The 144,179-nt window shown below is 37.4% G+C and overlaps 4 protein-coding genes and 2 long non-coding RNA genes across 37 annotated transcripts; 3 read left to right on the top strand and 3 right to left on the bottom strand.

Annotated features, from left to right (window-relative positions):
• Positions 1 to 43,220: 43,220 nt before the first annotated feature.
• LOC145423372 (uncharacterized) lies at positions 43,221 to 53,878 on the bottom strand. Of its 4 annotated transcripts, XR_013904424.1 has the most exons (5): positions 52,865 to 53,004; positions 52,638 to 52,745; positions 44,742 to 46,788; positions 44,416 to 44,552; positions 43,221 to 44,329 (listed from the first exon to the last, which is right to left on the bottom strand). It is a non-coding gene; the product is annotated as an uncharacterized LOC145423372 (long non-coding RNA). The 4 variants fall into 4 exon arrangements; XR_013904423.1 differs by lacking the exons at positions 52,638 to 52,745; positions 52,865 to 53,004 and adding an exon at positions 53,742 to 53,878; XR_013904422.1 differs by having other exon boundaries at positions 52,638 to 52,997.
• Positions 53,879 to 54,558: 680 nt separating this feature from the next.
• On the bottom strand, positions 54,559 to 60,791 carry LOC145423373 (uncharacterized). Its single transcript, XR_013904425.1, has 4 exons — positions 60,026 to 60,791; positions 59,057 to 59,088; positions 57,905 to 57,931; positions 54,559 to 54,913 (listed from the first exon to the last, which is right to left on the bottom strand). It is a non-coding gene; the product is annotated as an uncharacterized LOC145423373 (long non-coding RNA).
• A 16,568-nt stretch (positions 60,792 to 77,359) lies between these two features.
• Positions 77,360 to 91,986, bottom strand: LOC113024182 (uncharacterized). Of its 26 annotated transcripts, none has more exons than XR_013904419.1 (10): positions 91,253 to 91,986; positions 90,726 to 90,794; positions 90,271 to 90,351; positions 87,904 to 88,007; positions 79,756 to 79,887; positions 79,488 to 79,559; positions 79,050 to 79,118; positions 78,612 to 78,831; positions 78,403 to 78,493; positions 77,360 to 78,028 (listed from the first exon to the last, which is right to left on the bottom strand). XR_013904419.1 is itself a non-coding variant. In XM_080295743.1 (9 exons), the coding sequence occupies exons 1-8, from the start codon at positions 80,747 to 80,749 to the stop codon at positions 78,426 to 78,428; spliced, it is 834 nt and encodes a 277-aa protein (XP_080151869.1). In that variant the 5' UTR covers positions 80,750 to 80,752; the 3' UTR covers positions 77,360 to 78,028; positions 78,403 to 78,425. The 26 variants fall into 26 exon arrangements, 12 of the variants coding, with proteins under 12 accessions (XP_080151869.1, XP_080151871.1, XP_080151870.1 ...); XR_013904420.1 differs by having other exon boundaries at positions 78,403 to 78,478; XM_080295743.1 differs by lacking the exons at positions 87,904 to 88,007; positions 90,271 to 90,351; positions 90,726 to 90,794; positions 91,253 to 91,986 and adding exons at positions 80,240 to 80,413; positions 80,527 to 80,581; positions 80,706 to 80,752.
• A 31,257-nt stretch (positions 91,987 to 123,243) lies between these two features.
• LOC113015373 (protein S100-G-like) lies at positions 123,244 to 124,558 on the top strand. 4 transcript variants are annotated; one of them, XR_003271087.2, is made up of 4 exons: positions 123,412 to 123,502; positions 123,647 to 123,733; positions 123,817 to 123,976; positions 124,317 to 124,558. XR_003271087.2 is itself a non-coding variant. In XM_080295741.1 (3 exons), exons 1-3 carry the CDS (start codon positions 123,630 to 123,632, stop codon positions 124,476 to 124,478), a joined length of 339 nt encoding a protein of 112 aa, XP_080151867.1. In that variant the 5' UTR covers positions 123,466 to 123,629; the 3' UTR covers positions 124,479 to 124,558. The 4 variants fall into 4 exon arrangements, 1 of the variants encoding a protein (XP_080151867.1); XR_003271088.2 differs by having other exon boundaries at positions 123,431 to 123,502; positions 123,647 to 123,720; XR_003271086.2 differs by lacking the exon at positions 123,647 to 123,733 and having other exon boundaries at positions 123,244 to 123,502.
• A 1,307-nt stretch (positions 124,559 to 125,865) lies between these two features.
• Positions 125,866 to 127,909, top strand: LOC113015367 (protein S100-A10-like). The gene is made up of 4 exons (XM_026157389.2): positions 125,866 to 125,991; positions 126,302 to 126,455; positions 127,372 to 127,521; positions 127,656 to 127,909. Exons 3-4 carry the CDS (start codon positions 127,393 to 127,395, stop codon positions 127,812 to 127,814), a joined length of 288 nt encoding a protein of 95 aa, XP_026013174.1. The 5' UTR covers positions 125,866 to 125,991; positions 126,302 to 126,455; positions 127,372 to 127,392; the 3' UTR covers positions 127,815 to 127,909.
• Positions 127,910 to 133,283: 5,374 nt separating this feature from the next.
• LOC113015370 (ictacalcin-like) lies at positions 133,284 to 135,378 on the top strand. Its single transcript, XM_026157391.2, has 3 exons — positions 133,284 to 133,410; positions 134,714 to 134,859; positions 135,070 to 135,378. Exons 2-3 carry the CDS (start codon positions 134,722 to 134,724, stop codon positions 135,211 to 135,213), a joined length of 282 nt encoding a protein of 93 aa, XP_026013176.1. The 5' UTR covers positions 133,284 to 133,410; positions 134,714 to 134,721; the 3' UTR covers positions 135,214 to 135,378.
• The last annotated feature ends 8,801 nt before the right edge of the window (positions 135,379 to 144,179 follow it).

Here is a 144,179-nt window from a genome sequence, read left to right as displayed (position 1 = left end):
CACCGCCTCGGGAAAGGTATAATAACAGGCTGTACCATCTCAGTTACGCTCTTTGCCCTTGCAATGAACATGGTGGTAAAGGCTGCTGAGGTGGAGTGTAGAGGGCCGCTAACAAGGTCAGGTGTTCGTCAGCCCCCTATCAGAGCCTATATGGATGACCTCACCATTACAACATCATCAGTCCCAGGATGTAGGCGGAGCTTGCAAGGACTTGAGAAACTCATCTCATGGGCAAGGATGAGTTTTAAACCTTCCAAGTCAAGATCTATGGTACTGAAGAAGGGCAAGCTCTCAGGAACCATTATTCCATCCATAACGGAACAACCAGTCAAGAGCTTGGGGAAACTCTTCGACTCCAGCCTGAAAGACTCTAATGCCATTCAGAAGGCAAATGAGGAGCTGGGAGTGTGGCTCATTAAGGTGGATAAGTCCGGCCTGCCTGGAAGATTTAAAGCCTGGATCTACCAGCATTCCATCCTGCCCCGAATCCTGTGGCCCCTGCTTGTCTATACAGTTCCAATAACTATTGTGGAACTAGAAAGTGCATTTTCTGAAGAAACTGCAGTGTGAATGCTTGAATCTGAATGTATGCATTGAAATGAAATAATTACTGAATTTAAGTTAAAAATTTTGAATGAGATAAAAAAAAAACCCCGAATTTAACCTGAAAACAAAAGTGCTGAACTGCTAAAAGCTGAAGGTTACACAGAAGAAGAAGTTGGAAAAAAGCTGAAAATGTTTTAATTGTAAATTAGAAAAACCTAAGAAATGAGAAAAGAACATTTAGAGTCAGAAAACATCTGAAAGAATATTAAAAGGTCATATTCTTTGAATCACTGAATGACTAAAATGTGATCCCTCCACTTGGACCCACACAGTTTAAAAAGTTTACATCTCTGAGCTTTGAAAGACAAGATGTTGGAAAAAGAACAACGATGGCGACGTTTTGAGGGTAAAATGATGGCTTTAACACTGTGGACACAGCAGCAGTTGAAAGAGAAGTGCTTAAGATGAATCTTGGCACAGTGGCAGGCAGAGCTCGTTAAGCAGGCAGGTGTGAGCCTGGTTGCTATAGTGACCGCACCCAATGGCTCCATACACACGGACACAGACATGCACCTCACTTTTGCTGCTTAAAATGAACAGAAAAGTCAGGCCGAAACAAATCGTTCCCAAATGAAAAGTAAAAGTCGTATTGACAAAATTCTTTCACTGTGAGCGACAGCAATGTCTAGTCTACCAAATTCTCAGTTTTCATGTCTGTGGAGTTTATTATATGGACGTGGTGACAGTGGAAAGACACCATGCTCTTCTGATTTTCAAACGAACCTTCTGAGGCATTTTAACATTAGAGTCTATGGAAGAGTTGGAGGGAGGAGGCTGTGCATTGGTGACATTTATGAAAGAACCATAACACCTAGTACAATAGTAAACACATTGGATGAAAGAGGACAGCCATGGCTACGTTTTGAGGGTAAAATCATACCTGTAGAGCAAACGCTGCGGACACAGCAGCAGTTTTAAAAAAGATTTTAAGATTATTTTTTTTGCTCCTCTCACTCTAGCAGTTGAGCTGCCTCACTCTAGCCCCAACATTCCGTCCCATACACACCCATTATAAACTCTGAAACGGGTGAAAAAACATCATGAAACTTAAACTGGAACTGAAGAAAAAGTATAATAGATATTGAAAAGATAAATGCAAGTTGAATAGTTGAATGTCTTGTCTTCGTTTTAAAGTTTGAATGGTGGCTCTATGTCAATGTATGTGGAAGTAGTAAGAGTTTAAAAATGAGTAAGTTGAATGAGGATTTGAAGGGTCTCCCCATTGAAATACATTATAAATTTTTGTTGAATAAAGTTGAATAAAATTAAAAATATAAATGTTAAAAATATGAAAAATGGAAGCAGTGTTGTCCAAAAGAATAGGAATCTAACGGTGTTGGAATGGTTTTTCTAAGTTGAACGGTTTTGAAGGAGTAGGATTACAAAAAACGTACGGAATACAGAATAAAATATAATAATAATAATAACTAGAAAAATTTGCATTTCCTGCGAAAATGCAGTGTGGATGCTTTAAAGCTGAAGCTGTATGCAAAAAGTAGCTGAAAAAGCTGAAAAGTTGCAGAAATTGTAAAAACTTTGCAGAAGCAAAACAACTTTGCTAAAATGGAATAACTTAGCAGAACTGCAATATCTTAGAGGAAACATAATACTTGGCAGAAATACAATAGCATAGCAGAATTTAGCAGAAATATTGTAACTTACCAGAAACATGATAACTTCTCAAAAATACAAGAATTTAGGAGAAATAGTATAAGATAACAGAAAGAATATATTTAGCCAAAAATACTTAAACATTACAGAAACACTATGATTTAGAAAAATAGTACAACAGAGCAGAAATATTGTGATTTACCAGAGACACTGTGATGAACTATGAATATTGTAATTTTAAATTAAGACTATGTTTTAGCACAAATATTATAATTTGGCAGAAATACTATATTAAGCACAAATCCTATAAAAAGCAGAAATGGTATGATTAAGCATAAATACTACATTTAGTAGAAATACTTTGTTTTAGCACAAATCCTATAAAAAGCAGAAATACTGTACTATGATTTAGTAGAAAAACTATAATTAATCAGAAATACTAAATTTAGCAGAAATACTATATTAAGCACAAATCCTATGAAAAGCAGAAATAATATGATTAAGCATAAATACTACATTTAGCAGAAATACTATATTAAGCACAAATCTTATAAAAAGCAGAAATACTATATTAAGCACAAATCCTATAAAAGCAGAAATAGTATATTAAGCACAAATCTTATAAAATAGCAGAAATAGTATGATTTAGCACAATAGTAATCAGTTAAACAGAAAAATTGGAAAAGCAAAATGGACAGCTGAAAAAATGCTGAACATGCTAAGGGTCCCTCAAATATAGTTGTTAAATGACAAAAATCTGCAAAAAAAATCTATAACAGCCACACAATTACAAATATGTACACATGAGGAAACACACATGCACAGAGAGACACACACACAAGATCCAATTCAGTCAACCAGTCTAAATATATTGAATTTGAATCTTACAATGAGATCATCCCATTAAAAGGCTTTCTCTCTCTCTCTCTCTCTCTCTCTCCCTGTCACACACAGACACACACACACAGGGAGAGAGAAGTAAGTTTCTAGGTCAGCCTGGGAGCTGGTGAATTTGAATCCACCAATCAGAGAGGCTGTGCACTTTTCCCCACCAAAACAGGTGCATCTGTTTACACACGCAGCAGCACAGAGAGACACAGGATTTTTGCAGTCTATTTCTCATAGTGACTCCCCTCAAACAAATGACCGTAATTTCCTAACCGTAGGGGCTAGAGCGGTCATTCTTACACCGTTTTGTTCAGAAGAGATGGGGGAATCTTCAAGTGTTGACAATTTAATATTAAAATATGAATTTTTAGAGATATATGACATGGATGACTTGTTGACTTAGAAGCCACGAATTCCCCAATATGCAAATTTGAATGCCTGAGACCACATATGTGATTGGCTGGCTGGGAAGCCGTGCAGGCCCTGATTTGTGGATTTGAATTCCTCAGCCCTCAGATATGATTGGCTGGCTTAGAAGCCACGAAGGCCCCAATATGCAAATTTGAATGCCTCAGGACACTTATTTGATTGGCTGGGAAACTGTGCAGGCCCTGATTTGAAAATTTGAATGTCTCAGTCCTCACAGAGGATTGGCTGCCTGGGGACCTGGCAGAAATATATAGAAATACTATTATTAAGCATAAATACTACATTTAGTAGAAATAGTATGTTTTAGCACAAATACTATAAAAAGAAGAAAAACTATAATTTAGCAGAAATACTATATTAAGCACAAATCCTATAAAAAGCAGAAATACTATAATTTAGAACAAATAGTATAAAAAGCAGAAATACTATAATTTAGCAGAAATACTATATTAGGCATAAATCCTATGAAAAGCAGAAATATTATGATTTAGCAGAAATACTGTATTTAGCACAAGTACCGAAAAGTACCAGAAATACTATGATTTAGCAGAATAGTAATAACTTATTGAAACACAAATGCACAGAGGGACACACAAACACAGGCTCTAATCCAGTCAACCAGTCTAACTATGTTCAATTTAAATCCTACAATGACATGCTGCCAAATAAGGGCAGGGTCCTCTCTCTCCCACTAAACACACACACACACACACACACACACACACACACACACACACACACACACACACACACACACACACACACACACACACACACAGGGAGAGAGGACTAAGTTTCTAGGTCAGCCTGGGAGCTGCTGAATTTGAATCCACCAATCAGAGAGGCTGTTTACGTTTTCCCGCCAAAACAGGTGCATCTTTTTACACACGCAGCACAGAGACATAGACCTGCTTCTTTCAGTTTATTTCACATAGTGAGGATTCCCCTCAAACAAATGACCATAATTTCCTAACCATAGGGGCTAGAGCGGTCATTCTTACACTGTTTTGTTCAGAAGAGATGGGGGAATCTTCAAGTGTTGACAATTTATCATTAAAATATGAATTTTTAGAGATATATGACATGGATGACTTGTTGACTTAGAAGCCACGAATTCCCCAATATGCAAATTTGAATACCTGGAGCCCACATACATGATTGGCTGGCTGGGAAGCTGTGCAGGCCCTGATTTGTGGATTTGAATTCCTCAGCCCTCAGATATGATTGGCTGGCTTAGAAGCCATGAAGGCCCCAATATGCAAATTTGAATGCCTCAGGACACATATATGATTGGCTGGGAAACCGTGCAGGCCCTGATTTGAAAATTTGAATGTCTAAGTCCTCACAGAGGATTGGCTGCCTGGGGACCTGGCAGAAATATATAGAAATATATAGAAATACTATGATTAAGCATAAATACTACATTTATTAGAAATACTATGTTTTAGCACAAATACTATAAAAAGCAGAAATACCATAATTTAGCAGAAATACTATATTAAGCACAAATCCTATAAAAAGCAGAAATAGGATGATTAAGCATAAACACTACATTTAGTAGAAATATTATGTTTGAGCAAAAATCCTATAAAAAGCAGAAATACTATATTAGGCACAAATCCCATAAAAAGCAGAAATAGTATGATTAAGCATAAATACTACATTTAGTAGAAATACTATGTTTCAGCACAAATAGTATAAAAAGCAGAAATACTGTAATTTAGCAGAAATACTATATTAGGCACAAATCTTATAAAATAGCAGAAATAGTATGATTTAGCACAATAGTAATCAGTTAAACAGAAAAATTGGAAAAGCAAAATGGACAGCTGAAAAAATGCTGAACATGCTGAGGGTCCCTCAAATATACTTGTTAAATGAAAAAATCAGCAAAAAAATGCACAGGGAGAGAGAAGTAAGTTTCTAGGTCAGCCTGGGAGCTGCTGAATTTGAATCCACCAATCAGAGAGCCTGTGTACTTTTTCCCGCCAAAACATGTGCCTCTTTTTACAGACGCAGCACAGAGAGGCACAGGATTATTGCAGCCTATTTCTCATAGTGAGGACTCCCCTCAAACAAATGACCATAATTCCCAAACCGTAGGGGCTAGAGCGGTCATTCTTACACCGTTTTGTTCAGAAGAGATGGGGGAATCTTCCAGTGTTTACAATTTATCATTAAAATATGAATTATTAAAGATATTTGACTTCTAATGCACCATAACTGAGTAGAGCGAAGCAAAAACTGCCTTGACTTGCCCTCAAACAACGCTTTGTAACTCGAAATCTATTTGGAGTATCGATATCATTCTTTCACCGTAAGAGACAGCAGGCTTTGGTGAACAGTCATGGAAATTTTCAGGTCTCTGTGGAAATCCAAAAAAAAATTATGACGAGAGAAAAAAGTGGTTCATTTCCAGAGTTTTAAATCTGAAGAAATCTGAGCGAAGGACGAATTTCCTACCCTCAAACAAGTCCAACTCATTTCAGAACGGTAATAGGTGAGAAAGAAATTCTTGAATTGTGAGCGTCAGGGGTGTCTGAAGATATTCGGGGACAAGCCTCATGTCTTAAAGTCGCTTCGTTAAGGAGATATGACGATTCGAATATGCCCCTCATTACAAAAATCCAGCGATGATTTTGAACAAGCTCTCCATTGACTTTATATGGAGAGTTTTGAGACCTTGTGTTGGTCTGAGGAGATTTGCAAAAATTCTATGAATCCCACAACAATGATAGTGACATTTTCTGAAAGCCAGCAAAAATACCTACGTTTTGATGTATAATTTGTGGAAGTTGAGTGAAAATTGAGCAAGTAGCAAGAAGTTGTTCGGACATGAAGTGAAAATTGCAAAACCTTCAGTGGCACACTGGAAGCCAAGAGCATAGCAACCATAACAACGCATGTATTTTGTGAAAAATCACAATTTTGCAACTCAAAACTTTAAGAGGCATAAAAGTAAAACAGTAAAACATTTGAAAAAGCTGAATCATACCTGAATAGCCCAATAATTTGTGAACATTTTAAAGTTTGAATGGTTGTTCTAGGTGAAAATATGAGGAAGTAGTTAAGTTTCAAAAACAAGCAAATTTTAGCAGAATTGCAGAAGTTTCCCATTCATTTCAATGGGACAAATTAAAGGAAAAAAGCTTAATATTTTAAAAAGTATAATAGTTAAAAATAGCAAAAATCGTAGCGTAAATTAGCAGAAATAGCAGAATAGTTTAAAATTTGAACGGTGAAAATCGGCTGAAAATTGTGGAAGTAGTTAAGTGCCAAAAAGTGTACGGAAGCAACTAGAATAATAATAAAGAACTAGAAAAATTTGCATTTCCTGCGAAAATGCAGTGTGGATGCTTAAAGCTGAAGCTGTATGCAAAAAGTAGCTGAAAAAGCTGAAAAGTTGCAGAAATTGTAAAAACTTTGCAGAAGCAAAAGAAGTTTGCTAAAATGGAATAACTTAGCAGAACTGCAATATCTTAGAGGAAACATAATACTTGGCAGAAATACAATAGCATAGCAGAATTTAGCAGAAATATTGTAACTTACCAGAAACATGATAACTTCTCAAAAATACAAGAATTTAGGAGAAATAGTATAAGATAACAGAAAGAATATATTTAGCCAAAAATACTTAAACATTACAGAAACACTATGATTTAGAAAAATAGTACAACAGAGCAGAAATATTGTGATTTACCAGAGACACTGTGATGAACTATGGATATTGTAATTTTAAATTAAGACTATGTTTTAGCACAAATATTATAATTTGGCAGAAATACTATAATTTAGCAGAAATACTATATTAAGCACAAATCCTATAAAAAGCAGAAATGGTATGATTAAGCATAAATACTACATTTAGTAGAAATACTTTGTTTTAGCACAAATCCCATAAAAAGCAGAAATACTGTACTATGATTTAGTAGAAAGACTATAATTAATCAGAAATACTAAATTTAGCAGAAATACTATATTAAGCACAAATCCTATGAAAAGCAGAAATAGTATGATTAAGCATAAATACTACATTTAGCAGAAATACTATATTAAGCACAAATCTTATAAAAAGCAGAAATACTATATTAAGCACAAATCCTATAAAAGCAGAAATAGTATATTAAGCACAAATCTTATAAAATAGCAGAAATAGTGTGATTTAGCACAATAGTAATAAGTTAAACAGAAAAATTGGAAAAGCAAAATGGACAGCTGAAAAAAATGCTGAACATGCTGAGGGTCCCTCAAATATACTTGTTAAATGACAAAAATCAGCAAAAAAATTTATGACTGCCACACAATTACAAATATGTACACATGAGGAAACACACATGCACAGAGAGACACACACACAAGATCCAATTCAGTCAACCAGTCTAAATATATTGAATTTGAATCTTACAATGGGATCATCCCATTAAAAGGCTTTCTCTCTCTCTCTCTCTCTCTGTCACACACACACACACACACACACACACACACACACACACACACACACACACACACACACACACACACACACACACACACACACACACACACACACAGGGAGAGAGAAGTAAGTTTCTAGGTCAGCCTGGGAGCTGGTGAATTTGAATCCACCAATCAGAGAGGCTGTGCACTTTTCCCCACCAAAACAGGTGCATCTGTTTACACACGCAGCAGCACAGAGAGACACAGGATTTTTGCAGTCTATTTCTCATAGTGACGACTCCCCTCAAACAAATGACCGTAATTTCCTAACCGTAGGGGCTAGAAGGGTCATTCTTACACCGTTTTGTTCAGAAGAGATGGGGGAATCTTCAAGTGTTGACAATTTAATATTAAAATATGAATTTTTAGAGATATATGACATGGATGACTTGTTGACTTAGAAGCCACGAATTCCCCAATATGCAAATTTGAATGCCTGAGACCACATATGTGATTGGCTGGGAAGCCGTGCAGGCCCTGATTTGTGGATTTGAATTCCTCAGCCCTCAGATATGATTGGCTGGCTTAGAAGCCACGAAGGCCCGAATATGCAAATTTGAATGCCTCAGGACACTTATTTGATTGGCTGGGAAACTGTGCAGGCCCTGATTTGAAAATTTGAATGTCTCAGTCCTCACAGAGGATTGGCTGCCTGGGGACCTGGCAGAAATATATAGAAATACTATTATTAAGCATAAATACTACATTTAGTAGAAATACTATGTTTTAGCACAAATATTATAAAAAGAAGAAAAACTATAATTTAGCAGAAATACTATATTAAGCACAAATCCTATAAAAAGCAGAAATACTATAATTTAGAACAAATAGTATAAAAAGCAGAAATACTATAATTTAGCAGAAATACTATGTTAGGCACAAATCCTATAAAAAGCAGAAATACTATAATTTAGCAGAAATACTATGTTAGGCACAAATCCTATAAAAAGCAGAAATACTATAATTTAGCAGAAATACTATAGTAGGCATAAATCCTATGAAAAGCAGAAATAGTATGATTTAGCAGAAATACTGTATTTAGCACAAGTACCGAAAAGTACCAGAAATACTATGATTTAGCAGAATAGTAATAACTTATTGAAACACAAATGCACAGAGGGACACACAAACACAGGCTCTAATCCAGTCAACCAGTCTAACTATGTTCAATTTAAATCCTACAATGACATGCTGTCAAATAAGGGCAGGGTCCTCTCTCTCCCACTAAACACACACACACACACACACACACACACACACACACACACACACACACACACAGGGAGAGAGGACTAAGTTTCTAGGTCAGCCTGGGAGCTGCTGAATTTGAATCCACCAATCAGAGAGGCTGTTTACGTTTTCCCGCCAAAACAGGTGCATCTTTTTACACACGCAGCACAGAGACATAGACCTGCTTCTTTCAGTTTATTTCACATAGTGAGGATTCCCCTCAAACAAATGACCATAATTTCCTAACCATAGCGGCTAGAGCGGTCATTCTTACAACGTTTTGTTCAGAAGAGATGGGGGAATCTTCAATTGTTGACAATTTATCATTAAAATATGAATTTTTAGAGATATATGACATGGATGACTTGTTGACTTAGAAGCCACGAATTCCCCAATATGCAAATTTGAATACCTGGAGCCCACATACATGATTGGCTGGCTGGGAAGCTGTGCAGGCCCTGATTTGTGGATTTGAATTCCTCAGCCCTCAGATATGATTGGCTGGCTTAGAAGCCATGAAGGCCCCAATATGCAAATTTGAATGCCTCAGGACACATATATGATTGGCTGGGAAGCCGTGCAGGCCCTGATTTGAAAATTTGAATTTCTCAGTCCTCACAGAGGATTGGCTGCCTGGGGACCTGGCAGAAATATATAGAAATACTATGATTAAGCATAAATACTACATTTAGTCGAAATACTATGTTTTAGCACAAATACTATAAAAAGCAGAAATACTATAATTTAGCATAAATACTATATTAAGCACAAATCCTATAAAAAGCAGAAATGGTATGATTAAGCATAAATACTACATTTAGTAGAAATACTTTGTTTTAGCACAAATCCCATAAAAAGCAGAAATACTGTACTATGATTTAGTAGAAAGACTATAATTAATCAGAAATACTAAATTTAGCAGAAATACTATATTAAGCACAAATCCTATGAAAAGCAGAAATAGTATGATTAAGCATAAATACTACATTTAGCAGAAATACTATATTAAGCACAAATCTTATAAAAAGCAGAAATACTATATTAAGCACAAATCCTATAAAAGCAGAAATAGTATATTAAGCACAAATCTTATAAAATAGCAGAAATAGTGTGATTTAGCACAATAGTAATAACTTAAACAGAAAAATTGGAAAAGCAAAATGGACAGCTGAAAAAATGCTGAACATGCTGAGGTTCCCTCAAATATACTTGTTAAATGACAAAAATCAGCAAAAAAATTTATGACTGCCACACAATTACAAATATGTACACATGAGGAAACACACATGCACAGAGAGACCCACACACAAGATCCAATTCAGTCAACCAGTCTAAATATATTGAATTTGAATCTTACAATGGGATCATCCCATTAAAAGGCTTTCTCTCTCTCTCTCTCCCTCTCTGTCACACACACACACACACACACACACACACATACACACACACACAGGGAGAGAGAAGTAAGTTTCTAGGTCAGCCTGGGAGCTGGTGAATTTGAATCCACCAATCAGAGAGGCTGTGCACTTTTCCCCACCAAAACAGGTGCATCTGTTTACACACGCAGCAGCACAGAGAGACACAGGATTATTGCAGCCTATTTCTCATAGTGAGGACTCCCCTCAAACAAATGACCATAATTTCCAAACCGTAGGGGCTAGAGCGGTCATTCTTACACCGTTTTGTTCAGAAGAGATGGGGGAATCTTCCAGTGTTTACAATTTATCATTAAAATATGAATTATTAAAGATATTTGACTTGTAATGCACCATAACTGAGTAGAGCGAAGCAAAAACTGCCTTGACTTGCCCTCAAACAACGCTTTCTAACTCAAAATCTATTTGGAGTATCGATATCATTTTTTCACCGTAAGAGACAGCAGGCTTTGGTGAACAATCATGGAAATTTTCAGGTCTCTGTGGAAATCCAACAAAAAGTTATGACGAGAGAAAAAAGTGGTTCATTTCCACAGTTTGAAATCTGAAGAAATCTGAGCGAAGGACGAATTTCCTACCCTCAAACAAGTCCAACTCATTTCAGAACGGTAATAGGTGAGAAAGAAATTCTTGAATTGTGAGCGTCAGGGGTGTCTGAAGATATTCGGGGACAAGCCTCATGTCTTAACTTTGCTTCGTTAAGGAGATATGACGATTCGAATATGCCTCTCATTACAGAAATCCAGCGGTGATTTTGAACAAGCTCTCCATTCACTTTATATGGAGAGTTTTCTGACCTTGTGTTAGTCTGAGGAGATTTGCAAAAATTCTATAAATCCCACAACAATGATGGTGACATTTTCTGAAAGCCAGCAAAAATACCTACGTTTTGATGTATAATTTGTGGAAGTTGAGTGAAAATTGAGCAAGTAGCAGGAAGTTGTTCGGACATGAAGTGAAAATTGCAAAACCTTCAGTGGCACACTGGAAGTCAAGAGCATAGCAACCATAACAACGCATGTATTTTGTGAAAAATCACAATTTTGCAACTCAAAACTTTAAGAGGCATAAAAGTAAAACAGTAGAAGATTTGAAAAAGCTGAATCATACCTGAATAGCCCAATAATTTGTGAACATTTTAAAATTTGAATGGTTGTTCTAGGTGAAAATATGAGGAAGTAGTTAAGTTTCAAAAACAAGCAAATTTTAGCAGAATTGCTGAAGTTTCCCATTCATTTCAATGGGACAAATTAAAGGAAAAAAGCTTAATATTTTAAAAAGTATAATAGTTAAAAATACCAAAAGTCATAGCGCACATTAGCAGAAGAAGCAGAATAGTTTAAAATTTGAACGGTGAAAATCGGCTGAAAATTGTGGAAGTAGTTAAGTGCCAAAAAGTGTACGGAAGCAACTAGAATAATAATAATAAAGAACTAGAAAAATTTGCATTTCCTGCGAAAATGCAGTGTGGATGCTTAAAGCTGAAGCTGTATGCAAAAACTAGCTGAAAAAGCTGAAAAGTTGCAGAAATTGTAAAAACTTTGCAGAAGCAAAAGAAGTTTGCTAAAATGGAATAACTTAGCAGAACTGCAATATCTTAGAGGAAACATAATACTTGGCAGAAATACAATAGCATAGCAGAATTTAGCAGAAATATTGTAACTTACCAGAAACATGATAACTTCTCAAAAATACAAGAATTTAGGAGAAATAGTATAAGATAACAGAAAGAATATATTTAGCCAAAAATACTTAAACATTACAGAAACACTATGATTTAGAAAAATAGTACAACAGAGCAGAAATATTGTGATTTACCAGAGACACTGTGATGAACTATGAATATTGTAATTTTAAATTAAGACTATGTTTTAGCACAAATATTATAATTTGGCAGAAATACTATAATTTAGCACAAATACTATAAAAAGCAGAAATACTATAATTTAGCAGAAATACTTTATTAAGCACAAACCCTATAAAAAGCAGAAATACTGTACTATGATTTGGTAGAAAAAACTATAATTAATCAGAAATACTATATTTGGCAGAAATACGGTATTTGGCACAAATCTTATAAAATAGCAGAAATAGTATGATTTAGCACAATAGTAATAACTTAAACAGAAAAATTGGAAAAGCAAAAATGGACAGCTGAAAAAATGATGAACATGCTGAACGTCCCTCAACTATACTTGTTAAATGAAAAAAATCAGCAAAAAAATCTATAACAGCCACACAATCACAAATATGTACACATAAGAAAACACACATGCACAGAGAGACACACACACAAGATCCAATTCAGTCAACCAGTCTAAATATATTGAATTTGAATCTTAGAATGAGATCATCCCATTAAAAGCCTTTCTCTCTCTCTCTTTCTCTCTCTCTCTCTCTCTCTCTCTGTCACACACACACACACACACACACACACACACACACACACACACACACACACAGGGAGAGAGAAGTAAGTTTCTAGGTCAGCCTGGGAGCTGGTGAATTTGAATCCACCAATCAGAGAGGCTGTGTACTTTTCCCCACCAAAACAGGTGCATCTGTTTACACACGCAGCAGCACAGAGAGACACAGGATTTTTGCAGTCTATTTCTCATAGTGACGACTCCCCTCAAACAAATGACCGTAATTTCCTAACCGTAGGGGCTAGAACGGTCATTCTTACACCGTTTTGTTCAGAAGAGATGGGGGAATCTTCAAGTGTTGACAATTTAATATTAACATATGAATTTTTAGAGATATATGACATGGATGACTTGTTGACTTAGAAGCCACGAATTCCCCAATATGCAAATTTGAATGCCTGAGACCACATATGTGATTGGCTGGCTGGGAAGCCGTGCAGGCCCTGATTTGTGGATTTGAATTCCTCAGCCCTCAGATATGATTGGCTGGCTTAGAAGCCACGAAGGCCCCAATATGCAAATTTGAATGCCTCAGGACACTTATTTGATTGGCTGGGAAACTGTGCAGGCCCTGATTTGAAAATTTGAATGTCTCAGTCCTCACAGAGGATTGGCTGCCTGGGGACCTGGCAGAAATATATAGAAACACTATGATTAAGCATAAATACTACATTTAGTAGAAATACTATGTTTTAGCACAAATACTATAAAAAGCAGAAATACTATAATTTAGCAGAAATACTATATTAAGCACAAATCCTACAAAAAGCAGAAATGGTATGATTAAGCATAAATACTACATTTAGTAGAAATACTTTGTTTTAGCACAAATCCCATAAAAAGCAGAAATACTGTACTATGATTTAGTAGAAAGACTATAATTAATCAGAAATACTAAATTTAGCAGAAATACTATATTAAGCACAAATCCTATGAAAAGCAGAAATAGTATGATTAAGCATAAATACTACATTTAGCAGAAATACTATATTAAGCACAAATCCTATAAAAGCAGAAATAGTATATTAAGCACAAATCTTATAAAATAGCAGAAATAGTGTGATTTAGCACAATAGTAATAACTTAAACAGAAAAATTGGAAAAGCAAAATGGACAGCTGAAAAAATGCTGAACATGCTGAGGTTCCCTCAAATATACTTGTTAAATGAGAAAAATCAGCAAAAAAATTTATGACTGCCACACAATTACAAATATGTACACATGAGGAAACACACATGCACAGAGAGACCCACACACAAGATCCAATTCAGTCAACCAGTCTAAATATATTGAATTTGAATCTTACAATGGGATCATCCCATTAAAAGGCTCTCTCTCTCTCTCTCTCTCTCTCTCTGTCACACACAAACACACACACACACACACACACACACACACACACACACACACACACACACACACACACAGGGAGAGAGAAGTAAGTTTCTAGGTCAGCCTGGGAGCTGGTGAATTTGAATCCACCAATCAGAGAGGCTGTGCACTTTTCCCCACCAAAACAGGTGCATCTGTTTACACACGCAGCAGCACAGAGAGACACAGGATTTTTGCAGTCTATTTCTCATAGTGACGACTCCCCTCAAACAAATGACCGTAATTTCCTAACCGTAGGGGCTAGAACGGTCATTCTTACACCGTTTTGTTCAGAAGAGGTGGGGGAATCTTCAAGTGTTGACAATTTAATATTAAAATATGAATTTTTAGAGATATATGACATGGATGACTTGTTGACTTAGAAGCCACGAATTCCCCAATATGCAAATTTGAATGCCTGAGACCACATATGTGATTGGCTGGCTGGGAAGCCGTGCAGGCCCTGATTTGTGGATTTGAATTCCTCAGCCCTCAGATATGATTGGCTGGCTTAGAAGCCACGAAGGCCCCAATATGCAAATTTGAATGTCTCAGGACACTTATTTGATTGGCTGGGAAACTGTGCAGGCCCTGATTTGAAAATTTGAATGTCTCAGTCCTCACAGAGGATTGGCTGCCTGGGGACCTGGCAGAAATATATAGAAATACTATTATTAAGCATAAATACTACATTTAGTAGAAATACTATGTTTTAGCACAAATACTATAAAAAGCAGAAATACTATAATTTAGCAGAAATACTATATTAAGCACAAATCCTATAAAAAGCAGAAATAGGATGATTAAGCATAAACACTACATTTAGTAGAAATATTATGTTTGAGCAAAAATCCTATAAAAAGCAGAAATACTATATTAGGCACAAATCCCATAAAAAGCAGAAATAGTATGATTAAGCATAAATACTACATTTAGTAGAAATACTATGTTTTAGCACAAATAGTATAAAAAGCAGAAATATTGTAATTTAGCAGAAATACTATATTAGGCACAAATCTTATAAAATAGCAGAAATAGTATTATTTAGCACAATAGTAATAAGTTAAACAGAAAAATTGGAAAAGCAAAATGGACAGCTGAAAAAATGCTGAACATGCTGAGGGTCCCTCAAATATACTTGTTAAATGAAAAAATCAGCAAAAAAATGCACAGGGAGAGAGAAGTAAGTTTCTAGGTCAGCCTGGGAGCTGCTGAATTTGAATCCACCAATCAGAGAGCCTGTGTACTTTTTCCCGCCAAAACATGTGCCTCTTTTTACACACGCAGCACAGAGAGGCACAGGATTATTGCAGCCTATTTCTCATAGTGAGGACTCCCCTCAAACAAATGACCATAATTTCCAAACCGTAGGGGCTAGAGCGGTCATTCTTACACCGTTTTGTTCAGAAGAGATGGGGGAATCTTCCAGTGTTTACAATTTATCATTAAAATATGAATTATTAAAGATATTTGACTTGTAATGCACCATAACTGAGTAGAGCGAAGCAAAAACTGCCTTGACTTGCCCTCAAACAACGCTTTGTGACTTGAAATCTATTTGGAGTATCGATATCATTCTTTCACCGTAAGAGACAGCAGACTTTGGTGAACAATCATGGAAATTTTCAGGTCTCTGTGGAAATCCAACAAAAAGTTATGACGAGAGAAAAAAGTGGTTCATTTCCACAGTTTGAAATCTGAAGAAATCTGAGCGAAGGACGAATTTCCTACCCTCAAACAAGTCCAACTCATTTCAGAACGGTAATAGGTGAGAAAGAAATTCTTGAATTGTGAGCGTCAGGGGTGTCTGAAGATATTCGGGGACAAGCCTCATGTCTTAACTTTGCTTCGTTAAGGAGATATGACGATTCGAATATGCCTCTCATTACAGAAATCCAGCGGTGATTTTGAACAAGCTCTCCATTCACTTTATATGGAGAGTTTTCTGACCTTGTGTTAGTCTGAGGAGATTTGCAAAAATTCTATAAATCCCACAACAATGATGGTGACATTTTCTGAAAGCCAGCAAAAATACCTACGTTTTGATGTATAATTTGTGGAAGTTGAGTGAAAATTGAGCAAGTAGCAGGAAGTTGTTCGGACATGAAGTGAAAATTGCAAAACCTTCAGTGGCACACTGGAAGCCAAGAGCATAGCAACCATAACAACACATGTATTTTGTGAAAAATCACAATTTTGCAACTCAAAACTTTAAGAGGCATAAAAGTAAAACAGTAGAAGATTTGAAAAAGCTGAATCATACCTGAATAGCCCAATAATTTGTGAACATTTTAAAATTTGAATGGTTGTTCTAGGTGAAAATATGAGGAAGTAGTTAAGTTTCAAAAACAAGCAAATTTTAGCAGAATTGCAGAAGTTTCCCATTCATTTCAATGGGACAAATTAAAGGAAAAAAGTGGAATATTTTAAAAAGTATAATAGTTAAAAATAGCAAAAGTCATAGCGCACATTAGCAGAAGAAGCAGAATAGTTTAAAATTTGAACGGTGAAAATAGCACAAAAATTGTGGAAGTAGTTAAAGGACAAAAAACGAGCAACTTGAAGAATAATAATAACTAGAAAAATTTGCATTTCCTGCGAAAATGCAGTGTGGATGCTTAAAGCTGAAGCTGTATGCAAAAAGTAGCTGAAAAAGCTGAAAAGTTGCAGAAATTGTAAAAACTTTGCAGAAGCAAAAGAAGTTTGCTAAAATGGAATAACTTAGCAGAACTGCAATATCTTAGAGGAAACATAATACTTGGCAGAAATACAATAGCATAGCAGAATTTATCAGAAATATTGTAACTTACCAGAAACATGATAACTTCTCAAAAATACAAGAATTTAGGAGAAATAGTATAAGATAACAGAAAGAATATATTTAGCCAAAAATACTTAAACATTACAGAAACACTATGATTTAGAAAAATAGTACAACAGAGCAGAAATATTGTGATTTACCAGAGACACTGTGATGAACTATGAATATTGTAATTTTAAATTGAGACTATGTTTTAGCACAAATATTATAATTTGGCAGAAATACTATAATTTAGCAGAAATACTATATTAAGCACAAATCCTATAAAAAGCAGAAATGGCATGATTAAGCACAAATACTACATTTAGTAGAAATACTTTGTTTTAGCACAAATCCCATAAAAAGCAGAAATACTGTACTATGATTTAGTAGAAAAACTATAATTAATCAGAAATACTAAATTTAGCAGAAATACTATATTAAGCACAAATACTATGAAAAGCAGAAATAGTATATTAAGCACAAATCTTATAAAATAGCAGAAATGCTATGATTTAGCACAATAGTAATAAGTTAAACAGAAAAATTGGAAAAGCAAAATGGACAGCTGAAAAAATGCTGAACATGCTGAGGGTCCCTCAAATATACTTGTTAAATGACAAAAATCTGCAAAAAAATTTATTACAGCCACACAATCACAAATATGTACACATGAGGAAACACACATGCACATAGAGACCCACACACAAGATCCAATTCAGTCAACCAGTCTAAATATATTGAATTTAAATCTTAGAATGAGATCATCCCATTAAAAGCGCCTCTCTCTCTCTCTCTCTCTCTCTCTCTCTCTCTGTCACAGACACACACACACACACACACACACACAGGGAGAGAGGACTAAGTTTCTAGGTCAGCCTGGGAACTGATGAATTTGAATCCACCAATCAGAGAGCCTGTGCACTTTTCCCCACCAAAACAGGTGCATCTGTTTACACACGCAGCAGCACAGAGAGACACAGGATTTTTGCAGTCTATTTCTCATAGTGACGACTCCCTCAAACAAATGACCGTAATTTCCTAACCGTAGGGGCTAGAACGGTCATTCTTACACCGTTTTGTTCAGAAGAGGTGGGGGAATCTTCAAGTGTTGACAATTTAATATTAAAATATGAATTTTTAGAGATATATGACATGGATGACTTGTTGACTTAGAAGCCACGAATTCCCCAATATGCAAATTTGAATGCCTGAGACCACATATGTGATTGGCTGGCTGGGAAGCCGTGCAGGCCCTGATTTGTGGATTTGAATTCCTCAGCCCTCAGATATGATTGGCTGGCTTAGAAGCCATGAAGTCCCCAATATGCAAATTTGAATGCCTCAGGACACATATATGATTGGCTGGGAAACCGTGCAGGACCTGATTTGAAAATTTGAATGTCTAAGTCCTCACAGAGGATTGGCTGCCTGGGGACCAGGCAGAAATATATAGAAATACTATGATTAAGCATAAATACTACATTTAGTAGAAATACTATGTTTTAGCACAAATCCTATAAAAAGCAGAAATACTATAATTTAGCAGAAATACTATATTAAGCACAAATCATATAAAAAGCAGAAATACTATATTAAGCACAAATCCTATAAAAAGCAGAAATACTATATTAAGCACAAATTCTATAAAAAGCAGAAATACTATATTAAGCACAAATTCTATAAAAAGCAGAAATACTATATTAAGCACAAATCCTATTAAAAGCAGAAATACTATATTAAGCACAAATCTTATAAAATAGCAGAAATGCTATGATTTAGCACAATAGTAATAAGTTAAACAGAAAAATTGGAAAAGCAAAATGGACAGCTGAAAAAATGCTGAACATGCTGAGGGTCCCTCAAATATACTTGTTAAATGAAAAAATCAGCAAAAAAATGCACAGGGAGAGAGAAGTGAGTTTCTAGGTCAGCCTGGGAGCTGCTGAATTTGAATCCACCAATCAGAGAGCCTGTGTACTTTTTCCCGCCAAAACATGTGCCTCTTTTTACACACGCAGGACAGAGAGGCACAGGATTATTGCAGCCTATTTCTCATAGTGAGGACTCCCCTCAAACAAATGACCATAATTTCCTAACCATAGGGGCTAGAGCGGTCATTCTTACACCGTTTTGTTCAGAAGAGATGGGGGAATCTTCAAGTGTTGACAATTTATCATTAAAATATGAATTTTTAGAGATATATGACATGGATGACTTGTTGACTTAGAAGCCACGAATTCCCCAATATGCAAATTTGAATACCTGGAGCCCACATACATGATTGGCTGGCTGGGAAGCTGTGCAGGCCCTGATTTGTGGATTTGAATTCCTCAGCCCTCAGATATGATTGGCTGGCTTAGAAGCCATGAAGGCCCCAATATGCAAATTTGAATGCCTCAGGACACATATATGATTGGCTGGGAAACCGTGCAGGCCCTGATTTGAAAATTTGAATGTCTAAGTCCTCACAGAGGATTGGCTGCCTGGGGACCTGGCAGAAATATATAGAAATACTATGATTAAGCATAAATACTACATTTAGTAGAAATACTATGTTTTAGCACAAATACTATAAAAAGCAGAAATACTATAATTTAGCAGAAATACTATATTAAGCACAAATCCTATAAAAAGCAGAAATACTATATTAGGTACAAATCCTATAAAAAGCAGAAATACTATATTAGGCACAAATAGTATAAAAAGCAGAAATACTATAATTTAACAGAAATACTATGTTTGGCACAAATCCTATAAAAATAATAAATACTATAATTTAGCAGAAATACTATATTAGGCACAAATCTTATGAAAAGCAGAAATAGTATCATTTAGCAGAATAGTAATAACTTACAAAATTACAAATATGAAGGCATATTGAAACACAAATGCACAGAGGGACACACAAACACAGGCTCTAATCCAGTCAACCAGTCTAACTATATTCAATTTAAATCCTACAATGACATGCTGCCAAATAAGGGCAGGGTCCTCTCTCTCCCACTAAACACACACACACACACACACACACACACACACACACACACACACACACACACACAGAGGGAGAGAGCTGCCGAATTTAAATCCACCAATCAGAGTGGCTGTTTACGTTTTCCCGCCAAAACAGGTGCATCTTTTTACACACGCAGCACAGAGACATAGACCTGCTTCTTTCAGTTTATTTCACATAGTGAGGATTCCCCTCAAACAAATGACCATAATTTCCTAACCATAGGGGCTAGAGCGGTCATTCTTACACCGTTTTGTTCAGAAGAGATGGGGGAATCTTCAAGTGTTGACAATTTATCATTAAAATATGAATTTTTAGAGATATATGACATGGATGACTTGTTGACTTAGAAGCCACGAATTCCCCAATATGCAAATTTGAATACCTGGAGCCCACATACATGATTGGCTGGCTGGGAAGCTGTGCAGGCCCTGATTTGTGGATTTGAATTCCTCAGCCCTCAGATATGATTGGCTGGCTTAGAAGCCATGAAGGCCCCAATATGCAAATTTGAATGCCTCAGGACACATATATGATTGGCTGGGAAGCCGTGCAGGCCCTGATTTGAAAATTTGAATTTCTCAGTCCTCACAGAGGATTGGCTGCCTGGGGACCTGGCAGAAATATATAGAAATACTATGATTAAGCATAAATACTACATTTAGTAGAAATACTATGTTTTAGCACAAATACTATAAAAAGCAGAAATACTATAATTTAGCAGAAATACTATATTAAGCACAAATCCTATAAAAAGCAGAAATAGGATGATTAAGCATAAACACTACATTTAGTAGAAATACTATGTTTGAGCAAAAATCCTATAAAAAGCAGAAATACTATATTAGGCACAAATCCCATAAAAAGCAGAAATAGTATGATTAAGCATAAATACTACATTTAGTAGAAATACTATGTTTTAGAACAAATAGTATAAAAAGCAGAAATATTGTAATTTAGCAGAAATACTATATTAGGCACAAATCTTATAAAATAGCAGAAATAGTATTATTTAGCACAATAGTAATAAGTTAAACAGAAAAATTGGAAAAGCAAAATGGACAGCTGAAAAAATGCTGAACATGCTGAGGGTCCCTCAAATATACTTGTTAAATGAAAAAATCAGCAAAAAAATGCACAGGGAGAGAGAAGTAAGTTTCTAGGTCAGCCTGGGAGCTGCTGAATTTGAATCCACCAATCAGAGAGCCTGTGTACTTTTTCCCGCCAAAACAGGTGCCTCTTTTTACACACGCAGCACAGAGAGGCACAGGATTATTGCAGCCTATTTCTCATAGTGAGGACTCCCCTCAAACAAATGACCATAATTTCCAAACCGTAGGGGCTAGAGCGGTCATTCTTACACCGTTTTGTTCAGAAGAGATGGGGGAATCTTCCAGTGTTTACAATTTATCATTAAAATATGAATTATTAAAGATATTTGACTTGTAATGCACCATAACTGAGTAGAGCGAAGCAAAAACTGCCTTGACTTGCCCTCAAACAACGCTTTCTAACTCGAAATCTATTTGGAGTATCGATATCATTCTTCCACCGTAAGAGACAGCAGGCTTTGGTGAACAATCATGGAAATTTTCAGGTCTCTGTGGAAATCCAACAAAAAGTTATGACGAGAGAAAAAAGTGGTTCATTTCCACAGTTTGAAATCTGAAGAAATCTGAGCGAAGGACAAATTTCCTACCCTCAAACAAGTCCAACTCATTTCAGAACGGTAATAGGTGAGAAAGAAATTCTTGAATTGTGAGCGTCAGGGGGGTCTGAAGATATTCGGGGACAAGCCTCATGTCTTAACTTTGCTTCGTTAAGGAGATATGACGATTCGAATATGCCTCTCATTACAGAAATCCAGCGGTGATTTTGAACAAACTCTCCATTGACTTTATATGGAGAGTTTTCCGACATTGTGTTGGTCTGAGGAGATTTGCGAAAATTCTATAAATCCCACAACAATGATAGTGACATTTTCTGAAAGCCAGCAAAAATACCTACGTTTTGATGTATAATTTGTGGAAGTTGAGTGAAAATTGAGCAAGTAGCAAGAAGTTGTTCGGACATGAAGTGAAAATTGCAAAACCTTCAGTGGCACACTGGAAGCCAAGAGCATAGCAACCATAACAACGCATGTATTTTGTGAAAAATCACAATTTTGCAACTGAAAACTTTAAGAGGCATAAAAGTAAAACAGTAAAAGATTTCAAAAAGCTGAATCATACCTGAATAGCCCAATAATTTATGAACATTTTAAAGTTTGAATGGTTGTTCTAGGTGAAAATATGAGGAAGTAGTTAAGTTTCAAAAACAAGCAAATTTTAGCAGAATTGCAGAAGTTTCCCATTCATTTCAATGGGACAAATTAAAGGAAAAAAGTGGAATATTTTAAAAAGTATAATAGTTAAAAATAGCAAAAATCATAGCAAGAAAGAGCAAAAATAGCAGAATAGTTTAAAATTTGAACGGTGAAAATCGGCTGAAAATTGTGGAAGTAGTTAAGTGCCAAAAAGTGTACGGAAGCAACTGGAATAATAAAAATAATAATAAAGTATAAAGAATAAAGAGAAACAGGAACTCAATAGTGTGGATGCTTAAAGCATCCACACAACTAGAAAAATTTGCATTTCCTGCGAAAATGCAGTGTGGATGCTTAACGCTGAAGCTGTATGCAAAAAGTAGCTGAAAAAGCTGAAAAGTTGCAGAAATTGTAAAAACTTTGCAGAAGCAAAAGAAGTTTGCTAAAATGGAATAACTTAGCAGAACTGCAATATCTTAGAGGAAACATAATACTTGGCAGAAATACAATAGCATAGCAGAATTTAGCAGAAATATTGTAACTTACCAGAAACATGATAACTTCTCAAAAATACAAGAATTTAGGAGAAATAGTATAAGATAACAGAAAGAATATATTTAGCCAAAAATACTTAAACATTACAGAAACACTATGATTTAGAAAAATAGTACAACAGAGCAGAAATATTGTGATTTACCAGAGACACTGTGATGAACTATGAATATTGTAATTTTAAATTAAGACTATGTTTTAGCACAAATATTATAATTTGGCAGAAATACTATAATTGAGCAGAAATACTATATTAAGCACAAATCCTATAAAAAGCAGAAATGGTATGATTAAGCATAAATACTACATTTAGTAGAAATACTTTGTTTTAGCACAAATCCCATAAAAAGCAGAAATACTGTACTATGATTTAGTAGAAAGACTATAATTAATCAGAAATACTAAATTTAGCAGAAATACTATATTAAGCACAAATACTATGGAAAGCAGAAATAGTATATTAAGCACAAATCCTATAAAAGCAGAAATAGTATATTAAGCACAAATCCTATAAAAGCAGAAATAGTATATTAAGCACAAATCTTATAAAATAGCAGAAATAGTGTGATTAAGCATAAATACTACATTTAGCAGAAATACTATATTAAGCACAAATCTTATAAAAAGCAGAAATACTATATTAAGCACAAATCCTATAAAAGCAGAAATAGTATATTAAGCACAAATCTTATAAAATAGCAGAAATAGTGTGATTTAGCACAATAGTAATAAGTTAAACAGAAAAATTGGAAAAGCAAAATGGACAGCTGAAGAAATGCTGAACATGCTGAGGTTCCCTCAAATATACTTGTTAAATGAGAAAAATCAGCAAAAAAATTTATGACTGCCACACAATTACAAATATGTACACATGAGGAAACACACATGCACAGAGAGACAAACACACAAGATCCAATTCAGTCAACCAGTCTAAATATATTGAATTTGAATCTTACAATGGGATCATCCCATTAAAAGGCTTTCTCTCTCTCTCTCTCTCTCTGTCACACACACACACAAACACACACACACACACACACACACACACACTTCTCTCTCCCTGTGTGTGTGTAAGTTTCTAGGTCAGCCTGGGAGCTGGTGAATTTGAATCCACCAATCAGAGAGGCTGTGCACTTTTCCCCACCAAAACAGGTGCATCTGTTTACACACGCAGCAGCACAGAGAGACACAGGATTTTTGCAGTCTATTTCTCATAGTGACGACTCCCCTCAAACAAATGACCATAATTTCCTAACCGTAGGGGCTAGAACGGTCATTCTTACACCGTTTTGTTCAGAAGAGATGGGGGAATCTTCAAGTGTTGACAATTTAATATTAAAATATGAATTTTTAGAGATATATGACATGGATGACTTGTTGACTTAGAAGCCACGAATTCCCCAATATGCAAATTTGAATGCCTGAGACCACATATGTGATTGGCTGGCTGGGAAGCCGTGCAGGCCCTGATTTGTGGATTTGAATTCCTCAGCCCTCAGATATGATTGGCTGGCTTAGAAGCCACGAAGGCCCCAATATGCAAATTTGAATGCCTCAGGACACTTATTTGATTGGCTGGGAAACTGTGCAGGCCCTGATTTGAAAATTTGAATGTCTCAGTCCTCACAGAGGATTGGCTGCCTGGGGACCTGGCAGAAATATATAGAAATACTATTATTAAGCATAAATACTACATTTAGTAGAAATACTATGTTTTAGCACAAATACTATAAAAAGAAGAAAAACTATAATTTAGCAGAAATACTATATTAAGCACAAATCCTATAAAAAGCAGAAATACTATAATTTAGAACAAATAGTATAAAAAGCAGAAATACTATAATTTAGCAGAAATACTATGTTAGGCACAAATCCTATAAAAAGCAGAAATACTATAATTTAGCAGAAATACTATATTAGGCATAAATCCTATGAAAAGCAGAAATAGGATGATTAAGCATAAACACTATATTTAGCAGAAATACTATGTTTGAGCAAAAATCCTATAAAAAGCAGAAATACTATATTAGGCACAAATCCCATAAAAAGCATAAATACTACATTTAGTAGAAATACTATGTTTTAGCACAAATAGTATAAAAAGCAGAAATATTGTAATTTAGCAGAAATACTATATTAGGCACAAATCTTATAAAATAGCAGAAATAGTATTATTTAGCACAATAGTAATAAGTTAAACAGAAAAATTGGAAAAGCAAAATGGACAGCTGAAAAAATGCTGAACATGCTGAGGGTCCCTCAAATATACTTGTTAAATGAAAAAATCAGCCAAAAAATGCACAGGGAGAGAGAAGTAAGTTTCTAGGTCAGCCTGGGAGCTGCTGAATTTGAATCCACCAATCAGAGAGCCTGTGTACTTTTTCCCGCCAAAACAGGTGCCTCTTTTTACACACGCAGCACAGAGAGGCACAGGATTATTGCAGCCTATTTCTCATTGTGAGGACTCCCCTCAAACAAATGACCATAATTTCCAAACCGTAGGGGCTAGAGCGGTCATTCTTACACCGTTTTGTTCAGAAGAGATGGGGGAATCTTCCAGTGTTTACAATTTATCATTAAAATATGAATTATTAAAGATATTTGACTTCTAATGCACCATAACTGAGTAGAGCGAAGCAAAAACTGCCTTGACTTGCCCTCAAACAACGCTTTGTGACTTGAAATCTATTTGGAGTATCGATATCATTCTTTCACCGTAAGAGACAGCAGGCTTTGGTGAACAATCATGGAAATTTTCAGGTCTCTGTGGAAATCCAACAAAAAGTTATGACGAGAGAAAAAAGTGGTTCATTTCCACAGTTTGAAATCTGAAGAAATCTGAGCGAAGGACGAATTTCCTACCCTCAAACAAGTCCAACTCATTTCAGAACGGTAATAGGTGAGAAAGAAATTCTTGAATTGTGAGCGTCAGGGGTGTCTGAAGATATTCGGGGACAAGCCTCATGTCTTAACTTTGCTTCGTTAAGGAGATATGACGATTCGAATATGCCTCTCATTACAGAAATCCAGCGGTGATTTTGAACAAGCTCTCCATTCACTTTATATGGAGAGTTTTCTGACCTTGTGTTAGTCTGAGGAGATTTGCAAAAATTCTATAAATCCCACAACAATGATGGTGACATTTTCTGAAAGCCAGCAAAAATACCTACGTTTTGATGTATAATTTGTGGAAGTTGAGTGAAAATTGAGCAAGTAGCAGGAAGTTGTTCGGACATGAAGTGAAAATTGCAAAACCTTCAGTGGCACACTGGAAGCCAAGAGCATAGCAACCATAACAACACATGTATTTTGTGAAAAATCACAATTTTGCAACTCAAAACTTTAAGAGGCATAAAAGTAAAACAGTAAAAGATTTGAAAAAGCTGAATCATACCTGAATAGCCCAATAATTTGTGAACATTTTAAAGTTTGAATGGTTGTTCTAGGTGAAAATATGAGGAAGTAGTTAAGTTTCAAAAACAAGCAAATTTTAGCAGAATTGCTGAAGTTTCCCATTCATTTCAATGGGACAAATTAAAGGAAAAAAGTGGAATATTTTAAAAAGTATAATAGTTAAAAATAGCAAAAATCATAGCGTAAATTAGCAGAAATAGCAGAATAGTTTAAAATTTGAACGGTGAAAATCGGCTGAAAATTGTGGAAGTAGTTAAGTGCCAAAAAGTGTACGGAAGCAACTAGAATAATAATAATAACTAGAAAAATTTGCATTTCCTGCGAAAATGCAGTGTGGATGCTTAAAGCTGAAGCTGTATGCAAAAAGTAGCTGAAAAAGCTGAAAAGTTGCAGAAATTGTAAAAACTTTGCAGAAGCAAAAGAAGTTTGCTAAAATGGAATAACTTAGCAGAACTGCAATATCTTAGAGGAAACATAATACTTGGCAGAAATACAATAGCATAGCAGAATTTAGCAGAAATATTGTAACTTACCAGAAACATGATAACTTCTCAAAAATACAAGAATTTAGGAGAAATAGTATAAGATAACAGAAAGAATATATTTAGCCAAAAATACTTAAACATTACAGAAACACTATGATTTAGAAAAATAGTACAACAGAGCAGAAATATTGTGATTTACCAGAGACACTGTGATGAACTATGAATATTGTAATTTTAAATTGAGACTATGTTTTAGCACAAATATTATAATTTGGCAGAAATACTATAATTTAGCAGAAATACTATATTAAGCACAAATCCTATAAAAAGCAGAAATGGTATGATTAAGCACAAATACTACATTTAGTAGAAATACTTTGTTTTAGCACAAATCCCATAAAAAGCAGAAATACTGTACTATGATTTAGTAGAAAAACTATAATTAATCAGAAATACTATATTAAGCACAAATACTATGAAAAGCAGAAATAGTATGATTAAGCATAAATACTACATTTAGCAGAAATACTATATTAAGCACAAATTCTATAAAAAGCAGAAATACTATATTAAGCACAAATCCTATAAAAAGCAGAAATACTATATTAAGCACAAATCTTATAAAATAGCAGAAACAGTATGATTTAGCACAATAGTAATAAGTTAAACAGAAAAATTGGAAAAGCAAAATGGACAGCTGAAAAAATGCTGAACATGCTGAGGGTCCCTCAAATATACTTGTTAAATGACAAAAATCTGCAAAAAAATTTATTACAGCCACACAATCACAAATATGTACACATGAGGAAACACACATGCACAGAGAGACCCACACACAAGATCCAATTCAGTCAACCAGTCTAAATATATTGAATTTAAATCTTAGAATGAGATCATCCCATTAAAAGCCTTTCTCTCTCTCTCTCTCTCTCTCTCTCTCTCTGTCACACACACACACACACACACACACACACACACACACACACACACACACACACACACACACACACACACACACACACAGGGAGAGAGAAGTAAGTTTCTAGGTCAGCCTGGGAGCTGGTGAATTTGAATCCACCAATCAGAGAGGCTGTGCACTTTTCCCCACCAAAACAGGTGCATCTGTTTACACACGCAGCAGCACAGAGAGACACAGGATTTTTGCAGTCTATTTCTCATAGTGACGACTCCCCTCAAATGACCGTAATTTCCTAACCGTAGGGGCTAGAACGGTCATTCTTACACCGTTTTGTTCAGAAGAGATGGGGGAATCTTCAAGTGTTGACAATTTAATATTAAAATATGAATTTTTAGAGATATATGACATGGATGACTTGTTGACTTAGAAGCCACGAATTCCCCAATATGCAAATTTGAATGCCTGAGACCACATATGTGATTGGCTGGCTGGGAAGCCGTGCAGGCCCTGATTTGTGGATTTGAATTCCTCAGCCCTCAGATATGATTGGCTGGCTTAGAAGCCACGAAGGCCCCAATATGCAAATTTGAATGCCTCAGGACACTTATTTGATTGGCTGGGAAACTGTGCAGGCCCTGATTTGAAAATTTGAATGTCTCAGTCCTCACAGAGGATTGGCTGCCTGGGGACCTGGCAGAAATATATAGAAATACTATTATTAAGCATAAATACTACATTTAGTAGAAATACTATGTTTTAGCACAAATACTATAAAAAGAAGAAAAACTATAATTTAGCAGAAATACTATATTAAGCACAAATCCTATAAAAAGCAGAAATACTATAATTTAGAACAAATAGTATAAAAAGCAGAAATACTATAATTTAGCAGAAATACTATGTTAGGCACAAATCCTATAAAAAGCAGAAATACTATAATTTAGCAGAAATACTATATTAGGCATAAATCCTATGAAAAGCAGAAATACTGTATTTAGCACAAGTACCGAAAAGTACCAGAAATACTATGATTTAGCAGAAATACTGTATTTAGCACAAGTACCGAAAAGTACCAGAAACACTATGATTTAGCAGAATAGTAATAACTTATTGAAACACAAATGCACAGAGGGACACACAAACACAGGCTCTAATCCAGTCAACCAGTCTAACTATGTTCAATTTAAATCCTACAATGACATGCTGTCAAATAAGGGCAGGGTCCTCTCTCTCCCACTAAACACACACACACACACACACACACACACACACACACACACACACACACACACACACACACACACACACACACACACACACACACACACACACACACACACAGGGAGAGAGGACTAAGTTTCTAGGTCAGCCTGGGAGCTGCTGAATTTGAATCCACCAATCAGAGAGGCTGTTTACGTTTTCCCGCCAAAACAGGTGCATCTGTTTTACACACGCAGCACAGAGACATAGACCTGCTTCTTTCAGTTTATTTCACATAGTGAGGATTCCCCTCAAACAAATGACCATAATTTCCTAACCATAGGGGCTAGAGCGGTCATTCTTACACCGTTTTGTTCAGAAGAGATGGGGGAATCTTCAAGTGTTGACAATTTATCATTAAAATATGAATTTTTAGAGATATATGACATGGATGACTTGTTGACTTAGAAGCCACGAATTCCCCAATATGCAAATTTGAATACCTGGAGCCCACATACATGATTGGCTGGCTGGGAAGCTGTGCAGGCCCTGATTTGTGGATTTGAATTCCTCAGCCCTCAGATATGATTGGCTGGCTTAGAAGCCATGAAGGCCCCAATATGCAAATTTGAATGCCTCAGGACACATATATGATTGGCTGGGAAACCGTGCAGGCCCTGATTTGAAAATTTGAATTTCTCAGTCCTCACAGAGGATTGGCTGCCTGGGGACCTGGCAGAAATATATAGAAATACTATGATTAAGCATAAATACTACATTTAGTAGAAATACTATGTTTTAGCACAAATACTATAAAAAGCAGAAATACTATAATTTAGCAGAAATACTATATTAAGCACAAATCATATAAAAAGCAGAAATACTATATTAAGCACAAATCCTATAAAAAGCAGAAATACCATATTAAGCACAAATTCTATAAAAAGCAGAAATACTATATTAAGCACAAATTCTATAAAAAGCAGAAATACTATATTAAGCACAAATCCTATAAAAAGCAGAAATACTATATTAAGCACAAATCTTATAAAATAGCAGAAACAGTATGATTTAGCACAATAGTAATAAGTTAAACAGAAAAATTGGAAAAGCAAAATGGACAGCTGAAAAAATGCTGAACATGCTGAGGGTCCCTCAAATATACTTGTTAAATGAAAAAATCAGCAAAAAAATGCACAGGGAGAGAGAAGTAAGTTTCTAGGTCAGCCTGGGAGCTGCTGAATTTGAATCCACCAATCAGAGAGCCTGTGTACTTTTTCCCGCCAAAACATGTGCCTCTTTTTACACACGCAGCACAGAGAGGCACAGGATTATTGCAGCCTATTTCTCATAGTGACGACTCCCCTCAAACAAATGACCATAATTTCCAAACCGTAGGGGCTAGAGCGGTCATTCTTACACCGTTTTGTTCAGAAGAGATGGGGGAATCTTCCAGTGTTTACAATTTATCATTAAAATATGAATTATTAAAGATATTTGACTTGTAATGCACCATAACTGAGTAGAGCGAAGCAAAAACTGCCTTGACTTGCCCTCAAACAACGCTTTGTGACTTGAAATCTATTTGGAGTATCGATATCATTCTTTCACCGTAAGAGACAGCAGGCTTTGGTGAACAATCATGGAAATTTTCAGGTCTCTGTGGAAATCCAACAAAAAGTTATGACGAGAGAAAAAAGTGGTTCATTTCCACAGTTTGAAATCTGAAGAAATATGAGCGAAGGACGAATTTCCTACCCTCAAACAAGTCCAACTCATTTCAGAACGGTAATAGGTGAGAAAGAAATTCTTGAATTGTGAGCGTCAGGGGTGTCTGAAGATATTCGGGGACAAGCCTCATGTCTTAACTTTGCTTCGTTAAGGAGATATGACGATTTGAATATGCCTCTCATTACAGAAAGCCAGCGATGATTTTGAACAAGCTCTCCATTGACTTTGTATGGAGAGTTTTCTGACCTTGTGTTGGTCTGAGGAGATTTGCCAAAATTCTATAAATCCCACAACAATGATAGTGACATTTTCTGAAAGCCAGCAAAAATACCTACGTTTTGATGTATAATTTGTGGAAGTTGAGTGAAAATTGAGCAAGTAGCAAGAAGTTGTTCGGACATGAAGTGAAAATTGCAAAACCTTCAGTGACACACTGGAAGCCAAGAGCATAGCAACCATAACAACGCATGTATTTTGTAAAAAATCACAATTGTGCAACTCAAAACTTTAAGAGGCATAAAAGTAAAATGGTAAAAGATTTGAAAAAGCTGAATCATACATGAATAGCCCAATAATTTGTGAACATTTTAAAGTTTGAATGGTTGTTCTAGGTGAAAGTATGAGGAAGTAGTTAAGTTTCAAAAACAAGCAAAATTTAGCAGAATTTTGGAAGTTTCCCATTCATTTCAATGGGACAAATTAAAGGAAAAAAGTGGAATATTTTAAAAAGTATAATAGCAAAAAATAGCAAAAGTCATAGCGATCATTAGCAGAAATAGCAGAATAGTTTAAAATTTGAACGGTGAAAATCGGCTGAAAATTGTGGAAGTAGTTAAGTGCCAAAAAGTGTACGGAAGCAACTGGAATAATAAAGTATAAAGAACTAGAAAAATTTGCATTTCCTGCGAAAATGCAGTGTGGATGCTTAAAGCTGAAGCTGTATGCAAAAAGTAGCTGAAAAAGCTGAAAAGTTGCAGAAATTGTAAAAACTTTGCAGAAGCAAAAGAAGTTTGCTAAAATGGAATAACTTAGCAGAACTGCAATATCTTAGAGGAAACATAATACTTGGCAGAAATACAATAGCATAGCAGAATTTAGCAGAAATATTGTAACTTACCAGAAACATGATAACTTCTCAAAAATACAAGAATTTAGGAGAAATAGTATAAGATAACAGAAAGAATATATTTAGCCAAAAATACTTAAACATTACAGAAACACTATGATTTAGAAAAATAGTACAACAGAGCAGAAATATTGTGATTTACCAGAGACACTGTGATGAACTATGAATATTGTAATTTTAAATTAAGACTATGTTTTAGCAAAAATATTATAATTTGGCAGAAATACTATAATTTAGCAGAATTACTATATTAAGCACAAATCCTATAAAAAGCAGAAATGGTATGATTAAGCATAAATACTACATGTAGTAGAAATACTTTGTTTTAGCACAAATCCCATAAAAAGCAGAAATACTGTACTATGATTTAGTAGAAAAACTATAATTAATCAGAAATACTAAATTTAGCAGAAATACTATATTAAGCACAAATCCTATGAAAAGCAGAAATAGTATGATTAAGCATAAATACTACATTTAGCAGAAATACTATATTAAGCACAATTCTTATAAAAAGCAGAAATACTATATTAAGCACAAATCCTATAAAAAGCAGAAATACTATGATTAAGCATAAATACTACATTTAGTAGAAATACTATATTAAGCACAAATCTTATAAAAAGCAGAAATACTATATTAAGCACAAATCCTATAAAAGCAGAAATACTATATTAAGCACAAATCCTATAAAAAGCAGAAATAGTATATTAAGCACAAATCCTATAAAAAGCAGAAATACTATATTTGGCACAAATCCTATTAAAAGCAGAAATAGTATGATTTAGCACAATAGTAATGAGTTAAACAGAAAAATAGCTCATCTGATAGAGTGGGCACAATAATGGTGTCAAATATTTTGTTCTCTTTGTTCTCCAGTATTCTGACATATGTCTCAAAATAGAGCATTCTCTGTACAATTTCACCCCTCACATAACAAGATGAAGATGTGATCCTTGCATTGTTGAGCTGATGCCATTCCTGGTCAGCTGTGTGTTCTCCTTTTGCTGTCTCAATCTTATGTACCATGTCCTCTGTGACCAGTAAGCTTTCAAGGTTGAAGAGTTCCTCCTCACTGTAGACATGCACACTCTGTGTGGGATCCAGCCTGTACTGAGTGGCAGTGGCAGGTAAAGAGGAGGATCTTGGTAAATGTTTACAGATTTTGTGGGTAATCTGGGCTCCTGGTTAGAGAACACGCTCACCAATGCTGTCTTAAGACTGGTCTTCTTGTCACTGAAGGCCATGGTTGCGGTAAGAGGTCAATTTGTTACATCAATGTCTTTGCATGATTTTCCAGTGTTTAGCAAGGAGATGTAAAGTGGGTCACCAGCCAAGTTCTTGTACAGCGTACTCCTTTAAAGGACCATAATAATGTGAGGATAAAACAAGGCACTGTGAAAGTCATCTATGCAATAACAATAACAATAATAATAATAACAACAACAACAACTTGACATTGTACCTGCATCATTATTCAAAAATGTCTTTGAGTTCATTGATCCATGGAACTGGCCCTGGTTCCAAACCCTGAAAAAAAAAAATAGCAATAACAAATATAAAAGAAAAAAATACTTATACATATTACTTATAACAGGTTATAAAAGAACATTAAAGGGTCAGTCCTGAATATGAATCTCAGCACTTACTGCTGTTTGGATTTGTCCCACTGTTGGTCTGTCTCGGTGCTGGTGTGAAGATACAACCTGCAGCTTCAGTTCTGAAAAATGTACTGTTTGAAAGGGCAAAACAGTGTGCTTACACACTGCATTGCCAGCTACACACCAGCACCGATCAGAAAAAAAGGACAACAGGGTCCCGAAGCTCAGTCTGCACTAAACCATATAGAAAGCCAGTCTTACACATACTGACAAAGGCTAGAGACTTTTTCAGGGTTAGATGATGGCGCTCAAGATGGAGCAGGAGTTACAGTCAAAGTCATTTATAATTCTGTGAACAACCATTATTTACCAGGGCTCACAGAATATGATCACTCTCCTTTCTTAGTGTCCTACAGAGTACAGTACCTAAAAGGATACCTTTATCACAGTAACATTCTAATACAAGTATAAATAATTTTAATAAATAGCATTTGAGTACAAATAACTGATATTAAATTTACCTGAGTATTAAAAGTTATTTCTGGGAATAAATTTAAGTGTCAAAATTAAACCTTTTTCTTATGTGCCATTTTGTTAAGAAAAAAAGCACATTGCTGCAGGTTTAATTAAAACAATATGGTAAGCTTTAGGCTTCAGGAAAAAAATGGTATTGGTTGTGAGACAAACAGTGGTAATAAGGGGACTTGTCATAATCGCTGAGTTCTCTACTGTTCTTTCTTACCCTAAGAGGCTTGATGTCTCTCCCTAAACAGGAACAGGTGAGAACTGAACACCCAGCCGATGCCTAACTTACAGTGTGATGCAAAAGTTTGGGCAAAATTGTTAATAGTCATTATTTTCCTGTATAAATGATTGATTGTTATGATAAAAAATGTCAGTTAAATATATCATATAGGAGACACACACAGTGATATTTGAAAAGTGAAATGACCAGAAAGTGTGTGATAATTGTTTAAACAAAATCAGGCAGGTGCATAAAATTGGGCACTGTTGTCATTTTATTGATTCCAAAACCTTTAGAACTAATTGTTGGAACTCAAATTGGCTCGGTAATCTCAGTGACCCCTGACCTACATACACAGGTGAATCCAATAATGAGAAAGAGTATTTAAGGGGGTCTACTGTAAGTTTCCCTCCTATTTTCATTTTCTCTGGAGAGTAGCAACATAGCGGCTGAAAACAACTCTCAAATGACCTGAAGACAAAGATTGTTCACCATCATGAATTAGGGGGAGGACACACAAAGCTATCTCAGAGATTTAAGCTGTCGGTTTCCACAGTTAGGAACATATTGAGACAATGGAAGACACAGGCTCAGTTCAAGTTAAGGCTGGAAGTGGCAGACCAAGAAAAATCTCGGATAGACAGAAGCGACGAATGGTCAGAACATTCAGAGTCGATCCACAGACCAGCACCAAAGACCTACAACATCATCTTGCAGCAGATGGAGTCACTGTGCATCGTTCAACCATTCGGCGCACTTTACACGAGCAGATGCTGTATGCGAGAGTGATGCAGAGGAAGCCTTTCTCCACCCACAGCACAAACAGAGCCGCTTGAGGTTTGCTAAAGCACATTTGGACAAACCAGCTTCATTCTGGAATAAGGTGCTGTGGACTGATGAAACTAAAACTGAGTTATTTGGGCATAACAAGGGGCGTAGTGCATCGAGGAAAAAGAATACAGTATTCCAAGAAAAACACCTGCTACCTGCAGTAAAATATGGTGGTGGCTCCATCATGCTGTGGGGCTGTGTGGCCAGTGCAGGGACACATGGATTCCACTCAGTATCACCAGATTCTGGAGACCAATGTCCAGGAATCAGTGACAAAGCTGAAGCTGCGCTGAGGCTGGATCTTTCAACAAGACAACGACCCGAAACACTGCTCAAAATCCACTAAGGCTTTCATGCAGAGGAACAAGTACAACGTTCTGGAATGGCCATCTCAGTCCCCAGACCTGAATATTATTGAAAATCTGTGGTGTGACTGTCCATGCTTGGAAGCCATCAAACCTGAATGAACTAGAGATGTTTTGTAAAGAGGAGTGGTCCAAAATACCTTCAACCACAATCCAGACTCTCATTGGAACCTACAGGAAGTGTTTAGAGGCTGTAATTTCTGCAAAGGGTGAATCTACTAAATATTGATTTCATGTCTTTTTTTGTGGTGCCCAAATTTATGCACCGGCCTGATTTTGTCTAAAAAAAAAATATTGCACACTTTCTGTAAATCCAATACACTGCATTTCACTTCTCAAATATCACTGTGTGTGTCTCCTATATGATATATTTAACTGACATTTTTCATTGTAACAACCAACAATTTATACAGGAAAATAATGACTATTAACAAGGTTGCCCAAACTTTTGCATCACACTGTAACTCTCAGCCTGGCCATTTCACTTTTCCTGCTGTGCTGGCCTGCCCTGATGATGACAACACTGGTCACCCAGTCATTGTTTGACACTGGTTAAAAAGGGAAGTTATCAATGCACAACTTACAAACATTCCAAAAAGCAAAGCAAAAAACCTTTAGTATTTTGTCAAATGCCATACTTATTTTTGTCGTTTTTAACCAAATCTAGCTCTACTCAGAGTAGAGGAAAAATTCTCCATGTTTCACCATTGGATTCAGCAAAGATGATTCTACTAAGCATTACTTACGGTATTAATATAGATAAATGAAACATTTGCTTCATTTATGAAAGCTGATTCATCAGTGTTAAAACTACAATAAAAGGTGTTACAATCAAGAATTGCTGACATTTCAAATACTCATCAGTCTAAGCTAAGAAACCCTGTGTGACTTGGCCTCAAAAGCACACAGTCCAGTACTTAACCACATAATAATGATTAAAAGTAAGTAATAGTTTTTGTCCTCTAAATATGAAAGCTTGCCTGTTTAATATGCATCTTTGAAACTATTTTTCCCCAAATGTTGGATACTTGTCACAAATATTCCTCTCTGTAGCTCTGACATATCACAGGTCACCTGATGCCTTCGGTTTCTCTCTTGCCTTTCAGTAATCACCTACTTAGAATTCACAAAAGACCAACAATTACACCATTGACAGAAATGTCACAAAAGTCACAAAAAGGTTCTGGTGCAGAGTTCTACTTCTACTTCAGCTTCTTGGAGGCAGGAAGTGTGACAAAAGTGAAGCTTTACAGACAGAGTAGAACAAAGTAACTGGGACAAATTTAATCTCTAAATGACTATTTACCTGTTCTTGAGAGGGCTCGAACATCATAGTTACTCGATGTTTACACTCTTACAGTCAGTCTTGATCAATTCAGCAAAAACATCTGAAAAACAAAATGTTGCACAATTTTTAAAAATAAAACAAGTAGAATTTTAAGCAAATTCTAACATGTCTGATTCTATACTGTTCAATATTATTTCATTTTCATTGTGACATCACTAGTTACATCTGATATTTCCGAGAAAACACTAAAACAATCAGCTGTTTGTGAGCTGCACACTATGATTGTGATAAAACATTTAAACTTTGTAGCTCATACAGTTATACCTCTGCTTTACGGTCTTCTGGCTTTAAGTTTATTAGGCTCTTCTTGCATAACCATCAGAGAAATAATTGGATAGTAGTCATCTGAATGTTACAGTTACTGAGGCAAAGTGTGTGGCATTAGGAGAAAGAGACAAAAAAGAAAAAACAAAACCTAAGCTGGGAAAGCTATACCTGAAACATCATTAGAAAACCTGAGACATGGAAACTCAGAGGGGATGTCCAGCAGAGAAAACACAGGGGCTGATAGATAGCAGAGAACGTAGAAGTAACGCAGACAATCTAACGAAAACAGAGGTGAACACACACACTATGGCTGTGTCCCAATTAAGAGACCGCACACTTTGAGTGTGATTACGTCACCGCCACGGGACAACGGCTGTCCCAATTCCAAGTGTACTTCAAATGCATACTCCAAATGCTGTGTTGACCAAGTTTAGCTTACCTTTTTGAAGTAAAACCTTGAAGCTTGACCCTTTGAATTTTGAAATGTTAGGATGCTCAGTCACCGTGTGCAGCCTTGAAACCTGCGCCTTCGGACGAAATCTGGAGGGAATTAGCACTCCTGCGTCTATGAACGTATTCGAACCGCATTGATTTCCCGCACTCTGTCCCGGGGACTAGCAGTAACGTGGATCTGTTAGGCGTGCTTCCATGACACCAGGAAAAGAGATCGCCACTTTCAAAATAAAAGCTCATCTAAAAAAATACATGCAGGGCTTTAGCAGTCGAACTTTAAAAAAACTACATAATACATTAACTACATAAAAAATAAAAAAGACCAGTAATTTTATACGTTTTAAATTGTAAGTTTGAGACTTATAAAATAGTACTGATAATTTCATAATTCAAATTAGACAAGAATCGGGTCTGATCACCAACAAAAACCGCCCTAAAGTAAAGGGACAAAATCAACACAAGGCAGTACAATTGGGAAAAACAACAATCATAGTTAGCCAATCAGGCCGATGGCAACAGATTGCATCACAATTTGTAACATCAAAGACCAGCGGTCCCTTTCCCGGTCTTTCTGAAGAAACTTACAGACACAGTCACAGCTCTTCTACTTTGTGCTCTTGTGATATTAAGAACTTCATAAAACGTAAGTATTGATATTGAAGCCGTTTTTTAGTGCCTTTATACTATGTATAACACATTATAATGTAGTGAAAGATAAAAAATCTAGCCATTTAAGTTCCTGTGAATATAAAGACCGTCAAGTCTGACTTCCTTAAATTAGCTTCAGTGGCTAAGCTAACAATACACATCCTCTTAGAGCCCTAGTGGACGTTTTCGTCCCATTGACTTCCATTATAAACGCTATTTTTCACTGCAGAATTATTACCGTTAATGTCCTGGTGATTACTCATGTCTCCGTCTGTATGTATTTTATGAAGGCTCATAAGCGTTTAATTAATTTTCAGACCAACATTTTGTAAAGATAATTTGTGTTTTTACAAAAATATTGAAATGTTTTCAGGTATGTAAATATCAAGCAGGAACCTCAGAAACACACGTAGGGTTGAGGAAGTTCATGATGTGTTTGTTTTATATCAAAATGTGAAGAGATGACATGAAAGCAACAGGTGTTACTGTATTCTGTCAGAACTGTATCCAGCAGAAATGTATGAACCTGTTAATGTGTTTATTTTGCTTTTTTTATTTTCAGAATGGCCTTAAGGAAACTGACTGACAACCGGCCTGAGACGCCGTATTTCCGGCCCCCACCCATTCATATCCGGGTGTTGAAATGTTGTGACCAGCTAAAGGTGATTCAATTCAATTTTATTTATATAGCATCAAATCACAACAGTCGCTTTAAGGCGCTTTATATTGTACAGTAGATCGTACAATAATAAATACAGAGAAAAACCCAACAATCATATGATGTAGACTTTCACATGTATGAACGTGACTATGGAGTAAGATCATAGAAATACATTTCTTTATTTATGTATTTATCAGGTGATCAGCTGGGTTACTGAGGATGGAGAGGTCAAAGCACTGTCAACAAAAAAAAATAAAGTGGCAGCAATCACAGACGGTGAAACAGTGCTGAAGATCACCTTGTTTGAAGAGTTCTCCTCCAAAGTAAAACAGGACATGTCCTACATGATGAGGGGACATGAGCTGAGGGGCCAAGCTCCCCCTTATCTCATCAATATCACTGCGAGGACACAGTTCTTTAAAGCTCCTGCCCTGGCAGTCTCGGAGGCCCTCATCATTAAGGCGGAGGAGCTGCTTAATCCACCTTCCCCAGTAACACCACTAAAGATGAGCCCAACATCTGGAGGGCTCATGACAGTGGAAGGGGAGGTTGTGGAGGTAAATATTTGTGGTTCCATCAGAATTGATATTGCTTCAGGTTTTCAAAGAAACCATTACTTTTTTGTCTTTAAAAGTAAAAATAATAATTTTATTGTTCTTGTCAAACAAACACAAAATTGTGAGAACAAGATCAACCACTATTATTTTGTAAATGGTTGTAGATTTATCATTAACAACAATAATAAAATAATAGATGTAGTAAGTCAAGAAAGTAGCACCTAGATGTACACACACAGATTTATGCAATCACTATAACTGACATTATATTTTAATTGAATTTTCAGTGTTCGGCAGTGAGGACAGTTTGCTCAGGCAAACAACTGGTGCCAATACGCACTCTCCAGCTAAAACAGGTAATGGTGCAACTAAAGTGTAATATTGAAAATGGTGAAAATAGGCATATTTGAGATTTCCATTAGTTAATGAATAAATGTTTCATTCTGTCATTTTTGTGATTTCAGGATGGATATACAATGACTGTCTCCTTGTGGAGGGAGGCGTCAATTGTTGACGTTCGTGTGGGAGATCAGGTAAAGATCTCCCATGTGAAAGTGCACCGCTCCGCCTATGGAGTACAGCTCCAGTCAACTTCCCATACAAAGACTGAGGTATGAAGAAGCCATATGTTTGTACCAACATGTAATAGCAATGTCATTTGCCAAAATGTTTAGAATTATAGGTGGTCCAAAAGATTGACTCTGTTCATCTGGACGTAGCATTTTCAAGTGGGAGAAATGTTTCATCACTCATCCAAGTGACTTCTTCAGTCTCAGCGGACTGCAGGTTTCTGTGGTCTTTGATCAGTGCCCGTGACAATTTGTATATTACTGACCAATTAACTGACCTCCCAGCCTATTGCTTCTTCAGTGGGCTAGTTTCAGTCATTATGCAATGTACTGTTTAAAAGATTGGGTAAAACAGACTGAAGAAGTCACCTGGATGAGTGACAAAACATTTCTCCCACTTGAAAATGCTACGTCCAGATGAACAGAATCATCCTTTTGGGATTTACTTACATGGATCATTGAGCATGCATCAAGACGTGATTACCATATTAAATATATGCTTTTTGTGTATTGACAGACAAAGGAAGATGAAAGTACTCAAGTAACTGTAGTTGGTGTGGCCACTGCAGAGCAGTGCAGTGCACTGCAGTCCACCCAGCTGCAAGTTCTCCTTCTAACTGGAGAAACCCTCTTCATTGAAGAGGAGATGTGGAAGCCCTACGAGGAGGAGTTTGAGAAGCACAGGATCACTTTTACTGTAAAAATCAAAGGAAAACAAATAGTACACATAAAAAAACCAGAATAAATATATATAGATATAGATATATATAGATATATATATAGATATAGATATAGATATAGATATGTATATATATATATAGATCTATATATATAAATATAGTTCATTTGTTTTGTTTGTATTTTTTAAAATGTTCAAGTTGCTATGTTCATTCATTTAAACAATATTTAAAAGTTATAGTTTCAACTGCATTCTTATGCTAAGTGTTTTTTAATCTGATAAAATCTAATAAATAGCTGAAAATGCATAAAGCAGTCTCATGTTTATTAAATGAAACAGAAGACATGGTTTATAAAACACTCTCTAATGTACAGTTACATTGCATGCTCTGTACAGAGCTTAACAGACTTTTTAAGCACTTAAAACCTTCGATAAAGAACACTCCTGTAGGCCAACAACTGCCTATCTGTATGTTCAACATCATATAATACTGTTTTTATGTGTGTTTTTTAGAAGGCTGAAAGATTATATATGTTTTTCTTAAACAGTTTGAAAACATTAATAACAGTCAGTTTCAGTTTCCCTAAGTGCTGTGGTGTATTAGCTTCTGTGCTGGCTGAAGCCTATCAGGGCAAGTCCATTTAGCTCAGAATTCATATGATTACTACCAGTGTTTATTAGAGTAAAAGAAATAAATGTGAGAAGAACATGTGTAGTTTCTTTTAAAAAGCCTCATGGCAATGGGGATAAAGACCGTCCTGAACCTCTGAGTCCTGCAGTGCAGTAAGATGACCCTCTCACTGCAGTTCATCTTGTCCTGTGAGGATGCTTAGGTGGCTGTATTTATTGTTCTCCATTTTAGATTACAACTTCTTCCTCATCTGCTCTGCACGATGTCTGACTGACTCAACATCTTTGCAGACTGTCCTGCATTGTTTTGTTTTGTTTTTAGGTCTGGTGAACTCTTTACCACCTCCTTGGTGTTGGTGTTCAGGAGAAGACTGTTGTCATTGCTTCAGTCAGTTAAACAAATCTATACTAGAAAAATTTGCATTTCCTGCGAAAATGCAGTGTGCATGCTGTAAAGCTGAAGCTGTCTGCTGAAAATAGTTGAAAATAGCTGAAGAAGCTGAAGAAATCAAAGTCAGTGTTTAAAAAGTTGTTGAAATTTTAATAACTTTGCAGAACAACATCAAGTTAGCAAAAATGTAATAACTTATCAGAAATGCAATAACTTAGAAGAAACATAACAATTCAGCAGAAATGTTGTAGTTTACCAGAAGCTACAACTTAGCAGAAATGTAATAATTTAGTCAAAAATTAATAACTTGGCAGAAATATTACAACTTACCAGAACTGCTATAATTTTGCAGAAATGTAATTATTAGGAAAAAAATTTATACAGATAACAGCTGAAAACGATGAAGTAACCTCAAAGTTACTTGTTTAACTGTGAAAAATGACCAGAAACATTAGAAAAGAAAGAAAACCAATTCAATTCAATTTATATAGCGCCAAATCACAACAAAAGTCACCTTAAGGCGCTTCATAGATACAGAGAAAAACCCAACAATCATATGACATATGACCCCTATGAGCAAGCACTTTGGCGACAGTGGGAAGGAAAAACTCCCTTTTAACAGGAAGAAACCTCCAGCAGAACCAGGCTCAGGGAGGGGCGGCCATCTGCTGCGACCGGTTGGGGTGAGAGAAGGAAGACAGGAATACCAGCCAGCAGATAAACTGATGTGAAACAAAACCAAGGTAAAATTGCAGAATTTACACAGTTGGTGAAATGTAAAAATGGCAACATAAAAACCCCAAACAAACAAACAAAAAAAAAACCAAACAACATTTAGTTAATAAATGCACAAGATGATTCGATGATAAATATGGTACCAATCTACAAAATACTGTCGAAATGAAGTCCACATTGTGATATATTTCAGGTGTGGAGAGTCACACAGCTAAACAATCGATGTGCATATTTAAAGAATCAAATAAAGAACATTGTTGTGGAATAAATTACAGTGAATAATAATCACTGCCCTGCGTTAGAGAGTGACTTATGATGAGGTATTAATTGGCTTAACTTTACCTCTAACAGCTTTTCAGATAGTGCTGTGACCAGGGTGAAATCCATCATAAAGTAACTGTAAACAGTAGAACCATTAGCATGAATGTTATGGTTCTACCCTGATCAAAACTCAAGTCTGCTGTTTGACCTGATATAAAATGATAAAGAGGAACACATATAAATGACCTTTATGAACTTTTCAAAATGACTTTATATGTCTGACCCATTATCTATATATATTAGAGCAGATGTGGAAAACCACTGTTAGACCTACTCTATACTAACACAAACACAGTCAAAAATTCATTGCTAGTGTGACATGTGGTCCTTTTTGCCTTTGGCCAATGATATGCTGGTTACTTGGACCAGTTTAGTATTTGCTGTCACAGAGGAATGTTAACCATAAATCCAAAAGACAAAACTGAAAAAATATGTTAATTGCAAACATGTTTTTGCTTAGTAAGAGGATTGAAATTACATGGAAACTGTCACCTTAAAGCCTCATTGTAAATATCATCACAAACAGATGTTTTCCACACGGTTAACAAAGCTCCACCACATCCAATCACTGCATATAAATCTAAAAGAAAACAACAACAAATAAAATGTAATTAACACAAGTGAAGTCTAAGGAGCTTGGAAAGAAAAGCGTCTGGACTTCTTTGAGTTCCTTGAAGACGTTTCACCTCTCATCCGAGAAGCTTCTTCAGTTCTAAGGGTCAATGGTGGAGAGTCCCAGATTTAAACCCAGTGGGAGTTTCCCCCCAAAGAGGGACAAAGAACCCCCTGATGATCCTCTACCTAATCACATGAGCCAAGGTGTGAAAGTGGGTGTGGGTCCCAATCAGCCAGGGTTTCGGGTGAGCTCATTGTGAAACCTGGCCCCACCCTATCATGTGATTTCCCGAGGTCAGGAAATCACCCACGCCCACTCCCAGGATGTGAGTGGACGTTACGGTGTCTGGGGAGGGAACTCAAAACTGGATTATAGATGGCAGACAGTTGGTGTCATAAACCACCGCCTCTGTTTAAAGATGGTCGCTCACAGTGGACGTAAATGGCTTCTTTCACTCCTCCATCTGTCCAAAATGTGAACATTGGCATCCTCAAAGACTGACCTTTGTCCTTTAGATGCAGATGAACTGCTGAGTCTTGTCCCGTGGAGGTGGCTCTTCTATGTTGTGCCATGTGCTTGTGAAGTGGCTGTTTGGTCTCTCCGATGTAGAAGTCCAGGCATTCCTCGCTGCACTGTACAGCGTACACCACATTGTTAAGTTTGTGTTTAGGAGTTTTGTCTTTCGGGTGAACCAGTTTCTGTCTGAGTGTGTTACTGGGTCTGAAGTACACTGGGATGTTGTATTTGGAGAAAACTCTCCTGAGTTTTTCTGATACACCGGCTACATAGGGGATGACAATGTTGTTGTGTCTGTCTTTCTTATCCTCCCTCGCTGGTGTCTGATGTTCTTTTCTGTGAAGCTGGAATGCAGGCACACTGGACGAGCTTATTCTAAAAAATACAGAAAAAGGAACATTTTATTTGTGTTAAGGCCTAAAAACTACAAATAAGTTATACAATGAACAATATTGAAATACCTTATAGGTGCTGCAGGCCATATAACCAGAATCCAGAGCAATCTCACACTCACATGATGGTGAGGAAAGACATGAGCTCTGCAGTGAGGTTTGAATGTCTCAGTTGGAACACTGAAGAACTCAGAAGACAGCAATACCTGCACAGAGAGACAGAGTAGAAAAAGCATAGATTTGTAATCCATAATGTGAATTAAAACTCAAAAAGTGTCAACAAGTATAATCATTTGAGTGTGGAATTATTTATGCAATAAACAGGATTTTAATTAATTAATTGAATTAAAAAACACTGACATTTGTTTTTTTAAATCAAAAATAAAGAATCATACCGCTCTCTGCTCTGAGGATCACTGAGCATCTCTGACAGGAAATACAGTTTCCTCAGTATGAGTCATCATTGATGGTCTCAGAGGTGTGTAGTGTGGTAGCATGATGATGGTCTCCAGATCAGGCAGGAGGTCAGGTGATGGGTGTGTCATCTTCTCCATTGAAGACACACTGGTATGGCAATTCATAACACAGCAGTCTCCTTGTGGCATGTAGTTATCTGTGCAGTCCAGCACTGATGGATCAAGTTTGGCTCAGCAGTTCATGAAGATGGTGTCTGAAAAAATATATCTAACAAAACACGTGCTTATAACACCACCCACCCAGCTCAGCCCCCAAGTGTCTATGTAATGCTGGTATGGGGTGTCGGTTACTAAGTCTAATTAGTGCATCAGAAAGCGGGGGCTACACCTAAAGCCCACACTTTTTGATGTCTTTGTTTATTAGCAGCTTTTTCCAGCTGCTCAGAGAATTCTGACTTGGCCTTTATCCACCCAAACCCAAACCCACCCGGATAAAGGCCAAGTCAAACTCACACACCATACCAGCATTACATAGACACTTGGGGGCTGATCTGGGTGGGTGGTGTTAAACTGTAGTCGGGAACTTTCAGAAAACTATCCATTTACTTCTAAATCAGTTTTTATACATATTCTGTAAGCTGTACTAATGTTTTTCTCTACATAATGTATCATTATAGACATCTCTGGTAGCCTAAAGATAGTTTATAACTTTTGACATTTTTTACCTGTAAAACATGATAAGCAAAAACTCATTCATCACAAAAACTTTTGATTCTACAAAAGCTACTATAATCAAGAAAATATAATTGTCTGTATTTATTCATGTGACCCATAATAAATACCTGCATTTATGTGGGATTTATTTATTTACTATTTCATATTTTCAAGCCCTTGGAGGGGAAGATCTCGTTTGTTGAGCTACATACGTCACAGTAAAAAGATTTAGTCATTTAAAACATGAGAATAAAAGAAATGATGTTGGTTTAATAAATGTTGCAGCACATTTCAGATCAGAGGTGCATGATAGCAGATGTTCTCTGCTCTGCATGAAGTTCAGCAATGATTTGGTGAAATGATTAATAACATTGCAATAAGAAAGGGTCTTCTGACAGACAGAGTAGGGAAGACCCTTTTTTCAATGAAAAATCTTTTTCATGCTCTACAATCAGTAAACTCTGTAACAAACATGATCTGTAATTGTTTCAAAACTCACCAGACGACTTCATGATTGGCTCGAGGACAGGACACAAAAGACAGGGTTGTGGTAACTGTAATATGATCTCAGAACACCTGAATACAGACATTTCTGTGGCTGAGAAATAAAAATGAGGTCAAGCAGGGTGTTCTTGTCTGTAGTGCCAGAAGTGATCAGCTGTGAATACCCTCTCGACTGAAACTGCTCCAGAATCTGTTTTCTTCCACTCTGCAACTGGTTCTCATTAAAATCTCCACACACAATTATTGGGTGACAGTCCATTATTTCAAGTGAATCTAAAAGACTTACCAGGTTTTGCATGAATGGTGTCAAACTGTAGTCAGGGGGTCTGTACACAACAGCAATGAGTGCAGGGAATGGAGCCTGAACCTTCAACACTAAAAACTCAAGATCAGTGACATTATGCAGATACTGTTTTACCTGAACCTGAAAATGATTCCTCAAATACACAACAACTCCCCCACCACTTCTGCTGGCCATGTGAGGAAAGTTTGTGTAGGAAACATGTCTGTTGCGTTTGAACATGGTGTAGCCATCCAAATGAAGACTGTCTGCAACAAAGGAGCCTTGAAGGTGAGACTCAGTGAGACACAAAACATCTGCTAAACACATTTCATGATGACTCTTGATGTCACTGATGTGAGATGGCAAACCCTCCGTATTGTGATGGATCAGTGTAAGAGTGTCAAGTCTGCTGGCTGTTTCTCTGACCTGAAGAAGAGGCATCATTTCCTCAACACTGGCTTGTCTCATGGTTTGGAGCGCTGCAGTTACCTCGGGATTGGCGTAAATCTTTTTCTCATCCAAGTCCTGCAAATAGAGTCCACTGAGAGACGTCACCCTGCTGAGAGCAACGTAAGCCATACCTGGTTCAAAAATGTTCTTCATTGAAACTACAGCTGTCTGTGTTGTAAGACCCTGAGTTTTGTGAATTGTGCAGGCGAATGCTAGCTTTACAGGAAACTGTCTGCGTACTGCTCCTTTAAACTTCAGACTCTCCTCTGCTCTCTCAATGTAAACCAGATCATCAGATGCTGCATTAGCACTGCGGTTGTGTCTCATAGGCTGCCGGTTGTCCATTCTGAGCCCCAGTTTAATTATGTGTCCATCATTTTCAGATCTCACCACCTTTACCAGTATACCAAAAGCACCGTTGACCAAACCGTTTAGTGTGTCCAAGTTTCTGGTCAGCATGACTCGAGCTCCTTCAGCAACATTCAGAGTGTCAGGTAAATCATTTCTCCCACCTGTAAATGGTTTGTCTCTTCGTTCCATTCTGCCTGTACATTTATCCTTCTGGAAATCGTCTGCATTGATGATTATGATGTTTGAATGAAGCTTCTTCAGGGTATCTGTGTTGTGGGATTCCACATTCTTGTTGGTGGCATAAATGTGTAAGACCTCAGTTGGACATTCTTCTGGTGCAGTCACAGCCTGTGACAACAAATCTCTGTCGCACTGAGAAAGCTCATCTGTCTTTTCTTTCACTCTAATCCTGTTCAGCATCTCTGCAAAGGCCACATCATCTTTCTGACGCATGATCTCGGTTAGAGTGATCATCTGAAAATGTTCCTGCCATAGGTCAATCTGTTCTGGATCGTAAACACAGAGAGGTTTAGACTGTCGCACTGGTGGCAGCTGGTAAAAATCTCCAACAGCTAAAACTGACATTCCACCAAAAGGTCTCTGAGTGCCTTTGATTTGTTTCAGTCTTGCATCCACATAAGCAAAAAGGGGTTTTGAAACCATTGAAATCTCATCAATAACAATAATTTCAGCATTCATCAGCTCAGATCTGACTTCATCCAGTTGGTTACCAAGTCCTTGAATGGGTGGTTTCAGACTCCTGGGTAGTTTCAGTAGAGAATGTAATGTAGAGCCATTGATAGAAAAAGCTGCTGTACCGGTAAATGAAGTCAGTAAAACAGTTGGATTTGATATGTCAGCTTCTTCTGCATTAGCAGGCAGTCTGCTCAGGATCTTTGATGCTTCAGAGTGAATACACTTAATCAGGTGTGACTTTCCAGTTCCTGCACCACCATTGATATAGAAGAAAAATGGATCTGGGTTCAAACCACAAACTCGCTGAATACACCAGTCTCTTATGGCATAGAACACGCAGGCCTGCTTCTGGTTCAGATTCTGATACATTACACGTACCACGGCTGGATCTACTGCAGGTTGTTCTCTGATGGCTCTGATCTCTGTTACAGCATCAGACTGACGACTGTAGTCGGGGACATTCTCCTGTTCGTTCTCATCATCAGAATGTCTCTCAGGAAGATTCTCATCACATTGCAGCGTCACAACTTCAGATTCAGGAGCCAGATTACACCATTCATCAATCACAACATCCCTATTTTGTTCAAACTCTTCCAGTGCACTCTCAATATCCTCAGAGTTCTTCTCATACTTGTCTTTATTTCTTTTCACAACCCTTTTCACAGACTCACTGTGGTCTGAACATGGAAGTCGTACAAAACCTGAGTTGTAGAAGGACTGATAGGTTTGGAACCCTTGTGGTTTCAGTTCCTGCTCTGATCTGTGTGGAAGGTAAAGTCTCAACAGTCGACCATAATATTGCTCAGGATCTTTTTCCTGTGAACAGTGGTAATATCTGATTATAGCTGGTTTATCATTCTTTCGCCTTTGTACAAATCCAAGCTGGTTTAGAAGAGGAAGCACATCTTTTCCTTCATTTGGACCACTTACCAACCTGCACAAGGCAGCAAAATCAGCCAGTGACATTTCCTCATATTCTGGGGTCTCAGGTCTGCATTTGTATTTATCACTCAAACTTGTCATCCAAATATTACAACTGTCGTGTGTTGTGCTTTCCAGGAAGCTCATGGGCCGACTCATTTTTACTGGGTTATCATCTGTTGGTACAAATACAACACTGCGGGAACATTTTTTCATTTTTAGGCCACAGACTCGAGTCACACACTCCTGTGCGCTGATTTCTCTCTTTTTTGAGTAAGCCTGCATCACAGCTCTCATTTCATCACACTCATTGACGGTGTTCTTATCAGAGTTGTCAATAACTGTCTTCAGGTATTCAGAGAGGCCAGATTCTTTCTTTGTTATATATTTACAGAGGTATTCTATACATGAATAGGCATTCAAAATGAATGAGACATCTAAATTAGAGTTCCAGGCTTCAAGCAGGTCTGGGTTGTAATTGTTGATCCAACACTCATTTGGGTCACGTTTCAGAATCAGAGCTGTTTTCTTGTTTATGTCTTGGAGGCACTGTTCATACTCATTCATTGTCAAGTTGCATCGTGACAGAATCTGCTCTATGGTGAGGGAAGCAGCTTCAGGTTCCTTCAGCAGGTTCAACAAAGGTCTGAGTTTGGCTTTTGCAGCTTCAGTGTCTGAATCCTCATCCTGTCTCACAATCATTGTTCTTGTGGCTGGTGGTTTGGGAAACCCAAATCTACAACCAGAGTTCACACTCTTAAAGCATGTCTTTGTGTGGTTTTTGCTGTGCTTTTGTAGCTCAGTGACTTTTTTGTGCAGTTCAGGTTGTTTTTCTGGATCAGGGAGTTGAGCTGAGATGTATCTGTCAACAAAGTCACAGACAGTTTGGTCGTCATCCACATCTGCTTCTACCTTTTCTCGAATCCACAGCAACATGTGTATATGTGGACTACCTCTGTGCTGGAACTCAACTCTGTAAAAGTAATCAATGATCTCACCAAGGGGCTGTGCAGGAGAAAAAAGCAAATCTCTGAACAAAGCCTCAACACGTTTATCAAACATTCGCATGGTGGTTACTGGATTTGATCTTAGAATTTCACACTTTTCTGACCAGTCCAGGGCTTCAAAATCAACCTCTTCACCTTGCTGTCTCTTTATTGCTTGAATCACTTCAGGCCATCTCATCTCAGCAGCAGAGAAAGTGACAAAGAACTGAGGTGTTCCTATTTGGCGAACCATGCTGAATAGATCTCTGGTAGTTTTCTGCCAGTAAGCTGGAGTTCCTCTGAGTGGCTGCATAAATCTGATTGCATCTTTATTTCTTACCAGCTTCTCTACTTCTGTCTTACTTTGTAACATTCCTGATGTGATTTTGCGTCCATCTTTGGTCATAGTTTTACCTTTCCTTAGCTGTATTGTCATGCTGGAATTAGCCAAGTGTATTTCAGTGACAAACTGTGAGAAAAACAGGTAATTTGTGTCTTTAGCAAATCTTGCATCAATGTTGAAAAGCCTTGACTTGAAGTAAGCACTTGGTGTGAGTTTAAGACGTCTCTTTTCATCCAGTGTATTCTGACCAGTAGGAAACTGCACAGGAAATGCCATGGCTTCCAAATGAGGAGTTCTGAAGAAGCTAACAGGATTGTTTCTTTCTGCAGGAGCCACACAATATGTGTTATCAGTGAAACAGAGAATCTCTTCTGAAATGTCTACGGGCTGCAGACAACTTTCTAGAGCAAAACCTCCATTGTTCAAATCACTTTCTGGTTCATCTGGATTTTGTTCCTCTGGTTGTTCATCACAGGATTGCATATTAATATCTTGGTCACTTTGAGACTCACTTTCACACAAAAGGGCATCTTTTTCATAGTTGTCAATTTCCATTAAATCTGCTTCATTATAATCATCACTTGCCATGCTGGCTTCATCACTGCTGTCATCATCAGGTAACGTTGGATCACAAAGCAATGCATCATCTCTGATAATAATATCTGTGTACTGTGGATGAATTTGTTTCAGTTTACGCAGAGCTTGAATGAGTTTAGACCAGGTGACAGTCTGGAACAGCTGATGGCCTTTGTAGCACAGTCGTCTTTTCAGCTTTATCCTCATGATCTGTGATTGGCTTCTGATCCTCGGTAAACTGTCAACTGTTTGTTGGACCTCAGATGGTACACACACCACATTACCACGTATGAGTCTCTGTCTCCCCTTTGGAAGAGGAATAATCTTAGCAAATGGTATGCATTTGGCAATCAGATGTCTCTCCAGAATGTTGAGATCACAAAGTTCAGCTGGAATATCCTGCAGTTCTAAACCGTTAACAGCAGCAAGCCTGGGCATGCATCCACTTTTGAGGGAACTGTGACATGTGTGACAGATATACTCTTTTTTTCTCTCAACAGGAAAGCTGCAGTGATCATGACATGCTTCATCACACACATGAACAAATTTACCAGTTAGGCACTGATGAGCTACAGTCTGGTGTTTTGAGTAATTTTCTCTTTTGCAGATTTTCACCTGATTAGGAAAAGAAGCTTTTAGACAAACAGTACAAACATAAGATGGTGCTGACTTAATGTTTGATCTGAAACGAGATATGGCCTCATTCATTAAAGTGTTCTCTGGATGACACTGTAAACTCTCAGCTGGTCGATTCATCTGGCGATATTTCCGTTTTATATTCATTGCACATCTGATATTATGCATCTGTCTGAAAGAAAAACCGTTCCAATATTTTACTCTCATTCGTTCTCTCATATTGTCCTTGTGTTGTTGCTGAAATTGTTTTTCTTCTCCATACCGCTTTGTCATATAAGATCGTTTTTTCTGTTTAAAATCTTCGCTTTTTTTATATAGGTTATATACATATGACCTCATGTAAGCTTTGTGTTTCTCTCTGAATCCAGCACAAGTTCTGTATATTCTTCTTATACGCTCTTTCTGCTTTTCTCTGAATATGGGAGACTCTCTATATGTTCTTGTTACACGTTCCTTCTGCTTTTCTCTGAATATGGGAGACTCTCTATATGTTCTTGTTACACGTTCCTTCTGCTTTTCTCTGAATAGGGGATTGTCTTTATATGTCCTTATGACACATTCTCTTTTTCTCTCTCTAATTTTAGCACTTTCCCTATACATCTTTCTTAAATGTTCTCTCTGTTTCTCCTTATAGGTAGCATTTAATTTATACAATTCATTTTTGTACATGCTCTTTTTCTGTCTGTGATCAGGATCATTACACTTCTTAGTTGAGTTTTTTTTCTTTGTCTTGAAGCTTTCATCAAACCTGTACATCTGCCTTTCTTTCTTCTTCTGATTTTCCTTTCTCTGTGGTACTTTTTCTTGGGCTAATAATCTTCTCCTTATTTTTCTCCTTTGCTGTTTATTATATTTCAGCAGTTTATCTGAGAGTTCCTCTGTTATATTAGTTAAACAGTAGGCAGTGTTTGAATCATTCTGAGGAACAGAATCTGATGTTACCTGCGTTTCTCTCACAGAGGATGCAGATGTTTCTTTTTCTAAATACTCAGAAGGAAGATGGTTGTTTTCAGTAGCAGCTGTCTCATTTGAATAATCCACTCTGGATGATGTCACTTCAGTCGTTAAAGTGTCTCTCACAGTCTTCTGTGTCTGGTCAGTAGATCTTTGGGAGTTTATTTCATGAACGGCTTCATTTAAAGCTGGTGCTGTAACAGTTGTAGCTGTTTGTCTGTATTCGGTGGTTTGATTAGCATCTCTTTGGTCAGCAGCGTTTTCACTGTGAAACTCGATGGGCTGTAGCTCATAAGTACAGCTTGGTGCGATGCTGAACATTCTGTACAAACGTTTGATCCTGTCAATCATGTCATTAAGACGTGTGAATTTCAACATAACTGCAGTTCCACCACTTACACTTAGCGACAATGGCATACCAGTAGACTTACGTGGGTGAGGATCAAAATATGCATATTCACCTGAAGTCAGCCTGCTAACAGCGATGACTGTTCCTCCCATGACTAGCAAAGCATAGCGAACGTCTGAAGCCAAACACTGTAATCCCTGTTCAAGGCTCGGAAAGTGATCTGTACCATCAAATGTGCCGTAATGAGCAAACTGAGACATGTCGACTTGATACTCGTGTGTGCGGCTGGTAACAACTGAGGGAAGTTCATCGCAGGCTAGAAACACACTGTTCACAAACCTCAGTCTGGCATCTGAATAGACGGCATGGCCTTTGTCCAACACACGGTTTAGATCTGCTCTGGTAATAAATTCATCCTCGTGTAAGAATGACAGGAAAACCAAACTGTTAGCCATGCATTGCTGATTCCGGTACTTTCCATACCTAGGAGCGGCCTGGCTTCGGGAAGCACAGACGCTACTCACTCGTGGACTTTCACTGTTTGTAACCTGTACATGAGACTGTCCTGGAGCTTGTCCATCATGCTGTGTTTGTACAGTTAGCTGGGGTTTAGTCTGGATTACCTGCATAACTTCAGGCTCTGGGACAGACACTGAGGGAACACTTCTTTTTACCACATCTGCATAAGACACTGTGGCTGTCTCTCCATCATGCTGTGTTTGTACAGTTAGCTGGGGTTTAGTCTGGATTACCTGCATAACTTCAGGCTCTGGGACAGACACTGAGGGAACACTTCTTTTTACCACATCTGCATAAGACACTGTGGCTGTCTGAACACTGCTCTGCACTTCTGTGCTGGGAAAAGCTGAAACACACACCTTTACCTGCTCACTGCTCTGAGAAACATTCACCTGTTCTTTCTGCTTTTGCCATCTAAGCTTCAGGGACTGCGACCTTTGACTTTTTCTTGGCATTTTGCTGAAGTACAATCTGGAGCTTATATGTGATTATACACAAATATAAACAAAACTGAACCTTGAAACACAGAAAAACTTATAACTCCTTAAGTTACTGTTAAATCTGAGAAATGTACTATTATACTATAAAATGTTTTTATGAATATATGAATAGATGTTAAAAAGCTGATTTGTACTCCAAACTCAAAATAAAGGAAATTCAAAGTTCTCTGGAAACAATTTGGTCCGTTTTATTGTACCTCTTTTAGAAACGGGGTTTCTTCAGCTGGATGTTCTGCAGCAGTCAGGAAACAGGAAGTCTGGGTCCTCAGGCACTTCTCGATGACAATACTGACTGAATACTTACACTGAGTGACAAAATGGGTTAGTCCTTAAATAATAATACTATAAACTTGCAGTCAAATGTTATAGCCAATGAAACAGACTAACAGACTGGATCTAATTTATTATTTATCTGAATGTATGTATTACAAAATAACCAGATTATCTTATTACAAATAAACTTATAAAAAGGTGATATTTTATACAATTGATCAAAGTAAGCCAAACTAGCAGTCCAAACTAAAGTCTAATGCAAAATTAAAATGACAAATGTAGGGCTGTGTAAGTAGTTTCTACTATAAGTTCTACTGTACTGTAATTCTACTACTGTATATTCAACTTGTAATTTAAAGCAAAATGACTGAATGTGAGAGAGCTTAATGACAGGAAAGAAAGAGCAGTGAGAGCAGAGATCTCTCAGAATTCTGTAACAGATAGATCAAGTTCTGGTAACTTGGATTTCTGAAAATTGGATTCTGAAAGGATTCTCAAAACTTGGATTCTCAAATTAGATAGAGCAGTAGAGATAGAGGGATACAAGATGGAATGGCTTTCAAATTAGATAGAGCGGTAGGGATAGAGGGATACAAGATAGAATGGCTTTCAAATTAGATAGAGCAGTAGGGATAGAGGGATACAAGATAGAATGGCTTTCAAATTAGATAGAGCAGTAGGGATAGAGGGATACAAGATAGAATGGCTTTCAAATTAGATAGAGCAGTAGAGATAGAGGGATACAAGATGGAATGGCTTTCAAATTAGATAGAGCGGTAGAGATAGAGGGATACAAGATAGAATGGCTTTCAAATTAGATAGAGCAGTAGGGATAGAGGGATACAAGATAGAATGGCTTTCAAATTAGATAGAGCAGTAGAGATAGAGGGATACAAGATGGAATGGCTTTCAAATTAGATAGAGCGGTAGAGATAGAGGGATACAAGATAGAATGGCTTTCAAATTAGATAGAGCAGTAGGGATAGAGGGATACAAGATAGAATGGCTTTCAAATTAGATAGAGTTGGGAGAGTGATAGGATAGACAGAATTGCTTATAATGATAGAGAGAGAGAGGATCTTCTGCAGCAGGTCACCTGTAAGACACAAAAGGCATGGAATTAGTCATATTTCCAACATGCTTGGATTTACCATATTCTTCAGACTATATGGCACACCTAAAATCCTGTCATTATCTCAAAAACATACAATGTGCCTAGCGTATCGATTCTGGTTATGCTTACTGACCTCAAACGGGATTTCTGTGGTACACAGCGCTCAAAATTCTGTCAAATATTTTAGTAAGACTTCGTAAGCTACTTGATGTATTGTCAGAGCATTATGGCTACCATAGTCAGGACCCTCGCAGAGTAATTCGTACGGTGCTTCAACATAACATTATGGTGTGTGTACAAGGACCTGGCACGTGCTAAGAGACATGCTTAAGAAGCAGATTTCAAACTGATCAACCCATGAAGAGTTTGATGGATTTGTGGATGAGGAATGAACTGAAAAAGTGAGTGTATTGTTCTGTATTTTATGTGTTACAACTGAACAGTGTTGAGAGTTGTTTGTGAATGACTTGAATAAAGTTTGACTTATCTGACTGTTTGTTTGGCTTAATCTGCCTTAAAAACAGGCTTGTTTATTGACATTATGCCTTATAATCTCAAAAATACAATACATGTAGGGCTTTAAATACTAAAGACTTCTACAGTAAATTATTGGACTGAACAGAATGACAATGTTTAACAAATGATGGTGGAACTGTTATAAGGACATTTTTACATTCTATTAAAACAATAAACTAAGTCTATAAACTCAAACTAAGACGTGCTGCTACAGTAACTTACTGTAAATATTAAATGGTCCAACAAAACCAACACACTGAGGTTACAGCACAGTTTCAGGTCACTCTGTATGAATTTTGGCAAAATGAGAAATTTGGAGACAGCTAGTTTCTACACAGCAGTTTCTACATATTTCAGTCACATTTGGGGCATGTTTGATACACAGCAATAAGCACTACACTAAATCTATAATAAACTTATCATAGCTGATATAAAGGCCTAATTAGCAAAATTTAGTATGATGATCATTTCTTTGTAGATCATTTCATGATAAAAAGAACAGAAGTGAGTGCTGTATCTGAGCTGTTGCATGTAAGATCTTTGCTGGAGATTCCCACATTTCTTAAACAAACAAACAAACAAACATGACTTTCAGACAGTTCATCTTTTGTAAATTAGGGCAGGATTATTTTCAAAAAACAGCCTTGATAAAAATATCAGGCCACTATAAAATGTCTTATGTTTATGTTTTCATCCCACCTATATTTTGCAAGTCATTATGACAAATTACAAAAAGCATTTTTTAGGCAGTGATTTAAGGGAAGAAGCTTTTGAAATCCACAATGCCCTACCACCAGTGGTCTCAAACTCTGGTCCTTAAGGCCTGGTGTCCAGAAACTTTTCTATGTGTCCCTGTTGCAACACACCTGAATAACATTAGTAGGTCATTAGCAAAACTCTACAGAACGTGACTGCATGCTGAGGTGGTAATTCAGCCATTTGATTCATGTTATAGCAGCTCATGAGTGAATGAACATGATGCAATGAAAGTACTTTTAGAAGTACATTTTTCCAAACACTTAAATTACTTAAATTTGAACAGTCTTCGGGGATGCCACTTCAACACAGTCAAATTCTATACTCTCACTAATGACCTACAAATGTTATTCAGGTGTTTTGTAACAGGGACACGTGGAAAAGCTTCAGGACACCGGCCCTTGAAGAGTGGAGTTTGAGACCCCTGCCCTATGTGAATATTTAATTGTCCCTAAACTGCTAGTCGTGAGCTGCTCTAATGTGAAACAAACACATATAGTTCTGTAAAGGTTTACAAAGAGATTTCTAAGGATCTGGAGACCCCAGAAAACAAAAACGCTCCCAGATATTGTAGCTGAACAGGCAAAAACAAGTTGCCTAATAATATCTCGATGATAACCAAGAGCTGTGCTGACTAACTGCACTAAACTGAATCATCTATAGTGAGAGAAAAACACCAGCATTAAAGTCAAACATGGTGCTGTTACTGTGATGTCCCAGAGTTCCTTTACTACTTCAGGACCTACATCAACTCATCAGGTCCTGGGCTTAAGTTTAATCACACTTAGGATCTGAAGCACACAAACAAGTCCAATTGAATGAATGAAACAAAACACTTGGTGTAAACGAATCAGTCTGGACTTTAATGAAATTAAGATACTTGGTATGACTTGAAAACCCTATCCATCCATCCATCCATCCATCCATCCATCCATCCATTCGCTTCCGCTTATCCTTTTCAGGGGGCACTGGAGCCTATCCCACCTGTCATAGGGCGAGAGGCAGGGTACACCCTGGACAGGTCGCCAGTCTGTCGCAGGGCCAACACACAGGGACAGACAACCATTCGCACTCACATTCATTCGCAGATACACACCTAGTGACAATTTGGATTATTCAATTAACCTATCCCCACAAGCTGCATGTCTTTGGACGGTGGGAGGAAGCCGGAGTACCCGGAGGGAACCCACGCAAACACCGGGAGAACATGCAAACTCCACACAGAAAGACCCCGGCCTGATGTTGGAATTAAACTCAGGACCTTCTTGCTGTGCGGCAACAGTGCTAACCACCGTGGTACTTGGTATGACTTGAAAACCCTATATTGGGCCTTAATTAAGACTTTTTTCTTTTCTTTTTTTGCCTGTCCTGTTTGGATCTAATTAAGACAATTCTGAAATTATGGTGGACCAAAATCAACCAGTGATGTAAACCAGTCATTACCAGTTACTGTAAATGCTTGATGGTAATTGTTGCTATCAGGGCATCCACAGCTGGGTATTAGAGACCAATATGTTTTTACATTAGACCAGGTTGTTCTGGTTCAAAAATGAAATCATCACTTTAAAACTGCTTTTTGTATTTATCCAGGTCATCCTTGTTAGATGATTTGAAACATGTGAAAAAAAGCATAAACAAAATAAATCTGCAAGGAAGAAAGACCTTTCTCAGCACTGTACTGCAGACAAAACCTATACTTACCAGACTTGCGACGATCAGATCAGTATCCTAGAGAAAGGAAACAACACATCAGATCACTGTTTAATGACTTACACTGTTGAACCTCTTCACACACAATCCAATTTACTGTGACATGAAATAACTAGTAAGATCCTCAATTTCTTCAAGCCTTTATGAACTCACTGTAGTCTAAAGAGGACAAACTTTAGTTACAGAGTCTCACATGACGATAACATGTGTAATAAAGGCATGCATACTACAGAAGTGCAAAGAAGAGGCACCAATATTTGTTGGTACAGATTATGGCTTTTTAGCTCCATCATTTTCTATCACAAGTCAGTGCTTAATAAAGTGTGGAAAAACCACAACTGTTAGAATCAACGGAAAACCTCATTAGGTTTTAGTTCTGATCTGAATATGTAAATCCTAAAATACATGTAAATTCTGACATGTTATAGTAACAACAGTGGCACGCCATTTTTGCAATTAATTTCTTAAAAATTATAATAAAAAGTCCTTCCATTGTACCTGTTGGCAGGAATCTTTTTGTATTTTGCAATATTTCCCTTTTATATATAATTTTCAAACACATTGTATCAAGCAACTTATTAAGAAACTGATTTAAACTTAGTGTACATAAATTACACACAGGCTTTAACATACACAACATTGCCTACTCACAACTCTGGTTCTCTTAGTCTTTTATTATTGCTTAAATGTTTAACGTACCACTTCTGTTCACTCAGGCAAAAATACTTCTATAGTGGTCTGACTTTAATGTAATACATAAGCAGAATATGAGTGAAGATATAAATCAACAACTGTGGTGCTCTTAAGTGTTTAAGCTACCACTTACACTAACTCACCTAAAATGCGTTCATAGTTATGTCTGCTAGGTAAATCCATAAACAAACGGAGAACATGAACAACTGTATAAAAACAGTTGTTTGTGTTCAAACATAAAAATCAGACACAAATGGCCTGTTAAACTTCAGGGACAGTCAGAGGTCATGTGTGGGGCCTTTGCTGCTACAAGGTATAAATTCTGACCATTTGTTTTTGCCCATCAGTAAATGGTAATGTCACAAAAACCAAACTACGTTAGGTAAGTTGCTAAACATGTTACACAGTGACAATGTCATATTACTGCAGTTACAATTGCTGCTTACTTACCAGCAAAGGCAAAACCGAAGTTCTGTTTCACTCTGTAACAAAAGAACAAAAATACAGAATGAGACAACTGAAATCAGCATCAGAGTCAATACTGCATCACAATCTGTAGTGAAAAAAAAAAGTTAAATTCTTTGTTTACTATAAACACCCGATCTTCTCTTTCTGCACCTTATTAAAGATTTCTGTCTTTATTAAGGTGATGTGTCGTTTTATCGATCTGCAATAAGCCACAGAAATTACTCATTAACGTAAAGCTCTAATACTTTGGTGCTATTACATAACACAGCAGATACCACAAGCAATGATTTGCTCGCACTGCACACTTGATCAAATGATAACATCACAGTTTCAAAGCATGCAACAATCACAAATGATACTTGATACTATAAATGCTTGATGGTAGTTCTTCGTATCAGGGCTTCCACAGCTGGGTATTAGAGACCAGCATCTTCTCACATTAGAACAGATAGCTCTGGTTTGGTTTTCTCTGCTTCATATGTGAAATCATCCCTTTAAAATGCTTTTTTGTATTTATTCATATCATCCCTGTTAGATGATTTGAAACATGTGACAAAAAAGCATGAACAAAATAAATCTGCAAGGAAAAAAAGACTTTTCCCAGCACTGTACCTCAGACAAAATGAACTCACTTTAGTCTAAAGAGGGCAAAATTTAATTGCAGAGTCTCAAATGGCCTTAACATGTGTAATAAAAACAATAATTACTACAGAAATGCTTTGATAAGCCTTTAAAATTAGACATAAATGGCCTATTAAACTTCAGGGACATTTTTAGGGACACTCAGAGATCTAGTGGGGGGGGGTTTCCTGCTTATAAATCCTAAATGTGTTTTTGCCCATGAGCAAATGGCAAGATATCACAAAAAGCCAAACTATTGTATGTAAATTGCTAAAAATGTTACACAATCCCAATTTCATATTGCTTCAGTTACAATCACTGTTTACTTACCAGCAAAGGCAAAACCAAGCTTTATTTCACTCTGTGTAACAAAAGACAAAGAACAAAAATACAGGATCAGAAAACTCAAATCAGCATCAATACTGCATCACTCTCTGTTGTCAAAAAGATTCACTAAACTTCTTTGTTTACTACAGCTGGAATACAAACAACAACTCTCCTCTGTTTTCTTTGGTCTACATCTCATTTAAGATTGCAAAACACTCATACATGAAAAACTGCACGACATATTTTTAAGGCTTTAATATTTGAGGTGGTCTGCATTCAAATTCTACTTCCTAAAATATTACCAACTGCACATAGTATCATAGTAAATATGCTGTAGTTTTAAAATAAATATCTATGTACCATACTAATAATAATACACTGCCATATTTTATTTATGTGAAGGTGGGCTGTTGTTTATTTCATTAATTTCCCACAAAGTGAGAATTTAAACTGTGCTGCAGATTTAGGTTGGCACAAACAAGCCTTTGTTAAACAGTTCTTAAAAATTAAAGTCTACATATTAGGAGTTCTTATTATTCTTGGGCTATGTCCACACGTACTTTTGAAAATGGAGATTTTTCTATGCGTTTGCACCTTTCGTCCACACTTAAACGGCGTTTTCGGTCACTGAAAAACTAAAAACGCTTGCCAGAATATTTTCGAAAACTCCGTTTTTGCATTTATGTGTGGACAGGGAAACGGAGAAAACGCAGCGCCTTTTTTGACGTCACACTGTGCGCAACGTTATTGTTTCGGTGAAATGCATTTCTACAATACGGTTACTGTTAATTGTTCTCTCTGCAGTGTTCAAATGCTTACATATGCGCACACAGTTACTGTCCCCCCACAGATATGACTCGGTTCTGCTTCTATGCCCCATCTTTGTTTACCATTTCCCACCGAGGCTTCTAGACTTCTGATTGGCCAACATTTCTACACGGTTAGGAATATAGCGCCACCTGCTGCTTTGGCATGTTCCTAGCAGCGTTCTCCTTCATTTCTGCATTTATGTGTGGACGGGATTGTTTTTTAAAACAGAAACGGAAAATCTCCGTTTTCAAAAATACCCGTGTATGTGGGGACATAGCCTATGTTTAATCCTCAGTTTCTCCCCCTCCTTTGTCTTAATTAACCCACAAGACCTGGACAAACGTGACTCTTTTTCTCCCGTGTTCGGTCAGAGGCGGTAAAATGGCTCCTTTGATCTTGCCGACAGCTGACACTGAATCTAAGATGGCGGTTCGTTAAAAACTTTACAGCATAAAGAATGAGGCTGTTTTAACCAACTGATTTGTGAAGAGAACTAACTGCACCTTATGTAACAGACTGACAAACACACCAAATGTAATTAATAAAACAACACAATAACCGTGGTTCACAGTCAAATTTTCATTTCACACTGGGCTCAAAGGAGCGCTAGGCATTAGCATCGGGTTGTTAGCTCATCAAACACTCCTTTTACATACAAAAATGACAAAGTTTCACTAAGAAAAAGCAACCACTGTGTTACTCTAATATGAGTTATACCTCGGTTGGCTTTATAAATCACTAAAAGAACTCGTTAAATCACACAAACAGACTATAAACATTTAGGAGAGAAGAGGAGAAGCAGAGCGGCAGCACTCACCCAGAGCGGACTCAGCGAAGTGTGCGGAAAGGCGGATGTCCGGCAGTCAGGTAAAAGATGAGGCGTTCACGGGTAGTAGGAAATTCCAGTATTACACACAATGGGCATTGTAAACATCAAAAATGTAGGTGATTTTAAATATTCTATACAATATTTATTTGCTACAGAAAAAACTCGCAGAACTTTAAATCTATAACTTGAATAAATATTATTAGAAGGCTCTACTCCTGAACACCAACACCAAAGAGCTGAGTTCACCAGACCTGAAAAAAACAACAACAACAACCAGTCCAGGACAGTCAGTCTGCAAAGATGTTTTAAAGACAAATATATATATATAAACATTATCCATTAAGGATTCCCCTCAAAACAAGTGACTATAATTTCCTAACCGTAAGGGCTAGAACGGTCACTGCACCGTTTTGTTCAGAAGAGATGGGGGAATCTTCAAGTGTTGACAATTTATCATTAAAATGTGAATTTTTAGAGATATATGACATGGATGACTTGTTGACTTAGAAGCCACGAATTCCCCAATATGCAAATAGTATGATTAAGCATAAATACTACATTTAGTAGAAATACTATGTTTTAGCACAAATACTATAAAAAGCAGAAATACTATAATTTAGCAGAAATACTATATTAAGCACAAATCCTATAAAAAGCAGAAATAGGATGATTAAGCATAAACACTACATTTAGTAGAAATACTATGTTTGAGCAAAAATCCTATAAAAAGCAGAAATACTATATTAGGCACAAATCCCATAAAAAGCAGAAATAGTATGATTAAGCATAAATACTACATTTAGTAGAAATACTATGTTTTAGCACAAATCGTATAAAAAGCAGAAATACTGTAATTTAGCAGAAATACTATATTAGGCACAAATAGTATAAAAAGCAGAAATACTATATTAGGTACAAATCCTATAAAAAGCAGAAATACTATATTAGGCAAAAATCCTATAAAAAGCAGAAATACTATAATTTAGAACAAATAGTATAAAAAGCAGAAATACTATAATTTAGCAGAAATACTATGTTAGGCACAAATCCGATAAAAAGCAGAAATACTATAATTTAGCAGAAATACTATGTTAGGCACAAATCCTATGAAAAGCAGAAATAGTATGATTTAGCAGAAACACTGTATTTAGCACAAGTACCGAAAAGTACCAGAAATGATTTAGCAGAATAGTAATAACTTATTGAAACACAAATGCACAGAGGGACACACAAACACAGGCTCTAATCCAGTCAACCAGTCTAACTATATTCAATTTAAATCCTACAATGACATGCTGCCAAATAAGGGCAGGGTCCTCTCTCTCCCACTAAACACACACACACACACACACACACACACACACACACACACACACACACACACACACACACACACACACACACACACACACACACACAGAGGGAGAGAGCTGCCGAATTTAAATCCACCAATCAGAGTGGCTGTTTACGTTTTCCCGCCAAAACAGGTGCCTCTTTTTACACACGCAGCACAGAGATGCACAGGATTATTGCAGCCTATTTCTCATAGTGAGGACTCCCCTCAAACAAATGACCATAATTTCCAAACCGTAGGGGCTAGAGCGGTCATTCTTACACCGTTTTGTTCAGAAGAGATGGGGGAATCTTCCAGTGTTTACAATTTATCATTAAAATATGAATTATTAAAGATATTTGACTTCTAATGCACCATAACTGAGTAGAGCGAAGCAAAAACTGCCTTGACTTGCCCTCAAACAACGCTTTGTAACTCGAAATCTATTTGGAGTATCGATATCATTCTTTCACCGTAAGAGACAGCAGGCTTTGGTGAACAGTCATGGAAATTTTCAGGTCTCTGTGGAAATCCAAAAAAAAGTTATGACGAGAGAAAAAAGTGGTTCATTTCCAGAGTTTTAAATCTGAAGAAATCTGAGCGAAGGACGAATTTCCTACCCTCAAACAAGTCCAACTCATTTCAGAACGGTAATAGGTGAGAAAGAAATTCTTGAATTGTGAGCGTCAGGGGTGTCTGAAGATATTCGGGGACAAGCCTCATGTCTTAAAGTCGCTTCGTTAAGGAGATATGACGATTCGAATATGCCTCTCATTACAGAAATCCAGCGATGATTTTGAACAAGCTCTCCATTGACTTTATATGGAGAGTTTTGAGACCTTGTGTTGGTCTGAGGAGATTTGCAAAAATTCTATAAATCCCACAACAATGATAGTGACATTTTCTGAAAGCCAGCAAAAATACCTACGTTTTGATGTATAATTTGTGGAAGTTGAGTGAAAATTGAGCAAGTAGCAAGAAGTTGTTCGGACATGAAGTGAAAATTGCAAAACCTTCAGTGGCACACTGGAAGCCAAGAGCATAGCAACCATAACAACGCATGTATTTTGTGAAAAATCACAATTTTGCAACTCAAAACTTTAAGAGGCATAAAAGTAAAACAGTAAAACATTTGAAAAAGCTGAATCATACCTGAATAGCCCAATAATTTATGAACATTTTAAAGTTTGAATGGTTGTTCTAGGTGAAAATATGAGGAAGTAGTTAAGTTTCAAAAACAAGCAAATTTTAGCAGAATTGCAGAAGTTTCCCATTCATTTCAATGGGACAAATTAAAGGAAAAAAGCTTAATATTTTAAAAAGTATAATAGTTAAAAATAGCAAAAATCGTAGCGTAAATTAGCAGAAATAGCAGAATAGTTTAAAATTTGAACGGTGAAAATCGGCTGAAAATTGTGGAAGTAGTTAAGTGCCAAAAAGTGTACGGAAGCAACTAGAATAATAATAATAAAGAATAAAGAGAAACAGGAACTCAATAGTGTGGATGCTTAAAGCATCCACACAACTAGAAAAATTTGCATTTCCTGCGAAAATGCAGTGTGGATGCTTAAAGCTGAAGCTGTATGCAAAAAGTAGCTGAAAAAGCTGAAAAGTTGCAGAAATTGTAAAAACTTTGCAGAAGCAAAAGAAGTTTGCTAAAATGGAATAACTTAGCAGAACTGCAATATCTTAGAGGAAACATAATACTTGGCAGAAATACAATAGCATAGCAGAATTTAGCAGAAATATTGTAACTTACCAGAAACATGATAACTTCTCAAAAATACAAGAATTTAGGAGAAATAGTATAAGATAACAGAAAGAATATATTTAGCCAAAAATACTTAAACATTACAGAAACACTATGATTTAGAAAAATAGTACAACAGAGCAGAAATATTGTGATTTACCAGAGACACTGTGATGAACTATGAATATTGTAATTTTAAATTAAGACTATGTTTTAGCACAAATATTATAATTTGGCAGAAATACTATAATTGAGCAGAAATACTATATTAAGCACAAATCCTATAAAAAGCAGAAATGGTATGATTAAGCATAAATACTACATTTAGTAGAAATACTTTGTTTTAGCACAAATCCCATAAAAAGCAGAAATACTGTACTATGATTTAGTAGAAAGACTATAATTAATCAGAAATACTAAATTTAGCAGAAATACTATATTAAGCACAAATCCTATGAAAAGCAGAAATAGTATATTAAGCACAAATCCTATAAAAGCAGAAATAGTATATTAAGCACAAATCTTATAAAAGCAGAAATAGTATATTAAGCACAAATCTTATAAAATAGCAGAAATAGTGTGATTAAGCATAAATACTACATTTAGCAGAAATACTATATTAAGCACAAATCTTATAAAAAGCAGAAATACTATATTAAGCACAAATCCTATAAAAGCAGAAATAGTATATTAAGCACAAATCTTATAAAATAGCAGAAATAGTGTGATTTAGCACAATAGTAATAAGTTAAACAGAAAAATTGGAAAAGCAAAATGGACAGCTAAAAAAATGCTGAACATGCTGAGGTTCCCTCAAATATACTTGTTAAATGACAAAAATCAGCAAAAAAATTTATGACTGCCACACAATTACAAATATGTACACATGAGGAAACATACATGCACAGAGAGACACACACACAAGATCCAATTCAGTCAACCAGTCTAAATATATTGAATTTGAATCTTACAATGGGATCATCCCATTAAAAGGCTTTCTCTCTCTCTCTCTCTCTGTCACACACACACACACACACACACAAACACACACACGCACACACACACACACACACACACACACACACACAGGGAGAGAGAAGTAAGTTTCTAGCTCAGCCTGGGAGCTGGTGAATTTGAATCCACCAATCAGAGAGGCTGTGCACTTTTCCCCACCAAAACAGGTGCATCTGTTTACACACGCAGCAGCACAGAGAGACACAGGATTTTTGCAGTCTATTTCTCATAGTGACGACTCCCCTCAAACAAATGACCGTAATTTCCTAACCGTAGGGGCTAGAACGGTCATTCTTACACCGTTTTGTTCAGAAGAGATGGGGGAATCTTCAAGTGTTGACAATTTAATATTAAAATATGAATTTTTAGAGATATATGACATGGATGACTTGTTGACTTAGAAGCCACGAATTCCCCAATATGCAAATTTGAATGCCTCAGGACACTTATTTGATTGGCTGGGAAACTGTGCAGGCCCTGATTTGAAAATTTGAATGTCTCAGTCCTCACAGAGGATTGGCTGCCTGGGGACCTGGCAGAAATATATAGAAATACTATTATTAAGCATAAATACTACATTTAGTAGAAATACTATGTTTTAGCACAAATATTATAAAAAGAAGAAAAACTATAATTTAGCAGAAATACTATGTTAAGCTCAAATCCTATAAAAAGCAGAAATACTATAATTTAGAACAAATAGTATAAAAAGCAGAAATACTATAATTTAGAACAAATAGTATAAAAAGCAGAAATACTATAATTTAGCAGAAATACTATGTTAAGCACAAATCCTATAAAAAGCAGAAATACTATAATTTAGAACAAATAGTATAAAAAGCAGAAATACTATAATTTAGCAGTAATACTATGTTAAGCACAAATCCTATAAAAAGCAGAAATACTATAATTTAGCAGAAATACTATGTTAGGCACAAATCCTATAAAAGCAGAAATACTATAATTTAGCAGAAATACTATATTAGGCATAAATCCTATGAAAAGCAGAAATAGTATGATTTAGCAGAAATACTGTATTTAGCACAAGTACCGAAAAGTACCAGAAATACTATGATTTAGCAGAATAGTAATAACTTATTGAAACACAAATGCACAGAGGGACACACAAACACAGGCTCTAATCCAGTCAACCAGTCTAACTATATTCAATTTAAATCCTACAATGACATGCTGCCAAATAAGGGCAGGGTCCTCTCTCTTCCACTAAACACACACACACACACACACACACACACACACACACACACACACACACACACACACACAGAGGGAGAGAGCTGCCGAATTTAAATCCACCAATCAGAGTGGCTGTTTACGTTTTCCCGCCAAAACAGGTGCATCTTTTTACACACGCAGCAGCACAGAGAGGCACAGGATTATTGCAGCCTATTTCTCATAGTGAGGACTCCCCTCAAACAAATGACCATAATTTCCTAACCGTAGGGGCTAGAGCGGTCATTCTTACACTGTTTTGTTCAGAAGAGATGGGGGAATCTTCCAGTGTTAACAATTTATCATTAAAATGTGAATTTTTAGAGATATATGACATGGATGACTTGTTGACTTAGAAGCCACGAATTCCCCAATATGCAAATATGAATGCCTGAGACCACATATATGATTGGCTGGCTGGGAAGCCGTGCAGGCCCTGATTTGTGGATTTGAATTCCTCAGCCCTCAGATATGATTGGCTGGCTTAGAAGCCATGAAGGCCCCAATATGCAAATTTGAATGCCTCAGGACACATATATGATTGGCTGGGAAGCCGTGCAGGCCCTGATTTGAAAATTTGAATTTCTCAGTCCTCACAGAGGATTGGCTGCCTGGGGACCTGGCAGAAATATATAGAAATGCTATGATTAAGCATGAATACTACATTTAGTAGAAATACTATGTTTTAGCACAAATCCTATAAAAAGCAGAAATACTATAATTTAGCAGAAATACTATATTAAGCACAAATCCTATAAAAAGCAGAAATAGGATGATTAAGCATAAACACTACATTTAGTAGAAATACTATGTTTGAGCAAAAATCCTATAAAAAGCAGAAATACTATATTAGGCACAAATCCCATAAAAAGCAGAAATAGTATGATTAAGCATAAATACTACATTTAGTAGAAATACTATGTTTTAGCACAAATAGTATAAAAAGCAGAAATATTGTAATTTAGCAGAAATACTATATTAGGCACAAATCTTATAAAATAGCAGAAATAGTATTATTTAGCACAATAGTAATAAGTTAAACAGAAAAATTGGAAAAGCAAAATGGACAGCTGAAAAAATGCTGAACATGCTGAGGGTCCCTCAAATATACTTGTTAAATGAAAAAATCAGCAAAAAAATGCACAGGGAGAGAGAAGTAAGTTTCTAGGTCAGCCTGGGAGCTGCTGAATTTGAATCCACCAATCAGAGAGCCTGTGTACTTTTTCCCGCCAAAACATGTGCCTCTTTTTACACACGCAGCACAGAGAGGCACAGGATTATTGCAGCCTATTTCTCATAGTGAGGACTCCCCTCAAACAAATGACCATAATTTCCAAACCGTAGGGGCTAGAGCGGTCATTCTTACACCGTTTTGTTCAGAAGAGATGGGGGAATCTTCCAGTGTTTACAATTTATCATTAAAATATGAATTATTAAAGATATTTGACTTGTAATGCACCATAACTGAGTAGAGCGAAGCAAAAACTGCCTTGACTTGCCCTCAAACAACGCTTTCTAACTCGAAATCTATTTGGAGTATCGATATCATTCTTTCACCGTAAGAGACAGCAGGCTTTGGTGAACAATCATGGAAATTTTCAGGTCTCTGTGGAAATCCAACAAAAAGTTATGACGAGAGAAAAAAGTGGTTCATTTCCACAGTTTGAAATCTGAAGAAATCTGAGCGAAGGACGAATTTCCTACCCTCAAACAAGTCCAACTCATTTCAGAACGGTAATAGGTGAGAAAGAAATTCTTGAATTGTGAGCGTCAGGGGTGTCTGAAGATATTCGGGGACAAGCCTCATGTCTTAACTTTGCTTCGTTAAGGAGATATGACGATTCGAATATGCCTCTCATTACAGAAATCCAGCGGTGATTTTGAACAAGCTCTCCATTGACTTTATATGGAGAGTTTTCTGACCTTGTGTTAGTCTGAGGAGATTTGCAAAAATTCTATAAATCCCACAACAATGATGGTGACATTTTCTGAAAGCCAGCAAAAATACCTACGTTTTGATGTATAATTTGTGGAAGTTGAGTGAAAATTGAGCAAGTAGCAGGAAGTTGTTCGGACATGAAGTGAAAATTGCAAAACCTTCAGTGGCACACTGGAAGCCAAGAGCATAGCAACCATAACAACACATGTATTTTGTGAAAAATCACAATTTTGCAACTCAAAACTTTAAGAGGCATAAAAGTAAAACAGTAGAAGATTTGAAAAAGCTGAATCATACCTGAATAGCCCAATAATTTGTGAACATTTTAAAATTTGAATGGTTGTTCTAGGTGAAAATATGAGGAAGTAGTTAAGTTTCAAAAACAAGCAAATTTTAGCAGAATTGCTGAAGTTTCCCATTCATTTCAATGGGACAAATTAAAGGAAAAAAGCTTAATATTTTAAAAAGTATAATAGTTAAAAATACCAAAAGTCATAGCGCACATTAGCAGAAGAAGCAGAATAGTTAAAAATTTGAACGGTGAAAATCGGCTGAAAATTGTGGAAGTAGTTAAGTGCCAAAAAGTGTACGGAAGCAACTAGAATAAAGTATAAAGAATAAAGAGAAACAGGAACTCAATAGTGTGGATGCTTAAAGCATCCACACAATAACTAGAAAAATTTGCATTTCCTGCGAAAATGCAGTGTGGATGCTTAAAGCTGAAGCTGTCTGCAAAAACTAGCTGAAAAAGCTGAAAAGTTGCAGAAATTGTAAAAACTTTGCAGAAGCAAAAGAACTTTGCTAAAATGGAATAACTTAGCAGAACTGCAATATCTTAGAGGAAACATAATACTTGGCAGAAATACAATAGCATAGCAGAATTTAGCAGAAATATTGTAACTTACCAGAAACATGATAACTTCTCAAAAATACAAGAATTTAGGAGAAATAGTATAAGATAACAGAAAGAATATATTTAGCCAAAAATACTTAAACATTACAGAAACACTATGATTTAGAAAAATAGTACAACAGAGCAGAAATATTGTGATTTACCAGAGACACTGTGATGAACTATGAATATTGTAATTTTAAATTGAGACTATGTTTTAGCACAAATATTATAATTTGGCAGAAATACTATAATTTAGCAGAAATACTATATTAAGCACAAATCCTATAAAAAGCAGAAATGGCATGATTAAGCACAAATACTACATTTAGTAGAAATACTTTGTTTTAGCACAAATCCCATAAAAAGCAGAAATACTGTACTATGATTTAGTAGAAAAACTATAATTAATCAGAAATACTAAATTTAGCAGAAATACTATATTAAGCACAAATACTATGAAAAGCAGAAATAGTATATTAAGCACAAATCTTATAAAATAGCAGAAATGCTATGATTTAGCACAATAGTAATAAGTTAAACAGAAAAATTGGAAAAGCAAAATGGACAGCTGAAAAAATGCTGAACATGCTGAGGGTCCCTCAAATATACTTGTTAAATGACAAAAATCTGCAAAAAAAATTATTACAGCCACACAATCACAAATATGTACACATGAGGAAACACACATGCACAGAGAGACACACACACAAGATCCAATTCAGTCAACCAGTCTAAATATATTGAATTTGAATCTTACAATGGGATCATCCCATTAAAAGGCTTTCTCTCTCTCTCTCTCTCTGTCACACACAAACACACACACACACACACACACACACACACACACACACACACACACACACACACAGGGAGAGAGAAGTAAGTTTCTAGGTCAGCCTGGGAGCTGGTGAATTTGAATCCACCAATCAGAGAGGCTGTGCACTTTTCCCCACCAAAACAGGTGCATCTGTTTACACACGCAGCAGCACAGAGAGACACAGGATTTTTGCAGTCTATTTCTCATAGTGACGACTCCCCTCAAACAAATGACCGTAATTTCCTAACCGTAGGGGCTAGAACGGTCATTCTTACACCGTTTTGTTCAGAAGAGATGGGGGAATCTTCAAGTGTTGACAATTTAATATTAAAATATGAATTTTTAGAGATATATGACATGGATGACTTGTTGACTTAGAAGCCACGAATTCCCCAATATGCAAATTTGAATGCCTGAGACCACATATGTGATTGGCTGGCTGGGAAGCCGTGCAGGCCCTGATTTGTGGATTTGAATTCCTCAGCCCTCAGATATGATTGGCTGGCTTAGAAGCCACGAAGGCCCCAATATGCAAATTTGAATGCCTCAGGACACTTATTTGATTGGCTGGGAAACTGTGCAGGCCCTGATTTGAAAATTTGAATGTCTCAGTCCTCACAGAGGATTGGCTGCCTGGGGACCTGGCAGAAATATATAGAAATACTATTATTAAGCATAAATACTACATTTAGTAGAAATACTATGTTTTAGCACAAATATTATAAAAAGAAGAAAAACTATAATTTAGCAGAAATACTATATTAAGCACAAATCCTATAAAAAGCAGAAATACTATAATTTAGCAGAAATACTATGTTAGGCACAAATCCTATAAAAAGCAGAAATACTATAATTTAGCAGAAATACTATGTTAGGCACAAATCCTATAAAATAGCAGAAATACTATAATTTAGCAGAAATACTATATTAGGCATAAATCCTATGAAAAGCAGAAATAGTATGATTTAGCAGAAATACTGTATTTAGCACAAGTACCGAATGCACAAATGCACAGAGGGACACACAAACACAGGCTCTAATCCAGTCAACCAGTCTAACTATGTTCAATTTAAATCCTACAATGACATGCTGTCAAATAAGGGCAGGGTCCTCTCTCTCCCACTAAACACACACACACACACACACACACACACACACACACAGACACAGAGGGAGAGAGCTGCCGAATTTAAATCCACCAATCAGAGTGGCTGTTTACGTTTTCCCGCCAAAACAGGTGCATCGTTTTACACACGCGGGACAGAGAGGCACAGGATTATTGCAGCCTATTTCTCATAGTGAGGACTCCCCTCAAACAAATGACCATAATTTCCTAACCGTAGGGGCTAGAGCGGTCATTCTTACACCGTTTTGTTCAGAAGAGATGGGGGAATCTTCCAGTGTTAACAATTTATCATTAAAATATGAATTATTAAAGATATTTGACTTGTAATGCACCATAACTGAGTAGAGCGAAGCAAAAACTGCCTTGACTTGCCCTCAAACAACGCTTTCTAACTCGAAATCTATTTGGAGTATCGATATCATTCTTTCACCGTAAGAGACAGCAGGCTTTGGTGAACAATCATGGAAATTTTCAGGTCTCTGTGGAAATCCAACAAAAAGTTATGACGAGAGAAAAAAGTGGTTCATTTCCACAGTTTGAAATCTGAAGAAATCTGAGCGAAGGACAAATTTCCTACCCTCAAACAAGTCCAACTCATTTCAGAACGGTAATAGGTGAGAAAGAAATTCTTGAATTGTGAGCGTCACGAGTGTCTGAAGATATACCGGGACAAGCCTCATGTCTTAACTTTGCTTCGTTAAGGAGATATGACGATTCGAATATGCCTCTCATTACAGAAATGCAGCGGTGATTTTGAACAAACTCTCCATTGACTTTATATGGAGAGTTTTCTGACCTTGTGTTAGTCTGAGGAGATTTGCCAAAATTCTATAAATCCCACAACAATGATGGTGACATTTTCTGAAAGCCAGCAAAAATACCTACGTTTTGATGTATAATTTGTGGAAGTTGAGTGAAAATTGAGCAAGTAGCAAGAAGTTGTTCGGACATGAAGTGAAAATTGCAAAACCTTCAGTGACACACTGGAAGCCAAGAGCATAGCAACCATAACAACGCATGTATTTTGTGAAAAATCACAATTGTGCAACTCAAAACTTTAAGAGGCATAAAAGTAAAATGGTAAAAGATTTGAAAAAGCTGAATCATACATGAATAGCCCAATAATTTGTGAACATTTTAAAGTTTGAATGGTTGTTCTAGGTGAAAGTATGAGGAAGTAGTTAAGTTTCAAAAACAAGCAAAATTTAGCAGAATTTTGGAAGTTTCCCATTCATTTCAATGGGACAAATTAAAGGAAAAAAGTGGAATATTTTAAAAAGTATAATAGCAAAAAATAGCAAAAGTCATAGCGATCATTAGCAGAAATAGCAGAATAGTTTAAAATTTGAACGGTGAAAATCGGCTGAAAATTGTGGAAGTAGTTAAGTGCCAAAAAGTGTACGGAAGCAACTGGAATAATAAAGTAGAACTAGAAAAATTTGCATTTCCTGCGAAAATGCAGTGTGGATGCTTAAAGCTGAAGCTGTCTGCAAAAACTAGCTGAAAAAGCTGAAAAGTTGCAGAAATTGTAAAAACTTTGCAGAAGCAAAAGAACTTTGCTAAAATGGAATAACTTAGCAGAACTGCAATATCTTAGAGGAAACATAATACTTGGCAGAAATACAATAGCATAGCAGAATTTAGCAGAAATATTGTAACTTACCAGAAACATGATAACTTCTCAAAAATACAAGAATTTAGGAGAAATAGTATAAGATAACAGAAAGAATATATTTAGCCAAAAATACTTAAACATTACAGAAACACTATGATTTAGAAAAATAGTACAACAGAGCAGAAATATTGTGATTTACCAGAGACACTGTGATGAACTATGAATATTGTAATTTTAAATTGAGACTATGTTTTAGCACAAATATTATAATTTGGCAGAAATACTATAATTTAGCAGAAATACTATATTAAGCACAAATCCTATAAAAAGCAGAAATGGCATGATTAAGCACAAATACTACATTTAGTAGAAATACTTTGTTTTAGCACAAATCCCATAAAAAGCAGAAATACTGTACTATGATTTAGTAGAAAAACTATAATTAATCAGAAATACTAAATTTAGCAGAAATACTATATTAAGCACAAATACTATGAAAAGCAGAAATAGTATATTAAGCACAAATCTTATAAAATAGCAGAAATGCTATGATTTAGCACAATAGTAATAAGTTAAACAGAAAAATTGGAAAAGCAAAATGGACAGCTGAAAAAATGCTGAACATGCTGAGGGTCCCTCAAATATACTTGTTAAATGACAAAAATCTGCAAAAAAAATTATTACAGCCACACAATCACAAATATGTACACATGAGGAAACACACATGCACAGAGAGACACACACACAAGATCCAATTCAGTCAACCAGTCTAAATATATTGAATTTGAATCTTACAATGGGATCATCCCATTAAAAGGCTTTCTCTCTCTCTCTCTCTCTGTCACACACAAACACACACACACACACACACACACACACACACACACACACACACACACACACACAGGGAGAGAGAAGTAAGTTTCTAGGTCAGCCTGGGAGCTGGTGAATTTGAATCCACCAATCAGAGAGGCTGTGCACTTTTCCCCACCAAAACAGGTGCATCTGTTTACACACGCAGCAGCACAGAGAGACACAGGATTTTTGCAGTCTATTTCTCATAGTGACGACTCCCCTCAAACAAATGACCGTAATTTCCTAACCGTAGGGGCTAGAACGGTCATTCTTACACCGTTTTGTTCAGAAGAGATGGGGGAATCTTCAAGTGTTGACAATTTAATATTAAAATATGAATTTTTAGAGATATATGACATGGATGACTTGTTGACTTAGAAGCCACGAATTCCCCAATATGCAAATTTGAATGCCTGAGACCACATATGTGATTGGCTGGCTGGGAAGCCGTGCAGGCCCTGATTTGTGGATTTGAATTCCTCAGCCCTCAGATATGATTGGCTGGCTTAGAAGCCACGAAGGCCCCAATATGCAAATTTGAATGCCTCAGGACACTTATTTGATTGGCTGGGAAACTGTGCAGGCCCTGATTTGAAAATTTGAATGTCTCAGTCCTCACAGAGGATTGGCTGCCTGGGGACCTGGCAGAAATATATAGAAATACTATTATTAAGCATAAATACTACATTTAGTAGAAATACTATGTTTTAGCACAAATATTATAAAAAGAAGAAAAACTATAATTTAGCAGAAATACTATATTAAGCACAAATCCTATAAAAAGCAGAAATACTATAATTTAGCAGAAATACTATGTTAGGCACAAATCCTATAAAAAGCAGAAATACTATAATTTAGCAGAAATACTATGTTAGGCACAAATCCTATAAAATAGCAGAAATACTATAATTTAGCAGAAATACTATATTAGGCATAAATCCTATGAAAAGCAGAAATAGTATGATTTAGCAGAAATACTGTATTTAGCACAAGTACCGAATGCACAAATGCACAGAGGGACACACAAACACAGGCTCTAATCCAGTCAACCAGTCTAACTATGTTCAATTTAAATCCTACAATGACATGCTGTCAAATAAGGGCAGGGTCCTCTCTCTCCCACTAAACACACACACACACACACACACACACACACACACACACACACAGACACAGAGGGAGAGAGCTGCCGAATTTAAATCCACCAATCAGAGTGGCTGTTTACGTTTTCCCGCCAAAACAGGTGCATCGTTTTACACACGCGGGACAGAGAGGCACAGGATTATTGCAGCCTATTTCTCATAGTGAGGACTCCCCTCAAACAAATGACCATAATTTCCTAACCGTAGGGGCTAGAGCGGTCATTCTTACACCGTTTTGTTCAGAAGAGATGGGGGAATCTTCCAGTGTTAACAATTTATCATTAAAATATGAATTATTAAAGATATTTGACTTGTAATGCACCATAACTGAGTAGAGCGAAGCAAAAACTGCCTTGACTTGCCCTCAAACAACGCTTTCTAACTCGAAATCTATTTGGAGTATCGATATCATTCTTTCACCGTAAGAGACAGCAGGCTTTGGTGAACAATCATGGAAATTTTCAGGTCTCTGTGGAAATCCAACAAAAAGTTATGACGAGAGAAAAAAGTGGTTCATTTCCACAGTTTGAAATCTGAAGAAATCTGAGCGAAGGACAAATTTCCTACCCTCAAACAAGTCCAACTCATTTCAGAACGGTAATAGGTGAGAAAGAAATTCTTGAATTGTGAGCGTCACGAGTGTCTGAAGATATACCGGGACAAGCCTCATGTCTTAACTTTGCTTCGTTAAGGAGATATGACGATTCGAATATGCCTCTCATTACAGAAATGCAGCGGTGATTTTGAACAAACTCTCCATTGACTTTATATGGAGAGTTTTCTGACCTTGTGTTAGTCTGAGGAGATTTGCCAAAATTCTATAAATCCCACAACAATGATGGTGACATTTTCTGAAAGCCAGCAAAAATACCTACGTTTTGATGTATAATTTGTGGAAGTTGAGTGAAAATTGAGCAAGTAGCAAGAAGTTGTTCGGACATGAAGTGAAAATTGCAAAACCTTCAGTGACACACTGGAAGCCAAGAGCATAGCAACCATAACAACGCATGTATTTTGTGAAAAATCACAATTGTGCAACTCAAAACTTTAAGAGGCATAAAAGTAAAATGGTAAAAGATTTGAAAAAGCTGAATCATACATGAATAGCCCAATAATTTGTGAACATTTTAAAGTTTGAATGGTTGTTCTAGGTGAAAGTATGAGGAAGTAGTTAAGTTTCAAAAACAAGCAAAATTTAGCAGAATTTTGGAAGTTTCCCATTCATTTCAATGGGACAAATTAAAGGAAAAAAGTGGAATATTTTAAAAAGTATAATAGCAAAAAATAGCAAAAGTCATAGCGATCATTAGCAGAAATAGCAGAATAGTTTAAAATTTGAACGGTGAAAATCGGCTGAAAATTGTGGAAGTAGTTAAGTGCCAAAAAGTGTACGGAAGCAACTGGAATAATAAAGTAGAATAAAGAATAAAGAGAAACAGGAACTCAATAGTGTGGATGCTTAAAGCATCCACACAATAAAGAATAAAGAGAAACAGGAACTCAATAGTGTGGATGCTTAAAGCATCCACACAACTAGAAAGCGAAAATTTCTGAAGAAATTTTAAGTGTGCCTATGCTACTGCCAATGAGTGTAGTTTGCTTTTAATGTGGTGCAATAAGTGCAGGTTGCCATTTATAACAATAGGGGGGAGCAATATGCAACATGAGCATAGTTTGCTATTTATACCACAAGAGGGAGGGAAATTGAATACAGCTGATTTTCAAGTTAAAGAAAAGTAAGCTGTATTGTGATCTCTGCTATATGCAGTGCAGCATACAGAGATGAGAGAAAGATGCTCCAGTTACACCATTACAAAAGAAGTTAATCGATATAAAATAAATTATGTTTAAGTCTGAGGTGTTCAAGAGAAGTTACAATTTAGATTTTACAGTTTTGAGTCGTTTAAAGTGAACAGTTTAACAGATTGTAAACCAAAGTAAGTTTTCTTGGTAGAAAAAAAAGAGCCCATTAAGCGGTATTCAATTTGTATTTCAAAGGTATTTTAATGTGAAAAGGGAAAATTATGCAAATTATGAAATTTCCCCTTGTGGGACTAATAAAGGTATCTTATTGTATTCAAACTATATTTTGTACAAATACCATTTACAATAATGTATTCCATTTAAACATGATATTTAGATTGTGGTAAACAGCAAAGCAATATAAAATAAGGAAAAAGGAAACCATTCAAGTAACTTTATATTATGAACCGAAGAGTAAGGAAAAGTATAAATGAAAAGCATACAAGCATTAATGTATATAGATAAACCCAACAATCATATGACCCCCTATGAGCAAGCACTTTGGCGACAGTGGGAAGGAAAAACTCCCTTTTGACAGGAAGAAACCTCCGGCAGAACCAGGCTCAGGGAGGGGCAGCCATCTGCCGCGACCGGTTGGGGTGAGATGCAAACAAATCAAAAACTGTCCACAGAGCTACAGGGGGCACACTGGGATCGCAACAGCAGCCATAGAGGGAGACAGATTAGGATGTTCTTTCCAGTACTGAAGTAGGTCGCTTTTCTTATGTGTGCGTTTTTCTCTGAGAGGTAGGTCTCCACTTTAGTTTCTTCTCATGAGGCATTCACGGATACTTCTGGATAAGGGTCATTTGGAAGCAAGAGGTTGGCTGACTTTGCAAAAACAGCTAGAAAACAGATAAAAGCAAAACACAATTTAAAACAAAACAAGAGACATCACAAAGCGCAGGTTTCAGTTAGCGAACTGGCAAGTCATGATGATCTAATAAATATTTGCAAAAATAAATGTAACTTTAGAACTAAATTACCCAAAACTAAATTAAAAAGGAAGTAAAAGAGAGAAATTTGTTTAATACTGGTGTCTTTTGATTAAGTAAGTTGCCATGTGAGGTAAAACCACACGTGGCTGTAATTTGGTGGCCTGTATATAGTTCCAATCAAAGCGTATAGTTGGCTTAAATGGGTTTAATACTGGTGTCTTTTGATCACTTGACTGTATATAAACCTGTTGAACAAAAGGTGCATTTTAATTTCACTATACCTGCCCATCCTTGTAGCTGGTTTCTAGAAGAGTGGCACAGTTTCAACATCAGTGTAGAGCTTCTCCACTGCCTTCACTGGACAGAACACATCTGAGGAGTTATGAATGAATGGATGACTTAATGAATGGATGAGATTATAGTTTGTTTCAAACACTATCAATACCAAATGTTACAATATAAAGAAAGAAACAAAAAAAATACAAATGACCTGTTATGGCAGGGATCCCATCAGGTGCAGTTGCAGTCTTTCTGTTCACGTTTCTAGTCAGCTCTTCAATGGATGACAGCACATCAGCAGTCTTATCTATGAGCTCCCACTGGTGAGCTGTCAGTGTTGCTGGTAGAGCGTGCTCAGTCGCAAAGACATGAAGATCACGTTTTTGTTGCAGTAGGCTTCGCACCACGTAGAGGCTGGTGTTCTGTTGTGTCTGCGTATAAGAGAACATGATTGACTTTATTTTTCAACAAATTCGGTTCAGAGTGTATAGGAATTAATAAAATAGAAGTACATTAAAGAACAAAGGGGATACAACAAAATTCTTGCTTTCATAATGCTAACATGTAACCATATGTCTTTAACATTTAATGGTAATGTAACTGTCCACTATAAATCCTTAATGGAGGAAGACGTTTTTTTTAAATTTACCTTGCTGCCTGGAGGACATAAGGAGGTGGGTCTATTCTCCGTTACCAAGGACAACCTGGCTGGTGCTGTCTGCCAACCCAGGAAAAACAGTATATAATGTTAAGACATTAAGTGACCTGACACATTAATTTCACTCTAAAATGCAATGCATGGCATGAACTGGTATGCCAGTTGGGTAACAGATCGTTTTTCTAGTGGACGTGTGTCTGAAATCTGATGAGAGGTTATGTACAGTTAGTCAAAATTATAAAACCTACTAACAGATTTGAAACAGAATGGAATATTTGATACTGAACAGTAGTGGTTACTAAACTTACAGAGCAATAAAAAAGAAAATCCCTGCTGTTTGCATAATGCTGAGATGTAACCATGAATATGTCTATAACATGTAATTGTCTGTTGTAAATTCTTAATAGAGGAATATTTTTTGATATTTACCTTGATACCTGGGGAACATAAGGAGGTGGGTCTATCCTGTGTTTCCAAGGATAACCTTGCTGGTGCTATCTGCTAAAAGGGTATAGAAGACATTAAGTGACCTGACACATTCATTTCATTTAAATGCTCTGCATACCATGCACTGTTATGCCAGTTGTGTGACATTATAACAAACAATCCTAAACTGTATGGGTAGGTGTTCTTAACTGTCTCAAACGTGTTTCGAAAACTGTTCAACTGTCTGTGATCACTACTATATCTTCTTTACCTGGTCAGATGGAAAACTACTGACTGCCTCATCTTGGTTGTGGCCAGTGAGCATTGGGACAGCAGGATCGACCAGGTCAAGTGGTTTCCAGCGCTTCTTTTGTGCCTGGGATCTTTTATTTTTTCTCGGCATCTGGTAGAATGTCAGCAGAAAAACAGAATATTGATTGTTGGCATTTCAAGCATGTGATCAGACCCAGCTTTCATTTTAAGTCAAGCATAATAACCAGGTAGCTGCATTGGTAGCCAAAAGACTTTACAATGCAGTAAATCGACAAACAGTAAATGAATCAAAAATTCTGATGTATACCAGCAATTTTTTATTTTAACCCTCTGATACACAAGATAACTACAAGAACCAAAAAATAATAATAAATCTCTCTTTTCTTTAAATAGACATATTGATAGTGTCACTGCCCGGTCTTAAGGCTTTGTTAAGTAAAGTTCCATAACAGTTTGTATATTGTAATTGGGAAAGTGATTACCTTGAAAGTTGGGAGGCAGATTTGTTGACCACGACAACTACTCCATTTTGGTGTACAGTAATTGAGAAAGTAATTACCTTGCAAAGCTGGGAGGCAGTGTTGTTGCTGGGGCGCTGGTAGAATGCCAGCAGCAAGCAAACCCAGATGTTCACAGCTCCTACTTAACACCTTAAACTTTCCAAACAAATCTTACAAGAACATTTGGCAAAGTGATTGGCTTGCACACCTAGGAGACAGTCTTGTTGCCCACAACAGTTTTGTTATAGAGTAATTGGAAAATTGGGTACCTTGCAAGGCTTACAGGCAGTCTCGTAGCTGGGAGGCGGTCTTGTTGCTGGGGCTCTGGCAAAATGCCAGCAGCAAGCAGACCCAGATGGTCACAGCTCCTACTTAACACCTTAAACTTTGCAAACAAATCTCACAAGAACAATAGAAGTACATTAAAGAATGTTACAAGAGGACTCACCTGTACTTCTTGTTGTAGATGCTGATATCCATATTTAGGTCCATCTGTATGACTTTTAGGCGAGAGTAGGCCAATAGGGAGTGACACTTGGCAAGTCCATATCCCTCATACCCTTGCAGTCATTTTGTGTTAGTGAATAACACAATAAATGGGGTTATGATAACTGTGATATGTATTCAGAACACCTGATTGGAGGCAGGCGTATGGCTGTGATATGTAAATGTGATCAATCAATGTGTGTTTTTCGGTAGTTGCAGCAGTAATCAGTTGTGCATATCCTCTTGACTGCAACAGTTCTTGGATGGGTTTTTTTCCTCTGCTCATAAGGTCCTCATTGAAGTCTCCACAAACAATAATTGGTTGGTGATTCATCATTTCCAACGAGTCCAAAAGACATTGCATTTGTGGTAAAAACCTCACATGGCTGTAATTTGGTGGCCTGTATACAGTTGCTATCAAAGCTGTGACTGGCGATTCAACCTTGACAACAACAAATTCAAGGTCAGTCACATTTTGCAGGTATTTTCGGGACTCTGCTGTAAGAATTGTGTTGTAGTAAATTGCAACTCCACCGCCATTTACCTTTGCCATGTCTGTATGATTTGTGTAAGAGACGTGTCTGTTGCGTGTGGCCATGTTGTATTGTTCCAGCTGGAAGCGGGGAGAAACCGATGATCCAGACAAGTGTGTTTCTGTTATACATAAAACATCAGCAAGGCTGAGTTCATGGTGGCATCTCATGTCCTCCATGTGAGTTGGGAGACCTTGTGCATTATGATGGATAATTGTCAACGTTGGGACTGTGGGATCTACTGATTTTAAGAATTGCAACAGTGGTCTTGCATTCTCAAATGATGCATGTCTCATATTTTTGAGTGCATCTGTGATGGCAGGATCAGCATAGATTTTCTTTTCATCAAAGTCTGTGATGTACAGTCCTTTAAGTGAGGTTGTGCGGCTGAGTGCAACATAGGCCATTCCAGGTTCAAAAACACGCTTCAAGCATACTACTGCTGATTCCATTGTCATGCCTTGTACTTTGTGAGCTGTACATGCAAAGGCCAACTTCATTGGAAATTGCCTGCGAACCACTCCTTTTTTACTTGTGCATTCTTCACATTTCTCAATATACACAAGATTGTCTGAGGATCCTTGTATTTTTCTGCGAAATTTTTGCCCAGAATTTTCATTGTCCAGCGTGAGTCCAATGAGATTCACAGTTTTTGGTCCATCCTGTGTGGCTGTCACAATGTTCGTGATTGTTCCAAATGTCCCATTAACAAGCCCATCTTCAACATCCAAATTTCTGATAATCATAACACGCACTCCAGGTGCAGCTTGTATGTTATCAGGTAAATCTCCTTTGTTGCCTTTCATCATTTCTGCCAGGAGGACCATGTCACCCGTTCGTGGGTCTTTTCTGTAGTCTTCTGCCTGAATATTTATGATATCAGAATGAAGAGCAGTTACAGTTGCTGAATTGTGTTTGTCGACCTCTTTGTTTGTAGCATAAATGTGTAATACATTAGATGGACAGTCTTTTATGTCATGGATAGCCTGTGTGAGCAAGGCTTTGTCATCGGCTTCAAGAGAATCTGTTTTTTGCTTCACTCTTATCCTGTTCAGAACTTCAGCAAAAGAATGATCATCTTTCTGTCGCATGATTTCTGTCAGGTTGACCATGTGGAAATAGTCTTTCCAGAGATCAAGGACATTGTCCTCATACACACAGAGTGGTTTGGCTTTTCCAAGGGGTGGCAGCTGGTAAAAGTCTCCTACTGCAAGGATAGACATCCCACCAAAAGGTTTCTTGTTTCCTTTGATCTGCTGAAGTCTCCAGTGGATGTAGGCAAAAAGGTCTTTAGAAACCATAGATATCTCATCAATGATCAGAATCTCTGCATTTGAAAGTGAAGCTCTCACTTCATCCAGTGCATTCCCCAGTCCCTGATAAGGCGGTTTTAAAGATCTTGGCAGCTTTAGCAGAGAGTGCAGTGTTTTCCCAGATATGTTAAAAGCTGCAGTGCCAGTAAATGCAGTCAGCAGTACTGCAGGGTAGGACATGTCTGCTTGGTCTCGGAATCTGGGGAGTTGGTGCAAAATCTTTGTTGCCTCCTCATATATGCACTTGATAACATGTGATTTTCCACAGCCAGCTCCTCCAGAGACAAAATAAAAGAACTGCTCAGGACAGTGACCCCACACAAGTTTGAAACACCACTCACGCACTGCGTAGAATATGGATGCTTGGGTTTCATTCAGACTTTGGTACATTTTTCTGACAAAGTCTGGGCTCAGCTTTGGTGCTATGATTGCTGGCATGGTTCCACTGCTGCTACCACTGACTTGGTAGTCAGGAACAATGTCCATTTCATTTTCGCCAGTGTCATGTCTGGATTGTCGTTGGGCCACACACTCTAAACGATCTACTTCAACCTCAGGTGCAAAGGTGTTCCATGCATTGATAAGTGGGCCTTGTTGTTCAATCTGTTCCAGTGCCCTTTCCATTGTTTTGCCATGGCCTTCATATCGCTTTTTGTTAAAGGTAACAATTGGCCGTACTGCATAACCATGTTTTCGTCCACTTTTGTAGAACTGCTCGGATGTGGGGTATTCTGTGTTTTTAAGGTCATCATTTGATCGATGTGGATAATAAAGTTTTAGCAGTCTGCTATAAAACTTTTCTGGTTGTTTCTTTTCTGAGAACCGAGGATATCTGATTATTGCAGGTTTCCCTTTTGTTCTTTTTTGAATATAACCCATGTTATTCAAAAGACGGATGGCATTTTTGGACTCTGTTTGACGGCCGTAGAGAATCCTGTACTCTGAAGCAAATTCACCCAAACACATTCTTTCAAAGTCAGGTGTTCTGGGTCTGTTTGCATATTTTTCTGGCAATCCGGACATCCACACATTTTCATCATCTGGTGCCATGCTCTGCAACCTGCTCATCGGGAGACTCATTTTCAGGGCATCATCATCAGTCTGTATGAAGACCACACTGCGTGAACACTTTTTTAGTGGCAGGCTGCATGTCCTTGCCACGGATTCTTGGGCACTGACTTCTCTGTGTTTAGCATATGCCTGCATTATCTGTTTCATTTCATCTCTTTCATTGACACTGGACTTTTTTACTTCCTGGATGACTCCATTAAGAAATTGTGTCATCTCAAATTCGGGTTTAGAGACATAAGACATCATGTACATCAGGCAGCTGTAGTCATCAATGACATATTGGATGTCCATGTTGGCATTCCAGGCCCTCAGCAGATCTGCATTGTATGCATTCACCCAGCAGTCATTAGGTTCACGCTTTAAGAGGATGACATGACTATTGGTTAAATTGAAGACACAATCCAAGTATTGTTCATAAGTTAATTTGCATTTGTGAAGCAGCTCAGACAAGTCTTCAAACGAGGAATTTGGGTCGCAGAGCAAATCTCTCAATGGCTGGAGTTTTTCTTTGGCCTCTTTCATTTTTTTTGCGAGAGCCATTCGTCTGTTCTTTTGCTTTTCATTTGTGCCTTTCTCCTTACTTGTGCTATGCTGCTTATCATTGTGATCATCATCATCATCTGGGCTTGGGAAAGTGATCATTGTTTGATCTACGGGTAGTTTGGGGAAGCCAAACCTACATGACACATTACCTTTTTTACAGGATCTGGAGTGATTTCTGCTGTGGACTTGAACCTCAGACACAATTTTGTGAAGTTCAGGATCGGCATTTTGGTCAGGCATCTTACATGTTATGTACTTGTCAATAAATTTGTACACGTGGTCTTCAAGGTCGCTTCCAAATTCAGGTGCATCTTTGACCCAAACCAGTAAATGGATATGAGGGCTACCTCTGGCCTGAAACTCCACTCGATAAAAGTAATCTTCTACTTCACCGATGGGCTGTGCTGGGGACAGGATCAGTGTTGTCATTAGTGCATCGACTCTTTTTTCAAACAATCGCATCACAGTCACAGGGTTGCTTCGGAGAATTTCACACTTTGTGTTCCAGTCAAGTTGTGAAAAATCCACCTGTTCACCTTGTTGAGTTTTTATGACCTCAACAACCTCAGGCCATCTCATTTCAGCAGCTGAAAATGTCAGGAAAAAAGTTGGCTTTCCTAACTGTCTGACCATAGCATGTAGGTCTTTCAGTGCCTTCTCCCAATAGGCTGGAGTACCTCTCAGAGGTTTCATGAAGCGTGTTGCGTCTTTGTTATTTATCAGTTTCTCCACTTCGTCTTTATTTTGAAGCATTCTGTTAGAAATTTTACGCCCATCCTTGGTGATTGCCTTTCCTTTGCGCAATTGGATGGACATGCTGTTTGTAGCCATGTGTGTTTCTGTTACAAACTGTGCAAAGAATAGGTAGCTTTGGTCAGTTGCAAACCGTGTGTCTGCAGAGAACAGCCGTGTATTAAAATACATGCTTGGGTAAAGTTTCACTTGTCTGGCTTCATCTAATGTGTTCTGTCCAGTTGGGAACTGGACAGGAAAGGCCATGGCTTCAAGTTTAGGAACAGAGAAGAAGCCAACAGGTCTATTTCCTTGCGCGGGTGCAATGCTAAATATTCCTTCACCATATGATAAAATGTCCTGTGCTATATCTGGTGGTTGCATACAGGTGTCTAGAACAAGACCAGGTCGAAGTTCTTCCTTTTCTTTCTCCATATCTTGTAAGGGCTGTTCATTTGACTGTTCAGGCTCCATTAGTTGGTTTACATCATGACATGGCTCAAGCAGTCCAGCTGTTGTATCCTCAGTGGTTCTTCTTTCTGGTACAATTTGCTGGTCAAAGTTTCTGGGCAGTGCATCTTGAATATCTGCATCAGCAGTGTCATGTTCCGTCTCGATTATCTGATTACTTGTGGGATCAGCAAAAGTAGCTTCATCATCAATAGATACATCTTTGTATTCTGAATGCATCTCTTTTAGCTTTGATAATCCTGCTAACACGTTCTTCATGTTTACAGTGTAGAAGTGTTGGTAACCTTTGAATCTGATGTGTCTCTTCAGCTGTACCTGCAGGAGCTGGGCTTCACTGTTAGGTCTGGGAAGACAGTTTACTGTGGTTTCCACATCCGATGGTACACAAACAACAGCCCCATGTACGGCTCTTTGCTGTCCTTTTGGTAATGCAATGATTTTTGCAAACGGGAGAATTTTAGCAGTCAGTTGTCGTTCTAGTACATTTAATCGACTCAGTTCAATTGGAATGGTTGCTAGTGCTAAATTGTTTGCTACTGCGACGGATGGCATCTTGCCTCTTTGTAGGTGGTTGTCACAGTTGTAGCAAATCCACTCTTCCATTCTTTGTTTTGGGAAAGTACAATTAGCTGAGCATTCCCTGTCACAAACATGGACAAATTTTCCTGTCAAGCAAGTGGCAACAATGTTACTATTAGTAACATACTTTGATCTTTTGCAATGTTTAACTTGATTAGGAAACAGAGTTCTGTGGCACACTGTACAGACATGGGTGGGTCCTAACTGAATGGCTTCACGGAAAGCTAATGTGGCTGCTTGCATCACACTGTTCACTACAAGCTGGGGTTGTGCTTCAGACTGTGGACCCTGCTGGAACTGTGTTACTAGTCGTCTGTATTTCTTCTTTATTCTCTGTGCACACAACTTTTTATAAATGGCAAAAGATGCAGTGGTAGCCATTTTGTGTCTCTGGTACTGGGCACAGCGCTGTATATGGTGCAGTCTGAATTGTGAGTCATTGTGATACCTGGCATGAATTGATTTTTTCTGTTTGTGCCTGTAGTTTGGATCAGATGCATATTTTGTTCTTATGTATTGCTTCTGTCTGGTTTGAAAGTCAGTATCCGTGTTGTACCTTTGGACCAGATATTGCTTCTGTCTGGTTTGAAAGTCAGTATCCGTGTTGTACCTTTGGACCAGATATTGCTTCTGTCTGGTTTTAAAGCTGGTATCCGTGTTGTACTTCTGAACCACATATTGCTTCTGTCTGGTTTTAAAGCTGGTATCCGTGTTGTACTTCTGAACCACATATTTTTTCTGTCTGATTTGAAAGTCGGGATCCGTAGTATATCTTCTGATAATGTAGTCTCTCATTTTTTGTTGAAAATGACGATCACTTTGGTATCTCTTCACCTGGCAGGCTTTTACTTTTTCTTGAATATGAGGATTTGCGTAATATTTTTTGGCTGATAACAGTCTTTGTTTACGGTAATGATAGTTTTCAGCATATTGAGTTTTCATAGCCTGTAATTTTTTCATTCGAAATTCACGACAGGAGGCATATCGTTCTCTTTCGTGTCTTCTTTTGTTTGTCTTCTTTGCCACTTCTTCAGTTGAAGATTTGTCTTTAGCTTTTACATACTCCCTCTGAGCTTGACGAATAGCTTTCTTACGTTGTCGTTTATTTAATTTGCTCACATTTCTTGCTGTTCGGGGGGTTTTAGCCATTTTGTCATCTGGTGAGTTTAAAGTATTGTCTAACATCGTCATGTGGGTTTTGGCTGATTCTGGTTCAGGCATTTGCACAGTGGGATTCGTGATTTGTGGTTCATCATTTTGTGTTGATGATGTAGCTGTAGCTCCTGGTGTTACCTGAGTTGACTGTCCAGGGGGTTCCGTGTGAGTGCTGACTGTTTTGAAAGAAACAGGCACAAACTCATATCGTGCATGCTTGCCTTGATTTTGAAAAAGGTTATGCAGGTGGGTGATCAGGTCATTCACATGAGTGAAAGTGAGCATGACTGCTGTTCCATTTGGCTGACGTAAACCCGCTGCACTTCTTGAGTGTGAATCAAATAATCCATACCTCCCAGATTTGTCACGGAAAACCGCAATGCACTCAGGTGAGACCATGAGCAAAGCAAAGTTCACATCTGTTGACAGACATTCAAGGCGAATAGCAAGAGGCAACCACCACTCTGTTCTTTGAGGACTGTTCTCTGCTGCTTCCAGAAATCCATAACTTATGTCATCCATTTTCACACTGTAGACATTTGTGTCAGTATGAAGTTCTTTGGGCAGGTCCTCCATGGTCAGATGATCCTGTGTATAACGCTTCTCCTGCAGAAGATTTGTTTTAATCCAACAGTAGAGTGCATCTCCCTGTTCAAGGACCTTATCAAGCATGGCTATGTTGAACTGGTATTCCTCATTAAGGTAGGCCAGGAATGTGAGGGCATTACATGTGCACTGATTATTTCGAGAGAATTCTGTGTACCTCTCATCACTCTGACAATGAGTTGCACTGACACTCCAAAACGGCTGAACTGTGTTGCTCTGTAGCTCCTCCGTCAGTAGGTCTTCATTTGTGTCATGGAAAGGCTGATCAAGAAATGCAAAGGTGACACATATTATTGTTAAACATTTTATGATATGTGTTTCAAGGTTGAGCAATAAAATACATTTAAGTGTTGCTGCAATAATGTAGAAAAATGTGTTTTTATTTTTTTAAGTGTCAACGACTGAACATAGTGTAAAGCGCTTTGGGAGCCTTGGAGACTAAGTAAAGCGCTATACAAATACAGGCCATTTACCATTTTTAATTATGTTAAAATAATTAAGCAATGTGCAGGCAAATTAATCCAAATTATATCACTCGTCAATCATAGTATAGCATAATCTGAAGATAAACAGCATGAGATATGCCAGAAAGAGAAAGGCAGAAAGACAGTGACAGGAACAGTGAGAGTGAGTGAGAGAGAGCAGAGGTGGAAAGTAAAAATGACAAATATTTCAGATATCTGTAATTTGCTTGAGTGCTGTTTTTTTTAACGAAGGTCATATCTGTACCTTCTGCTCCTCATATTTTCAAAGCAGTTAATTTCTTTCAGTATAACACATTATTTTAGGTTGCTGCGGGCCTTCAAACATCAACTAAATTGCAGCCTAAATATAAATATATGAAAGGAAATCCTGTTTACGTATTATTCGTAAGAGGATCTCAGATGCTCTTAAATTAGATGTAATTCGTTCACTGATTTCAGATTAAACCAGATGGTTCTGTACATGTGCCATAAAAACACGTTTCATAGTTGTGTTACATTTTGTAAAGAAATGACACAAAATTCAGTTAGAGGTTAAATGTGATTGAAACAGAATACAGTGACATCCATCTTGATAAAAGATGAGTGTCACAAAGCCATGTTTGTATTTATTTGCATTGCTTTTCACTGTGAATGTCAATTTATGAGAAGCTTTAAGTATTAAATGGTATAAACTTTTTTCTGAACACATACACACACACACACACACACACATATATATACACATACATATATATATACATATACACATACACATACGTGTGTGTGTGTGTGTGTGTGTGTGTGATATAGCTAAATAGACAGAAATAGCTGTTGAGATGTCTACATTTTAGGAATCCGAAGAAAGACATTTACAAATTTAGTAAATTTGTACATGTTTTTAAAAAGTACATATTTAGTCTAACATTTTAGTATATTTAGTACGAGTTAGCAAGCATACTTAAGGTGAAAGACTAAATATCAACTGGGCTGCCACGATTTGTCGACTAGTCACGATTACGTCGACTAACAAAATCGTCGACGACTGATTTAATAGTCGACGCGTCGTTTGAAGCTGGAATAAGTAGCAGGATTTAAGAGTGTAATAACGGACTGAAACAGAAGATGGCAGCATTGCATGTACAAGGATGTCAGCTGCCGTTAAACCCCGAAGAAGAAGAAGAAGAAGAAGAAGGAGGAGCTGTGTCCCAGAATTCATAGCGCGGCCCAGCGCAGTTTCCAACAATGGCGGCAGCTAGTTAGTTTTAATATTACTCTTATTATTCTTTCTGGGTCACAAAATAAACGTTTAACATATTTTCAGGCGCGAATGTAGCTGTGTAAACCTCAAATATCTGCTCAGTTTATCAGGACACCACATATTTTCAAAAGCGCTCCGACGTTTTCGGAGATGTCTGTTACCCACTAGCTCGTTAGCGAGCCGGGGGCTAGGCTCACTAGCGCAGTGAGAACACCGGACTCCCAGCAAATCGTTTTCAAACCCACCGCCGTCTTTCGCTACTCAGGTTAAATATATATGAGTCACTTAGATAACTTAAAATGTTATTGTTTGGCTTTTTTTTAGTATTTTATTTGTTCCTGAGTAAATCGGTTTGGCTGAGATTAAAGTTATAGTTTTTACACAGCTGAATAAACGTCAAGCAGACAGCTGATTATCAGAAGTGTGAGATGCTGGAGAATTTACTCCGGTGTCCTGTTATATTTTAGATAGCAAGGAGTTTATTAAACTTCACCGAAACAATCTGCAAATTTCATTAAAATTTAATAAACTATCATCTTGTCTTTATTTTTAGTTAGCAGAGACCTGAAACACTTAAAGCTGTAAGCTAATGATAGTTATGTAAGAGCAGATGCTGCTGGTGCAATAAGCTGTAGTTTTACGTCCAATGGATGATGATCTGATTAGTCGACTAATCGCAAAAATAATCGGTGACTAGTCGACTATCAAAATAATCGTTTGTGGCAGCCCTAATATCAACCCCGGTGATTATACAGCAAAGATTGCATGTATACTAATTTGTTATAGACATTTGTGGACATACCTTTTTAGGTGGAGAATTTGATGCCGTGTGGAAATCATCAGTTGCCCAGACTCGTTTTGCTGGTGGACGAGTGTCTGAAATCTGATAATGGGTTACATACAGTTAATCAAAATTATAAAAACCTACTAACAGAGTTGAAACAGAGTGTAACACTGGATACTTTAAAGAAAACATGAAACAGTAGTGATTACTAAACTTACAATAAAAAATACAAAAGCAATAAAAAAAAATCCCAGCTGTTTGCATCATAACTACTAAGAGATTTGAAAGTGAGTGTAACTTTAGAAACTTTAACAAAAATATGGAACAGTAGTGGTTACGTAACTAACAAAGGGGATACAACAAAATTCTTGCTTTCATAATGCTAACATGTAACCATATGTCTTTAACATTTAATGGTAATGTAACTGTCCACTATAAATCCTTAATGGAGGAAGACGTTTTTTTAAATTTACCTTGCTGCCTGGAGGACATAAGGAGGTGGGTCTATTCTCCGTTACCAAGGACAACCTGGCTGGTGCTGTCTGCCAACCCAGGAAAAACAGTATATAATGTTAAGACATTAAGTGACCTGACACATTAATTTCACTCTAAAATGCAATGCATGGCATGAACTGGTATGCCAGTTGGGTAACAGATCGTTTTTCTAGTGGACGTGTGTCTGAAATCTGATGAGAGGTTATGTACAGTTAGTCAAAATTATAAAACCTACTAACAGATTTGAAACAGAATGGAATATTTGATACTGAACAGTAGTGGTTACTAAACTTACAGAGCAATAAAAAAGAAAATCCCTATAGAAGACATTAAGTGACCTGACACATTCATTTCATTTAAATGCTCTGCATACCATGCACTGTTATGCCAGTTGTGTGACATTATAACAAACAATCCTAAACTGTATGGGTAGGTGTTCTTAACTGTCTCAAACGTGTTTCGAAAACTGTTCAACTGTCTGTGATCACTACTATATCTTCTTTACCTGGTCAGATGGAAAACTACTGACTGCCTCATCTTGGTTGTGGCCAGTGAGCATTGGGACAGCAGGATCGACCAGGTCAAGTGGTTTCCAGCGCTTCTTTTGTGCCTGGGATCTTTTATTTTTTCTCGGCATCTGGTAGAATGTCAGCAGAAAAACAGAATATTAATTGTTGGCATTTCAAGCATGTGATCAGACCCAGCTTTCATTTTAAGTCAAGCATAATAACCAGGTAGCTGCATTGGTAGCCAAAAGACTTTACAATGCAGTAAATCGACAAACAGTAAATGAATCAAAAATTCTGATGTATACCAGCAATTTTTTATTTTAACCCTCTGATACACAAGATAACTACAAGAACCAAAAAATAATAATAAATCTCTCTTTTCTTTAAATAGACATATTGATAGTGTCACTGCCCGGTCTTAAGGCTTTGTTAAGTAAAGTTCCATAACAGTTTGTATATTGTAATTGGGAAAGTGATTACCTTGAAAGTTGGGAGGCAGATTTGTTGACCACGACAACTACTCCATTTTGGTGTACAGTAATTGGGAAAGTAATTACCTTGCAAAGCTGGGAGGCAGTGTTGTTGCTGGGGCGCTGGTAGAATGCCAGCAGCAAGCAAACCCAGATGTTCACAGCTCCTACTTAACACCTTAAACTTTCCAAACAAATCTTACAAGAACATTTGGCAAAGTGATTGACTTGCACACCTAGGAGACAGTCTTGTTGCCCACAACAGTTTTGTTATAGAGTAATTGGAAAATTGGGTACCTTGCAAGGCTTACAGGCAGTCTCGTAGCTGGGAGGCGGTCTTGTTGCTGGGGCTCTGGCAAAGTGCCAGCAGCAAGCAGACCCAGATGGTCACAGCTCCTATTTAACACCTTAAACTTTGCAAACAAATCTCACAAGAACAATTAGCAAACTGATTGGCTTGTAAAGCTGAAATGTAGCCTTGTACTGTATGGTTGAAATGTCCCACTGAGAGACAAAGAGGAACTTTACTCCCTTCCAAACAGTAAAGTTCCTCTTTGTCTCTTTGTTTTAATTACAAACAACGGCTCTGGAATAAAATGGCATCCAGCGCTAAACACACCAATTTTCTAGATATCAGCTGAACACACACATAGAAAATATAAGGGGGGCACTTACCTTGGCTGAAGCAAGAGTTGAGGTGTTAAAGGCTGCTGTAGTTAACGCCTTATAAAAACAGAAAAAGAGGTGTGAAACGCGGCTACAACGAAGCTATTGTTTTGGACGCGGCGACAGTCGCCACTTAAAAGTTTTAATTACAAACGATACCTCTGGAATAAAGTTACATCCAAGTGCTAACCACACCATCATTTTGTAGATATCAGCGTCCAGACACAGAAAATCACTTTCAAAGTCATTTTCAAGCCGGAGAGGCTTACCTATGCTCAATATCCGCTAGCTAGCCACCACCGAGACAAAGGGCGTGAAATGCGATCGCCAAGATACACATACAAAAAAAAAAAATCACTTCGCTTCTTAAAAGTTTTAATTACAAACGATACCTCTGGAATAAAGTTACATCCAAGTGCTAACCACACCATCATTTTGTAGATACCTCATTTGTAGATACCATCATTTTGTAGACCTCGGCTGAATACCCGCTAACTAGCTTTAGCATGTGCCGAACATGACCATGACAAAGAATCACCCAGACACATTAAAAAAATCACTTTCAAAGCTAAATTTTAAACCGGAGAGAGAGAGATACACTTACCTTGTCAAACCTTACACTGTTGTTCCGAATACTTCAGAAAATGACGTTCAAATGTCAACTTCAAAACGGAGGAGAGGTGGACAGATGCATGCGGGTCCAGCATACGCTACGGTGTCTTCTAAGGTCAATTGCAAACTGGAGGAGGGGCGGACTGACACGCGCCGTTGATAGTGTCATCATTACGTTAATCCGAATAGGCCGCACCACTCCCGGCATACCACTAGAATAAAGGAATTATCGGCCCATATAAACGAAAAATAAGTCCAGTGTGAAACAGTCGCTTGGCGAGCGATCGGGTGGTTTAGCGAGTGTCAGCCTCTTAAGTTTAAGACAAGCCCGGCTGCTTTTTAAGCGACGCGGCGCTAGCTACCCAGCTAGCGTCAGTACACAGGAACTACTTCCGGTAGTTATACAAAATAAAAGCGTCCCCCATTATAATCCGCTATAATGCTCTTATTGTGAAGGGCAAGCGGGCCGCCTCGCATTACTCCCGACATACCACTAGAGTGAGCCAGCACACCACAAATGAAGTTTTCTTGTTCTCCATTCATTTCAATGGGAAAAAACTTGCATTAAAATATTCATATTTAAAAAACTATAGAAGTAATAAACACCAAAAGTCATAGCAACTCATTCCAGCTCCAGCCGCACACAATGATATATCATATGTGAACCTTGTCTCAAAACTGTGGGGCGAGTTAAGGTCCAAAATTTCAGGCGGAAAAAGAATAATAATAATAATAATAATAATAAATCCGAGCAATAGTAATAAGTGTGCCTTCGCATAGGCACACTTAATAAAGAGAAACAGGAACTCAATAGTGTGGATGCTTAAAGCATCCACACAATAAAGAGAAACAGGAAAACAATAGTGTGGATGCTTAAAGCATCCACACAACTAGAAAGTGCATTTTCTGAAGAAACTGCAGTGTGAATGCTTGAATCTGAATGTATGGACTGAAATGAATTAATTGCTGAATTTTGAGTTAAAAATTTTGAATGAGATAAAAAAAAAAAAAAGAAACAACCTGAATTTAACCTGAAAACAACAGTGCTGAACTGCTAAAAGCTGAAGGTTACACAGAAGAAGAAGTTGGAAAAAAGCTGAAAATGTTTTAATTGTAAATTAGAAAAACCTAAGAAATGAGAAAAGAACATTTAGAGTCAGAAAACATCTGAAAAAATATTAAAAGGTCATATTCTTTGAATCACTGAATGACTAAAATGTGATCCCTCCACTTGGACCCACACAGTTTAAAAAGTTTACATCTCTGAGCTTTGAAAGACAAGATGTTGGAAAAAGAACAACGATGGCGACGTTTTGAGCGTAAAATGATGGCTGTAACACTGTGGACACAGCAGCAGTTGAAAGAGAAGTGCTTAAGATGAATCTTGGTACAGTGGCAGGCAGAGCTCGTTAAGCAGGCAGGTGTGAGCCTGGTTGCTATAGTGACCGCACCCAATGGCTCCATACACACGTACACAGACATGCGCCTCACTTTTGCTGCTTAAAATGAACAGAAAAGTCAGGCCGAAACAAATCGCTCCCAAATGAAAAGTAAAAGTCGTATTGACAAAATTCTTTCACCGTGAGCGACAGCAATGTCTAGTCTACCTAATTCTCAGTTTTCATGCCTGTGAAGCTTATTATATGGACGTGGTGACAGTGGAAAGACACCATGCTCTTCTGATTTTCAAACGAACCTTCTGAGCCATTTTAACATTAGAGTCTATGGAAGAGTTGGAGGGAGGAGGCTGTGCATTGGTGACATTTATGAAAGAACCACAACACCTAGTACAATAGTAAACACATTGGATGAAAGAGGACAGCCATGGCTACGTTTTGAGGGTAAAATCATACCTGTAGAGCAAACGCTGCGGACACAGCAGCAGTTTTAAAAAAGATTTTAAGATTAATTTTTTTGCTCCTCTCACTCTAGCAGTTGAGCTGCCTCACTCTAGCCCCAACATTCCGTCCCATACACACCCATTATAAACTCTGAAACGGGTGAAAAAACATCATGAAACTTAAACTGGAACTGAAGAAAAAGTATAATAGATATTGAAAAGATAAATACAAGTTGAATAGTTGAATGTCTTGTCTTCGTTTTAAAGTTTGAATGGTGGCTCTATGTCAATGTATGTGGAAGTAGTAAGAGTTTAAAAATGAGTAAGTTGAATGAGGATTTGAAGGGTCTCCCCATTGAAATACATTATAAATTTTTGTTGAATAAAGTTGAATAAAATTAAAAATATAAATGTTAAAAATATGAAAAATAGAAGCAATGTTGTCCAAAAGAATAGGAATCTAATGGTGTTTGAATGGTTTTTCTAAGTTGAACGGTTTTGAAGGAGTAGGCTTTCAAAAAACGTACGGAATAGATAATAATAATAATAAAATATAACTAGAAAGTGCATTTTCTGAAGAAACTGCAGTGTGAATGCTTGAATCTGAATGTATGCACTGAAATGAATTAATTGCTGAATTTTGAGTTAAAAATATTGAATGAGATAAAAAAAAACAAAAAAAAAAAACGAATTTAACCTGAAAACAAAGGTGCTGAACTGCTAAAAGCTGAAGGTTACACAGAAGATGGAGTTGGAAAAAAACTGAAAATGTTTTAAATGTAAATTAGAAAACCCTAAGAAATGAGAAAAGAACATTTAGAGTCAGAAAACATCTGAATGAATATTAAAAGGTCATATTCTTTGAATCACTGAATGACTCAAATGTGATCCCTCCACTTTGATCCACACAGTTTAAAAAGTTTAAATGCCTGAGCTTTGAAAGATACGGTGTTGGAAAGAGAACAATAATGGCGACAATTTGAGGGTAAAATGATGGCTTTAACACTGTGGACACAGCAGCAGTTGAAAGAGAAGTGCTTAAGATGAATCTTGGTACAGTGGCAGGCAGAGCTCGTTAAGCAGGCAGGTGTGAGCCTGGTTGCTATAGTGACCGCACCCAATGGCTCCATACACACGTACACAGACATGCGCCTCACTTTTGCTGCTTAAAATGAACAGAAAAGTCAGGCCGAAACAAATCGTTCCCAAATGAAAAGTAAAAGTCGTATTGACAAAATTCTTTCACCGTGAGCGACAGCAGCTTCTAGTCTACTGAATTCTCAGTTTTCATGCCTGTAGAGTTTATTATATGGACGTGGTGACAGTGGAAAGACACCATGCTCTTCTGATTTTCAAACGAACCTTCTGAGCCATTTTAACATTAGAGTCTATGGAAGAGTTGGAGGGAGGAGGCTGTGCATTGGTGACATTTACGAAAGAACCATAACACCTAGGACAATAGTAAACACATTGGATGAAAGAGGACAGCCATGGCTACGTTTTGAGGGTAAAATCATACCTGTAGAGCAAACGCTGCGGACACAGCAGCAGTTTTAAAAAAGATTTTAAGATTAATTTTTTTGCTCCTCTCACTCTAGCAGTTGAGCTGCCTCACTCTAGCCCCAACATTCCGTCCCATACACACCCATTATAAACTCTGAAACGGGTGAAAAAACATCATGAAACTTAAACTGGAACTGAAGAAAAAGTATAATAGATATTGAAAAGATAAATACAAGTTGAATAGTTGAATGTCTTGTCTTCGTTTTAAAGTTTGAATGGTGGCTCTATGTGAACGTATGTTGAAGTAGTAAGAGTTTAAAAATGAGTAAGTTGAATGAGAATTTGAAGGGTCTCCCCATTGAAATACATGGGAAATTTTTGTTGAATAAAGTTGAATAAAATTAAAAATATAAATGTTAAAAATGAGAAAAATACAAGCAATGTTGTCCAAAATAATAGGAATCTAACGATGTTTGAATGGTTTTTCTAAGTTGAATGGTTTTGAAGGAGTAGGCTTTCAAAAAACGTACGGAATAGATAAAATATAATAATAAAGATTAGAAGAACAATACTGTGAATGCTTTTCAAGCATTCACACTAACTAGAAAGTGCATTTTCTGAAGAAACTGCAGTGTGAATGCTTGAATCTGAATGTATGCACTGAAATGAATTAATTGCTGAATTTTAAGTTAAAAATGTTGAATGAGATGAAAAATACAGAAATTTGTACCCGGAAAAAAAAAGTGCTGAACTGCTAAAAGCTGAAAACCACACAGAAGAAGTTGGAAAATAGCTGAAAATGTTTTAAATGTAAATGAGAAAAATCTAAGAAATGAGAAAAGTAATTTAGACTAAAAACAAAAAAGAAAACATCTGAAGGAATATTAAAAGGTCATATTCTTTGAATCACTGAATGACTCAAATGTTATCCCTCCACTTTGATCCACACAGTTTAAAAAGTTTAAATGTCTGAGCTTTGAAAGACACAGTGTTGGGAAGAGAACAATGATGGTGACGTTTTGAGGGTAAAATGATGGCTGTAACACTCTGGACACAGCAGCAGTTGAAAGAGAAGTGTTTAAGATGAATCTTGGCAGAGTGGCAGGCAGAGCTCGTTAAGCAGGCAGGTGTGAGCCTGGTTGCTATAGTGACCGCACCCAATGGCTCCATACACACGACACAGACATGCGCCTCACTTTTGCTGCTTAAAATGAACAGAAAAGTCAGGCCGAAACAAATCGTTCCCATATGAAAAGTACAAGTCGTATTGACGAAATTCTTTCACCGTGAGCGACAGCAGCTTCTAGTCTACTGAATTCTCAGTTTTCATGCCTGTGGAGTTTATTATATGGACGTGGTGACAGTGTAAAGACACCATGCTCTTCTGATTTTCAAACCAACCTTCTGAGCCATTTTAACATTAGAGTCTATGGAAGAGTTGGAGGGAGGAGGCTGTGCATTGGTGACATTTATGAAAGAACCATAACACCTAGGACAATAGTAAACACATTGGATGAAAGAGGACAGCGATGGCTACGTTTTGAGGGTAAAATCATACCTGTAGAGCAAACGCTGCAGACACAGCAGCAGTTTTAAAAAAGATTTTAAGATTAATTTTTTTGCTCCTCTCACTCTAGCAGTTGAGCTGCCTCACTCTAGCCCCAACATTCCGTCCCATACACACCCATTATAAACTCTGAAACGGGTGAAAAAACATCATGAAACTTAAACTGGAACTGAAGAAAAAGTATAATAGATATTGAAAAGATAAATACAAGTTGAATAGTTGAATGTCTTGTCTTCGTTTTAAAGTTTGAATGGTGGCTCTATGTCAATGTATGTGGAAGTAGTAAGAGTTTAAAAATGAGTAAGTTGAATGAGAATTTGAAGGGTCTCCCCATTGAAATACATGGGAAATTTTTGTTGAATAAAGTTGAATAAAATTAAAAATATAAATGTTAAAAATGAGAAAAATAGAAGCAGTCATGTCCAAAATAATAGGAATCTAACGATGTTTGAATGGTTTTTCTAAGTTGAACGGTTTTGAAGGAGTAGGCTTTCAAAAAACGTACGGAATAAGAAAATATAACTAGAAAGTGCATTTTCTGAAGAAACTGCAGTGTGAATGCTTGAATCTGAATGTATGCACTGAAATGAATTAATTGCTGAATTTTGAGTTAAAAATATTGAATGAGATAAAAAACAAAACAAAAAAAAAAACCGAATTTAACCTGAAAACAAAGGTGCTGAACTGCTAAAAGCTGAAGGTTACACAGAAGAAGAAGTTGGAAAAAAACTGTAAATGTTTTAAATGTAAATTAGAAAACCCTAAGAAATGAGAAAAGAACATTTAGAGTCAGAAAACATCTGAATGAATATTAAAAGGTCATATTCTTTGAATCACTGAATGACTAAAATGTGATCCCTCCACTTTGATCCACACAGTTTAAAAAGTTTAAATGCCTGAGCTTTCAAAGATACGGTGTTGGAAAGAGAACAATAATGGCGACAATTTGAGGGTAAAATGATGGCTGTAACACTGTGGACACAGCAGCAGTTGAAAGAGAAGTGCTTAAGATGAATCTTGGTACAGTGGCAGGCAGAGCTCGTTAAGCAGGCAGGTGTGAGCCTGGTTGCTATAGTGACCGCACCCAATGGCTCCATACACACGTACACAGACATGCGCCTCACTTTTGCTGCTTAAAATGAACAGAAAAGTCAGGCCGAAACAAATCGCTCCCAAATGAAAAGTATAGGTCGTATTGACAAAATTCTTTCACCGTGAGCGACAGCAATGTCTAGTCTACCTAATTCTCAGTTTTCATGCCTGTGGAGCTTATTATATGGACGTGGTGACAGTGGAAAGACACCATGCTCTTCTGATTTTCAAACGAACCTTCTGAGCCATTTTAACATTAGAGTCTATGGAAGAGTTGGAGGGAGGAGGCTGTGCATTGGTGACATTTATGAAAGAACCATAACACCTAGTACAATAGTAAACACATTGGATGAAAGAGGACAGCCATGGCTACGTTTTGAGGGTAAAATCATACCTGTAGAGCAAACGCTGCGGACACAGCAGCAGTTTTAAAAAATATTTTAAGATTAATTTTTTTGCTCCTCTCACTCTAGCAGTTGAGCTGCCTCACTCTAGCCCCAACATTCCGTCCCATACACACCCATTATAAACTCTGAAACGGGTGAAAAAACATCATGAAACTTAAACTGGAACTGAAGAAAAAGTATAATAGATATTGAAAAGATAAATACAAGTTGAATAGTTGAATGTCTTGTCTTCGTTTTAAAGTTTGAATGGTGGCTCTATGTCAATGTATGTGGAAGTAGTAAGAGTTTAAAAATGAGTAAGTTGAATGAGGATTTGAAGGGTCTCCCCATTGAAATACATTATAAATTTTTCTTGAATAAAGTTGAATAAAATTAAAAATATAAATGTTAAAAATATGAAAAATAGAAGCAGTGTTGTCCAAAAGAATAGGAATCTAACGGTGTTTGAATGGTTTTTCTAAGTTGAACGGTTTTGAAGGAGTAGGATTACAAAAAACGTACGGAAGAATAATAAAATATAATAATAATAATAAAGATTCGAATAACAATACTGTGAATGCTTTTCAAGCATTCACACTAATAACTAGAAAGTGCATTTTCTGAAGAAACTGCAGTGTGAATGCTTGAATCTGAATGTATGCATTGAAATGAAATAATTACTGAATTTAAGTTAAAAATTTTGAATGAGATAAAAAAAAAAAAACCCGAATTTAACCTGAAAACAAAAGTGCTGAACTGCTAAAAGCTGAAGGTTACACAGAAGAAGAAGTTGGAAAAAAGCTGAAAATGTTTTAATTGTAAATTAGAAAAACCTAAGAAATGAGAAAAGAACATTTAGAGTCAGAAAACATCTGAAAGAATATTAAAAGGTCATATTCTTTGAATCACTGAATGACTCAAATGTGATCCCTCCACTTTGATCCACACAGTTTAAAAAGTTTAAATGCCTGAGCTTTGAAAGATACGGTGTTGGAAAGAGAACAATAATGGCGACAATTTGAGGGTAAAATGATGGCTGTGACACTGTGGACACAGCAGCAGTTGAAAGAGAAGTGCTTAAGATGAATCTTGGTACAGTGGCAGGCAGAGCTCGTTAAGCAGGCAGGTGTGAGCCTGGTTGCTATAGTGACCGCACCCAATGGTTCCATACACACGTACACAGACATGCGCCTCACTTTTGCTGCTTAAAATGAACAGAAAAGTCAGGCCGAAACAAATCGCTCCCAAATGAAAAGTATAGGTCGTATTGACGAAATTCTTTCACCGTGAGCGGCAGCAATGTCCACTCTACCTAATTCTCAGTTTTCATGCCTGTGGAGTTTATTATATGGACGTGGTGACAGTGTAAAAACACCATGCTCTTCTGATTTTCAAACCAACCTTCTGAGCCGTTTTAACATTAGAGTCTATGGAAGAGTTGGAGGGAGGAGGCTGTGCATTGGTGACATTTATGAAAGAACCGTAACACCTAGGACAATAGTAAACACATTGGATGAAAGAGGACAGCCATGGCTACGTTTTGAGGGTAAAATCATACCTGTAGAGCAAACGCTGTGGACACAGCAGCAGTTTTAAAAAAGATTTTAAGATTAATTTTTTTGCTCCTCTCACTCTAGCAGTTGAGCTGCCTCACTCTAGCCCCAACATTCCGTCCCATACACACCCATTATAAACTCTGAAACGGGTGAAAAAACATCATGAAACTTAAACTGGAACTGAAGAAAAAGTATAATAGATATTGAAAAGATAAATACAAGTTGAATAGTTGAATGTCTTGTCTTCGTTTTAAAGTTTGAATGGTGGCTCTATGTCAATGTATGTGGAAGTAGATACAGTTTAAAGAGGAGGAAGTTGAATGAGAATTTGAAGGGTCTCCCCATTAAAATACATTATAAATTTTTGTTGAAAAAAGTTGAATAAAATTAAAAATATAAATGTTAAAAATGAGAAAAATAGAAGCAATGTTGTCCAAAAGAATAGGAATCTAATGGTGTTTGAATGGTTTTTCTAAGTTGAACGGTTTTGAAGGAGTAGGCTTTCAAAAAACGTACGGAATAGATAATAATAATAACTAGAAAAATTTGCATTTCCTGCGAAAATGCAGTGTGGATGCTTAAAGCTGAAGCTGTATGCAAAAAGTAGCTGAAAAAGCTGAAAAGTTGCAGAAATTGTAAAAACTTTGCAGAAGCAAAAGAAGTTTGCTAAAATGGAATAACTTAGCAGAACTGCAATATCTTAGAGGAAACATAATACTTGGCAGAAATACAATAGCATAGCAGAATTTAGCAGAAATATTGTAACTTACCAGAAACATGATAACTTCTCAAAAATACAAGAATTTAGGAGAAATAGTATAAGATAACAGAAAGAATATATTTAGCCAAAAATACTTAAACATTACAGAAACACTATGATTTAGAAAAATAGTACAACAGAGCAGAAATATTGTGATTTACCAGAGACACTGTGATGAACTATGAATATTGTAATTTTAAATTGAGACTATGTTTTAGCACAAATATTATAATTTGGCAGAAATACTATAATTTAGCAGAAATACTATATTAAGCACAAATCCTATAAAAAGCAGAAATGGTATGATTAAGCACAAATACTACATTTAGTAGAAATACTTTGTTTTAGCACAAATCCCATAAAAAGCAGAAATACTGTACTATGATTTAGTAGAAAAACTATAATTAATCAGAAATACTAAATTTAGCAGAAATACTATATTAAGCACAAATACTATGAAAAGCAGAAATAGTATGATTAAGCATAAATACTACATTTAGCAGAAATACTATATTAAGCACAAATCCTATAAAAGCAGAAATCGTATATTAAGCACAAATCTTATAAAATAGCAGAAATTGTATGATTTAGCACAATAGTAATAAGTTAAACAGAAAAATTGGAAAAGCAAAATGGACAGCTGAAAAAATGCTGAACATGCTGAGGGTCCCTCAAATATACTTGTTAAATGACAAAAATCTGCAAAAAAATTTATTACAGCCACACAATCACAAATATGTACACATGAGGAAACACACATGCACAGAGAGACCCACACACAAGATCCAATTCAGTCAACCAGTCTAAATATATTGAATTTAAATCTTAGAATGAGATCATCCCATTAAAAGCCTTTCTCTCTCTCTCTCTCTCTCTCTCTGTCACACACACACACACACACACACACACACACACACACACACACACACACACACACACACACACACACACACACAGGGAGAGAGAAGTAAGTTTCTAGGTCAGCCTGGGAGCTGGTGAATTTGAATCCACCAATCAGAGAGGCTGTGCACTTTTCCCCACCAAAACAGGTGCATCTGTTTACACACGCAGCAGCACAGAGAGACACAGGATTTTTGCAGTCTATTTCTCATAGTGACGACTCCCCTCAAACAAATGACCGTAATTTCCTAACCGTAGGGGCTAGAGCGGTCATTCTTACACCGTTTTGTTCAGAAGAGATGGGGGAATCTTCAAGTGTTGACAATTTAATATTAAAATATGAATTTTTAGAGATATATGACATGGATGACTTGTTGACTTAGAAGCCACGAATTCCCCAATATGCAAATTTGAATGCCTGAGACCACATATGTGATTGGCTGGCTGGGAAGCCACGAAGGCCCCAATATGCAAATTTGAATGCCTCAGGACACTTATTTGATTGGCTGGGAAACTGTGCAGGCCCTGATTTGAAAATTTGAATGTCTCAGTCCTCACAGAGGATTGGCTGCCTGGGGACCTGGCAGAAATATATAGAAATACTATTATTAAGCATAAATACTACATTTAGTAGAAATACTATGTTTTAGCACAAATATTATAAAAAGAAGAAAAACTATAATTTAGCAGAAATACTATATTAAGCACAAATCCTATAAAAAGCAGAAATACTATAATTTAGAACAAATAGTATAAAAAGCAGAAATACTATAATTTAGCAGAAATACTATGTTAAGCACAAATCCTATAAAAAGCAGAAATACTATAATTTAGCAGAAATACTATATTAGGCATAAATCCTATGAAAAGCAGAAATACTATGATTTAGCAGAATAGTAATAACTTATTGAAACACAAATGCACAGAGGGACACACAAACACAGGCTCTAATCCAGTCAACCAGTCTAACTATATTCAATTTAAATCCTACAATGACATGCTGCCAAATAAGGGCAGGGTCCTCTCTCTCCCACTAAACACACACACACACACACACACACACACACACACACACACACACACACACACACACACACAGAGGGAGAGAGCTGCCGAATTTAAATCCACCAATCAGAGTGGCTGTTTACGTTTTCCCGCCAAAACAGGTGCATCTTTTTACACACGCAGCAGCACAGAGAGGCACAGGATTATTGCAGCCTATTTCTCATAGTGAGGACTCCCCTCAAACAAATGACCATAATTTCCTAACCGTAGGGGCTAGAGCGGTCATTCTTACACTGTTTTGTTCAGAAGAGATGGGGGAATCTTCCAGTGTTAACAATTTATCATTAAAATGTGAATTTTTAGAGATATATGACATGGATGACTTGTTGACTTAGAAGCCACGAATTCCCCAATATGCAAATATGAATGCCTGAGACCACATATATGATTGGCTGGCTGGGAAGCCGTGCAGGCCCTGATTTGTGGATTTGAATTCCTCAGCCCTCAGATATGATTGGCTGGCTTAGAAGCCATGAAGGCCCCAATATGCAAATTTGAATGCCTCAGGACACATATATGATTGGCTGGGAAGCCGTGCAGGCCCTGATTTGAAAATTTGAATTTCTCAGTCCTCACAGAGGATTGGCTGCCTGGGGACCTGGCAGAAATATATAGAAATACTATGATTAAGCATAAATACTACATTTAGTAGAAATACTATGTTTTAGCACAAATACTATAAAAAGCAGAAATACTATAATTTAGCAGAAATACTATATTAAGCACAAATCCTATAAAAAGCAGAAATAGGATGATTAAGCATAAACACTACATTTAGTAGAAATACTATGTTTGAGCAAAAATCCTATAAAAAGCAGAAATACTATATTAGGCACAAATCCCATAAAAAGCAGAAATAGTATGATTAAGCATAAATACTACATTTAGTAGAAATACTATGTTTTAGCACAAATAGTATAAAAAGCAGAAATATTGTAATTTAGCAGAAATACTATATTAGGCACAAATCTTATAAAATAGCAGAAATAGTATTATTTAGCACAATAGTAATAAGTTAAACAGAAAAATTGGAAAAGCAAAATGGACAGCTGAAAAAATGCTGAACATGCTGAGGGTCCCTCAAATATACTTGTTAAATGAAAAAATCAGCAAAAAAATGCACAGGGAGAGAGAAGTAAGTTTCTAGGTCAGCCTGGGAGCTGCTGAATTTGAATCCACCAATCAGAGAGCCTGTGTACTTTTTCCCGCCAAAACATGTGCCTCTTTTTACACACGCAGCACAGAGAGGCACAGGATTATTGCAGCCTATTTCTCATAGTGAGGACTCCCCTCAAACAAATGACCATAATTTCCAAACCGTAGGGGCTAGAGCGGTCATTCTTACACAGTTTTGTTCAGAAGAGATGGGGGAATCTTCCAGTGTTTACAATTTATCATTAAAATATGAATTATTAAAGATATTTGACTTGTAATGCACCATAACTGAGTAGAGCGAAGCAAAAACTGCCTTGACTTGCCCTCAAACAACGCTTTCTAACTCGAAATCTATTTGGAGTATCGATATCATTCTTTCACCGTAAGAGACAGCAGGCTTTGGTGAACAATCATGGAAATTTTCAGGTCTCTGTGGAAATCCAACAAAAAGTTATGACGAGAGAAAAAAGTGGTTCATTTCCACAGTTTGAAATCTGAAGAAATCTGAGCGAAGGACGAATTTCCTACCCTCAAACAAGTCCAACTCATTTCAGAACGGTAATAGGTGAGAAAGAAATTCTTGAATTGTGAGCGTCAGGGGTGTCTGAAGATATTCGGGGACAAGCCTCATGTCTTAACTTTGCTTCGTTAAGGAGATATGACGATTCGAATATGCCTCTCATTACAGAAATCCAGCGGTGATTTTGAACAAGCTCTCCATTCACTTTATATGGAGAGTTTTCTGACCTTGTGTTAGTCTGAGGAGATTTGCAAAAATTCTATAAATCCCACAACAATGATGGTGACATTTTCTGAAAGCCAGCAAAAATACCTACGTTTTGATGTATAATTTGTGGAAGTTGAGTGAAAATTGAGCAAGTAGCAGGAAGTTGTTCGGACATGAAGTGAAAATTGCAACACCTTCAGTGGCACACTGGAAGCCAAGAGCATAGCAACCATAACAACACATGTATTTTGTGAAAAATCACAATTTTGCAACTCAAAACTTTAAGAGGCATAAAAGTAAAACAGTAGAAGATTTGAAAAAGCTGAATCATACCTGAATAGCCAAATAATTTGTGAACATTTTAAAATTTGAATGGTTGTTCTAGGTGAAAATATGAGGAAGTAGTTAAGTTTCAAAAACAGGCAAAATTTAGCAGAATTGCAGAAGTTTCCCATTCATTTCAATGGGACAAATTAAAGGAAAAAAGCTTAATATTTTAAAAAGTATAATAGTTAAAAATAGCAAAAATCGTAGCAGGAATTAGCAAAAATAGCTGAATAGTTTAAAGTTTGAACGGTGAAAATAGCACAAAAATTGTGGAAGTAGTTAAACGGCGAAAAGTGTACGGAAGCAACTAGAATAATAATAAAGAATAAAGAGAAACAGGAACTCAATAGTGTGGATGCTTAAAGCATCCACACAACTAGAAAGTGCATTTTCTGAAGAAACTGCAGTGTGAATGCTTGAATCTGAATGTATGCACTGAAATGAATTAATTGCTGAATTTTGAGTTAAAAATATTGAATGAGATAAAAAAAAAAAAACCCGAATTTAACCTGAAAACAAAAGTGCTGAACTGCTAAAAGCTGAAGGTTACACAGAAGAAGAAGTTGGAAAAAGCTGAAAATGTTTTAATTGTAAATTAGAAAAACCTAAGAAATGAGAAAAGAACATTTAGAGTCAGAAAACATCTGAATGAATATTAAAAGTTCATATTCTTTGAATCACTGAATGACTAAAATGTGATCCCTCCACTTTGATCCACACAGTTTAAAAAGTTTAAATGCCTGAGCTTTGAAAGACACGGTGTTGGAAAGAGAACAATAATGGCGACAATTTGAGGGTAAAATGATGGCTGTAACACTGTGGACACAGCAGCAGTTGAAAGAGAAGTGCTTAAGATGAATCTTGGCACAGTGGCAGGCAGAGCTCGTTAAGCAGGCAGGTGTGAGCCTGGTTGCTATAGTGACTGCACCCAATGGCTCCATACACACGTACACAGACATGCACCTCACTTTTGCTGCTTAAAATGAACAGAAAAGTCAGGCCCAAACAAATTCTTCCCAAATGAAAAGTACATGTCGTATTGACAAAATTCTTTCACCGTGAGCGACAGCCATGTCTAGTCTACCTAATTCTCAGTTTTCATGCCTGTGGAGTTTATTATATGGACGTGGTGACAGTGTAAAGACACCATGCTCTTCTGATTTTCAAACGAACCTTCTGAGCCATTTTAACATTAGAGTCTATGGAAGAGTTGGAGGGAGGAGGCTGTGCATTGGTGACATTTATGAAAGAACCATAACACCTAGTACAATAGTAAACACATTGGATGAAAGAGGACAGCCATGGCTACGTTTTGAGGGTAAAATCATACCTGTAGAGCAAACGCTGTGGACACAGCAGCAGTTTTAAAAAAGATTTTAAGATTAATTTTTTTGCTCCTCTCACTCTAGCAGTTGAGCTGTCTCACTCTAGCCCCAACATTCCGTCCCATACACACCCATTATAAACTCTGAAACGGGTGAAAAAACATCATGAAACTTAAACTGGAACTGAAGAAAAAGTATAATAGATATTGAAAAGATAAATACAAGTTGAATAGTTGAATGTCTTGTCTTCGTTTTAAAGTTTGAATGGTGGCTCTATGTCAACGTATGTTGAAGTAGTAAGAGTTTAAAAATGAGTAAGTTGAATGAGAATTTGAAGGGTCTCCCCATTGAAATACATGGGAAATTTTTGTTGAATAAAGTTGAATAAAATTAAAAATATAAATGTTAAAAATGAGAAAAATACAAGCAACAGTGTCCAAAAGAATAGGAATCTAATGGTGTTTGAATGGTTTTTCTAAGTTGAACGGTTTTGAAGGAGTAGGCTTTCAAAAAACGTACGGAATAGATAAAATATAATAATAAAGATTAGAAGAACAATACTGTGAATGCTTTTCAAGCATTCACACTAACTAGAAAGTGCATTTTCTGAAGAAACTGCAGTGTGAATGCTTGAATCTGAATGTATGCACTGAAATGAATTAATTGCTGAATTTTGAGTTAAAAATATTGAATGAGATAAAAAAAAAACAAAAAAAAAAAACGAATTTAACCTGAAAACAAAGGTGCTGAACTGCTAAAAGCTGAAGGTTACACAGAAGAAGGAGTTGGAAAAAAACTGAAAATGTTTTAAATGTAAATTAGAAAACCCTAAGAAATGAGAAAAGAACATTTAGAGTCAGAAAACATCTGAATGAATATTAAAAGGTCATATTCTTTGAATCACTGAATGACTCAAATGTGATCCCTCCACTTTGATCCACACAGTTTAAAAAGTTTAAATGCCTGAGCTTTGAAAGATACGGTGTTGGAAAGAGAACAATAATGGCGACAATTTGAGGGTAAAATGATGGCTGTAACACTGTGGACACAGCAGCAGTTGAAAGAGAAGTGCTTAAGATGAATCTTGGTACAGTGGCAGGCAGAGCTCGTTAAGCAGGCAGGTGTGAGCCTGGTTGCTATAGTGACCGCACCCAATGGCTCCATACACACGTACACAGACATGCGCCTCACTTTTGCTGCTTAAAATGAACAGAAAAGTCAGGCCGAAACAAATCGCTCCCAAATGAAAAGTAAAAGTCGTATTGACAAAATTCTTTCACCGTGAGCGACAGCAATGTCTAGTCTACCTAATTCTCAGTTTTCATGCCTGTGGAGCTTATTATATGGACGTGGTGACAGTGGAAAGACACCATGCTCTTCTGATTTTCAAACGAACCTTCTGAGCCATTTTAACATTAGAGTCTATGGAAGAGTTGGAGGGAGGAGGCTGTGCATTGGTGACATTTATGAAAGAACCATAACACCTAGGACAATAGTAAACACATTGGATGAAAGAGGACAGCCATGGCTACGTTTTGAGGGTAAAATCATACCTGTAGAGCAAACGCTGCGGACACAGCAGCAGTTTTAAAAAAGATTTTAAGATTAATTTTTTTGCTCCTCTCACTCTAGCAGTTGAGCTGCCTCACTCTAGCCCCAACATTCCGTCCCATACACACCCATTATAAACTCTGAAACGGGTGAAAAAACATCATGAAACTTAAACTGGAACTGAAGAAAAAGTATAATAGATATTGAAAAGATAAATACAAGTTGAATAGTTGAATGTCTTGTCTTCGTTTTAAAGTTTGAATGGTGGCTCTATGTCAATGTATGTGGAAGTAGTAAGAGTTTAAAAATGAGTAAGTTGAATGAGAATTTGAAGGGTCTCCCCATTGAAATACATGGGAAATTTTTGTTGAATAAAGTTGAATAAAATTAAAAATATAAATGTTAAAAATGAGAAAAATAGAAGCAGTCATGTCCAAAATAATAGGAATCTAACGATGTTTGAATGGTTTTTCTAAGTTGAACGGTTTTGAAGGAGTAGGCTTTCAAAAAACGTACGGAATAAGAAAATATAACTAGAAAGTGCATTTTCTGAAGAAACTGCAGTGTGAATGCTTGAATCTGAATGTATGCACTGAAATGAATTAATTGCTGAATTTTGAGTTAAAAATATTGAATGAGATTAAAAAAAGAAAAAACAAAAAAAACCCGAATTTAACCTGAAAACAAAGGTGCTGAACTGCTAAAAGCTGAAGGTTACACAGAAGAAGGAGTTGGAAAAAAACTGAAAATGTTTTAAATGTAAATTAGAAAACCCTAAGAAATGAGAAAAGAACATTTAGAGTCAGAAAACATCTGAAAGAATATTAAAAGGTCATATTCTTTGAATCACTGAATGACTCAAATGTGATCCCTCCACTTGGACCCACACAGTTTAAAAAGTTTACATCTCTGAGCTTTGAAAGACAAGATGTTGGAAAAAGAACAACGATGGCGACGTTTTGAGGGTAAAATGATGGCTTTAACACTGTGGACACAGCAGCAGTTGAAAGAGAAGTGTTTAAGATGAATCTTGGCAGAGTGAGAGAGAGAGCTCGTTAAGCAGGCAGGTGTGAGCCTGGTTGCTATAGTGACCGCACCCAAGGGCTCCATACACACGCACACAGACATGCACCTTACTTTTGCTGCTTAAAATGAACAGAAAAGTCAGGCCGAAACAAATCGCTCCCAAATGAAAAGTAAAAGTCGTATTGACAAAATTCTTTCACCGTGAGCGACAGCAATGTCTAGTCTACTGAATTCTCAGTTTTCATGCCTGTGGAGCTTATTATATGGACGTGGTGACAGTGGAAAGACACCATGCTCTTCTGATTTTCAAACGAACCTTCTGAGACATTTTAACATTAGAGTCTATGGAAGAGTTGGAGGGAGGAGGCTGTGCATTGGTGACATTTATGAAAGAACCATAACACCTAGGACAATAGTAAACACATTGGATGAAAGAGGACAGCCATGGCTACGTTTTGAGGGTAAAATCATACCTGTAGAGCAAACGCTGCAGACACAGCAGCAGTTTTAAAAAAAGATTTTAAGATTAATTTTTTTGCTCCTCTCACTCTAGCAGTTGAGCTGCCTCACTCTAGCCCCAACATTCCGTCCCATACACACCCATTATAAACTCTGAAACGGGTGAAAAAACATCATGAAACTTAAACTGGAACTGAAGAAAAAGTATAATAGATATTGAAAAGATAAATACAAGTTGAATAGTTGAATGTCTTGTCTTCGTTTTAAAGTTTGAATGGTGGCTCTATGTCAACGTATGTGGAAGTAGTAGGAGTTTAAAAATGAGTAAGTTGAATGAGAATTTGAAGGGTCTCCCCATTGAAATACATGGGAAATTTTTGTTGAATAAAGTTGAATAAAATTAAAAATATAAATGTTAAAAATGAGAAAAGTAGAAGCAGTCATGTCCAAAAGAATAGGAATCTAATGGTGTTTGAATGGTTTTTCTAAGTTGAACGGTTTTGAAGGAGATAGATTACAAAAAACGTACGGAATAGATAATAATAAAATAGAATAAAGATTCGAATAACAATACTGTGAATGCTTTTCAAGCATTCACACTAATAAAATATAACTAGAAAGTGCATTTTCTGAAGAAACTGCAGTGTGAATGCTTGAATCTGAATGTATGCACTGAAATGAATTAATTGCTGAATTTTGAGTTAAAAATATTGAATGAAATAAAAAAAAACCAAAAAAAAAAACCAAATTTAACCTGAAAACAAAGGTGCTGAACTGCTAAAAGCTGAAGGTTACACAGAAGCAGAAGTTGGAAAAAAGCTGAAAATGTTTTAAATGTAAATTAGAAAACCCTAAGAAATGAGAAAAGAACATTTAGAGTCAGAAAAAATCTGAATGAATATTAAAAGGTCATATTCTTTGAATCACTGAATGAAGAAAATGTGATCCCTCCACTTTGATCCACACAGTTTAAATGTCTGAGCTTTGAAAGACACTGTGTTGGAAAGAGAACAATAATGGCGACATTTTGAGGGTAAAATGATGGCTGTAACACTGTGGACACAGCAGCAGTTGAAAGAGAAGTGTTTAATATGAATCTTGGCAGAGTGGCAGGCAGAGCTCGTTAAGCAGGCAGGTGTGAGCCTGGTTGCTATAGTGACTGCACCCAATGGCTCCATACACACGTACACAGACATGCACCTCACTTTTGCTGCTTAAAATGAACAGAAAAGTCAGGCCGAAACAAATCGCTCCCAAATGAAAAGTAAAAGTCGTATTGACGAAATTCTTTCACCGTGAGCGACAGCAGCTTCTAGTCTACTGAATTCTCAGTTTTCGTGCCTGTGGAGTTTATTATATGGACGTGGTGACAGTGTAAAGACACCATGCTCTTCTGATTTTCAAACCAACCTTCTGAGCCAATTTAACATTAGAGTCTATGGAAGAGTTGGAGGGAGGAGGCTGTGCATTGGTGACATTTATGAAAGAACCATAACACCTAGTACAATAGTAAACACATTGGATGAAAGAGGACAGCCATGGCTACGTTTTGAGGGTAAAATCATACCTGTAGAGCAAACGCTGTGGACACAGCAGCAGTTTTAAAAAAGATTTTAAGATTAATTTTTTTGCTCCTCTCACTCTAGCAGTTGAGCTGTCTCACTCTAGCCCCAACATTCCGTCCCATACACACCCATTATAAACTCTGAAACGGGTGAAAAAACATCATGAAACTTAAACTGGAACTGAAGAAAAAGTATAATAGATATTGAAAAGATAAATACAAGTTGAATAGTTGAATGTCTTGTCTTCGTTTTAAAGTTTGAATGGTGGCTCTATGTCAATGTATGTGGAAGTAGTAAGAGTTTAAAAATGAGTAAGTTGAATGAGAATTTGAAGGGTCTCCCCATTGAAATACATGGGAAATTTTTGTTGAATAAAGTTGAATAAAATTAAAAATATAAATGTTAAAAATGAGAAAAATAGAAGCAGTCATGTCCAAAATAATAGGAATCTAACGATGTTTGAATGGTTTTTCTAAGTTGAACGGTTTTGAAGGAGTAGGCTTTCAAAAAACGTACGGAATAAGAAAATATAATAACTAGAAAGTGCATTTTCTGAAGAAACTGCAGTGTGAATGCTTGAATCTGAATGTATGCATTGAAATGAAATAATTACTGAATTTAAGTTAAAAATTTTGAATGAGATAAAAAAACAAAACCCGAATTTAACCTGAAAACAAAAGTGCTGAACTGCTAAAAGCTGAAGGTTACACAGAAGAAGAAGTTGGAAAAAAGCTGAAAATGTTTTAATTGTAAATTAGAAAAACCTAAGAAATGAGAAAAGAACATTTAGAGTCAGAAAACATCTGAAAGAATATTAAAAGGTCATATTCTTTGAATCACTGAATGACTCAAATGTGATCCCTCCACTTTGATCCACACAGTTTAAAAAGTTTAAATGCCTGAGCTTTGAAAGACAAGATGTTGGAAAGAGAACAATAATGGCGACAATTTGAGGGTAAAATGATGGCTGTAACACTGTGGACACAGCAGCAGTTGAAAGAGAAGTGCTTAAGATGAATCTTGGTACAGTGGCAGGCAGAGCTCGTTAAGCAGGCAGGTGTGAGCCTGGTTGCTATAGTGACTGCACCCAATGGCTCCATACACACGTACACAGACATGCACCTCACTTTTGCTCCTTAAAATGAACAGAAAAGTCAGGCCGAAACAAATCGCTCCCAAATGAAAAGTATAGGTCGTATTGACGAAATTCTTTCACCGTGAGCGGCAGCAATGTCCACTCTACCTAATTCTCAGTTTTCATGCCTGTGGAGTTTATTATATGGACGTGGTGACAGTGTAAAAACACCATGCTCTTCTGATTTTCAAACCAACCTTCTGAGCCGTTTTAACATTAGAGTCTATGGAAGAGTTGGAGGGAGGAGGCTGTGCATTGGTGACATTTATGAAAGAACCGTAACACCTAGGACAATAGTAAACACATTGGATGAAAGAGGACAGCCATGGCTACGTTTTGAGGGTAAAATCATACCTGTAAAGCAAACGCTGTGGACACAGCAGCAGTTTTAAAAAAGATTTTAAGATTAATTTTTTTGCTCCTCTCACTCTAGCAGTTGAGCTGCCTCACTCTAGCCCCAACATTCCGTCCCATACACACCCATTATAAACTCTGAAACGGGTGAAAAAACATCATGAAACTTAAACTGGAACTGAAGAAAAAGTATAATAGATATTGAAAAGATAAATACAAGTTGAATAGTTGAATGTCTTGTCTTCGTTTTAAAGTTTGAATGGTGGCTCTATGTCAATGTATGTGGAAGTAGATACAGTTTAAAGAGGAGGAAGTTGAATGAGAATTTGAAGGGACTCCCCATTGAAATACATTATAAATTTTTGTTGAAAAAAGTTGAATAAAATTAAAAATATAAATGTTAAAAATGAGAAAAAATAGAAGCAATGTTGTCCAAAAGAATAGGAATCTAATGGTGTTTGAATGGTTTTTCTAAGTTGAACGGTTTTGAAGGAGTAGGCTTTCAAAAAACGTACGGAATAGATAATAATAATAATAAAATATAACTAGAAAAATTTGCATTTCCTGCGAAAATGCAGTGTGGATGCTTAAAGCTGAAGCTGTATGCAAAAAGTAGCTGAAAAAGCTGAAAAGTTGCAGAAATTGTAAAAACTTTGCAGAAGCAAAAGAAGTTTGCTAAAATGGAATAACTTAGCAGAACTGCAATATCTTAGAGGAAACATAATACTTGGCAGAAATACAATAGCATAGCAGAATTTAGCAGAAATATTGTAACTTACCAGAAACATGAAAACTTCTCAAAAATACAAGAATTTAGGAGAAATAGTATAAGATAACAGAAAGAATATATTTAGCCAAAAATACTTAAACATTACAGAAACACTATGATTTAGAAAAATAGTACAACAGAGCAGAAATATTGTGATTTACCAGAGACACTGTGATGAACTATGAATATTGTAATTTTAAATTGAGACTATGTTTTAGCACAAATATTATAATTTGGCAGAAATACTATAATTTAGCAGAAATACTATATTAAGCACAAATCCTATAAAAAGCAGAAATGGTATGATTAAGCACAAATACTACATTTAGTAGAAATACTTTGTTTTAGCACAAATCCCATAAAAAGCAGAAATACTGTACTATGATTTAGTAGAAAAACTATAATTAATCAGAAATACTAAATTTAGCAGAAATACTATATTAAGCACAAATACTATGAAAAGCAGAAATAGTATGATTAAGCATAAATACTACATTTAGCAGAAATACTATATTAAGCACAAATCCTATAAAAGCAGAAATAGCATATTAAGCACAAATCTTATAAAATAGCAGAAACAGTATGATTTAGCACAATAGTAATAACTTAAACAGAAAAACTGGAAAAGCAAAATGGACAGCTGAAAAAATGCTGAACATGCTGAGGGTCCCTCAAATATACTTGTTAAATGACAAAAATCTGCAAAAAAATTTATTACAGCCACACAATCACAAATATGTACACATGAGGAAACACACATGCACAGAGAGACCCACACACAAGATCCAATTCAGTCAACCAGTCTAAATATATTGAATTTAAATCTTAGAATGAGATCATCCCATTAAAAGCCTTTCTCTCTCTCTCTCTCTCTCTCTCTCTCTCTCTCTCTCTCTCTGTCACACACACACACACACACACACACACACACAGGGAGAGAGAAGTAAGTTTCTAGGTCAGCCTGGGAGCTGGTGAATTTGAATCCACCAATCAGAGAGGCTGTGCACTTTTCCCCACCAAAACAGGTGCATCTGTTTACACACGCAGCAGCACAGAGAGACACAGGATTTTTGCAGTCTATTTCTCATAGTGACGACTCCCCTCAAACAAATGACCGTAATTTCCTAACCGTAGGGGCTAGAACGGTCATTCTTACACCGTTTTGTTCAGAAGAGATGGGGGAATCTTCAAGTGTTGACAATTTAATATTAAAATATGAATTTTTAGAGATATATGACATGGATGACTTGTTGACTTAGAAGCCACGAATTCCCCAATATGCAAATTTGAATGCCTGAGACCACATATGTGATTGGCTGCCTGGGAAGCCGTGCAGGCCCTGATTTGTGGATTTGAATTCCTCAGCCCTCAGATATGATTGGCTGGCTTAGAAGCCACGAAGGCCCGAATATGCAAATTTGAATGCCTCAGGACACTTATTTGATTGGCTGGGAAACTGTGCAGGCCCTGATTTGAAAATTTGAATGTCTCAGTCCTCACAGAGGATTGGCTGCCTGGGGACCTGGCAGAAATATATAGAAATACTATTATTAAGCATAAATACTACATTTAGTAGAAATACTATGTTTTAGCACAAATATTATAAAAAGAAGAAAAACTATAATTTAGCAGAAATACTATATTAAGCACAAATCCTATAAAAAGCAGAAATACTATAATTTAGAACAAATAGTATAAAAAGCAGAAATACTATAATTTAGCAGAAATACTATGTTAAGCACAAATCCTATAAAAAGCAGAAATACTATAATTTAGCAGAAATACTATGTTAGGCACAAATCCTATAAAAAGCAGAAATACTATAATTTAGCAGAAATACTATATTAGGCATAAATCCTATGAAAAGCAGAAATAGTATGATTTAGCAGAAATACTGTATTTAGCACAAGTACCGAAAAGTACCAGAAATACTATGATTTAGCAGAATAGTAATAACTTATTGAAACACAAATGCACAGAGGGACACACAAACACAGGCTCTAATCCAGTCAACCAGTCTAACTATATTCAATTTAAATCCTACAATGACATGCTGCCAAATAAGGGCAGGGTCCTCTCTCTCCCACTAAACAAACACACACACACACACACACACACACACACACACACACACACACACACACACACACACAGAGGGAGAGAGCTGCCGAATTTAAATCCACCAATCAGAGTGGCTGTTTACGTTTTCCCGCCAAAACAGGTGCATCTTTTTACACACGCAGCAGCACAGAGAGGCACAGGATTATTGCAGCCTATTTCTCATAGTGAGGACTCCCCTCAAACAAATGACCATAATTTCCTAACCGTAGGGGCTAGAGCGGTCATTCTTACACTGTTTTGTTCAGAAGAGATGGGGGAATCTTCCAGTGTTAACAATTTATCATTAAAATGTGAATTTTTAGAGATATATGACATGGATGACTTGTTGACTTAGAAGCCACGAATTCCCCAATATGCAAATATGAATGCCTGAGACCACATATATGATTGGCTGGCTGGGAAGCCGTGCAGGCCCTGATTTGTGGATTTGAATTCCTCAGCCCTCAGATATGATTGGCTGGCTTAGAAGCCATGAAGGCCCCAATATGCAAATTTGAATGCCTCAGGACACATATATGATTGGCTGGGAAGCCGTGCAGGCCCTGATTTGAAAATTTGAATTTCTCAGTCCTCACAGAGGATTGGCTGCCTGGGGACCTGGCAGAAATATATAGAAATACTATGATTAAGCATAAATACTACATTTAGTAGAAATACTATGTTTTAGCACAAATACTATAAAAAGCAGAAATACTATAATTTAGCAGAAATACTATATTAAGCACAAATCCTATAAAAAGCAGAAATAGGATGATTAAGCATAAACACTACATTTAGTAGAAATACTATGTTTGAGCAAAAATCCTATAAAAAGCAGAAATACTATATTAGGCACAAATCCCATAAAAAGCAGAAATAGTATGATTAAGCATAAATACTACATTTAGTAGAAATACTATGTTTTAGCACAAATAGTATAAAAAGCAGAAATATTGTAATTTAGCAGAAATACTATATTAGGCACAAATCTTATAAAATAGCAGAAATAGTATTATTTAGCACAATAGTAATAAGTTAAACAGAAAAATTGGAAAAGCAAAATGGACAGCTGAAAAAATGCTGAACATGCTGAGGGTCCCTCAAATATACTTGTTAAATGAAAAAATCAGCAAAAAAATGCACAGGGAGAGAGAAGTAAGTTTCTAGGTCAGCCTGGGAGCTGCTGAATTTGAATCCACCAATCAGAGAGCCTGTGTACTTTTTCCCGCCAAAACATGTGCCTCTTTTTACACACGCAGCACAGAGAGGCACAGGATTATTGCAGCCTATTTCTCATAGTGAGGACTCCCCTCAAACAAATGACCATAATTTCCAAACCGTAGGGGCTAGAGCGGTCATTCTTACACCGTTTTGTTCAGAAGAGATGGGGGAATCTTCCAGTGTTTACAATTTATCATTAAAATATGAATTATTAAAGATATTTGACTTGTAATGCACCATAACTGAGTAGAGCGAAGCAAAAACTGCCTTGACTTGCCCTCAAACAACGCTTTCTAACTCGAAATCTATTTGGAGTATCGATATCATTCTTTCACCGTAAGAGACAGCAGGCTTTGGTGAACAATCATGGAAATTTTCAGGTCTCTGTGGAAATCCAACAAAAAGTTATGACGAGAGAAAAAAGTGGTTCATTTCCACAGTTTGAAATCTGAAGAAATCTGAGCGAAGGACGAATTTCCTACCCTCAAACAAGTCCAACTCATTTCAGAACGGTAATAGGTGAGAAAGAAATTCTTGAATTGTGAGCGTCAGGGGTGTCTGAAGATATTCGGGGACAAGCCTCATGTCTTAACTTTGCTTCGTTAAGGAGATATGACGATTCGAATATGCCTCTCATTACAGAAATCCAGCGGTGATTTTGAACAAGCTCTCCATTCACTTTATATGGAGAGTTTTCTGACCTTGTGTTAGTCTGAGGAGATTTGCAAAAATTCTATAAATCCCACAACAATGATGGTGACATTTTCTGAAAGCCAGCAAAAATACCTACGTTTTGATGTATAATTTGTGGAAGTTGAGTGAAAATTGAGCAAGTAGCAGGAAGTTGTTCGGACATGAAGTGAAAATTGCAAAACCTTCAGTGGCACACTGGAAGCCAAGAGCATAGCAACCATAACAACACATGTATTTTGTGAAAAATCACAATTTTGCAACTCAAAACTTTAAGAGGCATAAAAGTAAAACAGTAGAAGATTTGAAAAAGCTGAATCATACCTGAATAGCCAAATAATTTGTGAACATTTTAAAATTTGAATGGTTGTTCTAGGTGAAAATATGAGGAAGTAGTTAAGTTTCAAAAACAGGCAAAATTTAGCAGAATTGCAGAAGTTTCCCATTCATTTCAATGGGACAAATTAAAGGAAAAAAGCTTAATATTTTAAAAAGTATAATAGTTAAAAATAGCAAAAATCGTAGCAGGAATTAGCAAAAATAGCTGAATAGTTTAAAGTTTGAACGGTGAAAATAGCACAAAAATTGTGGAAGTAGTTAAACGGCGAAAAGTGTACGGAAACACCCGGAATAATAATAATAAAGAACTAGAAAGATTTGCATTTCCTGCGAAAATGCAGTGTGGATGCTTTAAAGCTGAAGCTGTATGCAAAAACTAGCTGAAAAAGCTGAAAAGTTGCAGAAATTGTAAAAACTTTGCAGAAGCAAAGGAACTTTGCTAAAATGGAATAACTTAGCAGAACTGCAATATCTTAGAGGAAACATAATACTTGGCAGAAATACAATAGCATAGCAGAACTTAGCAGAAATATTGTAACTTACCAGAAACATGATAACTTCTCAAAAATACAAGAATTTAGGAGAAATAGTATAAGATAACAGAAAGAATATATTTAGCCAAAAATACTTAAGCATTACAGAAACACTATGATTTAGAAAAATAGTACAACAGAGCAGAAATACTGTGATTTACCAGAGACACTGTGATGAACTATGAATATTGTAATTTTAAATCAATACTATGTTTTAGCACAAATACTATAATTTGACAGAAATACTATATTTAGCACAAATCTTATAAAATAGCAGAAATAGTATGATTTAGCACAATAGTAATAACTTAAACAGAAAAATTGGAAAAGCAAAATGGACAGCTGAAAAAATGCTGAACATGCTAAGGGTCCCTCAAATATACTTGTTAAATGAAAAAAATTGGCAAAAAAAAATATAACAGCCACACAATCACAAATATGGACACATATGGAAACACACATGCACAGAGAGAGACACACACAAGATCCAATTCAGTCAACCAGTCTAAATATATTGAATTTGAATCTTACAATGAGATCATCCCATAAAAAGGCTTCTTCTCTCTCTCTCTCTCTCTCTCTCTCTCTCTTACACACACACACACACACACACACACACACACAGAGAAGTAAGTTTCTAGCTCAGTCAAGCAGCCTTGGAGCTGCTGAATTTGAATCCACCAATCAGAGAGCCTGTGCACTTTTTCCCGCCAAAACAGGTGCACGCAGCACAGAGAGACACAGGATTTTTGCAGTCTATTTCTCATAATGACGACTCCCCTCAAACAAATGACCATAATTTCCTAACCGTAGGGGCTAGAACGGTCATTCTTACACCGTTTTGTTCAGAAGAGATGGGGGAATCTTCAAGTGTTGACAATTTATCATTAAAATATGAATTATTAAAGATAATGGACTTCTAATGCACCATAACTGAGTAGAGCAAAGCAAAAACTGCCTTGACTTGCCCTCAAACAACGCTTTCTAACTCTAAATCTATTTGGAGTATCAATATCATTCTTTCACCGTAAGAGACAGCAGGCTTTGGTGAACAATCATGGAAATTTTCAGGTCTCTGTGGAAATCCATTAAAAAGATATGACGAGAGAAAAAAGTGGTTCATTTCCAGAGTTTGAAATCTGAAGAAATCTGAGCGAAGGACGAATTTCCTACCCTCAAACAAGTCTAACTCATTTCAGAACGGTAATAGGTGAGAAAATAATTCTTGAATTGTGAGCGTCAGGAGTGTCTGAAGATATACTGGGACAAGCCTTATGTCTTAACTTTGCTTCGTTAAGGAGATATGACGATTCGAATATGCCTCTCATTACAGAAATCAAGCGGTGATTTTGAACAAGCTCTCCATTGACTTTCTATGGAGAGTTTTGCGACTTTGTGTTGGTCTGAGGAGATTTGCCAAAATTCTATAAATCCCACAACAATGATAGTGACATTTTCGGAAACCCAGCAAAAATACCTACGTTTTGATGTATAATTTGTGGAAGTTGAGTGAAGATTGAGCAAGTAGCAAGAAGTTGTTCGGACATGAAGAGAAGACTGCAAAACCTTCAGTGGCACACTGGAAGCCAAGTGCATAGCAACCATAACAACGCATGTATTTTGTGAAAAATCACAATTTTGCAACTCAAAACTTTAAGAGGCATAAAGGTAAAACGGTAAAAGATTTGAAAAAGCTGAATCATACCTGAATAGCCCAATAATTTGAGAACATTTTAAAGTTTGAATGGTTGTTCTACGTGAAAATATGAGGAAGTAGTTAAGTTTCAGAAACAAGCAAATTTTAGCAGAATTGCAGAAGTTTCCCATTCATTTCAATGGGACAAATTAAGCTTAATATTTTAAAAAGTATAATAGTGAAAAATACCAAAAGACATAGCAGGAATTAGCAGAAATAGCAGAATATTTTAAAATTTGAACGGTGAAAATCGGCTGAAAATTGTGGAAGTAGTTAAGTGCCAAAAAGTGTACGGAAGTCCCAAGAGGAACTCAATAGTGTGGATGCTTAAAGCATCCACACAATAAAGAGAAACAGGAACTCAATAGTGTGGATGCTTAAAGCATCCACACAATAATAAAGATTACAACAACAATACTGTGAATGCTTTTCAAGCATTCACACTAACTAGAAAGTGCATTTTCTGAAGAAACTGCAGTGTGAATGCTTGAATCTGAATGTATGCACTGAAATGAATTAATTGCTGAATTTTGAGTTAAAAATATTGAATGAGATAAAAAAAAAAACAAAAAAAAAAAACGAATTTAACCTGAAAACAAAGGTGCTGAACTGCTAAAAGCTGAAGGTTACACAGAAGAAGGAGTTGGAAAAAAACTGAAAATGTTTTAAATGTAAATTAGAAAACCCTAAGAAATGAGAAAAGAACATTTAGAGTCAGAAAACATCTGAATGAATATTAAAAGGTCATATTCTTTGAATCACTGAATGACTCAAATGTGATCCCTCCACTTTGATCCACACAGTTTAAAAAGTTTAAATGCCTGAGCTTTGAAAGATACGGTGTTGGAAAGAGAACAATAATGGCGACAATTTGAGGGTAAAATGATGGCTGTAACACTGTGGACACAGCAGCAGTTGAAAGAGAAGTGCTTAAGATGAATCTTGGTACAGTGGCAGGCAGAGCTCGTTAAGCAGGCAGGTGTGAGCCTGGTTGCTATAGTGACCGCACCCAATGGCTCCATACACACGTACACAGACATGCGCCTCACTTTTGCTGCTTAAAATGAACAGAAAAGTCAGGCCGAAACAAATCGCTCCCAAATGAAAAGTAAAAGTCGTATTGACAAAATTCTTTCACCGTGAGCGACAGCAATGTCTAGTCTACCTAATTCTCAGTTTTCATGCCTGTGGAGCTTATTATATGGACGTGGTGACAGTGGAAAGACACCATGCTCTTCTGATTTTCAAACGAACCTTCTGAGCCATTTTAACATTAGAGTCTATGGAAGAGTTGGAGGGAGGAGGCTGTGCATTGGTGACATTTATGAAAGAACCATAACACCTAGTACAATAGTAAACACATTGGATGAAAGAGGACAGCGATGGCTACGTTTTGAGGGTAAAATCATACCTGTAGAGCAAACGCTGCGGACACAGCAGCAGTTTTAAAAAAGATTTTAAGATTAATTTTTTTGCTCCTCTCACTCTAGCAGTTGAGCTGCCTCACTCTAGCCCCAACATTCCGTCCCATACACACCCATTATAAACTCTGAAACGGGTGAAAAAACATCATGAAACTTAAACTGGAACTGAAGAAAAAGTATAATAGATATTGAAAAGATAAATACAAGTTGAATAGTTGAATGTCTTGTCTTCGTTTTAAAGTTTGAATGGTGGCTCTATGTCAATGTATGTGGAAGTAGTAAGAGTTTAAAAATGAGTAAGTTGAATGAGGATTTGAAGGGTCTCCCCATTGAAATACATGGGAAATTTTGGGAAATTTTTGTTGAATAAAGTTGAATAAAATTAAAAATATAAATGTTAAAAATGAGAAAAATAGAAGCAGTCATGTCCAAAAGAAGAGGAATCTAATGGTGTTTGAATGGTTTTTCTAAGTTGAACGGTTTTGAAGGAGTAGGAGTACAAAAAACGTACGGAATACAGAATAAAATAGAATAAAGATTAGAAGAACAATACTGTGAATGCTTTTCAAGCATTCACACTAATAATAAAGATTACAACAACAATACTGTGAATGCTTTTCAAGCATTCACACTAATAATAAAGATTACAACAACAATACTGTGAATGCTTTTCAAGCATTCACACTAATAAATGACAATCCAACAATACAAATCTAACAAATGCAATAAGCAAAAACTGGATTGTTCTTCAAAAAGACTGCCATAGCTATTCACATGTCTCAGTGTTTCCTCCACAGGTGGAAAGTTTCCTGACAGGTGTGTTCAATAATGACCTAACCAGCTCTCTGTTGGGTGTGTAGACTACTTCCTTATATTAAAATTCCTGTTTGAACAATGAACATGAGATATGCATGCCTCAGCTGTGTTTGACTCGGTCAATGTGTTTCATTACAAAACTGCCGCTTTACTTCAAGCTGTCGCTAGCAATCAGAAAGTGTTTCTTTTTGTCTTTCGTCAGATCTTTTATTGAACTGTGCAAGTATGCTCATCAACACTAGGCCAGGGGAAGAATTATAACTGCAACAAAGAAAGACCATTATTACCCACACCTGGTCAAAATGGCAAAAAGGAAAATCAACCATACTAAAATAAGTAGGCACACTATAAGTAAACCAGTTCTGAAACTGAAGCTACCAGTCCTGCAACAGAAATCAAGTATAAGAAAGCTATACCTATTTTAGTGATTGCAGTATAAGGTGGCCTCTTGAATTTGCCTGTATGCGAGGGCCTCCAGGATGGAAGCGGTTACATATTTTTAAAAAAATGCAAACAAAGTTGCTAATCAGGAAACAGACAATGGGAGTGTCACGAACACCCTTTTGAACCTCGTGGAGGTGGTTTTCTCTTCGCTCTATTGACTCTGCTGAATCCAGGTAGGAGCAGATTCTTCTGTGACTTTTTTATTGTTTAGATAGAAACTAGACAAATTTTGTTTCTTGTGGTTGAAGATTGATCTGTAATTATGTTAAACTGGCTGGTTTTTGGTTCTACTCTGACTGCATGTATTTTGTTTTAAGGTATTTGCTTCAGTGAAGCTGCTCTTCCGTTTGACATATGTAAAACTTTTAGTTAAGAATCACATTTTTAAAAAGTAAAGAATTATTGTAAGTACAGTCTATCTACATTTCTGTCCCTCTGCCGATGCATGCCAAGTAATATTTTATGATCCATTTTATTTCTTGTCCAGATTCTTGTACAGCACTGCAAACATGTCAGACCCAACAAGACTGGAAATGGCATTGGCTGCAATGTTCAGTGCCTACATGTCCTACCAAGGAGATGACAATAAACTGACCAAAGAACAATTTCTAAAATTAGTGAAGAATGAACTACCCTTACTTTCTCAGGTAAGGGAAAACATTGTACTAATTAACTGCAAATGATCACAATAACTTTGGTGACATCCAGACACTTTTGAAGTGCAATGTAAATGTTTAAGGCATAGTTTAGCATTAAAATCTAGCCCTACAAATCTATTGAGTTTGCAAATGTATCATAACAGCCTGACTAAAAGCATGGACCAAGAGATAATTTTTTTAAAATAACTAATTTAAAAAAACAAAGTATTATTAAACTTGGCACTTTTTTTGTTGTGCAAAAAAAGTGCAAAGGTTTTTTTTGCACAACAAAAAAACTTTGCACTTGTTTCACTTTCCAAGTTATTAAATGTTTGTTTCACCTTTGCAGGGAAAAAGTGAAGATGAGCTCTTCCAGTGTGTCGACCACAATGATGATAAACGTGTGGACTTTGAAGAGTTCGCCTCACTGGTTGCTGGTTGCGCCTGTGCAAGCCATGACGCCCTCCAAGAGGTCATGAAAGAACTGGACACAAAAGGCTGCCCAAAGTAAAGCACTGCTGATGTGGAAAGAAACCCAATATAGGCCTTCCCTGGATTCACATTAAAACAATAAAGTTTGTCAAAGTCAAAGATTGTGCTTGTTTTTTCTTTAACTTAAGGATGCATAGAAATGTTTGCTAGTTGTCTATTCACACCTCTGAACTAGTTGTTTCATGTTAGGATATACCCTTATTGTCTGCTTTTCTCACTTTACCCTTATCATAGGGTTTGAAATAAACCCTATTATAAGGTTAATGTAAAGGATTACTTTGCAAAAAGGTAATTAGATTACGGTTACTTCCCTGTTCTCTTCCACTCTATACAGCAATAACTGATATAGATGTGCTTCTGCCATAATATGTTTACAAACCCTGCCTGCAAATGTTCCCGTTTTCAGAAAAATTGGAGATTAAAAGAAATTAACTGTCTCTTTATCTGAACAAACATTTTAAATGGTCTTCAGTTAATAGGTACGCTTCATCAGACACTAGAAGGCAATAAATTAGTTGCCTTCTAAATTGTTTATTACCATTAGTTGCACAGTAACCAGGTAGTCTCAGTGTGCAGCAAATGGCCTTGAGGTGCTATTATCTTTAAGAAAATAAATCAATAAATGAACAAGGATAAGTCTTCAAAACACAAAGCTTTCTTTATTTGGAAAATCTTATACAACATTGAAAGTTACAGTAGTAGAATGAGGAAACTTTGATAATGATGACAGACATGGGAATAGATGCTCAAGAGTTCCCTCTGCTGGTGAGGAATATTTCATTGTGGTCTGACATGTTTTCAGTTTGATGGAAACTCAGTTTACAGCCCACATCAATGCTTCCCTGAGTAGCAGAACAGACATATGACTACATTGGTAAAACTGATACAAGAAATCACTACTAAGGGAGTCTGATAATAAGAAGAGAACTGCTTTAACCAAGAAACAAAACTCTGGAAATCTGGACTGACGAGCACTGTACTTGTAGCTCTTTCAGTTAAAATTATGTATTTATGGATAACAGCAAGAAAAATACCGATCATTGATACATAGCGTGATCAAATAGGTTAAAATAACAAAAGTTGAGTGCAGGAAAAATTGCAATGAGGTATTTTGGTGATTTTTATGTTCAATTGTGTCCTTTTTCTCCTTTGTTAGTAAAATGAGACACAAACCTCTAAAAAAAAAGAAAAAAAAGACAGAACGGATCGAGTTGTTATTCAAATACAGCTTTAACACTTGGCTGCAAAGCGTGCCATTTGTAATACCCTGTTTTCACCACAATGTGGCACACTGTATCCACCTAGCTATCTGTCGTCCATCTTTGATATAAAACGCTTTTCAGGATAATAGGAGTAAAGGTTCAGGTTATGATAGGAATATAAATGCAGATAATATGAGACAAAACAGTCCTTGAAGCCACACTGGCTGGATTGCCTCTGTTGTGGATGATAGCTCTAGTTTGCAGAATTGATCTTGTACTCAGCAGAATGCTGCTGATTGGCTCTTCTTTAGGTATCAGTTAGTCTTACAGGTAAATTACAGATTTTCGAAATTACAGTAAATACTTTTTAAAATCCCTTAAACCTAAGGTGTGTTTATTATGAGAGATTAACATAAAAAGGTAGAGCGTGTGTGTGGGAGGTGGGCGGTGGAGAGGGGCGGAGGGTCAGTTAAACCGGTAGCCTAAACTTTAATGAAACTTTATCTTAAATTCCACAAAAACGGCTTTTAGCTCTTCTATCAGCAGCAATAGTAACTTTTTCCTTGTTTTTAAATCAGATGACTGAACTTAAGCTAAAGTCGTACTAATATATTTACTGTCCTATTACAAACCTTTCCAGTGTATTAACTGTTCAGAGAGTCCAGCGTCTGCAGAGCCACAGTGTGAGTCAGTGCGCACAGCCAGGGCGGCGCCTGACTATAAAATCTCTGTTGCTTGTTGCAGACGTCTGAACATTTGCACCTCTTCTGTTGCCACGTCCCAGCAACTGTACGGTAAGAAACTTTCTGCTCTTGTCCTACAGGTGTGGCTTTGCCACGATGTTTTTTTTAAATATAAACTTTAGTTGCTAAAACATACAGATATACAGCTAGGAGGTGTGAGAATAGTGTTTCATACTGTTTAACCTACTTTAATCCGCTCCCAGTCACTGCTTTGTATTTACTGAAGCTCCCTCTGTGAATTTCTAACGGTATCTAACGGATCCGTGTATTTCCTCTGCTGTTAACTAAGTTAGGCTCCAACTTTTAGTTAGTTTATCTTGTTTCTTTCTCTTGTTTTCAATCTTTCACTATAATTACACTTTAATTGTTTTTCCAGTGTTATGATTATTTTTATTAATAAAATATATAATTAACATTTTTACATTAAGCTCTGATTCACATTTAAGACAGTTAACTAGGTCTCCATATAGTAAATATAAGCCTTTGTAAGGGTGTGGTTGGACTGTGGGCATGTACACACATGTGCTTGTTCCTGCAGTGTCCTATCTCATTACTCACATTGAATCCCACCATTTTGGGTCTAACTTTTTTCAGTTCAAGTTGTTCACATTTTCCATTCTCTTGCGCACAAATAACACACCCTCCCTCCTACTTCTCCTTTCTTTTAACTCTTACAGCTACAAAGACAGTAACTCAAATGTTGAGATTTTCTGTATTTTGCACAGTGGTTTACTAAAATTTCAATGACATACCTTTACTGTCTTCCCACGAGCATCACTCATCAGTGAGAAGTAAAACAAAGACCCAAATGTGTCAGTTCCATCAATAATGGATGAGTTTAACAGCATCTCAACCAAAGCAGCTTTCATAAATGCTTTCTATGGACTTGTTTGGAAAATGTCAGCTGAAGTTAAACTGACTTGCTATCAGTTGTCATAGTCAACATTTTCTGAACATTGTTTTTCAGTCTAAACACATTCCAGCAACCATGCCTTCAGAACTGGAAAACTGCATGGAAGGACTCATCAAGGTGTTCCACCGTTACGCCAAGGACGGTTCGCTCACCCGGCAAAACCTCAGACAGCTAATGGAGGCTGAGCTTTCCAGCTTCCTTAAGGTGAGATGAGACCAAAACGTAAATTGTGCAATCACACTGCGCATCATTTACACACTGTAATCCAATACTATGCCACTTCTTGTGCAATCTCACTGTTGCTGATGTATCCTCACACACCCTTTTTTTAAACACAGTCTCAAAAAGATCCTGCTGCTGTAGACAAGATCATGAAAGACTTGGACGCCAACGGTGATGGTCTTGTGAACTTTGAGGAGTTTGTTTCTCTGGTTGTTGGACTGTCTGTTGCATGTGAGCAGTGCTATCAGCAAATGAAAAAGGCTGGAAAGAAGTAGGAAGTACAACAGTGGAAGAGAAGCGACCAAAAAGCATTGCTTTTTGTTTTTTTTTTGTAAAGTTTTGTTCATTAAAAGTGCTGAATCATTTTAAATCTCTTGTGTCTTGTGTTTCCTAACTATCTAATCTTTAAGTTAGACAGATTTGTCCATAAATCCCCTTCAACTTTTTATACATGTGTTTTTTTTAAGCAAGCACCAGAACCATTTCCATTTGAGAAGCTGGTAAAGCTTAATCCAGACAGCTTTCTCTGTTGGCTTTGTAACTGAGTGAGTACTTTATGTTTCCCCGAGTGTTAAAGGGCAGATGAGCCACTCCCTCCCAGACAAAGTCCCTGCTTTATCACTGCTCTGAGGAATCTGCTGAATGTTGTAGGCATGAACACACCTCTCTCAGTGAGGCATAAACTCTCAGAGGATGTTGCAACTCTATGAATAAAACGGGTGATAACATTGCCTAGTCAGTTTGATTTGTATTTTGCAAGTCCTCAACTGACTCACAAGAACAGCACATCACTGTTCTTGTGCAGATCACAAAAATCCCACCATGTTTCATGTCTGGTGAAAGTTGAATAACACCAGAGAAAGAGGAACAAGATAACCCCTTCACCACCCGTCTCTCATTATTCTTACTGAACAGAACAAATATCTTTTCTCTAAAACGAAGTCTTCCAGGCAGCCCTACCTCTCAGGAATGCTCCAACAATCAAATCTGTTATTGGTAGACTGTGAGCCACTGTTTACTATGATGGCCTGCCGATCCCAGTGAAGTCATCAAAGCTTTTACTGCCTGAGAAAAGCCTGCCTGAAAGGCTAAGCCCAGGAGGAAGAGGTCTTCTTGAGCTCTTGGCAAACACCGCTTTGGACAGGGCTTAACTACTGGTTTGTCAGTGTTCATGGATACTGGGAAAACACTGAAGTTGCTATGTGACTATGTGATGAGTCTTAAGTGTGTGCGTGTGTGTGTAGCTAAAGTTTGCACCACTTGGTTTACAGAAGCACCACACCCATGTGACCCACAGCTGAGATTCCGAGACTGCTGCTTTTTCAGTGCATTTCCTTGTGTTTAGTGCCTCCTGCAGGCTATATGTTTATCATGTTGCCTAAAAGAAAAGAAAATCATCATTTGTCTAGATGAATTACTCTTTGATCTTACCAGACGCTGATCGGTGACACCACTGTATGTGTCATGTCTAGTTTTCTAACACAGACTTTCTAATATAGTAATAATGAAATTTGTCGCAACATTTTTCTCACTGAAATAATCCTGCATGCTTTTGGTTTTAAAGTTGCTCAAGTCATTCCTGGCGGGGGCGTTCTGTGGTGTGAGTTCGGGGTGTACCAAATATTCACTGTGGCATGCCACGCCCATCTTGGACACACCAAAAAAAAAAAAAATCCCCTCTCTGTGGAAACTTGTTAAACAATAACATTAATGTCCAAAACATACCAACCATCCCCAACGTCCAGTCTGCATGCAGATGTTGCCATGGGAAATAACTATTGTGAACCTGATACTGATTCAATTCACAGTTACATTTAGTTGTATGTTTTTTTTATTCCCAGTGTTCAAATGTGAGCATTTGAAACCAATAGACATTTAAATCCCACAGTTTAAAACCTATACTTGGCACTTTATCCAAAACATTAATATCACCTGCTTATTGTTTTGTAGGTCCTACTCAAGCTGCCAACACAGCTCTGTCCCATTGGACCTGCGTGTTTGGGAGAGGAAACTTTGTGTCCTGCTTGATTCATCGAAGCCCAGCCCTGCAGCCCACAGGACACAAAGTATCCACAGCAGGGCTGGACTTCGATGAATCAAGCTTGTTCAAATTGCAATCTGGGTTTTGGAGTTGTACCCCCTCTTCTGCCTTCAGGGAGTGAAGGCAGAAGAGGGGGTAGAAGGTTATATTGAAAAAGGCAGGGTCAATACATTTCACCTGTCAGTGGTTTTAATGTTGTTGCTGCTGCTATGTAAAAATGGTAAATGGCCTGTATTTGTATAGCGCTTTACTAGTCCCTAAGGACCCCAAAGCGCTTTACACATCCAGTCATCCACACGCACATTCACACACTGGTGATGACAAGCTACATTGTAGCCACAGCCACCCTGGGGCGCACTGACAGAGGCGAGGATGCCGGACACTGGCACCACCGGGCCCTCTGACCACCACCAGTAGGCAACGGGTGAAGTGTCTTGCCCAAGGACACAACGACCAAAACTGTCCAAGTCGGGGCTCGAACCGGCAACTTTCCAATTACAAGGCGAACTCCCAACTCTTGAACCACGATCGCCCCAAAATGTGTATTTTATAACCTGATTCTTCTGTTTCACTTCTCTTCTGTTCTTTTATTGATAGACACACAGAGAGGGAGCTTTGAACCAGTTGAACTGACAGAAGTTGACACCAAAACAGGTTACCAAAATAAAGTGTCACGGACCCGGCTCTGGAGGACTCGGGGGTCCGTGAGCAGTTTGGACTGTTGTTGTTATTATTATTATGATTATTATTATTATTGTTGTTATTTGGTGATGTGTGTGTCTTTCTGCACAATGCTGTGTTAGTCTGTGTTCCACTCATTATATGTATAGGCAGGGTGTGGGTGTGTACATGTGTGGCTGGAGGATGGAGAACAGCCACATGCAGGCCTGATGGGTGTGCCCCTGCAGGAGGACTGGCCACACCGGAAGTTCCTGCCACACACCTGTTGGTGATCAGGGCTCGTTGGGGGAGCTACTTAGGAGAGTGTTGGAGCTCCCACCGGCGTGGGATCATTGAGTTGTCTACCCAAGTTAGTGTGTCTCTGTCAGCGTACAACGGTGCTGTTCGTGTATGCCTGCCGGGGTTGGTGTTGATGGCTGTTTTTGTGGTTTTCCCCCCAGGTGGAAGAGTGGACCAGAACGGCAGCACACACAGGGTGTGCGAGAACACAACAGCGGGTAGCACGAGCACAGACGTTGGAGGGGAGCACACACACACAGGATTCAAGGGAGCAACGGGGAGTTATTGTGTTTACAGCCTTCGCTGTAAATAAAGTGCACTGTTTGTATTGCAGAACCATGCGTTTTGGGTCCTCATTCCCCCATATCCCCATGGTCTGCCAGCCAGACCGTGACATAAAGAGCCTATGACCTAAAGGTTTAGGTGCATACATGCAAACTGCAAACATGAGACAGTGGTAAAATCTAACCATGTACTTCTAGTTAAGTATGTTTTGAAGAATTTGCAAGTTTTCACCCACCTTAAAAAAACCTTGTTTACAAGGCAAGGTTTTCTAGCGCAGTGTTGTATGCAGTTTTTTATGTTATAATAAATTTAGTGCATGAAGTTGAGTGTTTTACAAATGAGGCACTAAACTTATTAATTGAATAAACAACAACCAGACTGGCTGTAAAGGCCTTGAACATCAATACATGGAAACATTAATTTACTCCCTCCAGCTAAAGTCATGACATATGAATGATAATATTATGCATGTCTTGTAGCCTTTCACTTCAGTTTTTACTTTTGATACTTCAGCTGATACAATGAAGATGATAGATGCACATATGCGTACATAATTTTAGAGCATCTTTTAGTGCAGTTCTGTTGAGGTCTTTTTTTTCTATTATTAGTGTTACCTTAATAAAACTCTTGAATACTTCCTCCAGTCATTTCCTGTGATTTGTATCTTAAACTGTCTCTGCTGCATACCTCCAAATAGTTTCCTCGTAGATGCATGACTTCATTATTTCTATAATCCTAGCTACAAGGTTCTAGGGTGACATTCACTATGCAGCATTTGCATGACGTATGTCTTTCTGAAGAAACAACTTACATTAGAGCACACATGGCTGGAGCTGGACACTAAAAATGTCTGTTTGTAACCACTAGATGGCACATATCTGTAATTATAGTGTTAAAAATTGGTCTGAGTGAGTGTGATTAAATCCACTCCAGTTGTACTGAACAAACAGTTTTGTGTGTATCACAGCTGGATATGACACAGGATGTGGTGACCATGGATACTCCCTCCATTATTTGGTAAATGTGAGTGAGTGAATAAGATCGAGAAAAAGGCGACAGGAAGATGTGTGACTCATGATTTCCACACAGTGAAGAAGGATGGCACAATGTTTAAAAATGCTGTAAATGATGGTGACAGTGAATTCTAACCTATCATCTGCTTTCAGCTGCGCTTTGAAGTTGTTAATTACAGGACTAAACAATGCCCAGACCAATGCCAGAAATATCTAATTCAAGTTATGCAACAGGCCACACGGACAGGGAGAAACAAACATGCAAACAGAGTTGCCACAGTGCAGCTTTTTTTCTTTTCTTCCTTCCTTCCTTTGCTTTTTTTTTGGACTCTGTGACTTTGGTTTTGGGGACATGACTATGAGTCACAGCCTCTCTGCAAAATTGTAAAGAAGAGTGGATCCACTCACAACCATAACAATCAGTGCTAGTGAGTCACTGTCCCCGTGTTTTTACTTTAACATAATGTGCATCTCAAACAAGTCAATAAAAAAGAAAATTTTTAATTACATACAAAAGAAACACACCAGAAATTAGTTGGTACAATTAAGGGTTCCTGCGATGCACGTTTTGCTTAAAACATACGTAACTGTTCATTTCTTTGGTCCTATTGTGCCAAGCGGTAAGTTTTTAAAAAGAGGAAGTGGGTTTGGTCATCCTGTTAGAAAAGTCAAAAAGAATTTTAATGCATTTGTAGAAAAACGGCATTTACATAATAGCACAAATGCTTCAAAATCATGTATGAAATCTTGTAAAGATCAAAGTTTCTTATTCGGGGCAAAATTACTTCTAAAATCTCTAAAAGCAGATCAAACATTTGTCCCATGACTCCACCACCAAAAGTCACAAGAAACTCGTTTATGACGGAATGAAATGTACGAACCAAACTGTGGACTTTCTTTTACAGAATTAACAAAAGTGACCTTCAAATGGAGCACAAAACGTGATTCAGTTCACATGTAAATGCTGCTTCCCTCCTTTCATCAGCAAAAGCCTCGAAGAGAGATGCCACAAAATGCTGCTCATGGGGTTTCCCCAAAATATAGTCACATAAAGTCAATCAAATGGGTGAAATAAAAAACTGTAAATCAACAATAAACATAACATTTTTATAGTCTTGAATCCATCACTGCAAAAAGGGTATTTTGTAAGACTGTTACATGACCATTATTTATTTAATTTACTTTAATTGTCCTCTTAAAGACACAGCACCCCAAACTTTACATTTCATATTTTATTGTCTTTTGTTCTGCAGCAATTCCAGATTCAAAAGCAGTCCTGAGATCATAACGTCAGAAACATTTTGTAAGACATGCTGCAAGTTTTTAGAATTCTCCAAATCCTCAAATTCAAACATTCACTGTAACAGCACACGAGTGTCGTGTTTGTTAAAGAATATGTTTTAAAAAATGAAGGAAGGAGGAGTGGTTGGAGATGAAAGGAGCATTCTAGAGGGAGGGGGGGAGGGATACTGGGTGTGGTGATGTATAAAGCATCTTTGCCACCCATTGGTTCATCACAACAGCTCTACCAAGATCAACAGTAGCCTCCAATTGTCTTAAACCTCAGCACTGGTGAGTAGAAAATCCTACAAGTGCTTTTTTTGTTTGTTATCTGCTTTTATTTGCTCGCTCTGGAAACCTTTCCTGGGTTTTCTTGATTGTTTATTTGTTTGTTTTAATCCAGCAATGCTCATTACAGTTAGTTTTGTATGAATGCACATTAAGCATTAGCAGAAAAGTATTGATGAACTGCAAAGTTTGTCACATCCATGTGGACTTTAATGCTTAAACTTCTCTTCTTGCTTATGAAACTTGATGCTGCAAAAGACTGAGCTCATTTTGTCTGAATCCCACTAACTTGTTTGGAAACTCATTTTTACGAATGCATTAAAGGGTTTTTTTTGGTTAGCAGCACCCCTCGATTCTCACCTTTAACTGCAACCTAATTGAGGAATGAGGTTTTGTGCTCTCTTTCCTTGTAACTCCCGTTGTTTCCAAACTCTCTGATGCCAAAGTTTCCTCAGCTTAGTGTTCCCTAAAGAGGGGAAAGCACTGTATGACTCACAACATAACCACTAGCAAATCTCTTGGGTTTATACAGTCAAGTGGAAAGAACGCATAATTTAGATATACTATGTTAGAAGAACAGACATCTGATGTTGCTTTGGGGACTTTAATTAAGCTGCAACCTGCTTCCTTATCTCCTTCTGCTGTTGCCATAACAATGTCCTGTGTCACTTGGCAGAGACGCTACATTAGAGACCGCTGAAATGGGAAATAAGAGTGGTGGGGCCCAGGTGGAAATCTTGAGTTTATTTTTATCAAGCTCCACTGAGAACCCAGAGAAACTTTGGCAAAGACAAACAGTAATATCAGCCACTGTTTTCTGCTATGAACTCCAGTATGCACTTGCACATGCATATGTTTTACTGCATGTTTACATATATAATTCCAGAATTTAAATATATTAGCAATGTAATTTGCAGAAGTGGTTCAAAAGTAACTGAAAGGAGCTTCATTGCATCATTATTTTAGGCAAACCTAAAATGGACCTCACAGGGTTAAACGACTCAATCTCTTTCACTCTGGTTTTACCAAGCAGGCCCTGCCTATTCCCCTTTCTCTCCCTCGTTTGCTTCTAAATAATTCCTCGTGTTCCAAATATCAATGATGTCCTTTGTTAAGATCCTACATTTGACCACAATACCACGTGATTCAGCCTAATCTGCACCAGATAATGAGTCATAGCAGAATTATGTGTAAACGTTTTTCAGAGGAGGCATCTTTCTTTAATCAGTGTGGATTTCCTGCATAAACAAATACCACTGCAGTTTCAGACGTAACATTTTGTTTTCCTTCTGTCTCCCTAAACTAGCCCTAATCATGTCTGACATCCAGAAGGCTATGGCACTGCTCATCAGCACCTTTGATAAATACTCTGGCAAGGAGGGAGACAAAAACACCCTAAGCAAGGAAGAGCTGAAGGATCTTCTTCAAAATGAGTTTGGAGAAATGCTTTGCGTGAGTGGTCTCTATCCTCCTATCTGACACCCAGTAGGTTGCCTGAAAACACTGGCATACTGATGCAGAGCTTTTACTTTGAGAGAGTGGAAAATACACAGATTTTCCACTGTGGTTTGCGTAACTATTTGAGCAGAAGTAGGCTGAGCAGTTCTTTGTTTTATGATCACTTAGTGTCTAAATTCAAGCTAACACTTTTCTCCACTGCAGAAATCCAATGACAAGGCAGCAATAGACCGCATCTTCAATGATCTGGACAGAGACAAGAGCAATAGTGTGGATTTTGGTGAGTTTGTCAGGATGGTCTGCTGCCTCACTGAGATGTGCCACGAGTACTTCGTCTCCAGAAAATAAGGATCCGAGCGCCACCTTGCGGCCAACTGAGAGAGCTGCCGTTCGGTGACAGGAAGTGTCCCTTGACAGCTGTTTTGAAGAAGATATAAACACAAATATATGACAGTGAAGTCAAACTTATACTGAAATCCAAAATGAAATAAATCTTTTTTTTTCTCTCTGAAAGATTAGTTTGCATTTTGTGCATTCTTACATTAACTGGGAGAACTATTTGTTCCAGTATTGAGCAATTGCAGAATCTTTGGAAGGCTTATGATAACAAGAATGTTTGCCTCGAAAATCAAAATGTTTCTATCAGCAGAGTTCATGCTTTGCAGCTGAAGTATCGTCTAAGTTTCCTGAAGTGTCTTCAGGAAAGGAGCAATACCACTGCAAGTTCTGACAGGAAGGATGTCACCAACGCTGACAGAGATGCAGAACTGAAAATATCTACCAGAGCAGGCTTTTTGAAGTTGCACTGAAGAAACTTTTGAAAGAAGCAAGAACACAAGCCTGATCTCACTAATAAAAAGTGAACTTCTTAAGCAAAACATCCTTATATCATACATCCTTAAATTTAACACACTCTGGGTTTCAGTTTGGCAAAACACATGTTGCATGAAGTTACTTTAATACTAGCAACTCATTTGAGCCCCAAGCCTTGAATCATTTGGGGTCTCAGAAAACTTTAGGTTTGTTTTTTAGGGTTTTTTTTTCCTTCTGAAGCTTTAATAGTCTGAGGGCCTAAAGTGATGTTACGATACCCATGGCCATTGTTGAATCAGTTTATTGACTTTATGACACGTTTCTGCTTGTGCTGCTATTATGTTACATTTTAGCCAACTCCATTACCCTGTAATTGTAGTTTGAAGTCACATATTCTTGCTTTAACTCAGGTTTCAAAGTAGTCTGCAATAACTTTACAGAGACACAGCAGGTAAAATAAGTACAGAGCACATCCCCGGTTTTCTAAGTAAATATATTTCTAAAGGCGTTTTTCTGCCCACCAGATGTTGGTAACAACCCATTCAGTTCACATGCGCAACAAAAAAAAAAAATCACACAATGAATTAAGATATGTGTAATCTTCAGAAATGACACAGGGGGGAAGTATTGAATGCATGAAGAAACATTTCATGTGTGGATGTGATTGGTTGTTACTGACATCTGGTGAGAATTTCACATCAATAACACCTTTAGAAATATGTTTACTTAGAAAAGTGGTGACGTGTTCAACACTTATTTTAACCACTGTACTTTTTTGATTGTTTGAATTAGCTACGCTGCCTTGGTCACTAGTTATTCTTCAAAAATAGGGTGCTGTGCAAAAGTCTTAAGTCAACCTCCATTTCTTCATATTTTTCTTCCAAACAGCCAGACTTTTTTCAGTCTTGAACAATAGTGCTTCAGACTTTCTGAAAGTGTCCCTGGCCTTTGAGTGGCTCCAAAGCCTCATTAGAAATATTCTCAGTGGAAGGAAGCTATAAAGAAGTCATTCTTAAGATAGGAAAACAAGGAGAAAAGACTGCTATGTACTAAATTACACAAATATTAGAGGGGGAAGGTATCTTGCAACAAAACTGTGATGGACAATAGAGAGAAAAACAACACACAAAATGTTTTTAATGTTATTAAAGAGACCTGGAGAGCTAATCCTGAAGACTACTTAAAGAATTGACTAGAAAGCTTCCCTAATATGCCAAAGAATAAAGGTGGTCATACCAAAGGGGTTTTTTTTATCATTCAAACTCTGTTTTTGTTGTATGTGATGTATTGTCTTAGAAAAAACATAAAGGACGTGGACATACAGCACATGACTCCACATGACACATTGCATGTGTAACATTTAAGTAACTCCTGTAAGACTGAGAATGAATTAATACTTGGGGCATAATATAGCATTCCTGTTTCATAGCTTTTGTTTCATAGTTGCATAGTGTGTGTTGCACTGCTGCATATACAAACCCATGATTCAGTATTTGTAAAACCACATTTAGCAGCAATAACTTGAAGTAATCACTTTATCTATTTAGTATGACTTCATCGGTTTCTTGCACTGCTGTGGAGGAATTTTGGCCTACTCATCTTTACAATGTTGCTTCAGTGCATTGAGGTTTGTGGGCATTTGTTTTTGCACAGCCTTCTTAAAGTGCCACTACAATATTTTTATCTGGCTGAGGTCTGGACTTTGACTGTGTCATTGTAACACTTTGAGTCTTTTCTTTTTCATTTATTCTGTTGGAGATTTGCTGCTGTTCTTACATTTATTGTCCTGTTGCATGATCCAGTTTCAGCCAAGCTTCAGCTGTCAGACAATTGGCTTCTCAATTGACTCGAGAATACTTTGGTATACAGACGAGTTCTTAGTCAACTTAATGACTGCAAGGTGGCCAAGTCTTGTGGCTGTAAAACAAGCCCAATCACAATCATCACAATCAGTGGTTATGCACCTGCGTCTGTCTCTCTAACACAAAAAAAAAAAGAGTCACACCACTAATTAGAAGCTGGAGATTTCAAACATCATTACTTGAAAAACAAGACTTCATTAATTATTTTAAAAAGCAATGGGCAATGTATTTCGATAACAGGAAAGATAGTAATGCGAGGAAAATAATATCTTACTGTTCACATAAGATAAATGTAGCGAGTAAAAGCCACCGAGTAACCACTAAGGGCCTCTGTACTACTCGTGCAAACTTTCAGCCCCAAAGCTCTTACAGGAACGAACCCAGAATAAACGGGACAAGAGGGTAAGTATAAGCGAGATACGTTACAGTTTATTATTTTAAAAGAAAACACAAAGGGTTTGCAATAGGCCTAAAACATCACAATAAAAAGGTCACTAAAGACCACAATATAGTCTTATTGGTGCAACCTGCCAGCAATGCAACTATCACCCGAGGGCTTGCTCTCCCCGGCGGTCCCAGATGTTCGCTGCTTTAAAAGAAACAAATCCACCCCAAATAAATACGAGCCCAACAGAGCACTTATCGCATGCACTAAGTGTTTTAGTTCAGGCAATAATTGGTGGCACTAAAATCACTCTTAATAAAACTTATTCACCGCAAATCCACACAGAGCACCTCTAAAAGATCTAATTCCCCTAAGGTAAGAGCCCAGCTCAGGGATTGCACATTGCCGGACTAATATTGCACCAGCCCAGTAGAAATAAAAACAAACCCAGCATAAAAAAATCGGTTTTAAAGGATGACCCTACTCTAAAACCAACTTAGGAGAAAAACGCAACGAAAAGGAGAAGGAGGAAAAAACAGTGACAAATTCACATGTGCAGCCTGTCCTGCAGGAGGCAATACAATATAAGCAACGTTATGAGGGCCCTCGCACCCCAGCGCATCGAGCCACGCCCAACACCTCCACCCATCACGTCCAATCTGATGTCACATTGATGGAATTCATGCGTAGAACCACGAGCTAAGATTTCATCTCATTCAATGCTGATTATAGTCGTCCCACTAGGTGGCGCTCTAACCATTACTGACAAATCGCTTTTTTAGCAGCAAAAAGAATTTTCTGGCACAACTTCACCTGCTTCCAAGGTGCATGGAGAGGACAAAAGAATTCACAAAGCAGGAACTCCAGCGACACTTGAGGGAAGATGAACAACTTTAATTATTAAAGTTGTTCATCTTCCCTCAAGTGTTGCTGGAGTTCCTGCTTTGTGAAATTGCTTTTTTTAAACATTTCTGAGCTTGACTCTTGACTCATGTCTGCGACGTTTGGGAGAGATTGGACATTGTGTTTTTGAGTGACAGCAGATTACTGCTCTTTGGCGAGTGATTGAAACTCCACGTGCTGCCATGACCACCCAGTTTCCCTAAACATAAAAAGCTTTGCAATTTAGCACCACAAAGGTCTTTAGGTTCCATGCACCAGAGATCACGTCATTTTGATGAAATCCAAGGAAGAGTTAGTCAAAGTATGAGGCCTGAAAAGAGGGGAAAATGTCGCCAAAATTACAGTAGTTTTCGGGTAATAAGCCACTACTTTTTTCCACACTGTGAACACTGCGGCTGATCACCTCTTCACTGGGGTGAAGAATTTGGGCTGCTGGGGCGTGGAGGTACAAGAATAAATCAATGTACATGTGACCCGTGGTAGGTACCTATTTAAAATAGGACAGAGCCGTAGGCGCACAGTCAGTTTAAAAGAGTTTAATTTTTAATACAAAATAAAAGAAACAGTGTAACAGCAGCACCTAAAAACAATTAAAAACGTTACCTTATTAAAAAAACGATAAAACTGTACGATTGCCCGTGAGGCAGGACAAGCGCTGCGGGGAACAGTTTAAAAACAAATCGACATAGCACACAGGTTAAAAATGGACGGCAACTCACACATGACCCCAAATGGGTAAAACACTATACAAAAAAAGGCAAATCTTCGGTGCCGTCTTCACTCGGGCCCCCCGCTGTGCATGCAAGAGCGGGGAGACAAAAAAAGGATTTGTTTTCCCTGCAGCGCCTTCACCGCCTGCGAATCAATATCTGTGGTGCCTACTGATACAGAAAAAGTAAAACAAAAAAACAAAACCATCGACAGCCGCAGCAGTCAGTCTGTCGGCTTACACCAGTTTAAAACAAATTAAAACACACTGATGTGTCGGGTCCTTTGCCCGCAGCCAGAAATCCACCTGGCAAAGCAGCAGCTCGGTACTCTGTGAATAAAAGGCAGGAGATCACTAGCTGGACAATAAAACACAGGAATATTCCTCCACTGAATTGGTTTTGTTACCTGTCCACAAGTTCGTGTCACACCCTAATAAATGTGGGTCAGTGGCGATGAAGTCCACTATACCGTTCTCACGGGAGCAATGTTTCCCACCTACAAGGGTGCAAATAACTGTAAACCTCTGCCAACAGCCAGAGCTCAAGTGGTACATTTTTGTGTAACCTACCGTTCTAACAGAAGTTTAGGGGAGGAGGCGTATCAGACTTTCATAGTTAAGAAACACCAACTTGCCCAACTCGGACCAAGCACCCGCAGCTTCAGGTTTGCAAAGGAATACCCAATTGCCCACACCTGCGCTTATGAAAGGAGCGAAGACCAGCTCCGCCCACCAGGGGCGGTCCCAAGTCTCCAGGTCTCACCTGTCACATTCTCCCCCCTGGTTTTTGCATTGGCGACCCGACAATGAAACCTTAAAGCCACGGTCTATAAAAAGCTGTAACTGAATGTACACTAGGTGGCCTTGCTTCAGCTGATTGGGGCAGATGGTGTGGATTGGAATGGTGGCCAGCTGTTGAGCGTGTCGTTCTTCTAACTGTACCACTTTCAGCTAATGGAGTGGGGACACTACACTGTGGAGTCAGGGTACCAGGCTCAGTCCTTCTGGACTGCGGCCTCATTACTATAGCCAGGTCTTCTGGGAGTTGTTGGGGACAAGGTGCAGAATCAGTTTGTACACTTTGGGGGTCACCTCTTGGGGACTCCCTTCGTTGCCACACATAAAAGTCTCCCTCATCCTCAGACGGGGGTAACCGGTCAGGTGAACTTCTAGGGTTAGCAGTTTGCTGGAGCTCTGCCCTTATTTTCTCACAGATATCAGCAGGGATCGGCTTGATAAATTGTCTATTAACCTGTCATTTCTGTTCTGCATCATTGAGTGGGGCCACTGTATACACAGGACCAGCATCAGCAGGGGCACGGACAATACAATACGGTGTAACGCCCCAAAAATCTTGGATTTTATTCCGTCCCCGAATGCTATGATCTCTCAAATACACTAACTGATGCAATGGCAAGGGGTCAGAATATGGGGCAGGTTGACGATCTGCACGCAGCGTCGCTGCTGCTTTGGTGCGGTTACTCACACCTTTATAAGCTACATCTAGACGTTTCTGATGCTCTTGGACCCAAGTGTGCACCGGGCCGTGGGTGGGTTCCTCCACTCTGCCTAACAGGAAGTCAACTGGGAGCTGGGGCTCTTGGCCAAACATAAGAAAATAGGGTGACTCACCCGTAGTTTGATGGATTGTGGTATTGTAAGAAAAGGTGAGCTGCTGTAAATACATGGGCCAATGACGCTTTTGCTCAGGGGGCAGGGTTCTCAACAGATCATGCAGAGTCCGATTAAAACGCTCACACTGGCCATTACCTTGTGGGTGGTAAGGAGTGGTGCGAGTCTTTTCCACACCATATAACTGGCATAGCTGCTGAACTAATGCTCCTTCAAAACTCCTCCCCTGATCGGAGTGGATCCTAGAGGGAACACCAAAGCGATAAAACCACTCAAACCAAAACACTGGCCACAGTAGTTGCCTTTTGATCCTTAGTAGAAATGGCCTGAGTGAACTTTGAAAACACATCAGTAAGAATCAATACATTTTCAGGGCCATCAACGGAGGGTTCAAGGCATGTGAAATCAATTGCCAGAATCTGATTGGGCCTCGCAGCCATGAAATGACATGACGTTCACATTGCTGACAGTAATCCTGAACCTCCTTAGACATACCTGGCCAATAACACCTCTTGCGTATCAAGTCTGCAGTCCTGTCAGTTCCCTGGTGACCATGGTCATTATGCAAGCCATGTAAAACCTCATTCTTGAGACTCTGAGGGACCACTAATTGGCACACTGGTTCCCCCCCATCTGGCTGAAAGATCTGCCGATAAAGGACGCCCTCCTTTTCTACCAGTTTCCTCCACTGGCGCAACATTTCCAGCACTGCTGCTGGCAAATCTCTTCTCTCCTGGCGAGTAGGGCCAGTTCCTCTGCGCCAAAACTTCAAAAAACCACTAATCGTGGGGTCCTCCCTCTGCAAAATAGCAAGGTCTGCAAGTGAATGAGAGGGTAAAACCGAAATCATAGATTGGATTACTTGCTGGGGTGGTAAAACTGTTTGGACTAAAGAGTCTGGAAGGGAAGTACCAGGAAGCAGTGTTTCTAAAGACACAGTTTGATCGGATGGCTGACACTGTCGGGACAAAGCATCTGCATTGCCATTTGTACGACCCGGACGATACTTAATTGAAAAATCAAAAGAAGAGAGCTGAGCCGCCCAGCGCTGTTCCAAAGCTCCAAGCTTTGCTGTATTCAGATGGCTCAAGGGGTTGTTGTCTGTATAGACAACACACCTGTTACCCAGCAAATATTCTCTGAATTTTTCAGTCATAGCCCATTTCAAGGCTAGGAATTCAAGTTTCATGGAGCTGTAATTGGACATGTTACGTTCCGTGGGCTTTAGCCCTCGACTAGCATAAGCTATAGGACGCACCTTGCCATCAGCTTGCTGTTGTGAAAGCACTGCCCCCAGACCCCAGTGGCTGGCATCAACCTCCAAGATAAAAGGTTGTGAAAAATTAGCATAAGCCAATACGGGGGAATGCACCAACCGAGCTTTCAACTCTTGAAAGCTATTTTCACACTGCTCGGTCCAAACTTCCTGCAATGCACGCTTGGAGGGGCGTTTGTGCTTAGTCCCAGCCAGTTCGGCCACCAGCTGGTGGAGCGGAGCAGCTAGGGATGCAAAACCTGGAACAAAGCGGCGATAGTAACTAGCAAACCCTAAGAATGATCTCAATTCAGCAACAGAGCTAGGAGTTTGCCAATTAGACACCGCAGATATTTTGTCTGGGTCCGTGGCTACCCCGTCCTTGGAGATCACATGCCCAAGGTACTTTACCTCTGTCTGCAGAAAACAGCATTTTTCCAACTTGGCCTTCAAGTTTTGTACCCGCAAGGTCTCCAGTACTGCTCCTAGGCGCTGAATATGCTCGTCTACTGTGGTAGAGAAGACAATCACATCATCCAAGTACAACAACAAAGACTGGTGATTCTGGGAACCAAACATTCGCTCCATCAATCTCTGAAAGGTGCTTGGTGCATCACAGAGGCCAAACGGCATGCGGTTGAACTCAAATAACCCAAAAGGAGTACAGAAAGCAGTTTTCTTTTTGTCTGGCTCAGCAACAGGGACCTGATTGTAGCCACTAGCTAAGTCCAAGGTAGAGAACCAATATGCACCTGACAACACATCCAAGGACTCCTCAATTCGGGGCAAGGGAAAAGCATCCTTCCTAGTCCTTGAGTTCAGCAGACGGTAATCCACACAAAGCCTAATACTGGAGTCCTTCTTTCATACTACCACGATTGGGGATGCAAAAGGGCTACAACTTTCTCTGATCACCTGACTCTCCAACTGGTGTTGAATATGGGCCTTAACGCTCTCATACTCTGAAGGTGGAATCCGTCGATACCGCTGGCGGACCGGAGTCTCATCTAAAAGTGGGATCTCGTGAGTCATTAAATTGGTACACCCTAAATCACCATCATGAGAAGAAAAAACAGATTGGTAGTCATGCAAAAGGGCCCTTACCTTGTCCTGATCCAGTACAGTGAGGGCTGAGAGATCAATTGCATTAATTGCAGTTTTCAGAGGGTTGGATTCCACACTCTGGGTTGCCATGGTAACACATTTTTCCTCTCCCAAATCTTCCAAGAGCCTGGTCGAGCCATCCGATTGGCTGACAATTTCAACTTGGCACAAGGTGCCAAGCTGACTGCGAGGTGGCAAAATGGCCTCAGTTAATCCCACATTGGTAACTGGGATAAATGCAGTGCCACTGACCACCTGGACCAAAGCTGGAGAAGAAAGGAGACCATGAGGCAAACCGGCATCTAATGGTTCGAAAAGCGCTGTTCCAGTGTGTGCTGAAGGGGCTTTCCGACATGTAGTTGGTACAAACTTCATTGTGCCTGCGGGGATGCAAATTTTTCTTCTACCCTTAACTCTCACTGGGCCACTAACTTGTGCTTCAGGCTGTAGCTGCGCTGTATGGCAACGCTGCAAAGCCTGCTGCCAAGGATCCTCCTGCACTAAAGGAAGGTCAAAAAGAGCAGAGCCATGTTCCAAAAACAGCTCCCTATAACACTCACGGATCACATTCATGCCGAGTACTCCACATATTTCTGAGTTGGGGCTGGGCTCCAAAGGATCTCTAACAACTAACACACCACGTTTCGGTAT

Source organism: Astatotilapia calliptera, chromosome 22 (assembly GCF_964374335.1).
Source record: "Astatotilapia calliptera chromosome 22, fAstCal68.1, whole genome shotgun sequence".
Classification (NCBI taxonomy): Eukaryota; Metazoa; Chordata; class Actinopteri; order Cichliformes; family Cichlidae; genus Astatotilapia; species Astatotilapia calliptera.
This window is presented reverse-complemented; position numbering and strand designations above follow the sequence as displayed.

Coding starts and splice junctions, on each gene's coding strand:
- LOC113024182 (XM_080295743.1), bottom strand. CDS start 80,749: ATGGACCTAAATATGGATATCAGCATCTACAACAAGAAGTACAG. Junction 79,560..79,755: donor GTAGTTTTCCATCTGACCAG/GTAAAGAAGATA, acceptor ATACCCTTTTAG/CAGATAGCACCAGCAAGGTT. Junction 79,119..79,487: donor TATGTTCCCCAGGTATCAAG/GTAAATATCAAA, acceptor CTGGGTTGGCAG/ACAGCACCAGCCAGGTTGTC.
- LOC113015373 (XM_080295741.1), top strand. Junction 123,977..124,316: donor AACTACCCTTACTTTCTCAG/GTAAGGGAAAAC, acceptor TCACCTTTGCAG/GGAAAAAGTGAAGATGAGCT.
- LOC113015367 (XM_026157389.2), top strand. CDS start 127,393: ATGCCTTCAGAACTGGAAAACTGCATGGAAGGACTCATCAAGGTGTTC. Junction 127,522..127,655: donor AGCTTTCCAGCTTCCTTAAG/GTGAGATGAGAC, acceptor TTTTAAACACAG/TCTCAAAAAGATCCTGCTGC.
- LOC113015370 (XM_026157391.2), top strand. CDS start 134,722: ATGTCTGACATCCAGAAGGCTATGGCACTGCTCATCAGCACCTTTGAT. Junction 134,860..135,069: donor AGTTTGGAGAAATGCTTTGC/GTGAGTGGTCTC, acceptor TCTCCACTGCAG/AAATCCAATGACAAGGCAGC.